The 143,363-nt window shown below is 51.0% G+C and overlaps 2 protein-coding genes across 6 annotated transcripts; both read right to left on the bottom strand.

The window, feature by feature from the left end:
- Positions 1–35,914: 35,914 nt before the first annotated feature.
- ASB1 (ankyrin repeat and SOCS box containing 1) lies at positions 35,915–55,876 on the bottom strand. Its single transcript, XM_057745779.1, has 5 exons — positions 55,474–55,876; positions 51,601–51,742; positions 49,388–49,690; positions 42,355–42,740; positions 35,915–41,191 (listed from the first exon to the last, which is right to left on the bottom strand). The coding sequence occupies exons 1-5, from the start codon at positions 55,523–55,525 to the stop codon at positions 41,064–41,066; spliced, it is 1,011 nt and encodes a 336-aa protein (XP_057601762.1). The 5' UTR covers positions 55,526–55,876; the 3' UTR covers positions 35,915–41,063.
- A 24,577-nt stretch (positions 55,877–80,453) lies between these two features.
- On the bottom strand, positions 80,454–143,058 carry TRAF3IP1 (TRAF3 interacting protein 1). 5 transcript variants are annotated; one of them, XM_057745857.1, is made up of 18 exons: positions 142,832–143,058; positions 139,598–139,666; positions 139,030–139,191; positions 137,074–137,217; positions 136,555–136,968; positions 134,142–134,213; positions 132,999–133,074; positions 130,464–130,565; positions 128,789–128,884; positions 123,957–124,058; positions 121,524–121,544; positions 120,476–120,560; positions 119,975–120,058; positions 117,104–117,227; positions 116,852–116,888; positions 114,593–114,669; positions 83,311–83,534; positions 80,454–82,699 (listed from the first exon to the last, which is right to left on the bottom strand). In XM_057745857.1, the coding sequence occupies exons 1-18, from the start codon at positions 142,952–142,954 to the stop codon at positions 82,534–82,536; spliced, it is 2,178 nt and encodes a 725-aa protein (XP_057601840.1). In that variant the 5' UTR covers positions 142,955–143,058; the 3' UTR covers positions 80,454–82,533. The 5 variants fall into 5 exon arrangements, with proteins under 5 accessions (XP_057601840.1, XP_057601838.1, XP_057601836.1 ...); XM_057745853.1 differs by lacking the exons at positions 128,789–128,884; positions 130,464–130,565 and having other exon boundaries at positions 80,456–82,699; positions 117,089–117,227; XM_057745854.1 differs by lacking the exons at positions 128,789–128,884; positions 130,464–130,565 and having other exon boundaries at positions 80,457–82,699.
- Positions 143,059–143,363: the final 305 nt, after the last annotated feature.

Here is a 143,363-nt window from a genome sequence, read left to right as displayed (position 1 = left end):
ACATGGATGGACTTGGAGACTGTCATACAGAGTGAAGTGAGTCAGAAAGAGAAAAACAAATACTGTATATTAACACATATGTGCGGACTATAGAAAAATGGTACAAATCAACCGGTTTGCAAGGCGGAAACAGAGACACAGAGGTAGAGAACAAACATACGGACACCAAGTGGGGAAAGCGGGGAGTGCTGGGGGGAAATGCATTGGGAGATTTGCATACCAAATTGTACGCTCTAAATATATGCAGTTTATTGTATGTTAACTGTATCTCAATAAAAGTTCTAAAAAAAAAAAGAAATAAGGGTTTTTTTTTTAATCTAGGAAAGGATCAAGCTAAAGCCAGAGTAGGGACTGAGAAATTTCAGCGAAAGTCCAGAAAGCGGGGTGGGTTGGTGGCGGGACAGCACCAGCCTGAATCTTCATCTCACAAGCACATGCCGGGACACTGAATCTTGAATTAACACCAATTCCAGGTAACAACAGTTCATGCGCTCGGTGTGGGCAGCCTCAAGCCCAGTCCCCTCCTCCCTCACCCCTTTTAACTAACCTGCCTCCCCTAAATTCTGGGACCACCTATATTAACGTCCTACTGCTGCTGTAACAAGTTACACAAATTTCCTGGCTTAAAGCAACATAAATTGATTACCTTACAGTCTAGAGCTCAGAAATGCAAAATCAGACTCAGGGGGCTAAAAATGGAGGTGTCGGCAGGGCTGTGTTCCTCCAGGGAGCAACCGTCTCCTTGCCTTTTCCAACCTCCACCTGCAATCAGGACAATGCAGGACCCACACCCCCCCCAGCCCCCCAGCCCAAGATCCTTAACTTAATCGCACCTGCAAAAACCCTTTTGCCTCATACGGTCACATTCACGGGCTCCAGGGATTAGGCTGTGGACATCTTTGGGGGCCATTATTCAGCGCACCGCCATCTGGTGGTTGTAGATGTGACAACCTAAGAGGCCAGAGTGACAGGAGGAAGGGGCTGTGAGCCAAGGAATGTAGGTGGCCTCTGGAGGCTGGAAAAGGTCTACACCTTCCCCGGGAGGTGGACTTCCCACTTCCAGAACTGCAAGGGAAATAAGTTTGCGTTATTTTAAGCCTCTACGTTTGTGGTGATGTGTGCATTGTGTCCACGTCTTAATTTATCACAGAGACTAAGTGATGACATGAGAGGCTTACACCATTGAAAGAAGAGTTTTAAGGTCCCAGTTCTCGGAGATGGAGGCACGGCACCTGCCACGTGCGGAGGTGGGGAAGCGGACAGACAGAGCAGCAGCTGCGATGCGCCCTTATGACCATGGTGGCCGGGTGGGGGGGGCATGTCCCCTCAGGGTCAATGGTCCAGGGCCCAAGAAGTCTGCAGTGAAGACGTAAACCACATGGGTCGTTAGTCTGGGCCTGTGATTCAGCAGACAAGCAGAGACGGTGGGAGGAACAGACGTTTGAGAGCCAGTACAGAAGTGGTCGTGATTAATACATAATTAATACAACTTGCCCAGCAGCCCAGGACATGAAAGCATCCCTCTGGAAGCAGCCTTCCTGCGGTCGACATGTACACTGAGAAGGGACTGAGAACAAAGAAGAAATAGGAGAGAGGCTTTACGGGACCAGTGCCCATGGAGGGGCCTGAGTCCTGAGTCCCTGGAGACCAGAAGCCACCCAGCCCGTGGGCGCTGCAAGCAGGGTCCCATGTCCAGTCCTGGGTCCAGTGGGACGTCCAGGTACCCTGGACATCTGACCACGTGCTGGAGACCGGGTCCCCCAGCTTGGACAGGGTGCCACCGCACAGGAGGACGGAGGGGACAGGCCGACCTGCTGGGTTGAAGGTGGTCCGTGGCTCACACCTGAGCAGACAGAGGCGACCTTGGAAAAGCCACCCCCAAACAGAACTGCTGTGGTCGGTCCCTCCCTGCAGAGAGCAAGGGAAGTGGAGGGTCCCAGGATATTCCCGGGATTTTCACACCGTCTCAGCAGCGCCTGCAGCACTCAGGTCGTGACCGCCTGCCCCAGGAGAAAGAATTACGACGTGTGAGTTTGGAAAGCGAGAGGCAGCCCAGGCTTCCCCCTCCCCCGCCCAAGACGTTTGGGGTGGGAAGTTCAGGATGCATTTCGACTGCGAGGACCAGGGTGATTTAGAAGGTAAAACATTGGCGACTGTGTCAGATTTCCACACCTTCCTCCTGCAGGTCCGGCGCCCCCGCCCCCCAAACCGCACTGCTGGCCCGTGGCCCCCTGACGACAGCAGGCTCGGGGGCTCCCGTCTGCAGGTTAGAGCCTCTGGCTCCCTCAGCCCCACCAGAGCCGTCCTCAGCCTGGATCCCGCCCGGGCCACCCGGGGTGCCCGCGGTCTGGACGCGCTGGCGCTGGCGGGGACCAAGCACACACTGCCCCATTGTACGCGAGCCCGGGCTGGCCAGAGGCCAGACTCGGCCCCGCGGCTGCACGTTTTTTAAATCCCACCATTTATGTATTTGGTTTGGTAGCTTTAGGTTGATGATGTACTTAATTTCACCTCAATATTGAGTTTGAATGCACTGAAAGGAAAACACAAATATAAAACAATGCCTGGTGGGGCTGGAGGCGGGGACAGGTGTTTCCTATCTGGATATCACTCTGCACGTGCTCCCTCGGCCACCCCCATCCCCGGGGCGCTGGGTGTGCCCCTAGGCAGTTTCTTTTAAACAACTCTGTGATGAACAAGCCGTTGGGGCCCAGCTGGGCACGCCTCGGGGCAGCCCTCTCTTGGGTCTTTTAAATACAGTGGAGTTAGCGGAGGGCTCACCTGTCACATAAATTATCTGAACCCAGGGTCAAGGATTTGTGACCATCAAGTGCTCCAGCTCCCACTGCAGGGGTGAGCAAGGGAACGACCCTCTGCAGACAAGGTGAGAGATGCCCACCAAACTTCACCTGCCTTCCTTCCAGAATCCCACTCTACACGCGTGCAAAAGTGAGTTTTTAAAAAGAGGTAATAAAAGGACAGAAGAGCAGAATAACGTGTTTAGCAGGTAAACTCACACATTTTAGAGATATGGCTTTTGCTCTGGTGCCAGGGAAGAGCAAGTCCTGGCCTCCGGGGAGGGACAGTCCTTCCCCCCAGGCCTGAGCCCAGGCCAACCTTCCCGTGCGACAGGGCGTCACTCCTATGGCCTGAGCCCTTCTGGGTTTTGTTTCTCCTCAACCACTGGGCCAGCTCCTGGGCTGTTGACCGTGAAGTCATAAGGCACCCCACGCTCGGAAGGGGGCCCTGCACATGGTGGTCAGTGCTCTGCACCACTGTCCCGAGATTCTTCCTAATTTCCTTTGAACCTGTGTGTGGGGAACGAAGTCCAGTGGGACAAAGGAGTTCACTGCTGCCCAGCCCTGCAACCCGCAGGGGAGGGCTGGGGGCAGGTGTCAAGTCGCAGGGTGGGCCCCGGGCTCCCGTGAGGGTCTGTGCTTGCAATAAAAAAAACACCGTGACAGGTCAAGAGAGAAACCACAGGAAAAGCTTTTTTCTCCTGCTTCTTGAACAAGGGGCCCTGTGTTTTCACGTGGCTCTGAGGCCTGCACATTATATAGCTGGCCAAGCTCAGTGACCCAAGGTGTACCCTGGAGGCAGAGGAAATGCACCTCCGTTGGGGGCGGGGGCACTGGGTCCAGAGAAGGCCCTGCTGCTGACCAGCACGTTGATATAAGAGGCCATGGGGCAGGCGGAGGGGCAGGGAGCCAGCCAAAGACACCAGGGCGAAGGTGACCCTGGGTCCCCCTAAAGCTGAGCTCACCTGCCCGGTTCATGGTGATTCTCTCTGTCCAAAACTTTATTCCCTTTCTTATCCCAACCCCATTCCCCTCAGGATTGAGGAGAATCAGAGGAAAGGGGGGATGGAAACCGAGCAGATACAAAAGCCCCTCCATGTCCCCTGTTTCTTGTTTATAGAAAAAGGATGTAATCCCCTAGGCCTTCCCTGAGTTCCAGAGAGCAGACTCAAGCAGTTACTAATTAGGGACATGAAGGAATGCAGAAACAAAGGAAAAGCCATTAAGCAAGAAAAGGAATGAGAGCTTAAACAATAAACAGAATCCTAGTTCCTCCTCAAGGAATGCGTGTGACAAGCTGATGTATTTTAGAGTTGTTCTGCAGAAATTAAGACCCCACTCAGGTGGAGGATGGTGGCTACATGCTGACCACAGCACACAGACCCCAGGCTGGCTGGAACCAGAAGGTTGATAAAAATTCCCAAAACACCACCCTTTTACCTCACCACCAACCAATCAGAAGCAAGTCCACAAGCTGCACCCCTCACCCCTAATGTTGCCTTTAAAAACCCTTCCCTGAAAACCACTGGGGAGTCTGGGGCTTTTGGGCATGAGCCGCCCATTCTCCTTGCTTGGCGCCTGCAAATAGACGCTGCACTTTCCTTCACCACAAGCCAGCATCAATAGATCGGCTTTGCTGCACGGTGGGCAAGTTCGGTTCCGTAACAAAGGGTGCCGGGCCCAGGGACAAAGGTGTGAAGTGGCCCCGACAGCCCGTGGGCTGTGTGAGAACAAGCTCCTGTTTGCAGATTTCCCTGGGAGAGCACCTGACCTCCCAGGGACCCCGGGCGCTCGGAGCTTGGGAACGGGTGCCAGCTCCTGGACTGCAGGGCCCCGCAGGACACAATTACATGAGTGTGCACGCCACACGAGGCTGGAAGAAAACATGTGAAATATTCACAGTGTTTCTCAGGATGGCGGGTAACGGGGTTTATACTTTCTTCTTTATATTTTCTACGTTTACCAAGTTTATACAATGAACCGTCACTGCAAGAGAAACTACATCATGGGTGTATGTATGTATATGTAGACAGATTGTACACACACTATATAGACACACACACATATTTTTTAAGAACTTTTATTGAGATATAATGGACATACAATATAGTGTATGCGGCCTATATTTAAAGTGTATAATTTGATTGTTTTTCTTATGAGTAATGTATATACGGCAATCCCAATCTCCCAGTTCATCCCACCCCAACCCACCCTGAGTCCCCTGCTTGGTGTCCATATGTCTGTTCTCTACATCCACACACATATATCTTTAAGGTTCATGCCACCCTATCGTCTACACTGACACCTGTGTGTACGCTGATACGTGTCTGTATTCTACGCCATAGTTGAGGAGTTTGGCCACCTGTTCTTTTTAAGCAGCAATTGATAAACACCGCTCAGTACAAGAAGTGGTGAAACATTTTGTGAGGATCCATGCATATTTCTGGGAAGCTGACCAGCTCCTGGTCTGCAGCCCCAGCGCAGGGCTTGGGTGTGTAAGCACACGCCCACAGAGGCGCACGTGCGCCCTCATGGTAAGCACGCCTCATCCTCACTCCTGTTTCTCACAAAGCCCAGGCTGGGGCCTTGCCTGTCATAGGCCAACAATAGCTATTTGTTAAGTAAAGGAACGTCATGATTTTATTCCTTCTGATAAACCTGCAGGAGGTTCCCGCCCTGCCCGATAATCGCACGCGGTCCTAGCCTGAATCTTCGTCACGCATCTCTGTCTGACCTCCAATGCACCCCAGCTTAGCAGACAACCTGGGGCTGGAAGCTGTGTGTGAACTCTACCCCCACAGCACTGAGCAGACAGTAAAGGGGCCACCGGAGCGGCCCTGGGAGTGAGCCAATGGATGCCCTGGTGTCCTGATGGCCGACAGGATCCGTCTCCTGACCAGCAAAGCGGCAGCCTGCGGGCCGTCTGCAGAGGGCGACCCTGAGGCCGCGTCTGTCCTCAGTGAAGGTGGTGTCACCGAGGGACAGATGGTGTCCGTCCTGGGCGGGCGTGGGAGGCACCGGTAGCCGTCGGGGGCTTCACGGTCACGTCTGCTGGCCTGAATAGCCCTTTCCTCTCATTTTAGGATAAGGAAACTGACGCCTGGGAGAGAGTGAGGTCCTCAAGGTGGCCCCGCGTCGATTTGAGTCAGGAGAGAGGGGAGAGCACGTGGCACCCCCCTGGGCCACCAGAACCGCCTGCAGGGAGTGGAGGGAGGCTCAGGGCCGGCAGCTCGGCCGGAGGTGGCAGCTGTGTGGGGCGCGCCCCATGCCACCCCTGCTGCTTCGGGCACCTCCACCCTGAGACCGCCACGCGCAGGAGAGGTGAACTGAGTTCGCTCACCCTTGGCCCTTCCACCGGCCACTTGTTACCACATCCTGTGGGGTCGAGTTTCTCAGGGAGAAAATCATCCGTAGCTCTTTCAATACCCTCAGGCTGCCAGCATAGCACTCTTCAGAGTATTTTCAATTCTCTTGGCCCCAAAACCTGCTTAATACGAAAAACCTATAAACAAAATGAATATAAAGATATTTTTAAAAGCTTATTTTGCTCTGTCTAGGACCCCAGTAGACGCACGTATCTGTTAAATAAATACAGCCCCGGAACGTTTCATTGAGCATCAGAGTCCCCTAAACTCCTGTCAGGCCCAGCCCTGTGAAGAGAACTGAATTTAAGAGCCGCGAGAACGTCCTCTTGGCAGGGCTGCCCTGTGCCTGTCACAGGGCCCTTTGTAGGGATGGATATGTCTTGGCTTGGGGCAGAGAACATGCATTTGCCAAAAGGGTTATTATTACCTTAGCAGTGATTCATTTAAGTGGTTTCCCGGGAGTGGTGTTTTATTATGATTTCTCGGCTCTCAGCTTGGTTCTTTCCCTGCTGTGGGCCGGGGCCACATTCCTGGGTTACTGGGCTGTTCTGAGCACACAAACAGCCCATTCACCGCGCCCTGGGGGCCTCCGCAGGCCCCCTCCCACCTCCCTGCGCTGGGCCTCCAGCCACAGCCCCTGCCCGCCCCAGATGCGCTGACCCTGGGGCCGCTGAGGTGGGCCTGGGCTTGCAAACGGTTCTGATCCCAGGAAGGACAGCAAGGCCACCCCCTCCCTGGTTCCCAGAACTCGCCAAGGCCCCCGGGGGCGGGGGCACCCTCCTGCGGTCGGTCCCCTCCCGGGTGTCCTGGCCGTGCGGGCCACCTCATCGGGCTGTAACATCTCGCTTGGACCCTGGCCGTGCACAGGAAGATGCAGCACCGAGAGGAGAAGCTGCTTGCAGGAGGTTTGCAGGAGAACCAGGCTGTTCAGACACGGCGCCTCTGTAAAAGCACCACTGATATTTAAAGACAAAACACGAGGTTTTCAGGGCCGCCACATTTATCAAGGGTCTGATCTTGGGTTTTGGCAGAAAAAGAGCAATTTCTGACATGATTATTGTATCTGGATGGCCAAAACGGATATCCTGACATCTGCAGCCTTGCAGGGGCTGGTGGTGGTGGGAGTCACACAGAGGGTGGAACGTCTGTCCCTGAAACTGGGCCTCCAGCCCGACTCCACCTTCATAACCAACTCCTAACCAGTCCCTCCTCAGCTCCCTGTGGGTGAAGGGAGATCCGTATTCCTCCCAGGATGCGCTGACCAAAGCCCCAGAGAAGGTACCAGAACGCCTATCCAGGAGCCGTGTAGCCACGGACTCTGGGGTTGCTGCAGCGGCTCCTCGTGTCCTGCCGACCTCCCCAGAGAATGAAGGCGTGTTTTAGGAAATGTGTCCCTATAGTGTCCAGTCCAGGGGGAGTCCCTCCCAGACAAGGCAGGTGCCCCTCCCACTCACCTCCAATCACCTCCACCCAGTCCTCCCAGAGGGCGGGGTCCACCTGCCCAAGGGAGACACCCCCTCCCTTCATGGAGCCCTGACACTCGCAGGAGCCACCCACGCAGCAGGCTCCCTGCCCAGGACCCACCTCTCCTCTTGGAGCTGCAGCGTCCAGGACCATGGCCACCGGCCACACGAGGCCACCGGGGTGTGCAGGAAGGGTCACCCACACCAGGTGTCGAAGACTCAGCCCAGAAAAGGATGTGCACTGTCTCCCTGATGATTTGTGTGTGGACTAGATTGAAATAATATTGTAAAAGATGGGGAGTTAAACTGCGTTATTAAAATGAATGCTACCTGTTTTAACAGTGGCGGAGATGTAATGTGAAATTTTCTCACAGCCCCTTTTAAAGAGGCAGAAAGAAGCAAGTGGAATTAGAGCCATGGGGCCCACGTCACAGGCCTGTGCCCGTCGCCACATTAGCCCATCCTCCCCAGCAGCAGCCTTGCCACCAACTCAATGGAAAATACCCACCTTGGCCGGTGACTTGGTCCAGAAAGCCAGGAACCACCCCAGCTGAACTCTGTGCTGTCACCAGAGGGACCCGTGTAAAGAACCTGGCACCTTGGGGATTACACCACCCTGTGAGGCCCCCATGTACCCACAGGGTAGGAGTCCAAATGTGTAGTTTGTTTTTATTTTTATTTTTTTCTTATTTTTTTATTTTTTGGCCACGAAGTGTGGCATGCAGGATCTTAGCTCCCCAACCAAGGATGGAACCCGTGCCCCCTGCAGTGGAAGCGCGGAGTCTCAACGACTGGACCACCAGGGAAGTCCCTGTCGTTTGTTTTTGAATAAGAAAGAAGTCTCTCGATATCTCAAGGTCAGAATTGATTGTATCAATGAAACTTCATCTTGTCTGAGGGTCCTCCTCGCTCAGATCAGATTGCCCCGGGAATGAGAACCCTAAGTGGAGAAGGAAAGAACTTTCCTGAAAGTAACCAGCTGGTAAGAACACATCCAGGGCACAGCCTGTCCTGTCCAGACACCTTCCGCCTCCCGAGAGAACAGACAGCGAGGCCATGCTCATCCCCCGCCTCGCTTGGAAAGTAGAGAGTGACGTTCATAAAACGTGTCTGAGGCGAATCTAAGTCATCAGAAGATGTTCTGTGCACAAGAAAAGGCGTCTAACGTCTCAGGCTGCGTCCTGGTGAAAGAACCTCATCTGAGCTGATGCCCGAGGTGAGTGCCCCTCCAGTGCGCTGCCACACGGCCCACCCTTCCACGGTGACGGTTAGGAAACTGAAGCTCAGGAGAGGGGGGTGATTGCCCGAGTGTTCCAGTCGGTTCGTGGCAGCGTAGAAATGACAAGCAGGGTTCAGAATGATTGACTTTTCCCCCTAGTTTATTATATTTTTAAGTTACAGAGGAGCAAAGAAAGATGGACGAAACTGGAATTAGTACTCGGCTGCTTGGTCCAGCTGGGAGCAGGGACACAAGAGAAGGAGGAAGAAGTGGGGGGACAGCTTTCGATGCAAAATACAACCCGATTCTTGGGTTCTTCCAGACCTGCATGGGGAGCTGTATCCAGGCACGTGCTCCGCCCCCCGTTTTTCAGAAGCAGTGCGGTGACAGATGGGGACATGGTGAGTCTGTGCAGTGCAGGAACGGAAACCGACTTTCCCTGGAACAGCCCTGGCCTTTTCCGTCCTTACATCTAGTCTCTGCCCCTCTTTGAGCACCAGGCTATGAAAAGCCTCACCGTGTGGGTGGAAGGCGGGCAGTTACAAAGATGTCACCAGGGGCTGTGGTAAGAATCTTGTGAAGCTGGGTGCACAGAGGTGGACAGTCAGTACTCTGCGTGTTTGAGGAATGACTGAACCACAGGACGTCACTGTCCCCAGAACCAAAGGGCACTGACTGTCCCTGTGACCCCGACAACGAGAAGAGAGTCAACGAGACCTGCGTCGGTGCAGCCTGTGTTGCAGGTGAGAATAGCGGGGCAGAAGCCTGAAGAGAGGCCCGGGGGACATGGGGACACTGCAGGGCCCGCTGCCACCCCATCCTGTCTGCAGCACATGCTGCCTCTCCGCCACTTGCTGCCCAGGAAAGGAAGCGCCACACAAAGGGCTGAGGCTGTTTTCAGCCTCCTTTTGAATCGGGAAACCTCGTCCCTGCTCTCCCTTCTGAGGGAGGAAGTGGTTTGGGTTGGAGGAGCGGGGATGAGGATGCCTGCAGCTGGGGAGAGGAGCCTGCAGGTCGGCTGTGGGCTGAAGCCGCCCGCGTGCTCCCCGCTCTCTGCTTTCCCGATCTGCTGGAACACTTAAACAGACCTTTGGGGAAGGACTTCTGGTACGAAAAATAATCATTGGTTCAGCTAAAAGCCAGAGCGAAATAAGAATGGGAAAGCATAAGTCCAATTTCTCAGTTATTAATTTTATGAAGTACACAGGGTTGCAGTCGTTCCTTGAGTCGACTTTCCTTTGTCACGGATGAATGTAAACAGACAAAACTTCATGGGCGACTCTGGGCAAAATATTTAAACAGAAAAGTTTATGAGCAAAAGAGCTGCTTTTATTATTCAGTTCTGTTACAACCAGCCCCTTGAGTTTTCCCTCAAGTTAATTTCAGCTGGAAGGCAGTCTTCTGTTCATTCTCTAATCTCTGCAACCCAATTAACGTGCAACATTTGATGAAACATTATTGCATCCTATTTTTTCTGATTGTAAAAGAATTCACTTTTCTTTTGCTTCTGGGATGAAGTAGACTTACTTTTCCCTAAGTACAGCTAAAAGCCCTGAACGTTATATATAAAACAAACACAAAACACATTGAAAGGTGGAGAGAAGACAGTAGAGCAGGACCCAAGAGACAACACAATAGGGAATGCCCAGCTTTTCTGTTGCCTCATATATTTCAGATTTGGATATGAACAAGGCTGCAACCCAGAACTGTCAATGGGCAAAGACCACCACCCACCCCCGCCAAAAGAAAAGTCTGCTCTCTCTAGCCAAAGGATCAGGAGAGAGGCACCCTGGAAGACAGAAAACTGTTAGAGAATGACTGCTCTGCTGTAGCCACACACCACAGAGAAAACTGTGCCCCACCTCTTCAACTACAATAGCAAAGATGTATTTTCTGGGGGGCTCAGACCTCTACTTCCACCAAGAGTAACAAGGCAGGACCCCCTCCTCCACCAGAGCAGGTCACAGGCTTCAAAGAAAAATCACTCATCACACCAAAAACCAGGAAGATCTCAAACTGAGTGAAAAAAAGACAATCAATAGATATCAAGAGTGAGCTGGGAGCTAAAGGGCAGCATCCATCTGGATCGTGTTTTCTCATGGCAGATGGTCAGAAGGCAAGAAGCAAGCCCAACCCATGATGCATATTTAAGACCTCTGCTCACATCATGTCTGTTAACATTTCATGGACCCAGCAAGTCCAATATCATGATATGGTCAAGGCCAATATCAGAAATGCAGGGAAGTCTACTCTTCACAGACTGGGAAGGGGACAGGTTACTTAATGAACAATAATTTAAGGACCATCTATCTGTAGTTGAATAAGTAGCTTAATCTCAATCAGTCCCAGTGTTTTCATGTCTTATATAGAGATGATAGTAATAAGGTTATTGGGGAAAAGATATAGTCTATAAAGAAAATGACTCAGATTCTAGAATATAACAAGCATTCAACAACTCTTAGCTCATTATTAATTTCCTTTGACTGTGTACAGGGAAGTAAGAAAGTGGCAAAAGCAAGATGATGAGGACTAGAGAAAAAATTACGGCTTGGCATCAAAGGTAGTAAGATTAATTTAAATTCTAAATTCTTAAAAAAGGTATAGGGAGAGGATAGTTTGTGCTTATCTAAATGGTCAATTCACAATTACGGTCACCCCTGTTACTGCTAGTTGTTGGACATTTGCTTCTACTGTTACGCTTTGTATGAGAACAGTATGTACATCATGCAATGTAAAACGACAGACAAAATGTGGCCAAAACTCAACATCTTGCTCACTAGGCAATTTGGCAAACATGATAAAACCATATACTTGAAAAACAATGCATAACACAGGAAAATGTCAGTAATTAAAATAAAAACATGAACTGTAAAAACAAAAAAAAAAAGAGTGAGCTGGGAGACACTAGAACTGTCTGAGAAAGATGTTAAAGCCACCACAATAAACATGTTTCAGCAAGCAATTACAAACATGATTGAAACAAATGAAAAAATTAAAAGCCTCAGTAAAGAAAGCCTCAACTAAGAAATAGAATGTTTTTTTAATTTATTTATTTATTTTATTTTTTATTTGTTGGCTGCATTGGGTCTTCATTGCTGCACGTGGGCTTTCTTTAGTTGCAGAGAGTGGGGGCTACTCTTCATTGCAGTGCACGGGCTTCTTATTGGGGTGGCTTCTCTTGTTGTGGAGCATGGGATCTAGGCACACGAGTTTTAGTAGTTGCAGCCTGTGGGCTCAGTAGTTGTGGCTCATGGGCTCAGTTGCTCTGCGGCATGTGGGATCTTCCCAGACCAGGGCTCAAACCCATGTCCCCTGCATTGGTAGGTGGATTCTTAACCACTGCACCAGCAGGGAAGCCCAAAATATGTTTTTTAGTGAAAATTTATGAGCTAAAAAATTTAATAACTGAAATATAAAGCTCAGTTGAGAAGCTCAACAGCAGAATAGAAAAGACAGAGGAAAGACTCAATGAACCAGGAGACAGAACAGCAGACATCATCCAAACTGAATACTGAGAGAAGACGTTCTGGGGGAAAAAAAAAAAAAAAGAAAGCATCTCAAGGACATGTGGGAATACAAGAGATCAAATGTTCACATCATCAGAGTCCCAGGAGGAGCGGAGAAAGAGGAAGAGGCTGAAAAACAGTAAAATATATAACGGTGGAAAACTTCATCAATTTGGCAAAAGACATTAACCTCTAGATTCAAGAAGATGAGCAGACACCAAACAGGATAAACCCAAAGAAATCTGCCAAGATACATCATCATTAATTGTCTGAAAACTCAAAACTGAAGACAAAAAAAAGATCTTGAAAACAGCCAGAGAAAAAATCTTACTGTAGAGAAAAAACAACTAGGGGGACAACAGATTTTTCATAAGAAACCAAGTAGTCCAGAAAAAAGTAGCACAATATTTTTCAAGTGTCAAAAAAAAAAAAAAAAACTGTATCCAGAATGCTATATGCAAGGGAAATACCCTCCAGAAATGAAGGCAAAATCAAGACATTCCCAGACCAATGAAAATTAAGAGAAATTGTCACCAGCAGACCTGCCCTAAGGAATGACTAAGCAAAGTCTCTAAACAGAAAGGAAACAGTAAAAGAAGGAAATTTGGAATGTCAGAAAGGAAGAAAAAACATATGAGTAAAAGATATGGAGGGAAATCCCTGGTGGTCCAGTAGTTAGGACCCTGTGCTTCCACTGCAAGGGGCACAGGTTTGATCCCTGGTCGGGGAACTAAGATACCTCAAGCTGCACTGCAAGGCCAAAAAAAAAAAAATTAAAAGATATGGAGAATTACAATAGGCTTTCCTTCTCCTGTTGAATTTTCTAAATTATATTTGGTGTTTGAAACAAAATTATAATACTAAATATATTTAGAGGAAATATTTAAAACACTGATATTATAAATTGGGGTATAGTAAAGGGATGTAAAGAGAGGGAAGGTTTCTATACTTCATTCAGTTTAGCAGGTAGGGATTTGGTCAGACCCATCTGAACTGTTGCATCCAGTACAGCAGTGCCTTCACCCACACTGTACAGGTGTCAAACTCTGCAGTATAGGCGCTCATCTGGTCCCTCTCCACCAGGGAAGCAACCCACATCGCTGGACCGAGGGCTGTCCTTTCCACCACCTCTTGCAACCAGGTGGGAAACCACATGCCTGTTGCCATGTCACTTAGGAAACATGGGACTGGGATGACTTGAAATTGCTCCCTGCTCTAAGCTGCTGAGCCTGGCAGGGGAAGGATGAAAGAATCACGCAAAGCAGACTTTGGGCTCCATATCATCTCTACCTGCCTGAGTCTTGAAGTAAACAATCACTGCCAGCAGTCCCTCTCTGGCCTTGTTGGGACTGATCTTACACTGTAGTTTTGTGAACCCCTAGGTTGAGAGATCAAGATAGAGGATTAGGGCATGATCAGACTGAGTATTCTCTGTGCAGGTACTGCTGTGGTGGGGAGGTAGAATCATAGTCCAAAGGAAGAACAAGAATGGGAGAACAACCCGGAATCAGTCAAGAGGAGGAAGGAACACATGTGAGGCACAGGTGTCCTAAAGAGACTCAAGGGTGATCATGAGGGTCTTGGGCCATGGGTAGCTGGGGGGCATGAGGTCTCCTCTGTGGGAAAGAGAAAGGGTCCAAGGTCTTGGGTGAGCCCAGTTAAGTGGTTCCCCCAGCCACCAGCTGGCTTGTGTACAAAACAAGATGACTGCCATGCCATCAGAAAGGTGATCAGTTTCCAAAACTCTAGAATTGACAGCAAAGAGCGTCCAGGGGGCACAGAACGCATCTGAACTTTCAGAGGCAAGCTGAGAGAGGATGCTAAATCTTGAAACATCCCAGGCTGCGAGGATGACACGACTGAAGACAGGGTCTCGGAAGCAAAGAGATGAAAGCAGCAGGTGAGGACGGGGCAGAACGACGCGGAGCTTGTGCCAGGTGACCAGACAGTTTATGCCATCGATGCATCCTATGGTGAATGCCTGTCTTGCCCTGGGGGCTGAGCAGCTGAGGTCAGTCACATAGGCATGCAGTGGCCACTCGCCCTCTGAGGTCTGCTGTGAGTGGCTGGAGTCCACGGGGGGACCGGGGGGCCCAGAACGGGAGCTCCGTGAGGGGAGACCCAGCTGCCCTCATTTCCTGCTGCATCCACGGCCTGGCGCGGTGCCCAGCGGTACTCAGTGTAACTTGCTGGTGTGTGGATTCCGTGAAGATGGAAGGAAGAAGGGGGTGGGGAGGAGAGAAGACAGAGATGCAAGTGACCTCAGGAGAAGCGCACAGCGGCACAAGAGAACGTCCCTCCCTGGGCTGCGTTAAAGTGTACCCAGGATTTGGGTTTTACTCGGGTGAGGAGACGCCAACAGGTCAGGAGACGACTGCCATCGAAAAGACGGTTTATGACTCACCGTCCCCAATTATTACTCACCGTCCCCAAGAGAAGGGGCGGGGGACACCACGCCCCATGGGGCCACAGGAGAAAACAAACAAGGCTAGTCACAGGCAGAGCACACGTGAGGGAACCATGGGAACATCTTTATCGGGGTTTCCCAGGGAAGCAAGCGGCAGGACAGGGGAAGGTGGCTGGCCACGCCAGGACCGGCTGGTTGGGACAATTTTAGTGGGTCTGCAGGGGCTGCCCCTAGTTGTCTGATCAGGAACGGGAAGGGGCTCGTGTCTCAGCGGTGCAGAAGCCCAGATAAGGCAGGCGGGCTAGGGGTTCGCAGATCAACCTGTGCTCAGCAGCGAGTAGCTGGCTGTCTCTAGGAACTGGCTGACCCGGGGGTGGGGGCGGGGCAGGGGGAGGGAGTAGCTGGCTGTCTCTAGGAACTGGCTGACCCGGGGGTGGGGGCGGGGCAGGGGGAGGGGTGAGGAGGGACCCCCTCCAGCATCAGCAAGGCCCCAGATGTCAAAACATCAGATACAGAAACGGGGAAACGTGGTTAACGCATACGCCGAAAGTGGCTCCCCCCAAGGGGTCTGTCCCGGGCCCTTCTGGGAGCCGGGGCAGAGGAGAGGAAGGCCAGGCCCGTCCACCCGCGATCCACGCCGGCAGCTCAGGGCTCCTCGAGAGAGGACCAATTCGAAGAGAAGAGAACCCAAGGATTGCACCCGTTGTACCTCCAGAAGTGCTGCTCCCCGAAGGAGAGCTCCGAACCCCATCCGAGCATCTCTGTGCAGGGTCAGCATGGGAGGCACGGTGGCGCCCGAAAAGAGGGCCCGTGCCCTCCCTAGCGCGGACGTGCAGTCCCAACTGGTGAGATCCTGGCGCTCTCAGCCTACCCTGTAGAAAGAAACGGAGAAGAAAAGCAGACACCGCCCCCAAGAGCCAAAGCACGCTGCTCCAGACCAGGCCTCCCAAGAGCGACGCTACTGACTTTGGGGCCACGTCACCCCACGTGGGGGGCTGTCCTGTACTCTGCAGGTCGCTGAGCGGCATCCTGGCCCCTGACCACTGGATGCGACCCCCCCCCCCCCCCACCAGGAGTGGTCACCAAAACTGCCTCCTGCCATGGCCACGGTCCCCTGCAGCTGAGAACCACCGGAGGTGCTTAAGCCATGTTCAATTTTCAATATTCAGCCACGTTCATTTTTTCAAAACCACTTTTGTTTTATCAAATAGAGTGATTCACACACCCCGACAGAAAGCCAGCTTCTAAGAGGTACAAATGAATAAAGAGCCCAGAATGAGTCAAGGATCCTCCCGTGGGCAGGTCAGCGGTGCGGTGAGGGGTGGTGGGAAGGGCCGTGGGGTCTGCGAGTTCAGGGAGGCAGGACCGCCTCCGCGCTGGCTGACTCATGGCTAGTGGCCCGAAGTGCCCTTGAGTTGCGCCCTGACTCCGCAGATTTCACGGGGAGACTTGGGGCTGGGGGGCTCCTGGGGTGAGGGCCGCCTCCCTTTCCCTGACAGACACAAGATGAGACCTCGTCCAGGCCCGGCGGTGAGCGTAGGACGGGCTGACAGACCGGAGGGACCCTCGTCTGCCCGCTGCCAGCCCTGGGGAAGAATGGACCACACGGACACCAGACAGGGGGGCACACTTCCCACCTCGGGGTCCCCACCAGCCTGAAGGTCCCGCTACATGCCCGGAGCCCAGAGCAGAGCCTGGGACCCACTGATACCTGTCCAGCCACGGATGGTCGGAGCCGGTGACTGCGGAGGGAGGAGGTGGCAGAAAATTCAGGGAAAAAAGAATAGATACGTGTACACGTAAAACTGAATCACTGTGCTGTACACCCGAAACTATCACAACATTGTTAGTCAACTATATTCCAATATAAAGTTTAAAAAAAAAAGAAAATTCGGGGAAAGTCCTGCCCCAAAGAAAGAGGGTTCAAGGGTCCTGAAGGTGAGATAAGCCAGGGGTCCGAAGCCGGGGGTCCGACACGGGGCCTGGGAGCAGAGCTGGGGATGGGCCACTGTGGAGTCAGGAGGACATGAGACACACCTTCCAGCTCCTGCCTACATGTTGTGAAGACAGGACCCAAGACGGACCCCGGGTGGGCGCTCTCCCGCCGGTCATGCCTGTTTTCTGGAGGGTTCGGGGCCGCCTGCTGCTGTCCAGAGAGCACAGCTCCAAGAGCTGCCCACACATCTCTTCCGATTTGCTCCCGCAGGACGGCACGTTTTTCAAACCTCCAGGGACTGGAGGTCTCAAGCTGGAGGGCTTGAGACATTGGAGAACTTTGTTCAGAGCACAGCATCAGGTGTGAGGACGCGGTGGAGGGGCTTGCGGTCGGCCACCGCCCAGCCAGTCGGCCCCAAAGCTGGGGTCAAAGGCTTTGAAGAGAACTTTCATTCCTTCCCATCCACCCATCATTCCTTCCTTTGTTCCTTCCTGATCCGCAGGCCTCCTGGTTCCTCGAGGAGCAGAGGCCCTGCGTTCAGCACCTACACGATTCCCACCCATCCATCCATCCCCCAAGCAGCCGGGGCGGAGGTCCCACCGCTCAGATGGGCGGCAACCCTGGAGTAGAGGAATTCCTCTTCCCAAAGTCCTTCTGTAAAATGCTGCTGGCCATGGGTGCATTTTTCCTTTGAGGGGAAGCGGAGCAGTTCTACAAGCTGCCTCTGCGGGACAGGCCCTGCCAGGGGGTAGAACGCATGAGGGGAAATTAATATTCTTTTGAAAACAATGAGTAACTTCTCACGGTCGCCAGGGCCTGGTGAGGCCTGGGACAGGAGCCACAAGGGCCCAGTCTCGGCCCTCCTGCCTTCCATCCTGGACTCTGTGAGGGTGTGGGACCCCCAGTGGGTGGGGGGAGAGGGGGGGAGGGCGAGCAGGAACCACAGGCCTGGGGGGAGGGGCAGACAGGAAGGGAGAGGAGTTGGTGAAACTGACGCGTGCCAGAACTGCCATCACACGCTCAAAGTCTGATCAAAGGGCAAGGGCGGCTTCCCCCTTCAGAATACTCTAAACACCTTACGGGAATGTGGACGCCATCTCAGGCCTGCAGCCACGTAGGCCAAAGAGGAGGCTAATTAGAAGAAACTTTCAGAAAGATGCCGGAATGTGTGGGTCGAGGCATGGTGCAGGGCGCAGCTGGGGAGGCAAGGCTGGGGCCCCTGAGCGGTGCCTGGGGAGCCCGTGCCATTTGAAGGCTGACTCAGACCGTGTCCAGGATGCAGTCGTTAAACCTGAACCTTGTACCACGCTCTTTCACTATCTGTCTACCCTCCCCACCCCTAATCGTCCATATTGTTCTGGACAAATCCTCTCCTCTTGAAGTCCACAGGCCCCAGAACACATCGCCCAGTAGCCAGAGCCCCCGTGTCATCTGGTAGAGCCCCTCCTCTGGAGCCCACGAACAACCACTTCCATGGGCCACCTTGTCGCCTCTTTTCGGGTCACCAGCGGAAAGTCCCAGGAGCCAGGACCGGGTCCATGGGGCCTCAGGAGATGTTTATGGAACTGCATGTCCTGATGCAGATGTTTATAACTGGACCGAAGACTGGTGGCTTAAAACAACAGAAATATATTTTCCCACCGGTCAGGAGGCCAGACGTCCAAAATCACGGCATCGCAGAGCTGGCTCCTTCGGGAAGCCCTGGGGGGACACCCGTTCCAGGCCTCGCCCCAGCCTCGCCGGCTTCCAGCAGCCTTGGCGACTCCTGCAGCGGCACCGAGCCAGCCTCTGCCTGCATCCTCATGGGACTTCCCCCTGGGTCTCCTCTGAGTCTATTCATCCAAACCTCCCACTCCCTCCTCGTTGAAGGACGCCAGTCCTTGGCTTCAGGGCCACCCCACTGCAGCATGCCCTCATCCTGACTGATTTCCATCCAAAGACCCTCCTTCGAGTAAGGCCACGTTCACGGTCCGGGGGGGTAAGACCTCAACACACCACTTGGGGGGTGCAATTCAACCCAGCGCAGTACTGATGAAACAGAGGAAGGACCAACGTCCCCAGCCCGGGAAGGAATGCTCTCCCGGGACTTTGCCAAGACCTGCAGCCGCAGGCACCTCCCACACTGAGGAAGGCGAGCGCCTGAGTCCAGGTGGTGCCCACGAGGGAGCCTTCTCCGCCGTCCAGTCCCCGCACCTGGGATTCCACACACGGAACCAAATTTCCAGTCCATAAGCATAGCCACATCCCAAACACACACCCCAAGCCACAGCCGTGGGGATGCATGTGTGGGGCTGGGCACACGCGTGAGTGCGGGGTGTGGTGTACGGGGAGTAAGGCACGTGGTGCACACGGTGTGTGCGTGGTGTGTGTGTGCGGGGTGCGTGTGCAGGCGTGACAGCCGAGACTCTGCCTCCCTCTGCCCTCCCTGGGAGATGTAGTGGTCGGTGGCCTTGTGCCTCATGAGACAAAGGACGTCTGTAAGAAACCACGGGCGTCCCCCCGGCCCAGGTCCAGAGAAGTTCTATTTTCGGGCTCCATCAGTGACAAACGACAGGCGCTCCCATCAGCTCCGGCTGCTGTAACCAAGCACCACAGAAGGGGCGGCTTCAACAACAGAAACTGATTTCTCCCTGTTCTGTGGCCAGAAACCCAAGGTAAGGTGCCACCGGGGGCGGTTTCCCGTGAGGCCTCTCCTCCCGGCGTAGAGAAGGCAGCCCGCCGCCCGGGTCCTGATGGCGCTGCTTCTGTGCACAGAGAGGTCTCTGGCGTGTCCACCCCTTCTGACGCGAACAGCAGCCCTAGCGGAAGCGGGCCCTGTTCTGACGACTTCCCTCGGCCTCCGCCACCTGCCTAGGGCCCCAGCTCTGTGCACAGTCACACTGGCGGTTAGAGCTCAGCGTACGCATCTGGGGGAAGCAGTCCAGTGCGTAACGAGGAGTAACTTCAGGAAATGGATGTCGCAGCCGCGTCTCTGTGTAAGAGGACGCAGCACCAGGGAGGAAGGGGTCCTGGGGGTGTTGAAAGAACCTGGAGCGCGGCACACCCTCCCCGGGAGCCTACGGTCCGAGGCGGGAGGTGTGTGTGGCTCCTGAGGGGCTTTGGGAACCTCCAGGGACGCTGGGAAGTGTGGCCCCTGGACCCACACCCACGGGAAACACTCGCAGCTTCCTGGCTCCCCGGCAGGGACAAGGGCTCACCGGCGGGGTGAAGAGTGAGTGTCCGAGAGGGACGAGGCCAGCCCAGCCGCCCTCCAGAACCCCTGGTGGCCTCAGGACCACGTGCCCAGGGGCTGAAGGAGGGTCCCGTGGGCTCACACACAGATTCAGGGAGCCCGGAGTTGGGGATCTCCAGGCGAGCTGCCTGAGGCCACCTGTCCCGAGATGACCATCCCACACTCGGCAGACGCGGGAGATGTCCGAGGAGCCTGGGTTCCACTGGGCGGTCCCACCGGACATGAGCCATCCACCACTGTCCTGTGCTTTCCCCAAACACCCCCCGGGGGCCAGTCCGTGTCGGCCTCCAGGTCCTCCGGACTGTTCTTCACACCACGCCGGAACAGCCACCTGAGGAGGGCCACTCCCCTCAGAAGCGCGGCGACCATGAAGGGGGTCACTTCGCTGCCCTTCCCGAGGAGGAACCGGCCACGGACGAAGGGTCCAGGCTCTGCGTCCCGGGGGCTGCAGCCTCCCAGGGCCTCAGCTCCCTCACCTGTGGGGACGTGTTGGTGCTGCCCTGAGGAAAGGTGCGCCACGTGGTATTCAGCCCGTGAAATCAGCGTGCCAGCCATCGCCACCAGCCAAGGAAAGCCAGCACGTCACCCACAGTGCGAGCCGTGGCATCTGAAGAGGCATTCCCAAAGCAGCCCACTCCCGGAGGGCACCCCACGGTCCCCGAACCCCTGTTCAGCGAGCGCTGGCCTCTGCAGCTCTGCTTCTCAGCCCCTCCACTCAAAGGAGGTGGTGAGCACCCTGCTCACTGCACGTGGAGCAGCTTTACTTGCTGCCGGGACTTCCCGGCCACGGAGAGGGAAACAGCTGCATCCATGTGGTGTCTGTCCACAGAGAATTTCACTCATGTTTCAGGGAGCGCCTCCCTTTTAACTCAGCGACTGAACCGCCGTCCACCGGGTCCCTCTTCTTCAGTTACTGCTGTTTCCTGATCCCTGAGCACAGTTGGGATGCTGTTAGATGGCGTCAGGTACAGTGCAAGTGGATTTCAGTGTTAGGTTAGGGTTAAAGAAGATAGTCCACCACATGTGAGCTGTGGAAACTGCATCAACCCCTCTACCCCGGGGCTGCCAGGATCAGAGCTGGCCTCGGGAAATAGCCGAATCGCTGTCCTGCCCTGGACATCAAGGCTGGCTCCCACAGCCAGTACGCTCTCTTCAAAATGCAAGTCCCCTTGTAACTTTCCCTGCTGAATCCATAAAGTGGCTTCTCGAGGCTCTTGGGATGAGGACCAACGTGCTAACCTGGCCCGGCAGGTGCTCCAAGGTCTCCGCCTGCAGCTGGAGGGGCTGCGAGGAGGCAGGAGCCAGGCTGCTGGGCGCCCTCCCACCTGGACCTCTGCACAAGCTCCTGCTTCCTCCGTGCTCAGACCTGCCCCTTGTCGATGAAAAATTAATCAGTCGGTCTAAGAAAGAACTGGAAAATTTTATTTGAGCCAAATTTGAGGATTATAACCCGGGAAGAGCATCTCAGAAAGCTCTGAGGACTGTTCCACCTGCTAGAACGTAAGACAGTTACATAAGTGTTTTGAGACAGAGGGCTGTACGTCAAGTGATGTGTCACCGACAGTTTACAGAGTCCAGATCCAAGCACCATCCCGGCGGGCCACGTGACCCTGTGAGACCAAGAAGCGTGTTATCTTTTCAGGAGTTGTCTTGTGGATGCCGGGAGCATGCTGCTCTATGGCTGAGCGGGTATTCCTACCCGTGTGGGAGGTTTGGTCCATGCATAACACAGACACACAGTGCACAGCAGGGCAGAGAGAAGGCCAGCGGGCAGAGAAGATTTAAATTGTTCTTGCCTTGCTGTAAAATATGAATTTTATTTCACACCCTTCTCCTAGGAAGCCCTCCCTAACATCAGATTTCTGCTACGTGTAGCCTCCTGCGGGGAGCCCTTTCTTTCTCTCTCTCTCACACACACACACACACACACCCCCGGGCACGCGCGCGGCTCTAAGGCATGCCTGACTGAACAGTGCTCCTTTCCTCAGCATCCCTTGATCAGGTTCACTTAACCCTTGAAATAAGCCTAAGCAGTGGAGAGCACGCCTGCACAAGAGGAGGAATGGGCGAGGCCACAGCGCTGGGGACAGGCCCCGCTCGCTGAAGGAACAGCAGGCTCCGCTTACATCTCCCTAACGGAGGGAAAAAACCAACCAGGAAAGTACATCTCACCTGGAAAACTATGCTGCTAAAAACAAGCGGGGAAGTAGAATGCTGTGGTAGGGGTGCCTCACTCTTAAATTCCTTTCCTCCTGCCTTTTCTTTCTCTCTTTTCCCCCACCATTCTCCTCCTTCCCTGCATTCAGTAGCTGACTGTCTCCCTGTAAATACTTCCCAAGGAAGCAGCCTGAACAATCTTTCCCACAGATTTGAAAATTCCCTGCAATAAAAATGTCAAGGGTGAAATAAGACCACGCATTTTCTCAGCCCTACATCAGGCCAAATCACATATTAAAGGACCAACATCTGAACAATAAAACTCAGGATAAAAGCCCCCGTTAGCTCGCTGGAACCCGGGCTGAGGTCTGGATTAAATGCGGTGGCTGGTGGAGCGAAGGCTGTCCTTCTTCAGGGTTTTTTGTACAAATCTGCTTGGCCCACCCCCAACCCAGCCCCTCCCCACACCTTGCTCCCCTGCCAGAGCTGATGCAAACCCTGGAGAGGCTCTGATGAACTGGGAGGGGCAGGGGGGTAATTCCTGAGAAACTCTTCTTCTCGCTGGAAGGAAAAGCCTGCGTAGAGCCTGCTCAGAGCTCCTCCAGCAGAAGACAGATCCCCGGGGGCCGAACGTCCCCGGGGCTCTAGACGCTGTAGCTCTGCACTGGGTACAACGTACCTGCTGAACCGACGTTGGGCGCGGCCCCACACATCTCCCGCCTGGGACGGGAGAGTGACTGGAACGTCTCACTGCCTGTTTCCTTCGTCAGCACAGCACTTGCTCCTGCTTCCCCACGGCTGGCTCTTTGGTTCTTAGCTTTCTCATTTAGGAGAAAGGACTCAAAGGCTTCTCTGCCCAAAGTACCTGAAAATCCTCCTTCCCTGCAAACACCAGTGTGTACTTTCTTCTTACGCCGATGAGGCACTTTCCTGGACTCGTGTGATGTTAGAAACAGGACAGAATCCTCGAGAGGCTCTGACTGCTCGGCACCAGCTCTGGGTCTGTGAAACCCCTCGGGAACGCGGCATCCTCTCTGGGCCTGCGCAGGACAGGGTCAGGGCCCAGTCCCGAGGACGAGGTACAAGCCCTCCTGAGGCCGCCCCCCACCCTCAGGATGCTCATGACAGGCCGGTGCCAGAGCTGGGTGACACGTAACGTCTATGTGGATTTTTAGGGCCTTTGGGGGAAAATGTTCATTGTGTCTAGAGTCGAACCAGACGTGTGCAGTGAGCCTGTGAAGGGCTGACCCCCACGACTTCATGCTGTTCCGTTACTCATGAAAACTGGATTCAGACTTCCAGACAAACTCCCCATGCTCTAACTGCCCGAGAAAATTAACTTTTCCCCTTTCTGCGAGGCTTCCATAATTTTGGATTCTGCCACCACAGACAAGAATGGGGAATGCCAAAGACACTTACAGTCACTCACAGAGACAGCCCAGCTCTTGATTTACAACTGAGGAAAGCAGGGCCCCGAGCACAGATGACCGTCCCAAGGCTGGAGCCTCAGCGGGCCCCAGACCCACGGCCCCCAGAGCCCTCCCTGCAGGTTCTCCGTCCGCAGGAAGACTCGCTTTAGGGACGTGCACGCGTCTCCTTCAACACGAAGACCATACGGGACGCAGACACTGTGAGCAGCCCCAGCAGCCTCTGCTTGACGTCCTGGCTCTGTAGAGCTATTGCTTTCGTTTTTCATTTCATTTTCTTTGAAGATTAAGATAATGCTTGAAATCTAAGGTGCTTTTAAGTATCAGTGACCAGGCGACACTGGGTTTAGGGCTTCCCCTGAGATGGCTGATGAGCTATGATATAGACTTAGTCTAAAGGAAATCAGCATGTGCATATCCTCCCAGGCGGTGTCAGAGGAGGTCTAGTGCAGAGCCAGGAGTTTCACCACTGCCAGTGCTAACAAGGTAACCACCCTGCCACCCCACACCCCTAAGGTTCCAGGGGAGGCATCCTCTCCATCCCCCACAGAGGCCAAGAGGGGAACTCAGATTTCCACCCCACCTGACAGTAACAAGGCCACACTCCCTTCTCCCAGTGACAAGGTGGCAGAGGTCGCCTGCTAAAACAGATTTAAGTAAAATCCTGAATACCTAAAATGTCTGGGATTCAACTGAAAATCACTAGTCATCCCAAGGAAATCTCAACTTGAATGAGATAAGACAGTCAACAGATGCCAACACCAAGATGACATACGTGCGGGAATTATCTGACGAGGACTTTAAAGCAGCCATCATAACCATGCTTAAACAAGGAATTATCAGTGCACTGCAAATAAATGGAAAAATGGAAGCCTCAGCAAAGAGGAAGAAGAAATGAATGGAAACTTTAGAACTGAATAATATGATAAAGTTTGTTTTTTTTATTTTGGATGGCTCCACAGAAGAACAGAGAAGGCAGAGGAAATAACTGGTGAACTGGAAGAGAGAAAAACAGAAACTGCCGATCTGAACAAGAGGGAAAAGATACTAAAAAAATAATAATAATAACAGAGCCTTGGGGGCCTGTGGCACTATAATGAAAGATGCAACATTCACGTCATCACAGATGTGGGAAGAGGGAAGGACTGACAAATCCTCAAAAGAACATGGCTGAAATTTTCCCAAATTTGGGGAAAAAAAAGCCTACAGAGTCAAGAAGCAACAAAACAAGCAACAAAAAGGATAAACCCAAAGAACTCTGCACCAAAACGCATCATAATGAAACTTCTGAAAACTAAGGACAAAGAAACAATCTTGAAGGCAGCAAGAGAGACACATGTTACCTAAATGAGAAGAACGACCTCAACGACATGATTTCTCATCAGAAACCACAGAGGCCTGAAGGAAGTGGGATGATGTGTGTCGGGTGCTGAACAAACCTGTCCGTGAAAATACCCTTTAGAAACGAAGGAGGAACCCAGACGTTCTGAGATGAAGGAGAGCTAAGAGAACATGTCGCCGGCAGACCTGCCCTAAACAATGACTAAAGGAAGCTCTTGAAATGGAAAGGAAAGGATAAAAGAAGGACCTCGAAACATCAGGAGGGAAAACCAAACAACATAAAAAGTAGAAATATAGGTAAATACAACACATCAGGCTTTAGGAACATATTTTGTTAAACAGTCACATTTTTTCAGGCCTTTTCAGTGGTTACCATTATCAGAGGCTTGGATGTTGAGCACCGAGAAACAGCTGATACTTTACTTTTTTAAGTGAATCTAGAAGAGTTTCATTCAGGTTTTGTAAATTTAAAAAAATGTCTCTGATTACCTTGTTTGCTTCTCAGAATACTCACTATTCCTACTTATAGGTCAGATTTCCCACTGATAATTACATACTCATAAAACTTTAATTTTATCCCCAAGTTTGTTCCAAACAGAATTGCCAGATTTAGCAAATAAAAATATGGGGTGTCCAATTAAATATAAACACTACACGGGACATATACGAAAAACTTTTCGTTGTTTATCTGAAACTCAGATTTCACGGGGCGTCCTGTATTGTCTGGCAACCCTATGGGGTTTAAGTCATCCGTGTCTATAGAACAGGAGCTCTTCCTGAGCAGAAAAGCAACTGTCCTGGAATCTCATCCTCTCAGCAGAAAGCTGCCGAGGGACCCGCCACCTCATATCGGCATGTATTAAACAATAAAGTCCTTCTTCAGAAATGTCCCATTTCCACCGGTTAGGAAGGTTGGGTGTTGTTTTAAATCTTAATTCATAAGGGTAAGAACTACCTGCTCCTAGGGACCCTAGAGAGAAACGAAAGGCTTTAGAACCACTGCCCCGCAGAGACCAGCTGGGGTTGGGAGTTGCGTAAGGCAGACAGACGCCCTGAGCACAGGCCCCACTCCAGCCCTGATCATTCACGGAGCAGGCGCAAACACCGCAGACCTGTACTCCCAACCCTACAACAAATGTTTGGGGGACACAGGGGGGCATCACTTAGCTGGCAGGGAAGGGAAGCCTCCCCAGCAGGAGTGGCCTCTGAAAGGGGGTGGGGTAGCCCAGAGAAGGTTTCCAGCACAGCCTGTGGGAAGGAGCATGGCATGTGGGGGGTGGAAACCAAGTGGCTCCGTGTGACTCGGGGTGGGGGCGGTGGGGCCACATCGGAGCTGGGGATGATGAAATTTACATGGGCAGGTGGGAGGTGGAGCTACCTTCAGAAAAGCTCCTCCCAGCTGTGCAGGGAGAACGGAGCAGAGCAGACAGGGGGCAGCGAGCAGGCTGTCCCAGCGGAAGGGGAGAGGGGGTACAAGCGATCGAGGAGCCACCACCCCTCCCCTCAAGCCCTGTTTAGCAGATTCTTTCCTTCCACATTCTTGGAGCCCCTGCCATGTGTGCAGGGCATGGAGCTGAGGGTTTGCCCTGCGTTGCCATAGCAACGGAGGGGGGAGGGGGGAGCTTGGTGGAGTCGGCAGGGCTGGCCCATCAGGCTTTTTTTTTTTTTAATAATTGCTCTACTCTTGGTTTTTTTGTTTGTTTGTTTTTTTAATATATTTTAATGTTTTGGCCACGCTGCGCGGCATGCGGGATCTCAGTTCCCCACCCAGGGACGGAACCTGCGCCCCCTGCAAATCTTAACCACTGGACCGCCAGGGACGTCCCCCAACAGGCTTTTCAAAGTCTGTCCTCAAGTTGCCCACCCTGGCCGTTACTTGCACGTTAAGTGTGGTTTTATCTCGCACACCTGGAATTCCGCTTGGGTTTTGTAGGCTATGAAACTCGAGCTCTCCCAGGTCCTGGGCCCCTCGGTGCTCTAGAGCCGCCCTCGAGCCCACAGCCTGCCACAGCGGGGCTCGCACTCCTTCTGAAACTGTAGGGATATCGCAGTTGGATTTCAAAACCATAAATGCACACTGTCCACCCCTCCCCAGGGCTGCCGGACCTGAAGCCAGATGTCCCAGAAAGGAGACCTGGGGGGGAGAGCGAGCCTCGGGGGACCCACTGGTGCACAGTCACCGTCGGCCAGGGGCCCAGTAAGGGGCTCTCTGGAGCCTCTTTCAATCCACAAATGGATTTTACTTTTGTTGAAACACATCATTCACCAGCATTTATGACGCACCTACTGGAAGCCAGGCCCTGTACGAAGGGACCAAGGATATATAGCAAATGAAGGGGCGGCCCCTCCAAAACAAGGGGCACTGGTTTCCCTAGAAAATGCCGGTTACGATTCCAAGTTCTTTCCCCTAAGAATGGCCTCCCCTTCGGCGGGGAAGGCACTCCGACATTCAGGCGCGATCAGAGCGGAGGCCCTGGCTCAGTCCCCTCCGCCACGTGGGGGGGTGACCACGGCCAGCTACACCCCCTCCTCGCTGAGCCTCAGCATCTGCGGTGAGAGCGGGGCCGAGCCCCAGGCCTTCTCTGATCAGGAGGGTCAAAGCCAGTGTCCTCATGCCGGGGCCACATCCCTGATGTGTGTGAAGGAGGCAGTTACATCACTTGCCCTCTGTCCTTGGCCCAAGGAAGTCCTTGCCAGGAATTTTTTATTAAATTTTTTCATCATCTGTTAATAAGATCATATACTTTTTATCCCTTCATCTGTAAATATAGTGAACTGTATAAATTATAACGTAAATATTGCTAGGGAAGGCTAAAACATACACATACATATATATACATATCCCAAAGTGTGCACTAGCTCAAAAACTGAGATGTTTGTCCCCTGTTTAGCCCAGGATGGAAGCTTGACTGGCAAGAAGCTCTTCATATGCCGACTCTCCCGCCTTGTAACCCCTCCATCCCCAAGGGGCCGGTCATCATGGGCACCCAGAAAGCAGAAGGGGAACGAGACCGGGAGGAGGCCCACATGCTCTCTTCTTAACAGCTGTAACCTGGAGGCACCATTCCTCTGATGAGGAGGTCACCTGGTCACAGCTGGGTGCTTCGAGGTGGCAGCTCCACACTATGAAAGAAGAGCACGGATTTTGGTGGATCGCCAGCAGACGCCAATACAATCCCAAGGCGGTCTTAATGCATTATAGTTTATATATTGCTAGATCCAGCTTTCTGAGTTTTGTTTAGCATTTTGCATCCATGCAAGTGTGACACAGACCAGTTTTTTTTCCCCTTCTCTCTTTGTTGGGTTTTGTCATCGAGGTTGTGCTAACTTCATGAAATGACTTTAGTTGTGCCGGTTGTAAGTGTGCTGTCTCTCAGGGACTCCCTTGGTGGTACAGTGGTTAAGAATCCGCCTGCCAATGCAGGGAACACAGGTTCGAGCCCTGGTCCGAGAAGATTCCACATGCCACGGAGCAACGAAGCCCATACACTACACCTAGAGCCCGGGCTTGGCAACAAGAGAAGCCACCACAGTGAGAAGTCCACACACTGCAACAAAGAGTAGCCCCTGCTCGCCACAACTAGAGAAAGCCTACGCAGCAACAAAGACCCAACACAGCCAATAAGTAAGTAAGTAAGTGAGTGAGTAAATAAATAAATAAATAAATAAATAAATAAATAAATAAATAAATAAATAAGGTGAGTTGCCTCTCGGCCCTAAAGCCACTTTTCACTGTCCTGCTGTCGGTCTGGACCATGTCTTCCTTGCAGCTGATGCAACGCCGGGCTCTGTCGGTAGAGGGAGCTGGAGGGACACTGGAGGAGGAAGTTTCTTCCTGTCCTGGGTGCCTTCCTTCCTCCTTGCTCCCGGGTGCTGGACTGGAGTGCTGTGCACCCAAGAGCTCGCCTCCCAGTGAGCCTCATGGCCCCTGAGATGGCTTCCTGGTGGGCAATTCGTGGCACCCTTGCAAGCAGCTTCCAGAGAGTTCAAATGCACCCCCTGGAGGGCTTCTCAGCAGCTCATCAGCAAGCCCAGCCCCCCAGCAGGCTTCTAAGCAGTTGACAGCACTTCCCTCCCGGTGGCAGCTTCCAGGTGAATCATGTAGGCGTCCCAGTGTGGGGGAGGGGTGCGGGGAATGAAGGACCCCGCCTTCCACTGGCTCCGAGTTCTTGGCCACCAGCCTTGGACCAACAAACATGGACCAACTCTGGTCCAGATCAGCCCTGCAAACTTTTCTGCCATCTGTCTGTTGAGTTAAAACCACACCATCTCCAACGAAGTGTCCATCCAGCCTCAGGGAGGGCTCCCTGCCTTCCATACTTGTTCCTTCCTTGCGTACTCTCCCTTGGGATATTCCTTAGAATGCTCTTTTCTCTCCCTGAAAATAGTTAGTAATCCTTTATCTTAAACCTTCCTTGCTCAAATTACTGTGGTTACTGTCTGCTGGACTGCACCCTGACTGACAAGAACTGGTACCAGGAATGATCACAGGAGATAGACTTGCAAAGCCGGGATCTGGGAATTGAACTGTTGTGATCTGAAGCGTACACAGCGTTGAGCCCATTGCCAGTGGGAAGCAGGATGCCAGTAACCGAGGCATGCCCGTCGGCACCCGCATCAGAATTAATCGAGCCATCGCCTGGAGTTGCCCGTGATGAAGTGCTGACTGAAGCAAGGACTTGGAGCCCCTGTGGCTACTGAACCTTTTCTCTTTTCTGGGGTTTTTTTAACGGTAGTAATGATGACTACAGGGAGGACGGTATGGAATGGAGCCTCTAGTGCACCAGTGTGCACAGAGAGAGAGGATGACAACTCGTGGTGATTAACTCTCGGGACAAGTGACAGTGAGAACCTGAACACTTCAATAAAGAACCTCTTTTTTTCTTGTAGTCACAGGGCTGATATTTCTAAAAATCATACAGAAAAGTTCATTGTATTGCTGCGGAATGACAGCTGGATTCAGTCTCACCAGTATCTCAAGGGAAAGTCAGGCACTGACTGGGAGAGGGTGGGAGCATGAAACTGGGAGGGGAGACATTTGGTTAGACCCAGGGAATGATCATCTTAAACCCCCAAGTCGTTCTAAGCCTCCCTCACCAGAAGTCACCTGTCCCTAGTGTCCTCCTTTGCTTGAAAATCCTGTGATAACCTTGCCAAGGGTAGATGCCTTGAAAGGGGATACCTATTCTCAAGATCCACCCCAACCACCCTCTATTGCCACCAGATGCATGAGTAAGGTCAAATCACAGCATGCCCCAGCAGGACAGGAATACACAATGCTGCAGGAAGAACAGCTTACACCCCTAGAAAACGAGCAAGCCTTTTCTAATATACAGATATATCAGGGCTATACATCAGAAATATGGGAAACACATGTGAAGTAGATTCTAAGGGTGGCAGACCACAGAGGGTGGAGCGTAACACTAGATCACGCCACATTTACGGGTGATGGTAAAGGGACCAGAGTCCAGAGTTAATGTTCTCACTTGAGCAGCTAGAGGTGTTTCTAAACAACACATCTGATTGTCTGACTGAAACATATACTCAAAAATAGCCTACCTTTACCAAGGCTGAGATGCCATAGCTTCCCTGGCATGGAAGGGGGAATCCAAAGGCCCAGGGAGATGGGAATACTGGACTGGATTTCTCCTGGGCAACCCGCACACCTACCTACTAACTCACTCTGAAGTCCCAGAAGTCTTTTCACCAGGGCGCTGAGAAACACATTAGTAAGAGGAGCACTCACACCCTTGCAAAGCCTCGGGGCTGCTCTCCTTGGCAGCAGGTGCGGGTGGCGGGGAGGCCGCCACTGAGAGGGGCTCTCTGATGTCAACGGAGGTGATGGGCTTCCACAGGAGCAGAGGCCAAACGGGCGGAACCGACCACCAAAGGCGGGGGGCGGAAGGCGGGTGTGCATCTGCCATGAAAGACGGCAGATGTGAACCCAATAAACAAAACACCCTGGTCCACAGGGATCTTGACCGTGGTTCGCTGAACATGGTGCCCCCAAGACTATCAGTACTGACGGACCTATAAAACAGGAAAAAACGCTTCAGGTCGAGTAGCCAAAAACCTGACTTGAGTCACAGACGTGGATAGGGACTGCCTCTCACCCAGTTCTCAGACCCAGCTCAATTCACGGGCCAGACCCCTCGACTGAAGGGGAGGCTGGGTCTCCTGGAGGAAGAGCCCGGCCACACAGGCCTCCAGTACATTGTGAGAATCCTCCCCTGAGCTCCCCGATGCAGGCTCCGCGGCTCAGCTGTGATACCGGAACCTTTCTCCTCGCCAGCTGGAATGATGTTAGGCCCGTCAGGAGAGGCTGCTGGAGGGGCGCTGGTCTGTCGCGCGTCCCTTCCTTCCCGCTCCCTTGGCACTTGGCCAGCGGAGGAGCCACAGGGGAGCGCACCTCCTGCAGCACGGGCAGCACCAGCAGGCACTTCCTGGTTGAGCTCCTCAGTGTCCTAACTGGCTTCCCAGAAACATCAGCTTCCCCACAGGCAGCTTCCCAGCTCTCCCCGGGAGGCCAGCTTGCTCCCGCCAGCTTCCCAGAGAACCCCCTGCAAGCAGCTTCCAGATTTCTTTGGCAGGCCAACAGGTGGTTTCCTGCCCGCCAGCCTCAGTCCCGCAGCCTAGGGCAGCCCAGTGAACTTCTCAGCCTATCAGCAGGCGCAGTCGCTACAGAACCTTTAGGTTATTTGCTGACAGTGAGCCTGGCTGCAGGAGAGACACGTGGCTAGAGGTCTGGAGAATTTCTGTACACTCTCATTTTTCAGAGCCATAGTGACCAGGACACTTGTGAATATGCATTTAAGAGGGGCACATCCCCCCAACTTTGCCACCGTCTCCCCTATTCCCCACTATTATGTCTAGTGTCTCTGCACTAATTATGGCTCCTATGTGGCCCCTGTAGCCTCTTACGGTCAATGACACATGCCTAATGGGTTCTGAACTTCAGGGGATGAGGCTCCTAGGCAGGTGCTAGGAGAAAGCTTCCCCTCAGCCGTGCTGGGGAGTGGGGAACATGTCCTGGTTACAAGGGACCAAACGCATACGGCTCTGACATGTGCTGGGGCTGCCACACCAACCACCCCTATTCAGGGTGATCTCTGTGTCCAAAAATAATCCCGATTTCCAGGCCACGGGATCAAGCGGACTAAGCTTCAGTCATTCCCGGGGGTCTTGGGCAGCAATACAAATGAGGCCAAAAGTGGACAGAGTTCCTTCCGGTCATTTTCTCTCCCCTCCCCCCACCCCACCCCTTAATGCTAGCAGACCCCAATTCTGTTCTCAACTCGCCCTGCACAGTAAGCAGAAAGCCCCAGGTTCAAGGTGGCTTAAATAACAAAGCCTTTATTTCCACACCCAGCAGAATAAGACAGGCAGTTCCCTTGGAAGCTGGACAAATCCATCAAGAGTCACAGGAGGCCAACAATGTCCCTGAAAAAAGGTAAACCATCCGGGAGAGGTACAGAAAGGCCCCACCTGAGGCCCTCCTAGCCACACCCTAACTAGTCAGAAAGGGGATGAGGCCCATCAACGGGCCCCTCCAGGGGCTGAGACAGGCACAGGTGACAAGTCCCTCGCCGCTGGCAGAGTGGTGAGATGGCTCTGCCCAGGCACTGAGAGCGAGAGAGCTCTGGCAAGGGCCCCAGGCGGGTGAGCAAGTGCGACATGGCTGCTGAAAGCTCCCCACACACCTAGCACTCCCTGGGAATATCCCGTGTGGGCGTTTGACCCTACGAAGCTCAACTTCCAGCCGAGGGCGTCCTCACAGAGGCTGCTCTCAGCTCGTCTCTGTCACGCGTCCTGTTCTGCTCAAAGAGGAGAGCGCGCGCTCCTGCACACTTAGGGCATTTCCCCAGCGCGAACTTCCTGATGCTGCCCGAGGTGAGGCCCTCGCGGAAGGTCTTCTCACAGCCGCCGCACTCCCAGGCCTTTCTCCGCAGTGAACATGCTGAATGTTGTTCAGAGAGATTGAATGAGGAGGCCTCTTTGGTGCAAGACCTTCCCCCATGTCTGCATCCCTGAGGTCTTCCTCGGGCGTGAGTCTGCCGGGGGTGAAGGAGGCTGGCCCTGCAGCTTAACCTTTTCTCACGCTGGTCGTACTGCACAGGCTTCTATGCAGCACGAGACGGACGTTTCGGCGGGAGGTTTTCCCACGTTTGCTGCACTCCTAACACTTTTCCGGGCTGTGACCTTTCCAGTGTAAATCAGAGCAGACCTGTGGCAAAGAGACCTTCTCCAGCACCAACTTTCTGATGCTGCCTGAGCTTTAGGGGTGTGGGTAAAGCTTCTCAGACAGCTCCTGCACTCCTCAGGGTTTTGTTTTTTTTTTTTTTTTTTGGGGGGGGGGGGGGGTGCAGCACCCTGCGGCTTGCGCGATCTTAGTTCTCCGACCAGGAAGCAACACGTGCCCGCTGAGCGGAAGCGCAGGGTCCGATCCACCGCGGCACGAGGGAAGTCCCAGGCCCCTCTGCCGTGAGCCTTCTGGCGCCAAGCAAGCGCGTGCTGAAGGCACCCTCCCTCGGTGGCGGCATCACAGGGCTCTCCTCCAGCGCGGGTCCTCCGCTGTGGAAACAGGCGGGAGTCGCCTGCACGCAGACGCGCCCCCGGCGTGGCTGCCGCGGGCTCCCGCACAGCCGCCCTGCCGCCCTGGAGAGCGCCCCGGCCCCCCGGGGCCCAGCCGGGGCCGCTCGCCGCAGGGACCCGGCCTGAGCCGCCGCGCGCGCGCGTGGGGGCCCTGCGCCGCGAGGCCCTCCCAGAAGCGCGCCGCTCGTGGGGTGCCGCCGCTCGGCTCCACACCGACCGCGCCCCCAGCCCCGCCCCGGGCCGCGGGTGCACGGCTCCCCCACGTCCAGGCCCCCCGCAGCCGACCCCGGGCCACGCCGGCCGGGGGCAGCGCAGGCCGCAGCCTCCGAGACCGCGCGGCCCTGCCGCCGGGGGATCCCCGGCCGGAACCCCACGCCGGACGGCCGACCCAGCCCTCGGAAGCCCCGGACGGGGCCCGACGCGAGCGAGGAAGAGATGCCGGGAGGACGGCTCCGGGAGCCCCGCCCCCGCGTCGTGCGCACGCACAAGACCGCCCCGTCCTGGGCCTTCATTGGCCCGACACCGTCGTGACGTACGGCACAACGGGCGCTGAGAGCGCGTCCCCACACGGGGCGGGGCTTCACGTCCTCTTAAAGGAGACGCGCGGCAGGCGCTCCGAGGCCGCTTCCTTCCGGGCGGTAGCCGCTCCGGTGGCTGTCCGGGCACCTCCTGAAAGTAGGCACGCTCTGTTTTCTAGGGCCGTGTCCATCCGCTCTCAGTGCTCACATCTGCTTGTCACGTGATCTGTACGACGGCCCTTTGCAAGGTCTGAGCGGCCCGCGGGCCCTCTTGGCCTTCACCAGCCTCTCTGGGGCGTCGGCTTTGCCCCGGGCTCTGCGGCCACCCCGGTGGCTGCCGTGAGTCCTGCTCCGTGGGACTGAGTGCGCACAGCGCCCCGCCTCCACCCCCAGGAGCGCTGTCCGGCCGCGGGGGCACGTCTTCGGGGCTGTGCGGACGCCAACCCCGGCGGCGGCGCCCCGTGTCCCCGCGACAGCTCCCTCTTTCCTGCCCAGCTTTCCCTTTTCCTTGGCGTTATGGCCCTCGGTTTCCAAGGTGCTCGTCCATAAGCCAACCCCAACCCTAGCTCAGCGTGTTGGGACAACAGGTACTGTGATAATGGAGACGGCTTCCCTGGGGCCTCGGCTCCGCACGCCTCACCTAGGCTGGGTGCCCTCCGTGCCCGGGGCACAGCTGCCCGCCTCGGAGCTCTCACTGTGCCCCCGGGAGTCACCTGGCCTCCACAGCTCCTGGGCGCCAGCTTTTCTCCTTTCTTGGTTTACTCCTTTGTTCTGGAAGAGTACATCCTCTAATAGTTTCTTAAGAAAGGGTGTGGGGAACGTACATTTTGAAAGAAACTACAAGTCTTTGGCATGATTTTTGTATGCATTTCCTCCAGAACTCTCACAGGTCCGCATTCCTCTGTTATCCAATGTGGCATTTGAGGATGCCAAAGCTATTTTGATTCCTGACACTTGGCATGTGTCCTGTCTATTCTCTCCAGAAGTTATAGCATCTTTTCTCCCCAGCCTTCTGAAAACCACAGTGACGTGCAGTGGCTGGTCAGGAGCTGTGGTTGGTACTCCGCTGGTCCTTGTAATTTGGAAACACAGCCTTCGTTCTCAGAACATTCTTGAATTGTTTACTGGAATCCACTGGTAGAAGTGTGTGATTTTCTCTGGCCACATTCAGTATTGGTATCTTCAGGTGTTTTCTTTTAGGCTGGTGAGACCCCTCAAGAAGTCTCTTTCTCCTTTATTTCCGGCCTGTCTCCTGAGCTGAGGATTCCCCCTACGGAAGGCTGACGTCCAGCCTCCCACCTGGCTGGGGCAGGAAGAGCTGCCCAGCTGTGTGGAGTGGAGAGTCCTAACTGCTCCCGAAGTGGCCTTCAGCCAGTCCTCCTGCTTTCACTCTTCCACGTCCACATCGAGGGGCACCTGGAACTGCCAATCCCAAAGCCTCTAGGAGCTGTGCGATAAAATCAGGTTCGCAGATGTTCTCATTTCTTTCTCACAGTGTTGTTTTCTCAGGTATTTCTAAGTCAGTTACCATTCATCTATTTTCTTGAGAGGTTCCAAAAGTTTGTTGCTATTTATAGTCAACCTAGTGGATTTATGCTTTTTTAAAAAACTTAAAATTCCCTGTACTGTTAATGGGATTTCAGGAAGGAGCTATGGTAAACAGCTACATCTAGCTGTACGACGTCTGGGAAATGAAAAACCTTATTCAGAGAACTCTCGTCTCCAGCTAAAACCGTGGGTTCTATGATCATAGAGACGACGGATAGTGAAGGAAAGCCAGCAATCAGTGCCACACAGATGCAGCTGGTTTTGAGGTAAAGCGAGGCCATTTTTCCGTAGAGTAGGAGAGGCGTACGAATGGGGGTAGGGGTCTGGGGATGGGTGTGAGGAACAAAGAAAATATCTGAAATAGCAAATGCAGAGACATGCGAGGGAGTCACTGAGAGATGAATAAATGCTTTATTTAGTTCATTCATTCCCAAAGCTTCACACCTCACCCTCCCACTGTCAGAATAAGTCACACAGAACAGGGGCCCACAGTCTCCACCACCTTCCCACCCGACAGAGCACTGTAGGGACACTGTCACCCTGACTGAAAGCCATGTGTTTCAGACACTTTTAGGGGCACACTCTCTTCCAATTAGAAACCCTACTAAGTAAAGCACACTCACCCATCAGCTTAAACCTGTGCAACATTCTGGGTGCCTCCTCAGAGCACCAGGGTCCCCCAGAGCTGTTTAATACTCCTGTTTTAGATAAGCCCTTCTCTGTGAATCATTAGAAACTTTCCAGAGAGCCAGCTGCTTCTACCTGAAGTGCATATACAAAGATTTCACATGATCAATTCTTCTATCCACTGAGATAAACTGCCCACAAAATTAAGGCATTTGGGAATTAAAGGAGAATAGAGCATTTATTAAAGTTACAATAACATATCAAAGATGTCCATCATATTTCCAAAAGCTCTTAACCAGGCACACAAGTGCAGAGAACAGTCGTGGTCCCAGCTGCTGCAGGCAGGCACACAGTCATTACCAAAGGAGGACGGAGAAACCAAGGGCTGCTGGTCAGCGTTCCCTCGGGCATGTGTGCAGGCACACGGACCCCAGTGAGTGTCACACCTCACGTGCCCAACACCAAACAGAAGCAGCGGGAGCTGTGCAAACACCGCAGGGCGGAGCAGGGGCACTGCTGGCTGAATCACAGCAGCAAACTGATGCTACACACACAGGAGAGCCGTGCTCACAAACACCGCACTAAACTCGACGTATGCACACGCGGACATCGCCTGGGAGAGAACTGAAATCCAAACAACCCAGAAGAGAAAGGATCCCCATGCATTCCAGACACTGAGCAATTACAAGTTAAGGCAACAGAAGTCACCTTTCCCCTGCCTCACTTCTCCATCAGACTGTCTTCCTAGAATTTACAGCGTATACTCCGCACATCGCTGCACTTCAAACTCTGCACATCCCTCCCGCGGGATTCTCCTAGGACACGATCCCACTAACCACGCGTGCGCATATCAGTTACTTTATTCCACGTCAAGGGAGTCGGGCTAGGGGCAGGGGTGGTGAGAAGGGAAGTGAGGCATGAGTGAGCAAGGGAGAGACCGGTCATGTGGCCAAATGTGGCACTTCCAGGAGGGAGCACCGAGCTGGCAGGGAATCCAGACCACCCGGCACTGGCCGCTGAGTGCCTGGAGGGCAGCCGAGGGGGCAGGGGCAGGAGCCGGCAGCCCCGACACCTGAAGGCCCACCACCAGCGCCATCGCCAACCCTCGGGGGTGCCTCAGGTGCCCAGGCCTGAGGTGAGGGCAGCCTCGCTGAGCAGGCCACACTAACCTCCCAGGAGTGTCTCTCAGGGACTCAGGGGCGGCGAGAGGCCCATCACCACAGGGACATTCTCTGCCGTGGGCAGAACACAGGCACGCACTTCCTAAGGGCGCACACAGTGACCCAGAGCTTGTCCTTGGACCACCAGGCAGAGGAGGCGCTGGGCTCTCCTTCAGCCACATGCAGGCTATTTTAAGACTCTGAGAGGAATTCTTCAGCACATAAACATACACTCTAGCTAGACTGCGGGTCCCAATGCTGGATTTCAAAGACTAGCAAACTTAAAAAGAAGTTCTGGGCTTTGACAAAGGGCAGCTAACATTTTATTCTGGAACCAAGAGCGTTTTTAAACAATAAAAATATTGCCCTCTAGTATGACCTTCATTACATAAGAGGACATTTTATCACCCAAATTAGGAAGGACATAATCTCAGAATAAAAGACAACCCTTTAAGTTGAATGAACTTGACTTCCTGTATTATTTAACGTGTGTCCCTGTACTTCCAACCTGCACAGGAGGCCTATGCCGTGGGTGCCGTGACCCCTGCTACCCTCTGGGGCACGAGGCCCTGCCAACCACCAAGGTCACAGGCTGGCCCAGCACCATCATCACCTCAAAGGCACATCCACAGAGAAGAGAGACCACACTCACAGAGACAGCAGTGTACATGTCACAGGGACGGCTTAAGTGCAAAGTGCTTTCACATACATTCTCTCGTGTCCTCACTAAAGCCCCACGGAAAAGGCGTGGCAAGATCCCAGGCGTGCGTGTGAGAGCACAGCCTCCCTGGGGACAGGACCTGCTCCAGGCCAGGCAGGAGGCAGCAAGCACAGCAGAGCCCTTCTCTCCAGGGCAGGGCTTCCTTTGCTCAGTCTGACCTTGGCTGCATGTTCCTCTCTTTCTGCTTTTGTATGAACCTTGCATTTGAAGAATCAATTCACGGAGGAAAGGGGAAAAAATTAAAATGACGGCACTTAGGCCTGATACCAGAAACATATTCAACATTAGTTTCTTTTCAAAACTACCTGTTTAACAAGTGCATGTTGACGAAAACTTATCAAAAGTCAAAAGACAACATCAAAAACTAAGCATCACTGCCCTGAACCCTTTTCTGGAACAAGACGGGGCATAAATAAATAAATATATAAATAACATAAGTCACAGGAAAACGCACAGAGATGTGACATTGATGGGTTTTGGAAATATACTCAAAAACCCCACCCAGGATGCCAAAGCTGAATTCTCAGCAGTATCAACACTGCCCCCACCACACCCCAGCCCCCACCCGTCTGTCCACAGCAGCCAAGGCCTAGAGCACAGCACTCTGTTCAACAGCCTGCAGGCAACCCACCAGGGGCAACCCTGCTGGGCCAGCCCTGGGCCCTTGCCCCCATGCAGCCTGACGGTTGCACCGGCATGGCTGGGACCCCTGCACTGGCAGCATTCCCAGATGCTGCTTTCCAGAAGGTCTGAGAACAGAGCCACCCTCCTACCCAGGGCTGGGCTGGGCTGGGGAGGCTCTGTCCCTAACAGAACCCTGCAGAAAATACCCAGCAGGGCAAACTCAGTGTCCTGTGAGCCTGCAGTGTGGCGCACCCAAAGGGAACCCAAGCCAAAGGGCAGCTGCAAGAGCTTAAAAGTGAGCTGAGCAGAAACTGGCGCAACAGTGTAAAGCAAGTACACTCCAATAAAGAGCTGGAAACAAAAAAAAGTGAGGAGAACTAACTATTCCCGAAACTCCTCTCTCAGCCCAGCTAAGAAGGTGACAAGCCACTGCTAACACACCCCCAGTGACACGAAGCCCCCTCCAGTGGCCCCGTTCACCGGTGGGTAGCTTGAGCTTCCATACAACCCTTCCTTAGATCCAGGGAGAACCCGACCTCCCACAGCTGCTGGCCTGGCCACAGCCCTACCTTGGCGGGTGCCAGCACGAGTCCCACAGGAACACACCTAGTGCCCGACCCGGGCGGGAGCCCCTGCAGCTCTTGGCTCTGGCTGCAACGGCCGCAAGCAGCCACCTACCCACAGCTCCCCGCCTCTCTCAGGAAGCCTCTAGTGACTGTGCAAGAGGGGCCCTCTCCAGACCCCGAGCTCTGATCTGAATGCAACCCGACAACCAGGCTCCCGTCCTGAAGGGCAGCACGCACGCCAGTCTCGGACCTCAGAAGCCATCCGACACGTACACCTCAGCCACGGCTCGTAACAAGGTGAAGCGTCCAGTGGCTACATCGTCCCCTCCGAGTCACTGACGGCTTTTCTCCCCTCAGACCTCAGCCACGCATCCACGGGCCAGTATGGCTGTCCAGCACACGGCCTTCCGTGACACAGGAGGTGGGGGTCAGAACCCTGTCCTCAAGCCACACAAGACGATGACCAGATACTGCCTGGCTGGCCGGTGGAGAAACGTAATGGTGCTAATAACTAAATAAACCCCTACTGTTACAGATTAGGTTTCTCTTGTTGCAGAAAATTCAAACACAGACTTGAAATCTGCCCTTTTCTCAAACTTCCAAAGGTCAGAATCACCATGGATCCACTCAGCAGTCCTGAGGCCTCCAACGGCCAGATGTGACTTCCCTGGAAAGAGCAGCACCTGGATGCTCTGGAGAGGCTGCCGCCCGCTCACCTGCACCGCCGCGTCCACAGCCCAGCTGTCAGCTGATAAGCCGACTCCCTCCTCTCACTTCCCACCACCCCAGGAGGCTGGGGGGAGACCTCTGACCTCACTGCGATCCCCTTCCTTCGGTTCTAGGAGCAACTACCAAGACATTAGGTCCACAACAGTGAAGAGCAAGCAACGAAACACCCGATGTTTCGTCCACTGAATACAGAGCAACTGGAGCCTGGGAGCACCCAGAAGGTGACTGAAGTTCCCACGCCGTGGTGCTCACAGGGCCTGGGGAGGGCGCCGCGGCATTGCCTTCTGCTAGGACTGGCAGTGAACGCTGTTGGATGGCCCTTGGCCTGAAGGGAGGCAGGCAATTACTGGCTGGTTCGGCGTGGGCCTCCTGAAGTCAATCAGCTGTCTGGAAGCTCCCCAAAGTGAAATGGCAGAGAACTCACGATTCACGAGACCTGGTGGCACGAGGCTGGGCACAGTTAGGGGTCAGACAGGCGCAGCGCTGCAGGGCTCTGAGCATTACCTAAAGAGGCTGCGAACAGATGCAGGTATCGACCTTGAGACAGGAGAGCCAACCCATGCAGCCAGGAAACCATCCTTGAACGAAGACAATTAATAGGACGCCCCCACCACAAGGGGAGAACACCGCAGTGGCAAGGAAAGGGTGTGTGTATGACAAACGTCACACGCCTGCCTCAGGAGCAGGGACAACAACTAGCAAGTTCAGGAACTGCGTCTCTGTACTCCACGTTTATACCAAGACTCCTTTTCATTCAGCATTCATCAAGCTGTCCAGCTGAGAGGTAAACACAGAAGCACAGTTCTGGAAAGTGCTAGTTCTCCCTCCTGGGGATGTTAGCAGGCCTCCGACCTCAGCCTGATCTTGCTCACATTTCAACGCCCATTTCATTAATTTCCAAAACAGAGATATTGAGGAAGAACAAAATTAGGTTTTGCATGAGCCCCTCGGCTGACACCGAGCCCAGGACTGCCCGCCACCCCGAGCACCTGAGACGGAACACACAACCCACGAGCACAGCCGGCTGGGGTTCGGTCAGCAGCACAGGGCGCGGTCACAGGGGCCAGGCGGCGTCAGCTTGCTCGGCGGGTCGCCTCCTCACTGCGAGCGGCCGCTGCTCGGCACTCCTACTCGTAAAGGAGGAACTTCTTTATGGGGTCCGGCAGAGGCAGCGAGGGAATCAGACGTAGTCGGTATTTGCCCAGCGCTCTTCTCACGGCCACACGGCACAGATTCAGCAAGGTCCTGGGGACACCTGGGTGGCGGGGGAAGAAAGGGAGAGACAGAGGAAGGGAGGTTAATCCAATTCCTCCCCTGAGTCTACAGACCAAAGGCTGGCTGCGAGGACAGGCAGAACGGCGCCAATGCACGCGGCCCCCTCCCAGCGTCAGAGGAGAGCAGGCTCTGGTGAGGAAGGTCTTGTTACCTGCTCCTCCGTCCGCGGAAGGAGCGGAACCTTCGTTACCTGGGACATCCACTCAACTCTGCTGATGCCCAGACAGAAACAGAGCTGACCAGTGCAAGCCCCGCCAGGGGTGACCACCGACCCCTGCCCATCCAGAAGCTCCAAGGGGTCCGAGGGGGACGGACAGAGCAATACAGGAGGGCGGGCTGACAGTTCTGCTCTGGGTCACCAAAGCCTCGCTGCGTCTCTGCCTGTGAAACAGCCTAACTCTACCAGTGCAGCTCCGACAGACCAGCAGCCAACTCTTGTGGGGAACGCTCAACAGAAGCAGGTTTTCATGACTGGTTCAAAGAAAGCCAACAAGAACACAACAAACACAAGTTCTGTGAGAGGTAAGGCACTGGCGAAATGGTCACTCAGATGCCCTCAAGCCCTAGGCGGGAAAGCGGCCAGGTGTGGGCAGCCCAGAGGGCACACAGGGTCAACTTGCGAGTCCCAGAGAGAGAATTACAAGACAAAGCCTCCAATCCACTGCAAACTCCCTGGCCGGCAACTTAATTCAGTGGCAAAATCCTTATTCCCACATGAGCAAACTGTAGACTTTATTCTAACAAAAATCAGACGCAGCACACAATACAGGAGCATAGCACTGGAGAGGAACTGAAGACGGGGAAGGGAGGTGCCCTGGAGAAGGAAGGGCTTGCGGTTTGTTGTAAAGCAAACACTTAAAAGCTGTAAACATACAAGCGCAAGAATCTGGGATCACAAAGCAGAGAAAAGGGGTGAAGAGAACATGGACTTTTATAGATTTCTTGGTATTAACTCTTGGTGTCTAGGAATTTAAAAAGAGAAGACCAATCTGGAAGACCATTCCAGAAAACCCCTAGTCCTCACTGAAGGTTTTCACCAAGCGCTTAGCTGGAGATGGTCTGTTTGTGTTTTTTCATTGCTACAACTTGGTTCACTCAATTAACTTAGAGACTGCCAGTCAGAGTTGAACTAAGGCCACTTACTTCTGGCCTCTTTAAAGACCTGTAGTGCCTCAGGGTCCACCTTCCTTCTGCCTCTCGACTCTGGGCCCAAGGATTCCCACTTCACCAAGTTCAGATTGGCTCCAAACTCCACGAGCAGGCTAACGAAGGCCGCCTCACAGCCGTGACGCAGGACAGCGTCCATGACGCAGGCGGGGGAGCCCCTGTAGAAGCCCTGTGTGTTGACAGGGCCGTTGCAGTTGAAGTCCGGGTTCGCCCCAGCCTGCAGGAGCAGCCTGAAGCACTGGAGGTTGTGGTAGGCTGCGCTGATGTACAGGGGGCAGACCACCAAGGAGGTGAGCCGCCGGGAGAAAGGGGGCTGGACATCAGGAGTCAGGTGGTGGTTGACATCGACATCAGCCCCATACCTGCAGGGAGACACACAGTCAGGCCACCGCAGTCAACACATCCCCCACGGCATCCTGCGGAGACGGTCTAACTCCAGGAGTGCTGGGAGCACCGGAGAGTCCCTTGGTCACAGTGGTCCTGTGACCTCCAGCAGGTACCACAGTAGTTAGGAACCTTGGAATCCACTCACACAAAAAAACTCATAAGGGAATTCTTTCAAACTTTTGAAGATCCAACAATCCCAAGACTATTTTAACTATTTCAAAGCAAAGAAAAAGAAGGAAAACTTCCAAATTCATCTTATGAAATTAACAAAACAATAACCTCCAAACCTGACAAAGGCCACACCATAAAGGAAAACTACCAACTCACTGCAGTTGAGTGTCAACTTAACAACCTTCAATAAAACGTTAGCAAAGAGAATCTAAAAACATTAAGAAAGCAACGTACAATGACCTCCTGGGGTTCTTCCAAGAGTAGTTCTTACATTAGAAACTGTCAACACAATCCATCACATTCATAGAATCAAAGGGAAAATCCATGATTATCTTTATAGATGCAAAAAAAAAAAAGGCATAAAACAAAACTCAACACGTATCATGGTTAAAAATACTTAATAAAATAGAAAGTGATGGATATTTCCTTAACGTGATAAAAAACATTTCCTCAACCCAGAAGGCAGCATCTCACCAAACGGGGAAACCCAAGCAGCAGCTCAGCAAGGTACACGGTCCCACTTCCTGGCCCACTATTTTTAAAGGCATTTTTTAAAAAAGGATTAGTGCAATTAGACAAAAGAAAGCAATTAGCTGATTATAATTGGAAAGGAAGAGGTAAAACTTTTCCTATTTACAGAGGACATGACTACACCTGGAAAGCCTTAAATAATAAAAATACAATTAACAAGCAATGAGAGAATTTATTAAAGTAGCAAGTTTTAAACCAATAGCCTTCATATATACAAAAACAAGCTGAAAGATAAAATGAAAAACTTCATTTCTGATAGCAAAATTAATTTTAAAGTGAGATATCTAAGCATAAACATAACAGTAAATGTCCAAAATTTGCATGAGGAAAATTATAAAATACTACTGAAAGTCACAAAGTAGACCTAAGGAAACAGAAAGACACACCATAGTCTTAGATAAGAAGACTCAACTTCATTAAGATGTCATCTTCCCTAAGTTTATTATACAAATGAATTATACCCTTCTTAAATAAGTTGATTATAAATATAAATACATAAAAATAACATCCCTGGAGTTACATAAGTTGACTATAAAGTTGATTTGGAAGATCAAACAGGAAAAGATCAAAGTTTTTAACATGAAAATTAAAGGAAAACTTTTGCATGGCAAAAAAAACAGCGTAAGTAAAACAATAAGTGAAAAATTGGGGGAAATATTACAAAGGGTTGACATCCTTAATATATAAAGACCTTCTAAAAGGAAAAGATCAACAACTATAGATAAATGAGCTAGATGTGGATACAGACACATGCAAATAGCTCTTAACCAGATGAAAAGATGCTCAGCTTCACTCACAACAGACATGCAAATTAAAACTACTTGGAGACATCACTTCTCACCTATGGGACTGGGAAAAATCCAAAAGCTTATTGACAGGACTTTAAAGAAAAAGGGGCCATGCAAAATGGAGCAACCCCTACAGAGGGAAGTCTGGTAATAGCGGGCAAAATTACATATGCGTATACCCTCTGACTCACCAACCACAATTCCTGGAAGCTACTCTCAAGATACATTTGCAAAACTCTGAAAAAATGTACACACAAGGCAATTCATTAAAACAGTAACCAGAATCGCTGAAGGCAGGAAACAACCCACAGATTCATCAAGAGGGGCTGATGGAATGAACTGTGGCCATCCACATAAAGGAACCTGGGAACAAGCAGCAGTGCTAAGTACAGCTCTGGAATGACCTCCAGGACACACTGATAAGTGAGAAAAGCAGGGTGATGAGAGTGAAGATGGCTACTGTTTATCCTGGGGAGGAGGCTGCAATACCAGCATGTACATGACACGCACCCAGACACACAGCACCCAGACACACACGCGTACCTGCCTATTTTTTAATAATGGAAGGATGAACCACAAAACTTTTTAAATCGTTATCTACAGGGCAGGGATGAAGCTGATGAGGACAGAAGCTAGACTTCTTTCAATATACTTTGTTTTATAGATATAACTTTGGAATCAAGTAAATATACACTGTAAAAAGTTAAACAACAATCCCTGAAAATTAAAAGCAAAAAGAAACACTTTAACCCAACTGTGTATCCAGGTGGCACCATCCTGTCCTGCCCGCCAGGGTGGCTCTTCTTTTCAGCCACACTGAACACCCGGAGCAGCCAGACTGTGTCCATCATCAGACTCACCTCCAAGACCCAGGACAGGAAGCACAGCAGGGCAGCTCCGCGCAGCCCCCAGAGGTGGGAGCACTCACGACAGCCCCTGAGCTAATCTCTACAGCTGGCCGTCCAGGAGCTCTCCTCTCCTGATTCCAGAGAGAGCCCAGATGTGAGGCTGCATCTCACACGGGCAGATACAGGAGCTGCCCAACCTGGAAGCCTCATTCTCCACCAGAGCCAATCTCTAAACAACTCTACAGGCAGAGCCTTCAGGATCCCCTCAAGGGACCTGCCCTTGCCCCTGCACCCAGGGATGCCCAAATATATGGCTTTCTATGGGACATGCAGAGTTCTCCCAAGCCAAGCACAAACTACCAATCGGGTCATTTACGCTAAGCAGAGGCTGCTGACTACAGCAGGGAAGGTGACCTGGCTCAAAGTGTGAGCGTCCTGGCCAAGGAAAGAGGGCGCCTGCGCAGGATGCTGCCTGGCGTGGGTGGTAGAGCCCCCAGGGGGTGAGGAGGCATGCGTGGGAGAGGCAGCAACCTAGGAGACTGGTTACATATGGGGGACATGCTAAAGGCAAGGGGAACCAGGTCTCTCAGTATCAGAAAAGAATAATAAATTTGGAAGGGGAGAAAAGTAGGACGAACCCGGTGGTGCTGGACTAGATTAGAGGCATCAGGGTGAACTCTTGAACGGCCAACGTATAACAGACTGAAAAATGTAGGTGGAAACATGCATATGTAACCTTGGCTCTGTCCAGTCAGAGGACCTGGAAACAGCGACACCTCATAAGCAGTAAGCACTCCTAGTGTCCAGATCTTGGCTTTTAAACATCTTTCACCACAAAAAGAAACCAGGACTCCTTAGAGAAATGACTAATTCCAGGGCTGAATCAGACAAAATACTTATGAGCCTAGAATAATTGTAACCCCACAGGAAATCATGAGTCTAACATAAATAAATGAATAAATTAAAAATTTGATGAGCAATAGGATATATACATGGTTGCAAAGTACCTAGCCACAAAAATATGTGTTAATTACAGGGGAAAAAAAGAGCAGCTTTACATTGGAGATACCTGGCAGACACCATCTTAATCAAAAGATGAAAGTACATCACCAGTACTGGAACCAACTGAGATCGTGTGCAACCTGAGAGGATGTCATGAGAAGAGCATACAGCCTCACGTCTGTGAGACTGCTGCCCAAGAGGCATTACCCGACTCTAACCTGAGTAAACCCTAGATAGTCAGCACCTGTGCACTTGAGCTTCCATTGCCCTAGACAGTCCTGCAATGCCTCACAAAGTTTGTCATCACATATGTCATCTGAATTAGGAGGTGATGATGATGTGGCCTGACGTGCAGGGGTCCAGGACAGAGGGAAGAGCGTCATTTCCATGTCAATAAAAATAGCTGGCCAACACTCCCAGCCGGCAATCATGTCTCATCATCTGTCTCTTCAGCACTATTCCAAGCATGCAAAGGAACTGCCCCCTGGAAGTGACACTGCTGCCTGTGAGCAGCCCAGGGCTGAGGAAGAGAGAGGGCGGCACACAGACCATCGCTTCCCCACTGCTGCCGTGTAGCACCATCAGCCCCTGCAGGTGCAAGTATCCCATGTTCTCCAAGATACCCTGGGAGTGACAAGAGACGCGTCTACACATACTAAGCCAAGCAGAAACCGGTATTTCATTTCAAACACTCAACCAATTAAGAGAACCAGATTTCAAGCAATGATTTTTTTCTTTTCCTCTGTATTCTTAGGGATGTGTCTTCCAGAACATTTGTAATTTTGGGCAATATGACAATCTGGTATTAGCTGAGCTGTGGGAAAGACAGCCCTTCATCCACTCATAAAAATATACTGGATGGGATCCAGTTAATTTTAACCCTGAATATTTTCCAAAATTCCCCTACTGCTTTTAATATCACTGGCAAGGAACCACTGGGACAACTCAAAAAATCAATATAACTTTCACACATAAATACTACTCCTTACCTTTTTAAAGAAACATCAGTAATATATATCAAGGGACTCAGAAGTGACAAAATGGAGATCACTTGCAGAGGGACCCCAAAATCACAACAGTGACAGAAGAGGGCCCTGCCTATGAGGAACAATGACACAGGGAAGACAGGAGTTGAGTTTAGGTTGTGTTTAGATTGTATCATCTGTTCAGTAACTTAACCCCGTTTTCCAAAGTCAAATATCTGGTAATTCAGAATACAGAAAACTTTTCAATAGGATAATATATGCTCTTGGTACCTCACTGTAAAAATAATGCCCTGTGCTCCAACGTGGGAATAAAATGTCTTAATAACGTTTTCTCCAGAATGGCATCTGTAAATGTATGTGAAAGTCAAGCCTGCAGTTAATTCAAAGCAGTTGTGCATTATGAATTGACTGAAATGCCCAATGGGATTTCTGGAACCAAGAAGAAATTTCACGGATTGATCCTACTGAAAAACATTTCCAAATTAATGACTTACATTCTCCAGGATGCAAAGATATGAGACTGAGGTGGCTTAGATTATTGGGCTAGAAATCTTTAAAAAGAAGAGGAAAAAAAAATCACATCTTTATCACTCTCTAGTATAATAACCATATCACCCTCAATTATCTTTCCAAAAGCCAATTCCACAGCCATTTAATACATGAAACCTTTTGATATAATAAATAGATTCTCAGTAACTGATTTAAAAACTATGTTTCTGCACTGGGTGAGGGGGATGCCAGGTCCCTGCTCCTCAGAACACCCCCACTGTGGCCTGGAACAACACTGTAATCCTCTCCTGTAATACTTTCCCACACCAACAACCGGCTACCTATACTGCACTCATGCCAACAACAGAACAAACTGCCTCCAGAGCAACGCAGTGGGGAAGCATCTTTGGTAGAAAGAAGTCACTGGAGACATGGGACTGAAAATGCAATCGGGTTCAAATATTTAAAAAGGTAACCATTAGTACAATTAAAATAAGACCCTAAACCGTCTAAAACAACAGAAAGGGAAAGCAAACACAGATTACGGAACAAAGATATAAAATAAAGGTACAGTTAAGACACAGAAAGATAATAGAAACAGACCCAACTTCAGCTAGGGCACTAATGTTAATTGTATTAAAAAACAAAGAATCCCAGACAGTCAAACAGTAAAAGTGAGCACACAAAGAATTACTTAAACCCACTAAGATTAAAAGTTACGAATGCTACATAAATGAGCCCTAAGGAGACCAGCGGTTTCCTTTTGTTTTGATAAAGGGCCCAACCCACAAGCAAGAACTTTCAGGAGCCCAACCAGCACCAGAACAGAGTCAGCAAAATACTAGAAACACAAGGGGAGACTGACAAGCCACAATAGTAACTAGAGATTAATACACTTCTCTGAATTGGGGGCAGATCCAGTGGTTAAAAATGTAAAGAAAAAAAAGAGAGAGGGACTCTAAATAACATCGCTGAGGCCACCACCTTGCACTACGCACATGAACCCTGTGGTTATGTACTTTGTTACAAGCATATCCACACATCGGTAGCTGGATGTTAAAAAATAATTTTAAAAAAGCCCAAAGAACCTTCAAAATGGAAATTATATGGCCTGTATTATCTGAGCACAATATAATAAAGTTAGAAGTTCACAAAAGCTTTTATTAAAACTTTCTCCTCCATAAGTATAGGAACAAAGAGGAAATCAACTTCAATCACATCAACTCAAAAAATGAGAAAAAAACTTAGTAGACATAGCCAAAGCTACAGACAAAGGTAAATTAATAATCTTGAAAGTTTACATTATTATAAGAAAAAAATGAATAAGCATGCACCTCAAAAAGTTAAGGAGGGATTTCCCTGGTGGTGCAGTGGCTAAGACTCCATGTTCCCAACACAGGGGGCCTGGGTTCAATCCCTGGTCAGGAACTAGATCCCACATGCTGCAACTAAGGTGCCCACTTGCCACAATCAAGGAGCCCGCCTGCTGCAACTAACACCCAGCACAACCAAATAAATAAATAAATAAATTTTTTTTTTTAAGGGAAAAAAATAAAGTAAAATTAAGGAAAACAGGAAAAAATAAAGATAAAATACAATAAGTAAAAAAATAAGAGAACTGATTAAGCTAAGAAGCTCTTGAAAAAGAGTACCAAAATAGGCAAAACCTCTAACAAGTCTAATCTGAGAGAGAATAAAAAGCAAATACAGAAAAATGAGAACGTGGCTGCAGGAAGCTGCAGACACAGCTGTGTTCTCCGTGGTGGCCGTCGCAGGAAGATGGTGGCCCAGCCTGCGCAGTACTGACCTGATGAGGGCCTTCAGGATGTCCGCCCTGCCCACTCGGGAGGCATGGTAGACGGGGGTGCTGCGGTGGTGCCGGCTTCCATTGGGGTCGGCGCCAGCTTCGAGGAGGATCTGGGCGCTCTCCAGGTGCCCGTTCACCACGGCCACGTACAGGGCCGTCTGTCCCTTCACGTCCACTAGGTCCACCTCAGCCCCTTTCCGGATCAGGAAGTCCACGCAGTTCCCATGGCCTGCGGTGGCCGCGATGCGCAGGGGCGTACAGGGGAGCCAGCCACAGCACCACACTGACTTCTCATTGATGCGGCTGAGAGAGAGCACAGGGAGCCAGGCTGTGAGGGCACGGGGAGACCCGCCGGCCGCTGCGCCTCCTCTCGGGCAGGCCCCTGAGATGGGAAGCAGGAGGGCAGCGCCTGCGTTAATAACGCTTCCAGGTGCTCTGCTTCATGAAATGCTTTCACACACCCACCCTGCTGGGTCCATGCCTGTGGCAAGACAGGCAATGAAGCGGCCTGTTCTACAGATGAGGAAACCGGAGGAGCACTGGAGCTACGATCTCCAACTTCCTGACTCGCAGTCCAAGCTCTTTGCCTGTCCAGGGAGGCAGCGCAGGACGGAGGACAGCACACCTGCTGGGAACCTGGGTCAGAGTCCCAAAGCCCCTTTTCACCAGCTACCACCTGTGAAGGCCTGAGCAAATGACAGCCTGCAGGAATCACTACACTCCTGGCCAACAGCAGCAGAGAGAAACGTCCAGGCCCGGCCCTCATCGCAAGTGACAATCAGGCCGAGACGCCCCATCAAGGAATGCCATGGTTCTGCAGGGCACAGACACTCCACGTCACCAGCTGAGGCTCCTCACCTCAAGCTCCCAGCGCAGCTCTGAATAAAGCGGAGGAATCCAGATCACTAAAGCAGTGACCCAGAAATATGCAGCGGGTCAGGGTTCCTCCTTCAGCTGTGAACTAGCTCCCACTGGCCAAGGAGGCCAAAGAACGCTCCAAGGACTCACCACCAAAGAAATACACAGCAATAGGAAAATATCATCAAGAAACTGGAGAGTCAGTGAACCCAAGTACAAGAAGAAAAACAATACTTGAAAAAGTAATATGAAGATACTTGACTTAAGACCTAGCTTAACTCTACTTTATTCTACTGTTGTATCTGCAAATTTAAGGTTTTCTCTGGACTCGAGTCTTTCATATGAAATACTCAGGCGCAATCCATCTAATTTCTCTTTACCACGATCCCTTCTGGATGTGTGGACCTTTTTTAACAGGAACACCCGTTCTAATGAAACAACGCTAAGATATGAGAAGGGAGAGGAGAAAGAAACCTATTCCTGTAATGACAGAAATCCTTTTCTTGGGAACTATCCACAAAAAGTGGTATAAGTTTCATTATCAATACACAGGCGTTTCTTCTATCAACTCACTGTCATCCTAGCCCTGAAGGGGAAGCAGAAACACAGAAAGAGCCTGAAGGAGTTTCTGTTTGCAGGTGAGTTTCAAGTCTACTTGAGACTCCAATCTTAGACACACGGGGAGCAGGCAGGGTGGGGAGAAGGAACGGCAAGACTCCGATGCTATGAGGCGCTTGAGCTGGTCTGGAGGAACTAGCAGGATGTGGCCAGGCGACAGGCGGGGCGTTGCAACAGAAGGAACATATCCCTGGGTGATGAAAGAGCTAGCCAGAGGCTGAGCCTCAGGCCTGGAGGCAGGCGACTGAGGATCTGAGAAGCCAGAGGAGAGCAGGTCAGGAATGCTGTACAGGTTTGGTCCGTCAAGAAGTCTGGACCCAAAGGGGGATAACGATGCAATAATGACAGGAGAATTTATGTATTTGGCTTCGGATAAAGAGCCAGATGAGGCTCACGAGGGGGCAGGGCCACTGTTGAAGACAGTAATGATGCTGTCATCAAGGGAAACGTCAAGGAAGCTGATGCCCAGAGAGCACCAGAAGTTGCTGGAAAACATAAAGGTCAATGACAGAACTGGACCTGAACTCGGGTCTCCCCGCCCTCGCCACCTGGCTGTCGCCTACGAGTCTGACCATGCTTCTCTCAGTCCCCTTTCCCCATCCTCCGAAACCAGAAAGCCTCAGGGCCTCCACCTGCAGACCAGAGACCACGGTGCCTCCCTCACGGCTCACGAGCCTAAGCTTTGTGCAGACCCACAGCCAAGCCACAGGCACCCCGGGGCGGGCACCAGTGCTCACCTCCGGTAGCTCTCCTCCTGCAACAGGCTCCGGAGGGTCTGGAGGTCCCCCACGTAGGCTGCGTCATGAAGCCTCGTGTCCTCACAGCGCTCCAGCGGGTGGTCACAAAACTGCTCCCTCAGCCACTCCTTCAGATTAGGACCTGCACTGAAGAGAGGGGCACCTGTCAGCTCAGGGAAGCCCTGACAGAGCCAGCCACGCGGGGCGCCCTCTGCCACCAGCCCTGCCTCCCCCGCAACACGGGTGCTCTCAGACTCTCAAGATTACATCATTCCTAGCTCCAGAAACTTCCAGAGCCAGAAAAGTGTCGAAAGTTTTCCTCAGTGAAGCTAGCACATTCCTGACACCAAACCTGGGAAGAATATAATTTTTAACACTTCGGTGGGGTGGGGGATAATAGCCAAGCCTACCTAAGAGAGAAGATCCTAAACAAAACATTAACAAAGTGAAATTTAAAATCTGTATCCAACAAGTCACCTTAAAATTTTCCTAATTTATTCCAAGAATGTCTTAGTATTGGGAAAAAAAACCACTTAATCAGCTGCTACGTTACAAAAACACACTTGAACTTGGGAAAACTCAATAGCCAGAAAAACACTGCTACCTGTATCTTGAATGACTGCCATGTGATCTGGGTAACGGCCTCGCCACAAGGCAGTCCCCGCGAGCCACACAGCTGACGGTAAGCTAAGATGGATGCACTTTTCTGAATACGAGCTGCACCTCAGTTACAAGGGAAACTTAAATACATGCATATGAATAGAAAGCCAGCCCTATATAGTGAAAACTAGAAAAGTGAAAAACAAGACTAGGATAAATGGTGAAAACCATACTGTGTACTTGAATGGGGGCGAATGCTAGGAAAATTTTAAGTGATACCAAGTAAATGAAGAGGTTTAACAAAAAATCTCTTTGGGGTCTTTATATGAGATGTGACAAAAACATTCTAAAAGTTTATTTGTAAATAAAAACAAGAATCACTTTTTGTTTTTTTAGTATGTGTGACAAGAGATCTACCCTACTGAATAATAGAAATTCTCTCTCCTCAGAATAAAAAGATAAATAAATCAAACAATCAACTGCCCAGAAAAGAGCTTGGTATAAATAACTTAATGTGTGAGAAAGGGGCATCAAAATCAGCACGGAATGGGAGGAGGCGTTGCTATAAATGGAACGTTTGTGTCCCTAAAATGTCCTGCCAAATAAAACACTGGGAGTCCTAACCCCCAAGGTGATTATTAACAGGTAGGACCTTTAGTAGGTGATGAGGTCATGCGGGTGGAGCCTTCATGAATGGGATCAGTGCCCTTATAAGAGACCCCGGAGAGCTCCCTGACCCCCTCCTCCATGTGAGGACACAGCAAGAAAACAGCTGCCTATGAACCAGGAAGCGGGCCCCCACCAGATACCAAATATGCCAGTGCCTTGGTCTTGGACCTATCAGCCACCAGAGTTGTGAGAAATAAATTTCTGTTGTTTATAAGCCATCCAGTCTATTCTGTTATTACATCCTGAATGGACTAGAACAAGTACCATTGATCCTTGAACAACACAGGTTTCATCTGCAGGGTCCCACTTACATGCAGATATTTTCAACAGTAAATATCACAATACTGCATGGTCTGTGGCTGGTTGAATTCACAGACGCCCAGGAACCTCAGATGCAGGTTACCGACTATAAGTTATATGCAGATCAACCCCCAAGTTGTTCAGTGGTCAATTGCAGTCAGCAAATTTGTGCAATTAGATACCTACAGCTGACCCTTGAATAACATGGTCTTAACTACATGGGTCTACCTACACGTGTATTTTTTTCACTAAATACATACTATACTACACAATCCACACTTGGCTGAATTCTTAGATGAAGGACCTCGAATATGGAAGGCCAACTGTTAAGTTATATGGGCACTTCTGACTCTGTAGGGGGTTGGCAACCCCTACCCGTGTTGTCAAAGGTCAACTGTAATTGAGTTCTTCACCTCACACTGGAGCCCAAAATATCTCTAGATAATTAAGAGTTTTATAAACATAATTACACATACCTCTGCACAAGGAAAGAACATGGACTTAGACTGTCTTCACTCAAGCACTCAAGCCCCCATCGTGCCAGCTGTCCCAGCGTGTGGCCCTGCCACAGGTGGACTCTCTCCAATGCTGAAGTGCTTTTTACATTCACATCAAATCTCTTTGGGGTACCTACTGTGTACAAGGCTGGGCCACAGTACAATAAGGGTGATGAGTACACTTCCTTACACTCCAGGATAGTTCAGTGGCAGAGCTAAGGCACAAAGGCCACAGGCAGGTGGGCAGAGCAGTGAGGGGTCACAAACACATGGGTCACTTGAGCTCATGCCACAACCAGACCGGCAGCAGACCAACAGGCAGGCATCAAGGACCCCATGGGCCCCCGTGTCAGTCCTCCTTCAATAGCAATCCTCCACTGTAGTTATCCCAGTTTCACTCCACAGAGTAAAAAAGTTCAAAGTAGGGGGCAGTAAGATTCAGGAGGTGTAAGGAGACTGACTAACTTCTGCCAAGTTCTCCTTCGGCCTCCCTTTGCTTGCCTCTTTTCAACCTGCTACCTGCTCAGCTCAACGCAGCCTCCTCTTCCCCAGCTCCAGGTCCAAGATAACTTTAAGTTTGCATTTTTCTGATCAGCTTCTTCAACGACGACACAACTATTCCACACAGCACTTAAGCTTTAACTGTGGCCCCTCTACTCCCAGACCTGCAACACACTAAATAATAAAGCAGCACCACCTGGGTATTAAAAAGAATGTATGTAGGGCAGAGCCAGTCTTCCTGCCACAAGACTCTTCTCCACACTGGGAAGCAGCTGCCTGTCCTCTTCCTCTACATGAACACCTCTCAGTCCATCCCACACTCTCACAAGAAATGATGTCCCAGGTCCTGGCTGTCCCTGGAGTCAAAGTCAGTACCAACCAAAGCCCAGGATGGAAGGGGCTTTCTTTGTATTTTTCTTCACTGGAGTATCCCCAGCCCGGTCCACCGGACAGCTGGTCCTCAATAAATCGTTTGCTGGGTGAATGAATGGATGGAGGGAGGGATGAAAAGCACTACTGGCTCCGGTCTCCAAATCAACACTGTATTTTAAATTTGGGCACATTTAAGAGTAAGATTAATAGCCTTCTAAGTTTATTACTAATTAATAAACTCTTTGGAGGCGTGTCTCTCCAGAGACACAGATGTGCGCGTCAAGTCCAGAGCACACAGAAGCATTTGGTACACGGGGCAAATTCAGACAACAGGCAAGGGGGGAACCCCACCCCCCACCCCTGGAAGGTTCAGAGGAAGCCTCTCCCACAGGCGGGCAAACGCACTTCCCCGCAAATTCGCAAGTGCGCTGCGGGAAGATTTCAAGGTGGAGGCCCTCAGCCAGATGGCTACTTTGGGTAGCGGGCGTGACCCTTTCTCGCCGCCCAAACCAGACCACGCCAGGGCTGCCTCCTGTGCCGGTGGGCAAGGGCCTCCGGACCTGCTGTGTCACTGACAGCTCGCTGGGGGCGGCGCGATCGCTGTCCCCTGCCTGTGCGGGGGGGGGAGGGGGGCGATGCCAGGACGGGGCGAGGGCACCCGCCCTGCCGGGGCCGACCTCGGGGGCGTTCCCGGCCGCTGCGCTCAGAGCTGGAAGGAGACCCAGGCCCTCTCTCCACGGGCGCGATCCCCTCCAACCCTACAGGCCAGCGGCTGGCAGGCACCGGGCGGGAATCGGCGCGACGCTGCTCTCGCAAAGCCGGGCAGCGGGGCGCCCCGCGAGCCGCGCTGACCGACCCCCGGCCGGCCGCGGGCCCACACGCAGCGCCCCCGGGCCCCCGCCGCCCCACGGCCCGGCGGCCGCCCGCACGTTACCTGCGGGCCCCGGCCCGGGTCCGGGTCCAGCCCGCCCGCCGCCCTCCGCCATGGGCTCCGGCCTTCTGACCGTCCGCCGCCGCCCCCGCCGCCCCGGCCCGAGCGCGCCCAGCCGACCGGAAGCCGCGCGGCCGCGACCACTTCCGGCGCCTCAGGCGGTGGGCCGCGGCGGGGGCACGGCTTCCGGCGAGCGCGCGCCCGCCTCAGGGGCTCCTGGGGCCTCTCGCGGGGCGCTGGGGGCGGGGGGGAGGCGTCCGCCTCCCGCTTCGCTCGCGACGTGAGGACGGACGAGCGGCGGCGCCGGGCGAGCGCTGTCGCAGACGCGCGCTCGGGGGTGCGAGCTGTCGGGGGCGCGCGCCGTCGGACGCGCCGCGGCGGTGTCTCCCCACAGAAGCTGCAGAGCAGGCTGGGAAACCAAGCGCCCCTGGGGGGCGGGGCTGACTCGCGCGTCCGGGGAACTCTGGCGGGTCGGGCCGGCCCCGCCCCCGAGGGGAGGGCGTGGCCTCCTGCCTGGAGGGTGTGGGCGGGGCCGCGGGGAGCGGCGGCCGGAGAGGCGAGGCCTGCGCCCGGCCGCGGGCCAGCCGCGGCCCCGGGAGAGCGTGGACGCGGAGGTGGGGGGCTCGCAGCTCCGCGCCTCGCCGCGGGCGGGGCGTACGTTCCCGTCGCCTCGGACGGATACGCTCCCAGATCCCTGCCCGGAGTCGGGGGTCGGGTCCATCACGTCGCGGCCCGGCGCCTGGCACACGCCGTGGACTGAATGAGCCATTGAGCGAAGGGATAACGTCCTTTGCCCGCCCGCTTATTAAGATGAAGTCAGACCGCGTGTGCTGAGCGTCGGGTTGTGAGCGTGCATTCCTGGGGCCCCTTCCACGCCCCCCAGCCGGTGGAGAGGAGGGCGAGGAGGGTTCCACCAGACGGGCAGGGCGCGGGCGCCGAGGCCCGGCGAAGAGCGGCTTCCAGGCTTTACAGGTGGAGAAATGGGAGCTCCAGCAGCGGCCTGACGCGTGTGAGGTCGAGACCCCCCCAGGAAGCGTGCGTGCGGCCCGCGGGCCTGGCCTGCGCTGTCTCACGGGACGGGCTGGCGTAGGGGGAGCCGCACGGGGGCCGGGGGGTTGGTATCCCCAGAAGGAGTGCTCGGATGTGTGGGGCGGCACCACCTGGGCTGCAGGCCCTGCGGGGCGCGTGTTGGGGCAGGGGAGCTTCCTGCACTCGGTCTGGGCTTGATAACAGCAGGGAACCCGGAGGGACGCCCACCTGCTGTCCTCCAGGGAGCCAGGGGCTTGCCCCGGCCGCCGGCCCTCCACCAAGCCTGCACCTTCGGAACACCTGGGCGCTTGAAAAACACAGAAGCCGGGAAACAACCCAAGTGTCCGTCAGCGATAAATGGGTGAACCCTGTGCTCTGTCTACACGGTGGGATATTATTCAGCCTTCAAAGGGAAGGACATTCTGATGCGTACGCAGGAGCCTTGAGGACATCATGCCGAGGGAAAGAAGCCAGTCACCAAAGGTGAATACTGTTCCATTCCACTCATGAGTTTCCTAGAGGAGTCAAATTCAGAGACAGAAAGTAGAGGATGGTGCGACCTCCCTGGTGGCACAGTGGTTAAGAACCCGCCTGCCAATGCAGTGGTTTGATCCCTGGTCCGGGAAGATCCCACGTGCAGCAGAGCTGCTAAACCCGTGCAGCAACTAAGCCCGTGTGCCACAACTACTGAGCCTGTGCTCTAGAGCCCGCGAGCCACAACTACTGAGCCCGCGTGCCACAACTACTCAATTCAGCCCGCGGCACCTAGAGCCCGTGCACCACAACAAGAGAAGCCACCACAATGAGAAGCCCACACACCACAATGAAGAGTAGCCGCCACTCGCCGCAACTAGAGAGAAAGCCTGCGCGCAGCGTCGAAGACCCAACGCAGCCAAAAATAAATAAATGAAAAGAAAAACATTATACTTATTTTTAAAAAAAGGAAAGAAAGTAGGTGGCACCGGGGCTGGGGAAGGGAAGTTGTTTAATGGGCACGAGCTTCAGTTTGGGAAGATGATTAGAGTTCTGGAGGTTGGTTGGTTGCAGAACAGAGTGAATGTGCTCACTACCAGGACGGTGCACTTAAGGTTAAAATGGTAACATGTATTATGTATAACCTACCACAATTATTTAAAAAAAAAATAAAAGCATAGGCCTGATGCCTCCCTACCCCCAACATCCTGAAGCAGGTGCTCCAGGGTGTGGCCTGGGCATCAGGGTTGTTGAGGCTTCAGGGTGATTCTGACACAGCCAGGCTGAGACCTCTGCCCTGGCCAGCTTCTGCTGCGCTGTCTCCCCGACCCCATCCCCACATCAGGACCTTTGCATAGAGGGGTTAAGTGGCCTGAGCAGGGTGTCACTCTCTGCCTGTGCCCGGCTCTGATGTTATCCTGGGGATCCTGTCTCTTCTCTAGGAAGACCTGAGGCCCCCTGGGCAGGGGCGTCCCACCCCCTCCTAACTGTCCACCGGGCATGGGGCCGTGCTCACAACACCAGCAGGTACTGGAGGTGGCACCAACCCTCGTCCTGGTTTTCAGGACCTTGAGATCAGGGAGGCTCAGGGCCGTGCCCATAATACACAGGCCCAGCCAGGACCCAAACCCAGGACCGTCCAGTCCCACAGCTGCTCTCCTCAGGCCTCACCTTCCCTCCAGTGTCCTCTAAGCCCAAAACACCCAGAAACAAAGGGCTGCGAGCGAACGGTGCAACAGAATTCATCAGATCGCGCAACCCCCTCCCAACAGGAACTCCCTGGTGCTGTCACCGTTCTGGACACACCAGCCCTGGACAGACACAGGGCCAGTACCACCTCAGGCAGAGTGGGGGGCTGTCCCTGACTCCCTCTAAGTCCCAGGGGCAGCCTGGCATTTTCCCACCCCCATCACTTCCTCCCACCCCAAAGTCCCCCGTCGTCTCCTGTTGCCATCTGACAGCTCAGGCCTGCCACGTAGCAGCCCACTCATCTGTGTCCCCAAAATAAAACACCCAGTGTCCCCAAAGGATCCCTCCTTGGAGTCTGGCCCAGTCTTTCTGGAGGGTAGCTTGGCATAAAATGTTCATAATCCTTGACCAGAAATTGCTCTTCTAAGCATTTATTTTAGGGAAATAATCAGATGCGTGAGAGATGTAGCTGCAGTGGTGCTCATTAAGCAAAATATTTAAAGCAAAAAAAGTCCAGCAATAGCTTTCTGGCTCAGGAGGTCTGGGAAGGGGCCAGGACTGCTCTCTTAACCCCCTCGTCCCCTCCCCCTGCAGGGAGCCAGGGCCTCCTCTGGAAACGCTGCAGGTGTTGGCGCGGCTAGAAGCCTGAGCCCCAAGCTGCATGTGGGGAGGGCTCCTACCCTGGGTTTGGGGTGCTGGTGCTGCTGGCAGCTCAACCGCCAGAGCCCAGCCTGGGATGGGGCAGCGGTCGGCCATCCCACAGGGTGGGAAGCGGGCAGCCCTCCTGGTTCTGGGCCCCGTGGGCCTGCGTTTGGGCATCTCCTCCCAGGGCCTCGGGCCTCGCCCCTCTTTGGGAGATCTCCTTTGCTGCCCCCTCCTCTCTTGCCCTTGGCCTCCGAAGAGGGAGCAGGGGCGTTCTTCCTGCTCCCAGGAGGCCATGAGCAAGGGCAGCCCTCACTCCAGGCTTTGCCTTGGAAACGCTCCACCAGCCCTGCTCTGCAGACCCTCCCGCCGCTCAGATCCCCTCCGGGAGTTGGTATCCGCAGCGAGCGGTGCCTGCCCTGCGAAAGGGGGCAGAGCCTGGAGGCCCCGTCGGGAGCCGGGCCACATCCTTCTGGCCCAGCAACCAGCTCGCGGGGTGGCTCCTCCAGGCCTCTGTCTCCTGTAAAATAGGGCTGATGACCGGGCCTGCAGGGTTCCTGTAAAGACACAAAATTCCTCACGAAGTGCCACTCCCTTCCCAGTGCAGAGAGAGCCTCAAAACAAAATGAGCATCCGTGCCAGGCCTGCTCTGTCCTCCACCCGACACCGGCCCACAGCACCTTCTGCACTGCTGGTCCCGGGGGTGGGGGCGGGGTTCAGAGGTGGAGAAGCGGGAACCTGAGTCCCCAGGGAGCAGAAGTGACAGCTTCTTGGAGGATGACGCCCCACCCCCACCCCAGGCCAGCCAGCCCAGTTTGCCCCAGATTGAGGGGGTCCCGGAATACAGGACCCCAGTTTTCAAACCAGAGTGAGCTGGGACCCACCCCATCCCCCGGGATTGCTCCCCACCACCGCCTCCCTCCGGCCCCGCCAGGTGAATTGCCTGCCCTGCAACTCCAGCTCTGTCACGCAGGCTGACACACTCCTAAATGACCCCCAGAACTCCCGAATGTTCCTTCACGGGGCACCTGGGGCCCTTCCCAAGGCTGACTCCAGCCTCCTCTCCTCCTGCGGCCCCCCACTCCCAGCTGGAGCCCGGTGTCTGCACACACCTGGTGCTGGGTCCGCACCCGTGGCCCGGGGACCTACCCCCTAGCGCCCCAGATACCTCCTGGCAGTCCTCCCTGCCAGCCTCCACCCACACGTGCTGGGCCCCATCTCTTCTCACCTTGACTTTGGGCAGCAGGAGGAGCTGTCTTATCTCTCCCAGCAGGCACTCAGCTTCCTGGAAAGCTGCTTCTGCTCCGCTGGATATTTTGTTTCCATCGCAGGAGTTTACCCCCGGCTTGATATGGAACAGATGGCCTGAAGCGACAGCCACCTCCGCCCAGCACGGCGCCTCGTGCAGGGGGAGCCAACGTGGACACGGACCATGGAGCCCATGGTCCAGTAAGCGGGGTGAATGGTGGTTCCTCAAAAAGACAAGCCCACCTTCTAACCCCTAGAACCTGTGAATGGGATCTTATTTGAGAAAAGGGGTTTTGCGGAAGTAATTAAGTAAATGATCTCCATCATCCTGGATTTAGGGTGGCCCTAAATCCACTGACACGTCTTTGGGTTTGAAACGAGGAGAGAGATTTGAGCCTCAGACACAGATCAAGACGTTCACGTGAGCAGACAGACCCTGGAGGGACGCGGCCACAAGCTAAGGAAGCTGGGGCCACCAGAAGCTGGAAGAGACAGGAAGGGTGGTGCCCGAGAGCCTCCAGAGGGAGCACAGCGATGCCTGGATTTCAGACCTCCACCCTCCAAACTGAGCAAGAATACATTTCCATTGGTTTAAGCCTCTGACTGTGTAGTAATTCGTCATGGCAGCCACCAGGAAGCTCACACCCATTTCATGGACCAGAATCACAGATCCCCCGCGGAGTGAGGGCTGTGGAGAACGGTGTGGAGCTGGGAAGCCCAAGGCGTCTGCAGGATTCACGGAGGGTAAGAGCTTAACCACAGAGACAGCAGAGGCATCGCAGCCAAGGGACCAGACAGTCGGGCAAGGCCCTTCCCGGGCCCAGGAGGGGAGGCCCAGTGGGCCTGGTGATGCCAGGTCCTGTCCTGTGTCACAGGGAGGTCGACAGGTTTTTACCAAGCAATGTGGTGATCAGACCCAGGTTTAGACAGGGCCACGCTGGCTGCTGCGCACAGGACGCCAAGAGGAAAAGGGTGTGGGACTCCAGAGAGACCTGGGCCACCTCATCCCCCACACCAGCCGAGGGGACAGAAGACACTGGCCTTCGTGGGGCCACTGCCCCCGCGTCCTGAACTGGAAGGTCCTGTGCGTCCCTGTGAGCTAAGAGTTTGTCCTGCGAGAGACAGTCAGGTAGCAAAACAAACATAGACCAGAGGTCCCCTGAAACTGGCTCAAGCCCAAGGAGCCTTTGGTTTGGTCTGGGGACACGGGGTGGCCTGGGCATCAGGCCGAGCCGACCTTGGAAGGCTGGCTGCAGGGACCTGGCAGCCTCTCTGCTGCTTCTCTCCTTGACCTGTGTCTCTGTGTCTCTTTGTGTCCCCAGGTAAAAAGCAGTGGCTTCAGTAGTCACCAGGTGTCACCGGGTGTCATCCTACATGGTTGCTGCAGGGCTGGACTCAGGACCGGGCCCGGCAGGAACGGCTGGTCCCTGCTTCGTGACTGAGGCCTTGGCCAGGAGACCCCCAAGCCTGGGGTGGGGTCGTCTGAAGGGACAGAGGCGCACAGACGGATGTCGGCTGGGGGCCTAGATGAGGCTGCAGTGAGAACACCCGCACGTGGTCTCCCCACGTAATTTGGGTTCCTCACAACGTGCTGGCTGGATTCCAAGGGGAGCGTCCAGAGAAAGGGGGAGAGAAAGAAAAGTGGGGGGAGAGGGAGAGAGTGAGGGGGACGCAAGTTATGACACCTTGGAAGCTTTGAGCATCCTTTCCACTGAGTTCTATTGGTCCGAGAAGTTACAAAGGTCTGCCTGGGGCTCAGGGGCCAGCCGTCTCTCTGGAGGAATGTCAGCGTCATGCCCAAAGAAGGGATGTGAGATGGGATGTATTTTGCTGCAGGTAATACAATCTCTCTCTGCGTCTCTCTCTGTCTCTGTCTTTGTCTCTCGCTGTTTCCCTGAACGTTGGTGTTTCGCTCTCCCGATCTCTCTGTCTCTCTAGCACCCTCCCTGTCTCTCTCCCCTGCGTGTGCCCATCTCATCTCTGCAGGTGGACTTCCATGGGCCGGCCGTCTCTCAGCTTCTGCCCCTGGCGGCCCTCAGTCTCACTGAGCCAGAAGCTCCAGCCTGACCCTAGGTGACTGTCCATTCAGGCATCCACATCCCCCCTGGGTCTCTGGATTCATGTTCTGGGGACAGAGCCCTGGCCAGCCAGTTGGCCATGGTCCGCTTCCTCCGGCCCAGGAGCCCCTGCTTCGAGCCTGGACTCCAAAGGCTGTGTCGACCAGTAGAGCCTGGCCACCCGGATAATTAAAGGCTTTGCGGAGGTCTGTAGGTGAGGGGGTTTCCCTCGTTCACACAGTGACTGGGTGATTTGTCAGGAGAAGCGCTACACAAACCAGTAAATGAACAACATCTACTGGCCTGTTGTATTTTTGTAGCAGATGCTCTTGGTGCCCGAGGGCTGCAGAACCACTGCCAGGAGGTGAGAGGAAGAAGGACCTGGGAGCTGCAGCCCCTCCCTGAGGCCGGGCAGACTCTGCTTGTGATTCCCAGCTCAGGGCCCCCCACCGGGTCTGGCCAGTGCCCGCAATTACATTCCACCTGTTTCCACCCTCTATCAATCACTTGCCCAAAAATCCTCTCCTTAGGGCCTGCCTGGGGAACAAGGAGTTCGTGCATGTGGCCCTGAAGCTGGCAAGTCCGCAATCCAGGCTGGCAGCCCGGAAACCCAGACAAGCACTGGTGTTGTCACCATGAGCCCAAAATTTGTAGGGCAGGCTTGTAAGCTGGAAACTCAGACGGGGTTTCTGTGCTGCAGGCCTAAGTCAGAATTCCTTTTTCTCCAGGAAACCTGTTTTTGCTCTTAAGGCCTTTGACTGATTGGCTGAGGCCCACCCAGATTTTCCAGGGTAATCTCCTTAATTTAAAGTCAACTGAATGGTAGATGCTAATTCCATTGGTAAAATACCTTCACAGAAGTACCCAGACAGGTGTTCGACCACGAACTTAGCCAAGATGACACATAAAACTGAACCATTACACCCACCAAGCCATCTATAGAATGGGATGTCAAGGGGGGGTGGTCTTCAGGCATAGCTGGATCCAGGAGCTCAAAGTCTGGCCCTAGGTCTCACCCATCTCCAGACTTGCTTTCCTCCCTGTGCAGCCTCTACTGTGCAGTTTCTTCTGTGTTGCATCACCACAGGCCTCCAAGTTTCTCACTCAGTAACTGCAGGAGAAACCTCAGCCCACATCACATATCCATGCCAAAGGGCACTCTGACTGTCCTGCTGGGCAACGTGCCAACACAGGACCCGTGCAAGCCCTTGGCTGGGTCATCCACCAGGGCACCAGGATGAAGGAGGCGTTCCCCGGAGAACTGGAAAAAGGAGAGTGGAAAAGGTGACCAAGGAGACAACACAGCACATAGCTCCTCAAAGCCGCGTCGCTCAAAAGCACCTTGCTTTGGTCACTTTCCTTTTCCGAATTTATGATGTTTGAAGACAAATGAAGTTATTTTATTTCCTCAAAAATTAGAAGCCAGAAAACACATGCCATTCAACTGTCAGTGGACACTGAGATGGTCACCTTCATTCAGGTGACATGGTGCCGCCCCCCCCCCCCCCACCGCTTTTCCTTGCAGCAGCCAGTCACACGGGGCTCAGGCCCAAGGGCGCGTGCCCTGCACAGGGGCCCGATGACAGGCTACTTCTGAATCCATAAAGTAACAGAAGAACGCCCTGGGTTACAATTAATAAAGGTCATTGTTACTAGACGTGAACAAAGCCGGCCTTCATTTCTTTATTTGGTGGCCCATTTGGTGAAGCACTTAAGAAGCGCCCAGGCCAACATACACATATAATGGTTTTAATTACATCCTGTGAATTTATTTTTCCAGAGAGAAATATTTCTCAGGGAAATGTCCATAAAAGCAACTTTTGCAGCAGCGTGATTGTGTGTGTTTCCTAGAGGAAGTCTGTTTAGTTTAAGTCCCACTTTGAGCACAACTTTTTACAAAGACGGGGTCCCGAGAAGGCTGCCAACAGCCCCGGAGACGGAGATGTCGTGGCCTGGGACGCCGGGGTACACGGGGCACGCGGCCTGCCGCCCGCGAGAAGGCGGCACAGTGGGTGAGGGGGCTGGGGACTTATTCTCCACGCGACCTTTCGTGAGTTTGCAGGGTTGTTTCCACACAGCTCTGCCCGCCGTATCATGAGTTTCCTTAGAGGAAATTCTGAAGGACCAACTTTATTTATTTATTTATTTTTTTATTTTATTTTATTTTATTTTGGGGGGGGGGTACATCAGGTTCAATCATCTGTTTTTATACACATATCCCCGTATTCCCTCCCTTCCTTGACTCCCCCCCCTCGAGTCCCCCCCACCCTCCCTGCCCCAGTCCTCTAAGGCATCTTCCATCCTGAAGGACCAACTTTAGAAAGAAGGAGATGCTCCTAGGTGAAAGGTCTGAGATACAAGAAGGAACGGTGAGCAGATGTTGGGAAATATGTGAATAAACTTTGACAAACCTTGGCTGCCTAAACAACTAAACAATTTGTGACCTAGAAAACAGGATAAAACTAAACTACTGGGTGATATAGTATTCTCCTTGTATTATTGGAAGAAAATAAAGATGTTGCGCAATCTTAGACTTCGTAAACTACCGCTGTTAAAGCAGTTAAGATATTAAATTAGCAACCATTTAACGCATAACTTCCAAATTAGAGATCTCTAGGGAAACTGAATAAGACAAAGAGGATAAAAATTTTCCTTTTTCCAAAAGAAGGCCTAAAAAAAATAAAAAAAACAAAAAAAAATGGGGAGAATAGAGACCACTTAATAAGATAGAATAATAAATCCAAACGGAATAAATTCTCCAGGTAAAAACACAAAGGGCACCCAACTGAATGCTTACAGGAGACACAGTTAAAACATAAGAATTCAGAAAGATTTAAAAGCAAAGGATGAAAAAATATATCCAGGAGAAATCAAATAACCATCAACGTGGGTAGGTGACTTCAAAACACCTCTCCCATTAAGTGATGAACCAACTATAAAAAAGACCTAAAAGGATATGGTTTTGAACAAGACACTCAAGAAGCTTGACAGAATGGGCATATGTGTATATATACATATACATACACACACACATATATATGTATTTGTAGATATAACACAGTATCTAAAAATTTGGAAGTACAGATTCTTTTCAAAATAACATGAGAAGAGCAAGTGTAGGCCAGGATGTGGGGAAACCGTGGGCTGTGGGTGGGAATGTAGAATGGGTACAGCAGCTGTGGAAAACAGCATGGCAGTTCCTTGAAAAATTAAACAGAGAACTAGCATATGACTCAGCGATTCCAATCCTCGGTATATATCCAAAAGAATAGAAAGCAAGTTCGCAAACAGACATTTGCACACCCACGTTCCTAGCAGCCTTCTTCAGAGCAGCCAGAAGGTGAAAGCAGCCCGGGATCCATTGACGAGATGAGTGGGTAGACAAAATGTGGTCCATCCGTAGAATGGAACGTTATTCAGCCCCATAGAGACACAGATGTAGAGAACAAACATACGAACACCAAGTGGGGAAAGCCGTGGGGAGGTTGGGGGGAAATGAATTGGGAGATTAGGGTTGCCATATATACATTACTAATAAGAAAAAAAATATTAAATTGTACACTTTAAATATACACAATTTTATGTCAATTGTATCTCAATAAAAGTTCTTAAAAAAAAAAGAATGTTATTCAGCCTTGAAAAGAACTGAAATTCTGACACAGGCTACAACGTAGATGAACCTCGAAGACATTGTGCTGTGACACTAAGTGTTACTGTGACACTAAGTGTTACTAAGGCACTAAGTGAAATAACCCAGTCACAAAAAGACAAATACTGCATGACTCCACTTCTGGGAGGTCCCTGGAGGGGTCAGATTCATAGAGACAGAAGGTAGAGTGAGGGTTGCCAGGGGTTTGGGGAGGGGGAGTGGAGAGTTTGTGTTTAATGGGGACAACGTTTCCATTCGGGAAAATGAAAAAGTTCTGACAATGGATGGTGGTGATGGTTGCACAACGTGAATGTAACTTAATGCCACAGAAGCATACACTAAAAAATGGTTAAGATGGTAAATTTTATGTTGTGTGTATTTTACCACAATAAGAATAAAAGGGGGGATGATGACACGCCAGAATGTTGCTTGTTAAGCCCAGAAACTGATAAACTGTGAAAAAAGTTATATGGCATTTTAAGAAATTGATTGTGTGCTAGGCCACATGCAGCCTCCACACACAGAGGCTGGGATGAGGCAGGTCTCATTCTTTCACGTGATGCAATCAAACCAGAAATCAAGAACAGGACGATAAGAGGGAGGAGGGGAAGCGTGTATTTGACAACAGGCCAAACAAGAAATGATTATGGGATGAGAAAATATTTGCAACTGAACCAAAACAAGCCATCCATTCGATGAAACAGTATTCAGCCATTAAAATGATGGTTTAGAGAACATAATGACAAGGGGTAAATATAGTACATTGTTTACGGAAGATAAGAAGTCAACACTGCGTAACAACATAAGCCACTTTGTCCCAACAGTGCAAATGTGTGTGCTGACGTATACGTGCTGCATGTGCGTAAAAAATAAAAGGAAAGATGGGAAAACCGATACCAGCAACCGGCATATAAATCGCGGTTAACTTTGGAAGATGGGAATACGAGTCATGTTTATTTCCTTCTTGATGCTGTTTTGTAACCGTACAAGTATTAATTAAGCGAGCAGGAAACCAAAACACTGAAGGTCACCGGGACAAAATTAGCAGTAGTCGTGTGGGCGGAGCACAGGGACCCCCGGCACCCACCTTTCGGTCCCCTAGGTGTTGACCCAGCCACTCAAGCATGATCAAGCATTGGGTGGTCTGGGAAGGACACAGGCTGCACCCCACCCCACTGCCAGCCTCCACACCCTGCCTTCCCAGCTGAGGGATGCCACCAGTGGGACCCGGGCGGGGGCAGCCTGGATCTGCCCCTGGAGCTGATGAAGCCAGTGCTGCTCTGTCTGCAATGCCCCCCTAAGTCCTCTGCCCCTTCTCTGCTCCTGGAGCCCCAGCCAGCTGGGCCAGACCCTGGGGAGCACCTCAGTACCCCAGAGCCTGATAAACCAAGGTGGGGGAGGCCACGTCCAAGGCCCCTGAGTGTGTCTATTTGAGGAAACAGAGCCTGAAGGCGCTGTAACCTCAAGAGGCTGTTTTGCCAGGAAGCGGGACAGGTGTCGTCATTTAGAAAGCAATCAACACACCTCCCCTGTGCTCCCGCCGCAGCCTCCCAGATCCAGCCACCCGGCCCTTTACAAGGACCTGGGGATTTGGCAGAAATGCAGCCCGAAGACCCTGCTGTGGGAGGAGATGGGAAAGGAGGACAAACAGACCCCCACCCGCACCGTGTTACCATTACCGAGAAGGGATTTCCAGATTTGCCCCGGAGTGGAAGCCTCTTACTTTTCCAGGAGCCCAGATCCCTCTGCCTCCTGCAGGGATGAGGCCCAGAACTTTCAGGAGGCCCTCCGGCCCCCCGCCAGAACCAGAGGTCCAAACAGAAGACGTCTCCTCCCCTGATCCCAGGGAGGGCAATTATAGATATCAACAGTGAGACAATACATAGTCGTATATTCTCCAAATATTGGTGAGATAAATATGTGCAGCACACAATCTGCAGATAATAAAATGTACAATACTCTCTTATAAATGCCACAGAGGTGGGTAATCGATTCTCACAGAATGCTCTCGCGGATTTTTTGGGGAACTCTTACGTTCATAGTCGACCTAGGGTTGCAATTGACAAGCAAATGTAGCTCTGACCCGGATGTCGGTTGACATCTTCCTTTATGTTGACACGTAAGAGGAAAGAGAAACAACGAATTCCTGCAGAGGAACTTTGCCTGTTTGGCGATGACACGGGTGACGACTGTGCTGAGCTGAGGCATCACTTCTGGTCGCATCCACTTCTTGCGCTGTGCACCAGGCAAGGGCGGCCGCTGCACATCCTTCATCCTCACTTTCCCTCCATCACATTTGCCAGTTTCCAGGGTGTACCTACTTCAGCCTTGGCCAAAAGTGACTTAACTGAATTTGGACTCCGGAAGAAATGTAGCACGCAGTCGTATTTCCACCATACAGACAGCCCCAAAGGCAGACATGAGAGTAGAAAGCGATAAAATAATTAAGAAGTGACGGTTTTCGGTATCCACTACCTTTGTTTTCAACACAGAAGCTCGCAGGCTTCCAGAAAGTTTAACAATCGCTCGTACGCGCAGCTCCAGCCCACCCTGCACCCCTCGAGCTGTGCTCAGGCCCTCGGGGTGCCAGGGTCTGGGGCAGGGGGCCTTGGCGGTCAGGAGGTGCCTCCCTCAGGGCACAGTGAGGGGAATGCACACCCCAGAGACCACTCTGCTCTGTATACACCGTGACCTTTTCATTCCGTTGCTAAGGAGTCTAAGAATTTTATTTTAAAACCACAAATGGTTGTTTTGGCAGGTGTAAAAATAGGGGAAATACCGAGATGGGTGTGCAGTTTTATAGGCAACAGGAGAGAGGCTCGTGGAGGACTGCAGTCTGGTCCGGCAGGGGCTGTGCTGGCAGCAGGACAGAGAAGCCACCGCTAAGGGGACAGCCTCCTTCCACGGCACCGTGGGCTGCAAGAGCCACCTCCACATGCTGATGAGAGGTTTTGATTTTACATCCGTCCGAACAAGTTTAATGCCTGCCTAAAAGCCAAGGTTTAAGAGCTCTTATTTGCAAGTTCTATTTTTAAATGCATCCTGGTGTTTGTATTGAAACTGCCCCAAAGACACTTTCCTTCAGAGCCTTAATCCCTGGAAATGGAAACCCACCAGAAGAAGGCAGCTCTGCTCCCCTCGTCTGGGTGAAGCGCGGAGGGAGTTCACCTTCGCGGGGGGTCCAGCCACACCGGGGATGGGGTGGGCGCGGGTCCCAGCGGCCCGGCGGCACTCAGGCTGCACCATGGCCCTCGGCACTTGTGCCTCTGTGGGCCCTTCTTCCACAAAAAATGTTAAAAATTCTATTTTACAACCACATTACTAAATATAAAGGCAGACGTATTAATATTATATATTCAGACATTTACTTTGACCTAAAAAGTTAATTTTTCTTTTATAAAAGACATTAAACCACTTTCCCAGTCCCCTCGAAGTGCCGTGGGCCCTGAGCCTGCGCCTGCTGGGCCCGGTGGGTGGGTGGGTCCTGCCGACGTGCCCAGTGGCTGTGGCCCTTAGGCAGTGGGCCAGGTACCAAGGTCCTGGCTCAGGTGTACAGTTTGAGGCAGGGCAGGAGGTGACTGCGGCCACTGCAATCGGTCAGAGGACCTTCACCCTATAGACTCGGGCTGGGGGCGTCCTTGCTGTGGCACCAGGCAAAACAAACAGTGTTTGTAGAAATCACCAACTCGCCCTTTCTTAGCCATGTGCTCACCCAGGTGACAGAACAAGGAACCCACCCCAGGGACCAGTGAGCGATGTGTCCTCAGTCCAAAGGACAGCAGCCCTGGACCTGGCCTCACCCTCTGCAACTCAGCCAAGGTCTGCTTACCCCAGAGGCAGCCGGACAACGTGCCTGGGACTTAGACCTGGCAGAGGCCTGAGATTTGCTATCACAGCCTCAGTTTTCTCATCTGTAGAATGGGTAGCTAAGGCCTGATTCCCTGCTCCGGAGAGGCTCACATGAGAAAGTGGGAGTGAAAGATCTTTGTAAACAATTCCATGCCAGGAGGGCTCTTTCTTTTTCCCTGGAGCTCTAACAAAAGAGCGGAAAGGGCTTCCCCAACAGAGGGTATTCCAAGCCCTGACCAAGGTGCCAAGCCCTGGAAACGCTCAGGGCAGTTGCAGCCAACCTACAGGGCCAGTGTCCAGGGCACGCGATCGCAGAGGACAACTTCACCCGGGCTTTACATGAAAACCTTGGAACACTCTGGAGGGGTCTCAGGCTGTTTGAAAGTGAAGTAGAAAAATTGGTAAACGCTCTTGTCCCAGTCAGTCTCCGTCCTGAAGGACACATCCCCCTGAAGCTGCCTGCACGTCACCCCCAGTTTCCTGGGGCTGCAATGAAACCTCCTAAAAGTCAGTTTCTATTCGGGAGAGAACGATGACATTCACCCCCTGGCTGGAGGAGGGCAAGGTGAGACCTTTCCGGGCAAACTTTGAGCAGCAGGAGGGGACTAGAGTCTGCAGATCCGTCAGGGGAGCAGGAACCACAGCCCAGCTCAGCCCAGAGAGGGCCCCTGAAGACCGCCTCTGCCAAGGCGAAGGGCAGGTAGAGCAGAGAGGAGGGTGGGTGGATATCTGGGACAGTGGGATGGGCCATTCCTTGCCGGGGGTGAGCAAGGCCTGAGGAAGCGGAGGGAGGCTCCAGTGAATCCCCCACAGCATCCCTGGGAAGTGATCAATCAGCCTCTGCTTGCACACCCCCTGAGATGGGGAGCTCACTACCCACGCTACTGTGGACCACCCTGTCTGAATGCAGATTCCTTCCTTACGTGAGGCCACGGTTGTGTCTCCCTATATTTCATAGCCATGGGTCAGTGCTAGGGCCACAAAGAACCTTTTACTTGAAGGTTCCTCTACCTACCGAACCTTTCACTTGAAGACAGTGGTCATCTCCCTGCTCCAGCTTTCTCTTCTGTCAGCAAAATAGTCCTGTTTTTAATTTTGAGAAGGACTTCCAAAACACCCTCTAAAAATAATGAACAACTTACAGCACCACATCCTCAACCTCACCATGTATTATTAATCTTTCTAACTTTTGCCAGCTGAAAACTTCTGCCAGTGTGGTATTGACATTACATGAACACTAGTCAATACTTATATACAGAATGTCACATGCCAATTATTGATCTTTGTGCTTTATAAACAGTAACGTATTTACTGTCTGACAAACTATGAGGCAGGTACCATTTGGATGAACCCAATCAAACACATGGGAAACTGAGACAAAAGTTTAGGCCATTTGCCCAAAGTCACCAGCACAAATGAGCCCTCCTCAGGCTGATGGCTGGGTACCCTGACCTGGGGTCTGAACCCAGTTCACCTACTCCAGCCTGGATTTCCAAGCTCTCTACCCAGTTATCCCTTGATAATAAGGCCAAATGTTGGTTTCTGGCTTCTTCCATGAGTTGACTACCTATTTGTAACTTCCTTCCGTCATTCAACTGGGCTGTGAGTATTTTTCTTATTAATGAGAGAGCCTTTGCCTCTTATGAATATTAACTCTTTATTGGAGACATTGCAAATATTTCTCCCAGTGAGTCATTTTTCACGTTTGCTTGGCTATATAGAAATTTTTATTTCTTTTTTTTTTTTTTTTTTTTGGCGCACAGGCTTAGTTGCTCTGTGGCATGTGGAATGTTCCCAGGGCAGGGCTCGAACCTGTGTCCCCTGCATTGGCAGGCAGATTCTTTACCACTGCGCCACCTAGGAAGTCCGAAATTTTTATTTCTTATAGAGCCAGTATATATAATTTTTTCATTTGTGTTTTCTGAAAATGTCTTTTTTAGGAAGTTCTTCTTCAACCTAAAATATGTTTAGCACTTCGTATGCTCTCTTCTAACTGCTTTATCCCTATACCCATTGCCTCTCACAAAATCAAATTATCATAAGTAACATTTATAAATAGTATGATAAATATATCAAAAAATTATACAAACGTATTTATACATATTGTAAATATAAAATATTCTCCAATTGTTTTCTCCTGGTATTCTCATATTTTTTGAACACTTTAATTTTTTTGAAATTTTTAAAAATTAATTAATTTATTTATTGGCTGTATTGGGTCTTCATTGCTGCAGACGGGCTTTAGTTGCGGCGAGCGAGGGCTATTCTTCATTGTGGTGTGCAGGCTTCTCACTGTAGTAGCTTCTCTTGTTGCAGAGCATGGGCTCTAGGCACGGGGAATTCAGTCATTGCGGCACACGGGCTCAGTAGTTGTGGGACGCGGGCTCTAGAGCACAGGCTCAGTAGTGGTGGCACATGGGCTTCGTTGCTCCGCGGCATGTGGGATCTTCCCGGACCAGGGATCGAACCTGTGTCCCCTGCATTGGCAGGCGGATTCTTAACCACTGCACCACCTAGGAAGTCCTGAGATTTATTTTTGTATGTAATATTTTTGCCATATGGAAAACCATATGTTCCAATGCCATCTATTTGGACAACAATCTGAAATATTTCTGCTTTGAAGTATCACACTTATCAGAAATTAAAATTCCTAGATTTAGGTATCTGCTTGGGGGTTCCTATGCTGTTTCGTTGATTTGTATTTTCCTATACCAGTACCCCTTTGTTACAATTACGATAGCGTTATCGTAGGTTAGCTTAAATTTCTTCAATAATGTCATTGGGGTTTTTATTTTTACGGTTCAATGTGCAGATTTGGGGGCGAAAGGTCCACTTGTGTCCCTGAGGTCTGTGCCCTCCCCCTGCTCTGCACCCACCGTGCTCTCGGACCCACCCTTTCCCTGGCCCTTCCCTCGCCCACTCTCCTGGGCACCCCTCCCGCACCCCCCAGGCAGAGGTAGCCAAGGGGCCCCACAGCAGAGCTGGACCCAGGCACCTCGCCATCCCGGCTGGAGTCCAGTCCCGTGTCGGGGGTCCTTCCCTTGCTCACCCTCGGCCTCCTGCTCTGGGGGGCCGGCACCCGTCCTCGCGTGGGCCCTCTCCTCCACGCGCCCTGTGGCTCGGGACCAGGACAGCCGGGGCCCCAGGGAGGCCCGTGCCCTCCTGGCCCCGTCTGTCTGTCCACCGGGCTGGGTGCGCACGGCTCTGCTCAGGGAAGCTGAGAGTTTGCGAGGGTGGTGGTGGCTTCTCACTGCCCTGGTCACAGGGCTTTATGAAGACAGACAGAGCTTCCCAGGACCATCAGGCACTTCAGCCCCAGGGGGCCCCACGCCCGGCTCTGGGACCACACCCCTCCTCCGTGCCACCACCAGGAGGCCCGAGACCCCTCCGTGGCCACAGGCGGAGGCAAAGCCGCGCGGTTCGTGTCCAGCCCGGTGTGTCCTCAGGCCGAGGCCTGGGCAGGCCTTTCCTAAGACCCCAGCTCAGACCATGGTTCTGGTCTCTCACAGGAAAATGCTGGTAGTGAGTGACCCGAACACGGAGGAGGGCACCGTCCTGGACGTCACTGTGTCTGCAGCACGTTCTCTCCACTAGTCGGGACGGAGATGTGAGACTCTCTGCCGAGACGGGGCCATGGCCCACCTGCCCCGGAGGATGAGGGGGTGAGCAGGACCCCAGGAGCCCCTGCGGGAGCTGGATCCTTCATAGAAGCCCCCCAAATGCTGAGGGGTCGCGGCGACCCCGTCCACGAGCATCTGCAGCTCAAGATGGGGTGCAGGGGTGTCCAGGCCACACAGACCCCAGGTCCCGAGCTCTCCTCAGGCCACTGGCCTCCTTCCCACCAGGTCTGCCTTTGCCCCGGGGTTTAAGAGAAAGAAAAGTATCTGTCACCAGGGACCACCTCGGCAAGGCAGGATGCCCCCGGGGGGGGCGGGGTCTGGCAGGGAGAGGGCAGGATTCCCCCGGGGGGGCGGGGTCTGGCGGGGAGGGGGCAGGATGCCCCCGGAGGGGCGGAGTCTGGCGGGGAGGGGGCCCTGCACTCTGCCGTGGGGCACCATGGGGCACCGTGGTCCTTCTCTGCCAGTGGAGGCAAGAAATGGCTCAGGTGCTGGTCCAGGAGTCAAGGCGGGGCGCATTCCGTCCGTAACCCCGGCAGCCAACGAGACGAGCCCTGGCCGGGACGCACCGCTGCGCTTCAGCTACTGACCCATCTGCCCTTTACTGTTGGTAATGAACCTTGTTTGGACTTTGAAACACTGTGGCGTGATCCACGGACACGACAGAGGCGCGAGATGGGAGCGAGCCAGCGTCTGACCCGACCTTTGATCTTCAGGTCCCTCGGGGGCCTTGCAGTCTGCAGGTCAGAGCAAGGCCCGGGAACCAGCCCCCTGCAGCGGCAGAGGGGGACTGCACAAGCCTGAGCCTTCTTTGAGCTGGAAGCTGAGGCCACGGGACAAGCACTCAGCCCAGAGCCCAAAAGGGGGCAGAGCCGGACCCGGGAAGGAGGGAACCTGGAGCCCAGGGGGCTGCCCTCCTGCGGGTGTTCTCCACAACCTCCCAGAAGACGCTGGGCAGGTTTCCACCGAGCGTCCTTCGCCGTGCAGACCGGGGAAAGGGCGCAGCAGCCACTTGGGGTGGGGGGAGGGGAGCAGCACCTCCTGCTGGAACCTTCTCCCCCACCCCCCGCCCCCCCCGCCCAAGGGGCAGCGACCCGCTGTCCACCTCGGGGAACTGCAGGCAGAGACGTGCCCTGGGCCCAGAACTGCAGCCCAGGCGGCAGGAGCACGGAGGGGCTGCACCCCAGGGGCAGAATCGCAGACCACTGGGGTGAACCCAACCACAGAGGTGCCCTACCCCAACCCCAAAGCCAGGCCACAAGCATCTGGCCGCAAAGACCCCCAGAATAATGCATATGTAACAGAACTACTCGATACATCAAAAGAATAATCCATCCTGGTCAGGCAGGATTTGATCCATGCATGTAAGAGTATTCTGACCCCAGGTGATCCAGAGCATCACATCACCAGGCGAAAAGATGCACTCTCCCTAACGGAAAAGAACAACCCAATGTCCATTCCTTTCGAAGCCTCTTTGTGAGCCAGGAATAGAAGAACGTGTTTTTAACATGATAAAAGTACCTTAAAGCAGCCGTCAGCCCTGCGATGAGCAGCAGCACTAGGGGGACCCGCCATCGAGTCGGTTACAAAATGAGGATGACGAACACTGTCCTTCGTGTAGCATCACTGTGGGTGAAAGGCAAGTGGAAAATAATATGCACAACTCAAGACACTAAGGGCTTCTAGAAATGGATCCAGAAGAAAAAGACTGAGTCCATCAGAATAAAGGGCAGAAGATCAGAAGAGTGAACGGCCCTTAAACACACCACGAGAGGCTCAAACTCACTCGAAATAAGAGAAGTGCTTAAGCCTCACTGAGACCCCCTCTCACCTGTCAGAGTAAAAAACATCCAAACGTGTGACAATACGCTGCTCGAAAGGCTGTGGCAAAGCAGATATACCCGCACTTTTGCTGGCAGGAGCCCAAACCGCACAGCCCACGACCAGCGCCTCAAAGCTGAGATGCCAACATTACAGTGCGTTTACCCAGCAGCCTGGCAACCTCGCTCCTGGGTGTCCATTCACGGACACACCTGCCACGTAAGAGATGACGCAAAACAAGGTCGGTCACTGCGCAAGACTGGGAAGCCCGAGGCCAGCAACAGGGAGCTGGGCCGCTCGCGCCAGGCGTGTCCTCAGGACACTCCACAGGGCTTTGCAGGGAAACATGACGACGGTCTCTAGGGACTGGCAGGGTGCGGGCTCCAGGATTCGGGTAAATTTTTAAAAGTAAGGTGCATGACAGCATATATATAGCATTCTACCTCTTGCAACACTGTGTGTTGTGGGGGTATAAAAATACGTATTCATATTTCCGTGTATTTCCCTGAAGAAACAGAGAGGTAAAGGAGAACCTAATAAATAGGCTGCCTTCAGGGGCAGGAAGCAGCAGGGCAGACACGGACGGGGGATGGGGTGGGAGACCGCCTAGTGTGGGCCTTTTGTGTCACTTGGATTATTGATCCAAGTTTATATATTTCTAAAATATAACCTATTTCTTAAAAAAAATTTAAAACCTATTTTTTAAATAAAAATAAAGATACAAGCCATATTTTTAAAACTATAGTTGTGCCACTTCCAAAATGGGGACTGATTAAGGATACGGATACGTGAGAGCAGTAACGATCATTTCCTTTTTTAAAGACATTGACATGTAACACTGTCACTGGGTGTCACGCCGGGCTCTGTGGGAACGTGGCCCGGCCCTGCCATCCACGCAGACCAGCTGGGCCTCGTCTCCACGGGCACTTCCTGAGGTCGCACTGCGCCGGCTTCACCAGGGAACGCCAGTGGGGGGCCTCTCCACGTGCCCATCGTGTCCTGACTGCGGTGCCAGCCCACACGCACGTGCACCCCCGGGCTCCCCCGCGGCTCCTCCCCAGGCAGAGCCAGCCTCATTCCATCATCGGGGCCTCTGTCCTGCCTGGTCATGGACACAGACCCACTTCCTGCAGCTCCATCCAAACTGCTAGGAAGACGTCCAACAGGCCCCCCCGGGATTCCCTTCAGGACAACGCCAGCTCAGACAGCAGCCTTTGGGGGAAGGCCCTGCAACAGTCACACATCCAAGACACATGTCCACATCTCGTCCCGGGGAAGCAGAGGCGCTGTCACATGTCTGCGGTGTGGACGCGCCACGCATGCCCCCTGACCAGCAGCGGAGCTGGGGCCCGCACGGCTCCCCTGTTGCTCAGAGGGGCCCCGTTACCCCTTCCCAGCCACATGCCACCACGCGTAGGTTTCAAATAGTGAGAGGGAGCAGGTCATTTGTCATCCAAACCAGGGCCCTCCTGCAGGCGGGGGAGGGATGTAGTAATAAATATGCCTCGAGAAAGGGCACGGCTGCAACTGTCCTGAGCAGAAAGGGACTATGGCTCCCCTTGGGGGGGAGGGTTGCATCCCCAAGTGCAGGAGGGGACAGCTAGCACTGCATACCCGGCATGCAGGCCGGGGTCCGGTAAGTGGGGTCTGCCATCGCTGGCCGCCGTCACCCAGCAAAGTACTGGCCTTGATGAGGACTGTAAACGGCAAACATAAGTGTTTTTTGGTTGTCATGGTGACAGCGACGCTAAAGCCTTTTCTGAGAACAGAAGGGGAAATCTGAGAGTGCAGCGAGGAGCAGGACAGATGCTGTGAAGTAGCTGACAACCTGGCTGAAAACTGGTGCCGGCAGAGCCTCCTCAGAGCTGCCCTGACTCACTGGCGGCGATGACAAGGGGACCGCATGCCGCGGGGTGTGCTGTGCTGGCAGCCTGGGAGCAGGGGTGGAGCTGCCAGGGAACCTTGCATGAGGAGCACACACCTTGATCGCCCTCGTTTACAAAGCCTTGGTTCCTCTTCCACTGGCCAGCACAGCTTCTGGTGATTTATGGCCTTAACTTTCTTCTGAACCCCATTTTCTCTTCTTTTTTGGGGGGGCAGGCCATGCAGCTTGTGGGATCTTCATTCCCCGATCAGGGATGGAACCCGAGTCCTCGGCAGTGAGAGCACGGGGTCCCAACCACTAGATCGCCAGGGAATTCCCTGAACCCCATTTTCTTACCAGAAAGTCCAAGTTGCTTGGTTTAAGATTATAATCAATCGGGACCTCAGCAACAAACATGGACTTAAACAGTCTTTTCTCTCCCTGAATTAGGAAAAAAAAAAAAGTCCTTCCCAACCTCTCTTAATGAAAGAACACATAACAAGCAGAGGGGGACTCTTCCAGGAGCCTCCTTCTGCCCTCCTTTAAAGCTTATGTAAACTGTACTTACCAAAACACTTTTTAGAAAAACATGAAATCTTTTACTATGGTTTATGTCATAGAGTGTTCTGCCTATGTTTTCCTCTAAGAATTTTATAGTGTCTGGACTTACATTCAGGTCTTTAATTCATTTTGAGTTTATTTTTGTGTATGGTGTTAGGAAGTGGTCTAATTTCATTCTTTTACATGTAGTTTTCCAGTTTTGCCAGCACCACTTATTGAAGAGACCATCTTTTTCTCCATTGTACATCCTTGCCTCTTTTGTCAAAGACAAGGTGCCCATATGTACGTGGGTTTATCTCTGGGCTTTCTATCCTGTTCCATTGATCCATATTTCTGTTTTTGTGCCAGTACCATACTTTTCTTTTTTTAATATTTATTTGGTTGTACCAGGTCTTAGTTGTGGCAGGTGGGCTCAATAGATGCGACTCACCGGCTCCTTAGTTGCAGCATGGGAACTCTTAGTTGCAGCATGCCTGTGGGATCTGACCAGGGATCAACCCTGGCCCCCTGAATTGGGAGCACAGGGTCATAATCACTGCACCACCAGGGAAGTCCCCACACTGTCTTGATGACTGTAGCTTTGTAGTATAGTCTGAAGTCAGGGAGCCTGATTCCTTCACCTCCATTTTTCTTTCTCATGATTGCTTTGGCTATTCAGGGTCTTTTGTATTTCCATACAAATTGCAAAATTTTTTATTCTATTTCTGTGAAAAATGCCATTGGTAATTTGATAGGGATTACACTGAATCTGTAGATTGCTTTGGGTAGTATAGTCATTTTCACAATGTTGATTCTTCCAATCCAAGAACATGGTATATCTCTCCATCTGTTTGTATCATTGACTTCTTTTGTCAGTGTCTTATAGCTCTCTGCATACAGGTCTTTTGCCTCCTTAGGTAGCTTTATTCCTAGGTATTTTATTCTTTTTGTTGCAATGGTGAATGGGAGTGTTTCCTTAATTTCTCTTTTTGACCCACCTCCTAGAGTAATGAAAATAAAAACAAAAATAAATAAATGGGACCTAATTAAACTTAAAAGCTTTTGCACAGCAAAGGAAACCATAAACAAGTTGAAAAGACAACCCTCAGAATGGGAGAAGATATTTGCAAATGAAGCAACTGACAAAGGATTAATCTCCAAAATATACAACCAGCTCACGCAGCTCAATATCAAAACAAAAAACCCAATCCAAAAATGGGCAGAAGACCTGAATAGACATTTCTCCAAAGACATACAGATGGCCAACAAACACATGGAAAGATGCTCAACATCACTAATCATTAGAGAAATGCAAATCAAAACTACAATGAGGTATCACCTCACACCAGTCGGAATGGCCATCATCAAAAAAATATGCAAACAATAAATACTGGAGAGGGTGTGGAGAAAAGGGAACCCTCCTGCACTGTTGGTGGGAATGTAAATTGGTGCAGCCACTATGGAAAACTACATGGAGGTTCCTTAAAAATCTAAAAATAGAACTATCATATGACCCAGCAATCCCACTACTGGGCATGTACCCAGAGAACACCATAATTCAAAAAGACACTTGCACTCCAATATTCACTGCAGCACTATTTACAATAGCCAGGACATGGAAGCAACCTAAATGTCCATCAACAGATGAATGGATAAAGAAGATGTAGCACATATATACAGTGGAATATTACTCAGCCATAAAAAAGGAACGAAATCGAGCTATTTGTAGTGAGGTAGATGGACCTTGAGTCTGTCATACAGAGTGAAGTAAGCCAGAAAGAGAAAAATAAATACCGTATGCTAACACATATATATGGAGTCTAGAAAAATGGTACCGATGAACCTAGTGACAGGGCAGGAATACAGACACAGATGTAGAGAACAGACTTGTGGACACAGTGGAGGAAGGGGAAGCTGGGATGAAGTGAGAGAGCAGCACTGACATATACACACTACCAAATGCAAAATAGCTAGCTAGTGAGAAGCTGCTGCATAGCACAGGGAGATGAGCTCGATGACTGGTGATGACCTAGAGGGGTGGGAGGGAGGCTCAAGAGGGAGGGGATACGGGGACATATGTATACATATAGCTGATTCACTTTGTTGTACAGCAGAAACTAACAGTATTGTAAAGCAATTATAATCCCAATAAAGATGTAAAAATAAATAAGGTATAAAACAAAAAAGAAAAACATGAAACCTCTTATGAGTAAAGTGCATCACATAATAGAGGTGAACACAGCCCCACGGAGGCCAGAGCTCATCCTGGGAGTGGACGGGCTGGTGCTTCCTCCTAACTCAGTGGTCCCGAGACTCACATGCCTGCTTTTCTGGCCAGTGGGCTCCTGCTGGGGCATGAGGAGTGAGGTGCTCTGTCTCTGCATCCCTACGAGTGGGTAGAAGCCCCCAGAGCTGGGAGGGGAGTCCAGGTCTGTGCGGAAACCCTTCACGGCGGCTGCCTGAGCACAGGGTCTATGTGTGGCCTCATCCTGAACCTGATTCTTACAGGAGCTCAAGCAGACGGGTCATCCTAAGCCTGCGACTGGGGACCTCATGCTGTTTACTGAAAAGCTGGTAGAGGTCCAGCCACCTCTCCTCTCACTCACGTGCCCCGACTCCGCGCACGTCAGCAGAGGACACAGCCTGGTCAGTTCAAGGCGGCTTGGAAAAAAAAGTCTAGGAATATTTCAGGGGCATTTGTCAATAGACTGAGAGTTCCACACCCCCCAAATCTTAAATTGCACTTATACTGCCACCAAATATCATGTCTCTTCACAGATTCCAGGTATTATTTTTCAAGTTGCTTATTAAAAGAAAAATAAGAATGAATATCAAAGAAGAAACCTCAAGTTTTAAAGTTATTTTTTTCAAGCGTTTATGCATTTCCTTTAAATATAAATGTGTCAGCTCAACTTTTATTTTATTCACTTATTTTTTTGGCCACGCAGCATGCAGGATCTTAGTTCCCCCACCAGGGATTGAACCCGCGCCCCCTGCAGTGGGAAGGCAGAGTCCTAACCACTGGACCGCCAGGGAATCACTTAAAATTTCTGAAGTATGACTCTAGTACTTCCTGAAAACTTATAAGCCAAAGCAGAAGAAAACACTTAATAATCCCATTTGTGTATTTTATCAAAACAATAAATAACAGGATTTAATTCATTTGTGATAAGACACAGTACTAACCACATGCAGAGACTTTCTAAAACTTCATGAATGATTTTAAAATTTCTGATAAATGCTTACGTGCCTGATAAGACTTCAATTTATACAGAAAAGAAGTGTCACAATATGAGTGAAAATACAAATTTCCCTGAAGTTATTTCAAAGGAAAACAAACCACACACATTTGAAAAAAAAGAAAAAAATCCAAATGCTCATAAATGGTTTTTTCCAGGCATGAACTGAACTGCATGACCCAAACGCTGATAGAAAAAATATGTGATTATTTTTAATGATTTATGTATAAAAGAAAAATAAATTTTATGATACAATTTGAAAGACTACTTCATACAAAATTTTACTCACATATAATGTATGCAATATTTTGCAACACAAAAACTCTAGTATTATGTACAAATTCATAAAATGCAGACACCTTAACTTGAAGCGAAACAGGGTCCCTTTGGGGTGGTGGCTGTCGTTCAAGCCAGCGGAAAGCAGACCATGAGTAGAGGAAGGACTGGGTAACTGACACACACCCCTCCTCCAAGGATGTATGTAGTTACAGTAAACTACAGAAAGGAGGAAAAACCAGTGTTTCACAATGGCAGATCTTGGTAATCTAACCTTGAACTTAGCTTAGAAAATCATAGAACTACCTTTGCAACAGATTTATTTTGGAAATTACACTAAGAAAAGCTTAACTGTGCCATTTGTGCTAATCTTTTAAAGAAACAAAAGCTTTCTCAGGCAATTCTAACACTTAAAATGGCACTCCTTGGGTTACATAATAAATACAGTGTCTAGAAACAAAAGGATCAGGACCCAGACCTTAAGACCCGTAAGTATGCCTCCAAACAGTGAAATCCTTTATACACAAATTTAAGACGTACGTATTTACAATATTATATGTAGTGGAAAACTAAATATAAACCATGTTTTAAAAAAAAAAAAAAACTTTTGCTTTAAAAAACATTTCCAAAAAAATGCTAACATTAAAAAATTTTGCAAATCTATGCATCCTTTTAAGTCTTCCTTTTGCAGTTTTCCCTAAGCTACCTGTCTCTCTGGTGCACAGGTCCTTACACCTGTGTGAAGGAAAAGGCCTGATGCTCATGCCTTGGAGAGCAAGCCCCTCTCCTAGCGAGAACGAGGGCTCCCGCGAGTGACACGAGTGTGCACGTGGGGAAAACCCAGGGGCAAAATGTTGGGAAAGTGAGGATACAGCCTGCGACAGTCTCGTGTCCCGACAACGTCCACGAAGGCCACACTCAACCTCCTTCTTAAGTGTACGAACTTTAAGGGCTGGAAATATAAGCAAAAGATAACAGGGACCACTAAGGAAGTTACACAAAGCATACGCAATTACAAAGAGGTTAAAAACTGAAGTTCACATGTACCTTATAAAGATATGGGTGAAATTAACCCTTTTCAAGTGGAAATGAGCTAAAAATAGAATTCATTCATTTTCAGGCCTCAGTGTATTTACAAAGCTCCTATCAAAAAGTACAGCCGTCCTTCACTCCGTGCCTGACTCACGGAAGTCCTGTCACTAGACTCGGAGCCTGACGTCACAGCTCCCGTGTCCCGGGCTGTGCCGGCACCACGTACCTGCAGGAGAACCTGGCACAGCACCGAAGAGCCTACCCCAGACACGGCGAGAACAGGCTTGCAAAGAAACTTCTCACACAGGTGATTGGAAGAGCTATTTATAACTAGCGAGTATTCTAGCTGGAAGAAGGTAGGAAAACATGGTCTTTCATACACTGAGTATGTCTAAGGTTGTAGAGCTCTGAAAATTAGTGAGATAACATTGTAAACTGTTCAGCGTCTTCAAACTGAAACTTCAGGAGTAACGATGTTCCAGCCTCCTTTCTACGTGCAAACTGAGGATGACCTTTAGTCTCTGAAAACTCTGAGCTTTCACCTTCTGGAGCTCAAGTTGATACTGTACACCATTTTCTGAATTTTCTCTTCATTCTTTAGAATATTGGCCTTCACAGCACAGATCTTGTCCTGCTGGTCTCTCACCAGCTGGTCCAGCTCGGCCAGCTCCGCCTTCAAGGGCTCCACGGCACAGTCTGTGATGCTGACAGAAAACAAAGCCCACGGCTCATAAACATCTTTCTCAGTCTACATTTGGTTCTTAATTAAAACAATGGAAGACAACAAAAGCGAATTTTTCATTGCATCCAAAGAAAAAGGGTAAAAACATAAACATGCTCTTTTAGAGTGACAAATTAAAATACTTTCAAATTACAGTCGCAAAACGTTGGGGTAAGATACATGGCAAATATGGTATCCAAATTGCAAAGTTTTCTGCCTTTTTTAAGATCTAAATCTCGTTTTTGAACACTGACTGCAGAGCTTTTCTAATTGCTACAAAAAAATGCACCTTATGATACGAATGAAAAAGAAACATGTTTCCTCCAGGGGAGGAGGTAAGAAAGAGAGGGCAGAGAGGCGGTGGGTCCTCGGGAGGGAGATCTCCCCCCGGCTGCGGGCAGACATGGGCTCCCTCCCCAGCTCTCTGCACCCCCCCCCCCCCCCCCGCCCGCCCCTGCTCTCCCCCCACCCCCGCTCTCCCCCAACCTCTGCTCCTTCTGCAGGGCCTCGGGACCCCCCCCGCCCCCACTCTCCCCCCACCTCTGCTCCTCCTGCAGGGCCTCGGGACCCCCCCCGCCCCCACTCTCCCCCCACCTCTGCTCCTTCTGCAGGGCCTCGGCGTGCTGCCGGTTCTCGCGGTGCCACAGCTGCAGCTCGTTCTGCATGGCATCCACGTCCTCCTGGATGTAGTCCATGATCTTGCCCAGAGGAAGCGCGCTCCTGCACAGGGTCTGGATGGACACACGGAGCTTCTCTATCTCCTTGGAGACTATGTCCTTCTCCTTCCTCCACGCCGACTCAAAGACCAGCAGTGTCTCCTACAGTCAGTGGGGAGGAGGAAGAGGGAGACGCATGCTCACTCCTAAGGCAGGACGGGGCACGGGCGTGGGGACCGTGCTGGCTCGGGACGCACCGGGCTGAGGGACCCTGCTTCACGCCTGTGACCCCGAGGCTGGGCCAGCTGCGGCCCTGGGGTGCCGAGCCCTGGGTGAGCACGTCAGCAGCGCCCCGAGAGGGCCTGCCCCTGGAAGGCTGTCCGAGGGGCACATTTCTGTAGGGTAAGATTGTCACTTCCCGACGGACCAGAAACTTACTGCCGTTGTTGTTACGAAAGCTCAGGCGGGGACACTGATGATCTCCCCAAACGGTCTGGGAGAGGGGACTGGCCCTGCACTCACTCCCTGAGGCACCACCTTTCCACTCACAGGACTGCAACCCAGCCTGCCCGCCAGAGGAAGGCGGCAGCCGCCAGCCCAGGAGAGGACCGCAAGGTGGAGAGGAGGAGGCAGGCTGCGCGGGCGGAGGGCGTGGCCAGTGGCAACGAGGGCTGCAGGTGAGTCAAGGAGGGTGGCCTGGGGCCCTGGTGGGCGTCTGGGCATCGAGGGTGCAGGGTTGGCAGGGGAGGGGCTGAGGATGGAGGTGACCAGGGAACTTCAATTCTGGCCAGGAGTTCTTGGGCTCTTTGACAAACATTTAGAATTCTCTTCATATGAGCTTTCATCACAGACATCTCTGAATTTCAAAAACTGACGTAGGAATCAATAAGCAGCCTGGCTTGGGAGGCCTGTCCCGGGGAGATGAACGCTGTTTGTTCAGCGTGCTCCCACTCTGCACAGGCTGACTAAACGTCCCTGCTTCACCCACTGACAACATGAGTCAGATGCATTAGCTTATAATTAATCAACCTCTTGTTTTATTTTTAAACCTGTTTTATGAAGTTACATAACCGCTTGTGTCACTTCTAATTCTGGTGTCAGACCACAGGCCCCAAGAGGGCAGAAACCCTGTGTCTGGTCCATATAGATGCTCCTTAAATATCTGCCAAATGAACACGCGCAGTGAACAAGTAATTCACCGTCAAGATCCCGGCTCCACCACATCCTGGCCTTTGGCACACACACGGAGAGCCTTAACAGAATGCCCGGCACGTAGAGAGTGTTGAATAAACAGGACTATGAATAAAAGGCAAAACTCGTAGAACTAGTAAGTGAGTTCTGCAAGGTTGTGGGATACAAGATAAACACACAGACATCAACTGTGTTTCTCTTTACTGGCAATGAACACATGGGTACCAAAATTAAAAATACAATGCCATTTATAATTGCTCAAAAAAAAGAAATACTAGGTATAAATCTAACAAAATATATAAAGAACTTGTATACTGAAAACTACACAACGTGGATGAAACAGAGCAAAGGAGATCTAAAAAGAGAGCCAGACCCTGTTCATCAATTGCAAAATTCAACAGAGTAAAGATGTCAGTTCTCCCCAAAGGGATTCCTACCAAAATCCCAAATTGTTTGTAAATACGGACAAGATTATCCTAGAATTTATATACAAAGGCAAAGGAATTAGCATAGCTAAAACATTCTGAAAAAGAAGAAACAAGAGGGAAGAATCAGGCTACCCAAATTCAGGACCTATCCATTCAGCTTCAGTAATCGAGACGTGTGGTACTGGCAGGATGGACACGCAGATCAACACAACTGAGCAGAGAATCCAGAAACACATCCTCACAAATACGCCCAACTGATTTTTGACAAAGGTGCAAAAGCAATCCAGTGGAGGAAATACAGCCAGTCAGCACGCAGCATCCACACAGGGAAAGAGGAACCTTGCTCTAAGCCTCACATTTTATACAAAAATTAACTCAAAATGGATCACAGACCTAAATGTAAAACATGAAACTACAAAACTTTTAGAAAAAAAGCTAGAAGAAAATCCTTGGGAACTTCCCTGGTGGTGTAGTGGTTAAGAATCTACCTGCCAATGCAAGGGACACTGTTCGATCCCTGGTCCAGGAAGATCCCACATGCCGCAGAGCAACTAAGCCCTGTGCCCCACAACTACTGAGCTGCGCTCTAGAGCCCCTCTAGGGCTCGCGTGCCTCAACTACTGAGCCCGAGTGCTGCAACTACTGAGCCTGTGTGCTGCAACCACTAAAGCCCACACATGCCTACAGCCTGTGCTTGGCAACAAGAGAAGCCACCACAATGAGAAGCCCACGCACCACAACGAAGAGTAGCGCCCACTCACCACAACTAGAGAAAGCCCGCACGCAGCAACGAAGACCCAATGCAGCCAAAAAATAAAAAATTAAATTAAAAAATTTTTAACAAAAGAAGAAAATCCTTGGGGTTTAGGGCCAGGCAGAGTTCTGACTTGACACTGAAAGCATGATAAATTAAAGGAAAAACTGATAAAGTGGACTTCATCACAATTAAAAACTGTCGCTGTGCAAGAAACCCTGTTGACAACATGGAAGACAAACTAGAGAGTGAGAGGACATATGTTCAAACCACAGACCTGGCAAAGAACTAGTACCTAGAATGTGAAAACTCAAAAGTCAACAGCAGAAAAAGCAAACAATCAAATTAGAAAATGGACAAAAGAACAGACATTTCACCAAAGAGGATATACAGAAGGCCAATGAGCACATGAAAAGATATTCAAAATCATTACCTATTAAGGAAACGCAAATTAGAACCACAATGAGATATCACTTCACACCTATCAGAATGGCTAAAACAGAAAACAGTGATCACATCAAATGCTGGGAAGGATGCGGAGAAACTGGATCCCTCAGTCACGGCTGGTGGGGATGTAAAATGGTGCAGCTGCTCTGGAAAACGGTTTGGCAGTTTCTTTAAAAACTGAACAAGATGGACTTCCCTGGTGGTGCAGTGGTTAAGAATCCACCTGCCAACGCAGGGGATGTGGGTTGGATCCCTGCTCCAGGAAGATGCCACATGCTGCAGAGCAGCTAAGCCCGTGCACCACACCTATTGAGCCAGCACTCTAGAGCCCGTGAGCCACAACTGTTGAGCCCATGCTCTGCAACGACGGAAGCCCACGCGCCTGGGGCCCGTGCTCCACCAGAAGAGAAGCCACCGCAATGAGGAGTCCACGCACCACAACAAAGAGTAGCCCCTGCTCACCGCAACTGGACAAAGCCCAGGTGCAGCAACGAAGACCCAACACAGCCAATAAATAAACAAACAAATAAATAAATTTATTTCAAAACAAAACAAAACACTAAACAAGCACCTGCCACACAACCCAGCAACTGTACTCCTGGGCACTGATCCCAGAGAAGTGAAGACACGTTCACACAAAAACCTGTAACAAGGTATGTTTATAGAAGCTTCATTCAAAGTAACCAAAAACGGGACACAACCCAGATGCCCTCCGAGGAGTGAACAGCTACATAAACTAAGCTACACCCGTGTCGTGGAATCCTACTCGGCAACAAAAAGGAATGAACTACTGATTCACATAGCAACCTGGATGGACCTCAAGAGGGTCAGGCCGAGTGAAAAAAGCCAATCTCAAAATTTACAAGCTGCACGATTCCATTTACATAACATTCTTGAAATGATAAAACCATAAAAATGGAGAACAGATTGGTGGTTGCCGGGGGTTCAGGACCGGGTGGGGCGGCTGTAACAGGGCAGCAAGCAGACCCTCGTGACGATGGGGATGCTCTGTGTCTTGACTGCGTCAAGGTCAGCATCCTGGGTGTGACCCTGCACTTGGTTTCCTAAGATGTGATCAGTGGGGAAGAATGAGTACGGCATCCCTGGGATCTCTCTGTTATTTCTTACAACTGCATTTGAATCTACAGTTACCTCAAAATAAGTTTAATTAAAGAAAAAAGGTAGTGGCTTTTAAGTTAAAATGCTGAATGACTAAAATGAATCTATACAATGATAAACTACTTCCCAGGAAAAAGTGTGTCTTTATTATATTGCCTACTGACTTAGTCGAGACATTTAAAATTCTATTTAAACCCACTCATGGTGATTATTAAGTAGCTCCTATGTACCTGGCATCGTGTTGACGCTAACACAAAACTGTTTGAGGCATAGAACTTGGGATGGAGACCAACACGCACAACGCCTTGTAAAATCGGCGAGTCCCAACGTGGATGAAAACCATAAGGGGTCATCTGTGAAAACGCTTCACGTTTCTGTGTCACAGAACCGAGCAGGGTCTGGAACACTCCCCTTAAAATTTGTAATTCTACTTTTAAGAGGCTAGGAGTTTAAAACAAGATATGTTTGGGCTGGGATTATGACAGTCGGGAGAGGCTTTTACTATTGCTGCAAAACATCAAAATTCTGGCATTTTTCAAACGTTCACTTAAATTGCAGTGGCGGGTGGGGGGATACGTCAAGCACCGCACACCCCGCCAACGACAGACTCTGATTTACACACAGCTCGTGCTGCTGCATCAGCAACTTTCCAGACACACAGAACCATTGTGAGGAATCCTTCTTTTATAGACTTTTAATACGTACAGTAAAATTTGAGAATCCACCGCCACACTCACCACACTGGAATCAGTCACATGAAATATGCTTAATTTTTGAAAACGGAAGAGTGAAAATTAACAGGACTATATCAGGACCCACCATAGTCCCTAAAACCGCCCAGAACACGGCGGGGCCTGTGCGCACCGGGCGAGCGGGCAGCCGCGTGCGCTCCGCGGGGACCACGCCCGGCCCAGCCGCCTCGCCGCTGACTTCAGGGCCTCGGGAGCCGGGCGTGACCTCCCAGTACCTCGGCTTCCTCACAGGAAAATGGACATGACAATATTTACCCTGCAGGCAAGACTGAATGCGAGAACGTAAAATAAGCAGCTCAGTGCCTCGCACACAGTAAACCCTCAATAAGCGGTCTCCGTTATCATCAGTGCATCCCGCGCAGGTACCGCGGCTCCGTCGGCAGCGACCACCGCGCTGTCCAGCTTCAGGCACACAAGCTCGTTCCCCAGAACATCGTCTGCCTGCCTCCCCGACACACCCCCTTCCCCATCGCCGCTTTATAAGGAACCCAAGCCATGAAACGAGACCTTAAAACGCTTCACCGAAAGACGGCGGTGCTGAGCCCGGGGACCAGCGCAGAGCCTCGCGGGGCGCCTGCAGCTCCTGTGGGCGGCACCCTGGCCACGGGGTCAGCGGCTACAGGTGGCGCGGAGGGGTGGCAGCTGTGTGTGTCGTGGGGACACGAACCCGCCCTGCTGCGCCCGCCTGCCTCCTGCCTGGCTGGCCCCCCTCCTGCAGGCGGCAGACGATTTACTCAGCTGGCTTCTGGCAGGGAGGCCTCTGGCAAAGGGGCGCAGGGCTTGGCTGGCCACCTCACACGTGCGCGTCAGAAAAAGCGACTTCCCAAGATCTGTCAGGTGAACAGTCACGTCTGGGACTTCACATGATTTGCATTTACCACACATACTTGTCCCCAGAAATGTGGGCATCTGTGTTTACAGTGATTTTTTAAACTTATAATTATTTATTTTTATAGTCATACACATAAAAACTATTGACCTGAGAGGCTTGTTCTTTAAATTTTGACCGCAATGCTTCAGGACAAAAAAGTACTGTTGTTAAAATAACGCGTGAAAGCCAGACCCTTAGATTCTGCCAGAAGCCTCTCTGAAGCGGGATCCGGGGTACGGCGCTGCCCCCCACCCGGCCACGGCCACTCCTGAGCACAGCTCTACCCTACATTAAGCCAATTCAATAAACAAAGGCCTGATTAATTGAGGAGGGGTTAATAAATCAAAGAGTGTGAGTATCTGCTTTAAATAACATACTCTCCCACGACCTCAGGAAGTGATTCATATACAACCTGTCAAAAGTTCACTTTCTTCACAAACCGAGGAACGCCTGCATCCAAGTTACACGAGAAAAGCAGAGACTCAGAGGATAACTATTCCGAGTGTCCTGTTCATCCAGAAATATTCCATCACCAACCTTCTCTGTAAACCACACTTTCAGCTCTCATGTGGGTCAAACTGAACGCACAGTAAAAAAAAGCCTGGAATCAAACACTTCAACCTTTCACACACATACAGAAAAGCACCTGAGACATAAATGAATCGTTTAACAAAATGATAAAGTGACACCTGCAGCCATCACCTGGGCCAGGAAAGCAAACTCTTCCAGGGTCCCCAAAGCCCGAGGTCAGTGTCAGGCCGCCGTCCGTGGTGACCGAGTCCCTGGTCTGCGTGAGTGGCTCTGCCGTCTGCTGACCGCGTGCCTGTTCTACGCGCGCAGGAGGAATGGAATCGCAGCACGTGTCCAGGAGCGTGTTGGCCTCTGTCACTCAGCGCTGTATTGAAGACTCAGCCGCACAGCTACCAGCACATGCATCCTGTCATCTGCACTGCTGAGTGGTGATGTCACCGTACAAAAACACCACGATTTATCCATCCATTCCACTGCGGGACACTCGGTGACCCTTGGTCTGGGGCTATGACAAACAGTGCAACTCGGAACAGTGTCATACATTTGTCCCAATACACAGAGGCACAGGATTCCCCGGGGCAGGCAACAAGAAGTGGCGTTGCTGGGTCACAGGGTACATACGTACGTCTTTGACTGTGTGACATAACGTCACAGTTTTCCAAAGCAGTTGTACCAATTTACATCAAATATTTTTTACAGGCCACTATTTTATTTCTGTGCATATACAAGAACATCCATTCCGACAGCATTTCCATAATCTGACAGCTGCAGGTAACAACTACTGAACACCAGCAGCAGAGAGAAAACCGCTGCTCCAAGTCAGTGACATGCTGTCAAAAAAACCCTTCCCGCTGCTAAGTGTGCTCACTGCAGCCACTGCAGGCAAGAAACAAACGAGCAGGAAGCTTTTAGAGCGTACAGATGAGGAGCTAGGTAGTGTGTAGTGTGAGGCTAACTCCCCAGGCTGGGGCCAACAGGTGACCTCCGACTTTGCGACTGTCTACATAATCTTGGACACGATAACTCTTGTGCCTCAGTCTCTTAACCTAGAAAATGGGAACGACACCTATCTCATAAATTACTGTGAGGACGGAATGAAGTGATGTATGCAATTCCTTAGGGGCAGTAACATTCCTTAGGGATGTTACCTGTTGTTATAATTATTATATTGTCTACGACTGAGACTAACCGATGGGAAGAAATCCACATAAGGAACCACCTAGAACCTGGTGCAGAGAGAAACCAAAAGATCATTCAATGTTAGCTATTTCTACACACATTAATGTCCTTGCAAAGGAACAAGGAAGTCTCTTGGAAGAGAGTGGAGTCACTGCAGCTGAAGCCAAAGGTTACTACACAGAACAGAGAAGATGTACCTTCAGACTTGCCTTTCTGACTGACCTGAAACATGGAAATAATTTAAAAATCACCCTATCACATGGAGAATTGATCACACTGGCACTAACCAAGCAGGTGACAGGGAAATGCAGAACTCAGATTCCCAGGTAGGATGACCCCTTCTCTACTTAAGGTCATGAAAGTAAGTTAAGAATATGAAGTTACTGGCCTAAAATTGGCCCTTTCAAACATTTTTATGAAAGACTATTATTCTCATATATTTATTCTTTCAGATAAACTTTAGAATATTCTTTGCCAAATTCCAAAACACCCATTGAATATGGATTGCAATTGCATTAAACTTATACATTTATTTGAGAGAAGTGACATCTCTATAATACTGAGTTTCCATCCAGAAACACAATGTCTCTCTCAAATTTTTCCAGACCTTTTATGTTCCTTGGTAAAATTCTGTGGCTTCTCAATACAGTTACTATAAATTCTTATTAAATGCACACATTCCTTGGAAACTTATATTTTTGTTTCCAGTTCTGGAGGGGGAACTTGATACACATTGTTTCCAACTGGTTATTGCTGACATATAGGAAAAGGACTGACTTTTGTATATTTATTGTGTCACTGGCCACCTTATAAATTTTTTTAATAGTTTTAACTTTTAGGGGGTTGACTGACTTGGTAGACTGTTGTCATCTTCAAATGATGATGACTCTGTCTCCTGTCCAGAATTCAACCTCATTTCTTTTTGCACCAGTTAGACCCTCCAGAATATCTCAGCCAGGTTTCTTTCCACATCCTTGTTCCTGAATTCCGTGGAAACACCTGCAGCGCCCCCTGCTGTGTAGGATGCTGACTGCTCGGTGCAGGCACTCTCCCTCCCGTGGCCAGAAGCACCTTCCTACCTCTTGTTCACTGCAAGCTTCTAGTCATAATAGATGTTGAATTTTATATGTGCCATTTATTCTTGAGCTACAACACACTCACTGGTGATTTTATTTGGTTCCAGAATAATTTCTTGGTTAAACATAAGGTATCTAAGCTAAGTTTAAAGAAACAACTGACTTGACTTTTTTTTTTTAACTGAAACAACTGACTCTTCCCTGGATATGGAAGCACAAAAGAAGAAGACACACTGACTACTAAAGAAAACAGACAAAAATATACTTATCTACTAGGGAAGAGAGTTTCCAACCCTAGAGTGTATTCTATTTCACTATTAATCGTACAATAAAATACATGCTTCAGAAAAAAAAAATAAGATCAGGAATTCCTAACCATAAACTTTTGTTCTTGTATTTCTTTATCTTTGTTTAAATCTCTAAAATTCATTCTAGCTAGAGCTCTTTAGGATTCTGCAATTCTTTGACGCTACACCACATAGATTCTGGGCAGAGGAACAAAACTGAAACCAAACGAGGGAACAACCATAAAACAGAACAAAATGTGGGAGGCAACCACGCTCAGGCGATGGACAAAGGCAGTGGGCGGCTCAGAGCTGGACAGGAGGACACGTGGGCAGCCAGTGCACCCTGCCCTGTGCTCCATGTGGGGACAAGCTCCCAACTACAGCACAGAGCACGGGGGCCACCAAGCTGAGGTGACTCCACCACAAGGCAGTGGACATGGCTCTGCAGGCAGGGGGCCCTTGGAGAGCACCGTCTTAAGCGATCACCCACGACGGGCGCTCTGTGGAAAACCAGGTTTCCGCAGAGAGGTCCAGCGCACTACCGCAGCAAAACAATCCGAGTGTGGACACACTGGAGAGGGAAAGAGAAGCAGCCTGACTTCACCCACGGTGTCACTCCTCCCTGGGGTGGAACAGCTTAGGGTCACGAGAGACCACCATGGCCCGTAATTTCTCCCGAGGGGGACAGTGAGAGCGCGGGAGTGAGCATCCCACGTCCTGGGCTGTGCGGGAAGCTGCCAAAGAGGCTCCTTTCTCTAGCCCCCCAGCCAGAGCCTGAGCTGCATGCCTGGGGGGCATGGTGTGGCTCGGAGAGTGGCGGGTGGCTCAGCAGTTGCAGATCCCACCACCCCCACTGCAGACTCCACCAAGAAGTCCGCCTGTGAGCCACTGGGGACGCCTCACCCACGGACCCCCAAGCTGGCCCACAGGTGCCCCCAACTCTCAGTGTGCCTCACCCACACGCACTCCCACCCTGCGGCCATACCCACATGACGAGAGCGCGCTTTGATGGACGGCTAGTGAGCACGTGCACAAAGCCAGCCTGAGTCTGCAGAGGGAGAGGCCACGACCTTCAGCTTTAGCTCCACTCCCGGGACAACAGAGGGAGGCTGTCAGCACCAGCCTGGACTGTAGGACAGAGAGAAGGCAGAGAAGCCAAGGAATTCTGCCCAGGGAGGGAGCAGGAAATGTCCAGCGAGCACACCCGCAGGAGTGAGAAAGCCTCAGCACCCCCAGCAGGCCTGGTGGAAATACTTGCCCCCAAAGTCAGTTAGTAAACCCTGCAGGAGATGGCTGCAACCTCAAACATCAAGACAGCAACGTAAGACTCAAGGAGCATGAAAAATCAAGAAAACGTGACAGGACCAACAGTCTCCCAGGAACCAGCTCCAAAGACATGGAGATCTCCAATTTACCTGATAAAGAACCCAAAATAGCTATTTTAAGGAAGTTCAGTGAGCTGCAAGAAAACACAGACAATTCAACAAATCAGGAAAATAATACAGGAAAAAAAAGAGACGTTTAACAAAGAATTAGAAACAGAAATTCTGGAGCTGAATAACAACAAATGAAATGAAAAATACGACAAGAGCATCAACAACAGAACGGTCCAAGCGGAAGAAGAATCTGTGAAGTAGGAGACGAGGGCTCCAAAATTACCCAGCCTCAGAGGGAAGAGCGAATAAAAAAGAGTGAAGAAAGCCTACGTGATTAATGGGTACCATCAAAAGAAGCAACCTATGAACTACTGGAGTCCCAGAAGAAAAGAGGGAGAAAGGGGCAGAAAGCATATTTAAAGAAACAATGGTTGAGAACTTTCCAAATCTGGAAGAGATTTGGACATCCAAGCTCATGAAGCTCATAGTTCATCAAACAAATTTCACCTAAGGAGATCTTCTCCAAGACACATTATAATAAAATTGTCAAAAATCAAAGACAAGGAGAGACTCTTAAAGCAGCAAGAGAAAAGCAGCTTATAACATATAGCTGTCCCCATAAAGCAATCCACAGCTTTGCTAGCAGAAACCTACAGGCCAGCAAAGAGTGGCACAAAATACTCAAAGAGGTGAAAGAAAAAACTGCCAACCAGGAATACTCTATCCAGCAAAGCTGTCCCTCAGAAATGAAGGAGAGAGAAGACATTCCCAGACAAACAAAAGCTGAGGGAGTTCATCACCACTAGACCTGCCTTACAAGAAATGCTGAAGGGGGCTCTTTAGGCTGAAACAAAAGGATACTAATTAGTAACATGAAAACATATGAAAATATACAACACACTGGTGAAGACAGGTATACAGTCAATTTCAGAATATTCTAATACTATAATATGCTGGCGGTATTAACCACTTGACTTCAGTATAAAGATTCAGGGGAAAAATTAGTAAAAATAACTAAAGCTAGAATAATCTGTTAATAAATACACAATATAAAAGAGGTAGACCACAGCATCAGAAACATAAGAAGAGGGAGTAAAAGGGCTGAGTTTCTGTATGCAATTGCAGTTAAGCCGTTATCAACGTAAAACAGACTGCTGTATCTGTAAGACGCTTTATGTAAGCCTCGGAATAACCACTAAGCAAACACCTACAGTAGAAACACAAAAGATGAAGAGAGGAGAGTCAGGGCATACCACTATGGAAAACCAGGAACTCACAAAGGCAGGCAGGAAGAGAAGAAGAAAGGAACACAGGAACTATAAAACAACCAGAACACAGCAAGATGGCATGAGTACGTCCTACTCATCATAATTACTCTACATGTAAATGGGTTAAATTCTCCAATCAAAAGGCATAGAGCGGACCCAGCAATTCCACTTCTGGGAACAGATCTGAAGGAAATGAAAGCACTGTGTTGAGGCACCATCTGCAGCCCCATGTTCACTGCAGCACTATTCACAGTGGCCAAGACGTGGAAAGAACCTAAGTGTCCATTGTGAGAGAAATGATAAAGAAGCTGTGGGATGGATGGATAGGCAGATATACACAGTGGACTATTATTCAGCCATATAAAAGGAAGAAGTCCTGCCATCTGCAACAACACAGACGGACCCTGAGGGCATTATGCTCAGGGAAATACACCAGACAGAGAAAGACAAATGCTGTATGGTGCGGGGTGAGGGGAGAAGGAACTGGAGGAACATGGTCAAAAGGTACAAACTTCCAGTTATGAGGCAAATAAGGGCTGGGAACATGATGCACAACACGATGACTACAGCAAACGCTGCTGTACAGTATACATGAAAGTTGTCAGGAGACTAGGTCCTCAGAGTTCTCATCACAAGGAAAAAATTTCTTATTTTTTTTGTATCTATACGAGATGATGGATGTTAGCTAACTGGTTATGGCAATCATTTCATGATATATTTAAGTCAAATCAATATGCTGTACACCTTAAAAGTACACAGTGCTATATGTCAATTATATCTCAATAAAACTGGGGGGAAAGGCAGAGAGTGGCTGGATGGGTAAAAAAACAAGACTCAAGTATCTACTGCCTACAAGAGTCTCCCTTCATCTTTAAAGATACACAAAGGCTCAAAGTGAAGGGATGGAGAAAGATACTCCACAAAAATAGAAACCGAAAGAGAAGAGGGATATCTATACTTGTATCAGACAAAATAGAGTTTAAGCCAAAAACTGTAACAAGAGACAAAAAAGGTCATTATATATAATGATAAAGGGGTCACTTCATCAAGAGATTATAACAACCCTAACCATATATGCACCCGGCACTGGCGCACCTAGATATATTAAGCAAATACTAATAGGAGAGAGGAAGATAAGCTCTTGGGCTCAAGCTGCCCCACCTGGCCTAGAAGTTCCACGGAAATTTTTCAGAATTCTGAAAAAGTATGAAGCCTCCTATTGAGTCCTGTCATCAAGGCAAGAACACTAGTGGCCGTTCTGTAAAGAGGACAGATGACTCTGGCAGTGCCCTTAGAAGACCAGACCAGAGATGCCAGGTTCAACAGATGGAGAAAACCGGTATCGAGCATGCAGAGGAATTTAAATCTGAGACGATGTTCCCAGGAAGGGCCCCTGCTTTCCACCCGTGGCATCCCCACGGCTGCAGCACTCACATTTAAGCATCAACTAACAAATCTTCACAGATATCAAAGTTATTAACATCTTTTATGTCATTTTTATTCCATGTCACATTAATCTCAACAATTCTCTGTCTGCTATTTAGATTTCTCAGGAGCTCAAAGATAAAAAGGTGGGTACAGGCATTTCTCGCAAAATCTTGTCAGGATGATCTCACCTTGGGGAAGAGGGGAGAGCCAGAGGGTAAGTGAGTAAGCTCACAGAGGTGGGACTCATGCAAGCCAGGGCCAACAAGAAACGGTCCCTGCTTCTGACACAGCAACCTGGGCAGACGCACCCTCGAGGAACAGACCCCACTCCCCGCATGTCAGCAAGAGGAAGAAGCGATAATTGGCGCACACAGGCCACCGGGCAGGAGGTAGGCATGTTTCCTATTGGTTAGGGCGACCCTTTCAGATCTGCCTCAAGTCTACAGCTCCACAGCTCCCCACCCAAACGAGCCAGGTCCAAATGGACACTGCTACCACCCAGGGATGGAGGGAGGGAACAGGCTCTTTCCTCCCAGAGCCTCAAGACTCAGGTCTTCTGAGGGTTTAATGTGATCTGCCCTTGTGTGCAGGCACTGGAAGCACAGGTTAAGCAGCTCCCACCTCACCCCTCCAGGAATAGCTGACCACCTGGAGCAGAAGCCTGAAGACACCGTCTCACTCCTGGCTGTGCATTAGAAGCACCTGGGGAATTTTTCAAATATACGCACACAGGGATCCTGCCCAAACACTGACCCACGGGTGTGGCGCGGACCCAGCACCGATATTTAACAGAAACGCTCTGGACGGGTCTCAAGCACAGACTGTTCTGAGCAGATGTACCGGAAGTAAGTTTCAAAGGATACAAGGTTGCAAGTTCACTTGCTTTATACTTTATAATCACCTCCTATGATACAGGCAGTGGCAGCAAGTGAACCTAAGTTGCAAAATACACTTAAAAGTGTTTTCCTCTTCTCACTACCATCTCTGGAGATGCCCATGAGGGCTATTAAGTTATTTCACTTTTCCTTCCATTAACTGATTGAATTTGCCACTTTAAATTTTGCCACTTGCTAAAATAGTCATCATTTTTCTGTTGAGCCTTTTTTCCAATCTTTCCTTATAATTCTGGCTCCAGTTTTATTTTTATATATTTAGACTTCTAAATTCTTCTCATATTTAACAGCTCTAAAAAAATACCAGATAAAATAATCACACCCAAATTAACCATTAATCCCAAAAGGCAGTATGAGCCCCCATGAACTTCGTGGCTGGCATGTGGACTGGAGAAGAAACAGTCGACTGTACATGGAAGCAGCTGGAATACCACAGGTCTTCAGCAGAAGAGAAGTGCCACAGAATCAATGAAGAACATAAGGAGTATCCTCATGGACAGGAAGAGCAGAGGAAATTCAAATAAAGGACAGTCGGGTCCCAGACTCCCTTGAGGGTGGTGAGGACCGTGGCAAGAGGGCTGCAGGTGCCCGCACCCGCGGACGCAGGCATCACGATTAGGTCCTGCTGAAGGCGGACTCGTTATCCTTCACTCCTCCAGCAGCCAGAAGTCAGCCCCAGGACACATGCTACAAGTCCAGTAGGGGACTGATGCTGTGAAGATAATACAGTCGGGCCAGACGCTGTGGGCGATGGGCTGGAGGGAGGCCTAGAGTAGCTGGCAGGCAAGGAAGCCCCCTCTGAAGAGGAGACATGTGAGCAGGGACTTGAGTGGGGGGTTTTCTGTGATGGTCCTGAGACCGTCCACCAGGCCCCAGAGGCCAGAAGCTGCCTCCAGACAACCGTGGCCCGTGGCACAAACCAGGGGAGGAGGAGGCTTCCCCGCAGGAAAGCAAGCCCCTAGTTACACAGCGACAACCGCTCCGCCCTACCTCCCACAGACAAACACAGGGAGTGCAGAGGGGACAAACCTCAGTTCTGGGATCCTGCCGAGCCCCCACAGGGCGGCTGCACCCAGGGTTCCTCCCAGGGCTTCCGGGGTGGGGGCGGCACGCTGAGGCGTGTGTGTGGGAGAAGGACCCTCCCCCCCCAAGGCCTCACTACTCCCAACCTCTGTGTGCTGCAGGCAAGAGCGCGGGGACCTGGGACTGTCAGCAGCAGGTAACCAGGGAAGCCTATGAGCTCCTGCTCTGACCAGCAGTCCTGGGGAGAGAAAGGGCACCCAGCCTCAGGGTTCCATCCAGGCTCTGTGAACCAGATCACACCTCTGACTTCAACTGTCTGTGGTGCAGGAAAAACACATTTTATAGAACCAACATAATCTTGATTGTAACACCTAACGGCAACACACAGACACAAACAAATACTCCAGGTTAATTTCACTTGAATATAAACTTCTATTTTAAAACATTAGTAAATTGAATATAGTTTTGCAGTGGACAAATAACAGTCTATGACCAAGCAAAGGCTATTTTAGGAATGTAAGAACTGCTCAACACAAGGAATTCTATTAACACATGAATCTCCACAGGTGCCAAAAGATATGCGATAACCTTTAACATCCGCTGCTGCGGAGATGCCTAGAACAGCGCCCAGGATACGGCAGGTGATTGGCGAGTGAATGAACACTGGCTTTTAAAATAAGATAACTTATAACCCTAAAACAAGTTTACATGAAGGTTAAAAAAAAAAAGGCTAAATAAAAACTAGTAAATAGTAACAAGTGCTCAATTTAAGAAACAAAACAAAACAAAACCAACAGAAGAAACCCAGAGTAGTAGGAAGGAAATAAAGAAAACTGGAGCTATCAGCGAAAAGAAGAACAAAGATACACAGTGAAGATCAACAAAGCCACAACGGGTGGCTTTAACAGACTGACAAATGTCCAGAAAAACCGATTAAAAAATAAAAGCACAAATAAGTAATATTGTTAATTTAAAAAAAGAACAAAACTAAACTACAAATAGAGCAGATGTTGGAGTTCTATCAAAAACTTTCTTCCAATAAGCTTGATAATTAAAAGAAATTAATAACCAGAACTGATTCAAGAAGAAATAGAAGCCTGAATACTCCCACAATTAATACAAAAATAAAAGCAGTAGTCTAAATTTTTCCCACAAAAGAAACACCACACTCAGATGGTCTCACGGTGAGTCCCACGTAATTGTCAAGAAATACATCGTTCCATCACCTACAATCTCTTCCAGAGAGAAGAGAAGGACACTCCCCAATTCATTCTTAACCTGGGGACGAAAACAAGATGAGGACCACATGAAGAAGAAAATCAGGGGCCATTTCACCCACGAATGTCAATGGAAAAATATTAATCAGCAACTAGAATCTAGCAGTGGATAAAACAGATAACATATCATAGCAATGCTGGTTTTACACCAGAAACAGTTTAGTATGAGAAAAGCTATAAATGACATTTAGCAAATTACAAAAGACAACAGAATCATCTCAATCAATGCAGAAAGAACATTTAATAAAATTCAACACAACTTCTAGAAGCATTTCCATTAAAAATCAGGAAGGAAGCAAGATTGCCCATCCTCACCAGTACTACTCCATTACTACCCCAGCCAGAGCCATTAGACACCAGAAAGAAAAGCCCGAGGACAGGAAAGGAGGAGGGGAAGGCTTCCGGCTTCCTAACTCCAAGGTGGCACATGGGCTGGGGTCAGACGGCCTTGGGGGGAGTCCCCGCTCCACGCTCTCCAGCCCCTTAGCCTCCTGGAGCCCCCACCAGCATCTCACGGTCATCTATGCACGCGTCCAGCGGCTACCACAGCAGAGAACACAGAAGAACCAACGGGCACATGAAAAGATAATCAGCTCACTGAGGAAGCTGGTTATGAACCTACAGCACTCCTGCCTACCAGCAACAAGCAATCAGAAAACAGATTTTAGGGACTTCCCTGGTGGCTCAGTGGTGAAGACTCTGCGCTCCCAGTGCAGGGGGCCCAGGCTCGGTTCCTGGTCAGGGAACTAGTTCCCACATGCATGCCCCAACTAAGAGTTCACATGCAGCAACTAAGGCCTGGCACAACCAAATAAATAAATACACATTTTTAAATTAAAAAAAAAAGAAAACAGATTTTAAACATACAGAAGTTACAATAACAGAACAAATTCTAGAGTACCCAGACAAAATCTAACGAGAGATGTAAGAAGGCCAAACACACAGAGACTCTTGTTCATGAACACACCCACTGAACCCACAGGGGGCTTTCGCGCACTGAATAAGCTGGTTATAACATTTATGTGGCAGCAGAAAGGACCAATAACAGACAAACGACCAGACGTGAGGCCTTATTATAAAGCCACGGGGACTGAAGCAGGGTGGACGGGGCAGGCCAGTAAGACAGGGCAGCCCACGAGCTGAGAATGGTTTTTAATGTTTTAAAAAGTTGAGGGACTTCTCTGGCGGTCCAGAGGTTAAGATTCTGCGCTTCCAAAGCAGGTTCAATCCCTGGTCGGGGAACTAAGATCCCACAGGCCTCACAGCATGGCAAAAAAAAAAATAATAATAATAATAATAAAAAGTTGAAAAAAACATTTAAAGAATAGTATTTTGTGACACACATGAAAGCCCTATAAAACCCACATGTCCATGTCCAGAAATAAAGGTCTGTTGGAGCCCAGCCACATTCATGTGCGTGTCTATAGCCACTTTCACTGCAACGGCCACACTGAGTGCTGGGCACGGACCGCACGGCTGTCACAGCCGAAAATATTTACAACTTGGCCCTTTACAGAGAGAGTTTGTTAACCTCTGGTGCAGAGGATCCAGGAGGAGCCCCCTGCACACGGAACTTTCATGTACAGCAAAGGCAGCATTGCAGACCAGCGTGGAGAGGAAGAAAAACTGGGGGGGGGCGCGGATATTGCAGATCTACCTTACAGAATACAGGAAAATCAGCTCCAGGTGGATTAAGGGCTTAAGTGTCATAACAAAGTAATTTTTTAAAAAGAATCAGCATCTTTCTGACCTTAGAACAGAGGATTTCTTAACTAAGACACAAAGGAATTAATGATGAGAGAAATTTGACTAGATTAAAATTAAGAACTGAGTGATCAAGAGACACCCTAAAGAAAGACAAGGAAAGGAGTTTTGAACAAATGATGATTTTAATGTGATTTTACCTCCCTTGACTCTCTACCTCCACTACCTATTACTGTGTTATTTTTCTGCAGAACTGGTTTTTTGAACCCCGGCTTAAGGATTTCAGGTTTAATTCTGTAGCCCATTCACATTCTCTTTGTTTAACTGGTTTTAATGCCTGATCTTAATTCATTCTGTTCATACCAATGCTGCCCACTACAACATGAGTCACGTACGTAATAACATTTTCTTCAAGTTTCATTAAAAAAGTGAAAAGAAATAGGTGAAATTAATTTCAATAAATTTTACTTAACATATCCAAAATATTCTCCCAACATGCAGTCACTATAAAAATTACTAATGCGATATTTTATGTCTTTTCTTCTATGTCTATAAACCTGCTGTGTATTTTGTGCTCACAGCACACTCTTCAGTTCAGACCAGCCATTTCCCGCTGCTCAAACGCACCTGACCAGTGGTCCCTTCCCCCTTCCAGAGGGGTGGGCCTGGGCTGCTTTTTGATCTCTTAGTTATTACCTAAACAGACTATATTTTAGTCCAAGAAGAGTCCAAGAGCAATATTTTTTGAGCCCTTGCATTACCTGGGTATGTCTTTCATTATTTCTGCATATGAGATGCCAACCTGGCTAAATAATAAGACTCTGGGGCCAATCTGTTTCTCTCCAAGTGCTGTAGCCACTATTACTCTCCCATTTCCTTCAGGCATTTAGGGCTGTGGAGAAGTGTAAAAGCAAATCTGACTTTGGTTCCTTTGAAAAGAACCTACTGTTTCTTGCCCTACAGTATACCTGTAGAATAGTACCAAAAAAACCTCAATCCCAACAATATTGCCAATATTGTAAGTTCTTGTTTCACCCAGAAGATAAAAGCCCTTTTAAGTGCAGACTCACCACAGGTTAAGCTTCTTGCTCTCGTGAAAGTACCAAAGCACCTTTTGAAAAGCAGACTTTAATGTTTAACATCACATTGATCTAGGTCAGAAAGCCATTTAAACGTCACGCTTATCACACTTTACTTGGAAATCTGAATTACTGTCCAAACTACACATTTCCAAGTTGCGGCAGAAAACCACGGAGCAGGAGGGCTGTGCCCGCTCCCAGCCCCGGCAGCCTGTGGTCAGGCCACGCATGGTCTTGCACCGGGAGAGCCCCACTGCAGGGGCTGGAGCCCCACCCAGCAGTGAGAGGGGCCGCGAGGCTGCTGCCCTCCTGCTTATTTCATCTCTGCCACGCGCTTCCTCGGGCGCTGGCCTTCCTTCTCTTCCATTTGCCTTTCTCTTCTAACTGCCACTGAGCTCTGAAATTCACCTCATCCACAGTTAATGATCACTTACTTACGTCCGGCACGAAGCGGGCCACAGGAGGGGGAAATGAGAGACCCTGGTCCTCACCTTAGGAGGTTCCCTTCCGAGGGAAAGTCAGTACATGGTCCTTCCCAGCCCCTCTCCCTCCTGAACCATTCCGCCCCGAAGCCATGGGGTCTGCTGAGCAAGGACAGCGCCTGCACAGGGTGGGAAGCCTTGGGGGCCCGGGGTGGGGAGGGCAGGGCGTAGGGAGCAGAAGCCAGCACAGGTGCAGAGAGGGCACCCATGCGGGGAGACCGGCTGGTCCAGGAGTGACCGGGAGCTCGTCCACAGGGGAGCGGCCACGCTGGTGCTCCGGCCGAGGGCCGAGGAGCCCTGGCGGGTGAAGAGGGCAGCCACACAGGCCAAGGGCAACAGCAGCAACGGGACACCAGTTCCACACGAGGGGGACGCGTGTAGTAAGTGTATCTATAAAGGCTAATGAGAGCCAGGTTCAAGGAAGGACACGTACAGAAAGGGAGAAAACTGGAATGAAGCCAGCGGTGTGCACACGTGCGTACATGCACAACTGGAATTAACCCTGTGGTACACGCACACACACTTTTTTTCTTTAGCTCTGACCACTGAGAGGCACTGAGAGCAGAAACACTTCGAAAGCAGTGAGCACACCTAATGAGCTGATCTTGATTTCTCAACATCATTCTCCACTGGAAGGGACCAGGAGGAGCGGCTCCTGGCAGGGCGGAGGTAGGGAGGGTACAGGAAAGGCCTAGAACATCTTGGTGAACCAGAAAGTACGGAGGAACACAAAGAATGACGGGGACGAGATGAAAGGACACCGGAGCCCACGTGAAGGAGCCCCTCACTGGCCAAATCAGAGGCGATCTGAGCGTTAAGATAACAACAGAACAAAACCGGCAACCATGCGCCCACAGTGATATAAATAATGAAACTGACAGTTAGTGGAGAACAGGACACTCACGTGGTTTCAACGTACTTCCCCACAAAACACTCTTTATTACAAAGAGTAACTTGACAGTGGAGACGCCTGGCAGACACCGAGAGTCCAAGGGGCACCAGCGGTAACAGGACAGATTAGAACACGTGCCACCTGATAGGACACAGTGAGAAGAGCAGGGCCTCACTTCCAGGCGATTCCCACCCAAGGTGGTAACGATGCACCAGTGCTCACTTCCTGGCTAGGGTGGCCCTGTTGTGGTGATGCAGAATGTCCTTGTTCAGAGAAATTATCCAGTAAAGTAGTCGGGGGTGACGTCAGCAATTTGCTCTAAGAGTTCGGGGTGGGGGGATTTCTTTGTATTGTACCTGCAACTTTTCTCTAAGTGTAAGATTCCTGTGAGAATTACCTGTGGCAATACATCCAGGCACACGCTTGGGGCCTGGCATGTTAACAGAAGCTCATACAACTCCGGACAGGATGACTGCTGCTGCCACCCCAGGACCGGCTTAGGAGAAGGCCTTCCTTCCCCAGAACCTGGGCCGGCTGCACCCACGTGAGGGCTGAGTGCGGAGCCAAGGCTAAGCAGAGGAGCGGAGCGGGAGGCCTGGAAGGAGGACCATGACACATGCTCCTTTTTCACATGAAACATCCTGCTCAGTCATCTCTGAAGTACCTGAAAGTGCTCAAAAGTGCCCCTCACAACTTTAAATGTCTAACCTGCTTCTAAATCTGCTTTTCTTCAAAAGTAGCTTTTAAAATTGTTTAAAGGTATTTGCTTTGCTTTGTTTAGCTGTTACTACGACAACATAATTGTCTATCATTTTTCACTGCAAATGACTCTACTTGTAGTACAATAAAGCTTTTTAAAGCTACCTGGAAACCTAATCAGTCCCCCAAATATTAACATGCAGAAATTACTCCTGAGTTTCAAATAAAACTTTTATAACATATCTTGTTTACAAAATGGAATAGACATAGAAGAGATACAATGTATTTTATTTGTAAATAACTTATAAATAACAATGTCTAAAATAAACACACTTCTACTTTATTTAACACCTTTTCTTTCTTTAAGGGATCTAAGAACATTCTCTAAAACTCAAAGGTCAAGTAAAGCAGAACCCGGACACAAAACAAGCCCTTTACTATGTGGCCCTCACTCATCAGTCCTGGCCTCTGTGACATCAAGGACTAGGGAGAGGCTTTATCAGTCATTAAAGGCGTCCTCCACCTGGTGGGAAGAGGTCTTCAGCTAGAAGGAATGTTCTGGAGACTTCGATCAGAAAACCTTGATAAGGCTCCAATATGAAAAATTATACACACATCGCTGCTATAAGTAAAAAAATCAAAGTATTTTAATACCAAGCATTCTAGTTCTCCTTGACTCTAAAACATCCATGTAACCTGGACCCCGGAGAGAGTGACAGAGCTGTGCCCTCGGTTCCTCAGCTCAGTCCTTCCAAGACGGCTGTTCTGCCCAGATTACACTAAAATCTCAAGAAACCCTAACTTATTCATCCAGGTCTGGCTCCTCCAGCAACAGTGCTTCACTGGAAGCTGCTTTTCAAGTCAGAAGTAAACACACAGGAACAATAAAGGGACGGGAAAGAGAAAAATAAAATGTGTTTCTCACTAAAACAGTAAGCACAAATGGGCATGTTTTAGGAAGGACAAAAATAACTAAGAATAAGAACAGATACCAGGAAATACGTTTCTTTGTTTAACGGGAAGACAAAGGAACACGGGGTTCAGGATTAAAACGCTGCTAGGAACGAGCTGCTCCACCCAGTTCACGCAGCACAGGAACCGCCCCAGCAGAGTGGGCGGTTTCTGGCCAATCTGAGACGTGTCCCCAGGCAAACCACAGGCCCTGCTGCATGGAGACCCTCCGCCCAGGAAGAGCTGGGGCCCAAGCCTGGGGCGTGAGACCTCGGCAAAGTACGCAGACGCCTAGACCCCAACTCCCTCAGCAGTCCAGTCCTCCCACAGTATCCAGGGATCGGTTCAGGACCACCCCCAACGCCCCCCCGCAGACACCAAAATCTTTGGATGCTCAAGTCCCTCATGTAAAATGGCAAAGAATTTGCATATAACCTAGGCACACCCTCCAGTATACTTTAAATCACCTCTAGATTATTTATAATACCTAATACAGTATAAATGCTATGTAAACAGCTGTAAATTTAATGTAAATGGGATGTAAACAGTTGGCAGGTGTGCAAATTTAAGTTTTGCTTTTTGGAACTTTCTGGAAGTTTTTTTTTCTCCAAATATATTCTGTCTGAGGTTGGCTGAATCCTTGGATTCGGAATCCACAGAAGCAGAAGGCCCACTGGCGTTGTCACCGGTACCGGGCAGGGCTCTGAGCGCGGCGGTGAGGTTACAGGAAATGCTGCGTAGGGAACATGGCTCTACCACCTGTGTCTCCCAAGCACATGCTGTCCACCTGGACCAGCAGAGACACCTGAGGACCCACCCTGCACGGCTGCTCTGTGCTGAGCTGCGGGGCGCCGGGCCAGACCCGCACCAGCAGGCCGGCCAAGGCAGGCTGAGCCGGAGGCGGGCTCAGCCAGATCATCTCTATGCCTCTCCTTGTAAGCCTTGATTTCTAATGTCCTTATTTTCTTAAAAAACAGTTTCATGATGTCACGGATATTTTCTAGTCTCCATCCCTCCTCAAGCGAGCAAAAATTACCCTTCAATCAGGGCAGCGCACGTGTCTCTTCCTGTCGGAGCCACAGTCTGTGACTTGTGATGAAATCTCTCTTATTTGTCTACTTTCTGCTCCCCAGAGCACCCCTTGCAACTTTTTTACAGTCAATTTGTCTACGCTCACTCTGAATCCTCACCCTAACCGGCCGATGTCCACCCTGTGGCTCCTACAGCACGGCTCCCTCCCGCGCTCACTCACGTGTCACCCCAGGCTCCCACGACTTAGTGACTGAGTGTCCAGCTACAGACTCAGGCTGCAAAATCAATCAAACTAAAGATGCTCTTTATGCAAAGCACAGAACTTTGGAATTCAGGCCAAAATTACTTATCAGGTCAGAATTAACTACAATCTAGGCAAGTACAGATACAATGTGATATGAACTTTACGTTGACATTTTGAGTAAAAATGAAATATTTACTGGTCACATCCTCATTCACTGAGTGAACACATCAGAGAAGATGGTAACCATTCCGTGTGGAGACGTTTAAAGGATTACAACGAATCACATTCTTAGAACCCAGACTGCTAAGTCACATACATACTTTCTGAGGCGAAGTTTCCTGATCCACGTGACAAACCACATCACGGGGTGTGCAGAGAAGGCCTGCGTCCTCGTGAGTACCTTCACCAAGTGCAGACACAGAGAACGCTCTGATGGCTCCGAAACCATTTTTGTGCCGTAACACAGCCATGGCACAGATCTGTAAGTATCTGGAAGTGATGCTGTTGATGATTTTGTTTTACTTTTATATCCAAAACCCCAGTTCCCCAGCCTGCATGCTGGAAAACATTGCACTGCTTGGGAACATAAAACTATCGCCTTATTTCCAAATAAATAAATAAATGCGAAACCCTATTCACTCTTCATGATTAAAATCAATTTCAATGGTTCCCCAGTTTAGCTATTAAAGTCTCACCAGTGAAGAAATATCATAGCACACGTCCCCTTTTATTTCTTTCCTAGCAATTTAAACGGGAACAATATTCCTGCCAAAAGAACATCCAATAATACTAGGACCACAAACATCCAAACTAAAAATACATTTATCAGGTGCAGAATTTCAGTTACGTGGGGATTTGGAATAGCATTTTTCTAATAGGGTTAAGAAATTTGTAATGAAATTGCACCACCTAGCTACCAAAATAAGAAATAACTTGAAGATCTATTCAGATCACCAAAGTAAAGGAGAATACAACCAAAATCCCTCACTTTCACATAAGAATTTAGGTAATTACTATTAGCTATATTCTATTTATCACAATGAAAATACAACATGTTTGTGATAAGGTCATTTTATCCATCAAGAGGCATTTCAAGATACAAGAGGTTCTCATATTTCCAAATAAGTGCTTCCTTAAGACAGCCATCCACAACCTCTATCAACATGCGGGTGCTACACTGGGTCCCTGTCACAGCTTTCCTTCAGAAGGGCCGTGAAATAAATACATGCAGGTCCAATTGAACACATGCCCGGGTCTCATCTGAGAGATGTATGACCTCTAGAGAAGATGAAGAGGGTCAAAATCACCAGAACTTTACATAAAGGAAGAGAAAGAAATCTACAAAGAGAAATAGACTCTCTGAGTCTATTTCAAAGTAAAGAATTTAAATGAAAAGAAAAAGCATCTGAATTTTACATTCACAGAACAGATATAAAATGAAAAAACACCCGAGAGAAGACCGTATAAAAGGAGATTGAAAAATCAGGAGTGAGAAATCTTTAAACAGTGCTTTAAAGTGCATGGACCATCTTTGACACTGCTGGCTATTACTCCAAAGCATCTTCATTTATAAAGCTTAAAAAGCAAGCATATTTAAAGCATAAGAAACACTGTAATAAAACTGCTTTTCAGGTTGTTTTTCAAAAACTTCGTAACTCTGAAGAAAAAAATGCTTGGCATGAGCTACTATCTGACTGTTAACAAAGTTTACATTTCCTCCTGAAAAGAGAGCGCTAAGCCAGGGTGAGGAAGGAAGCACTCAGAGCAGTCTTACACACGTGTTTACTCCGTAATGTGCTCCTCGCGCCCATCAGCACGATAAGAAATGGCTTTTCTTCCAGCACAACTTCAAAGACAGGCTGGAGAGAGGCCCAGATTACAAACGCGTATTTCCTTAGCATTGAAAAAAACGTTCCCTCCAAAAAAATAAAAAGTACTGAAACTAAGGGCACACTACAAGCTATGTGAGAGCAGAGAAAACACATACTATTTGAATTTTTAAATGATTATAGAGAAAATAACCAATTAATATGACGATTAACACATATAAATCAATAATGACCACAGATAGACATGGTCTACAAATACCGTCTTCCAATCGCCACTCTGTGAAATCAACAGTGTGCACCGAAGTCAGGACCCCAAAGAGAGAAAGCAGGCACACTTTGCAAGCACACTGCAACATGTATAAAAACCGACCATAAACCAGGCCACAAAGGAAGTCTCAATTCCAAATAATCAATATCACGCAAAGCATATTCTTGAACATGGAATTACATTAGCTATTATTTTAAAAAAAGCCTTTTAAAAAAACCTTTATGTTTAAAAGCTAAAAACAGACTCCTAAATAGCCCACGTGTTAAAGAAGAAATAACAACCAACAACTCCATATTAAAATTCAAGGAGTTTTTAGCATTCAAAAATGTTTTAATTTAAGGATGAAGCGTGCTTAAAGGGGGAGGTGCAGTCCTAAACACATTTGTTTAAAACGATAAAGACTAAAACTAAGCGAGTTAAGTGTTTTTTCTCAAGAGGCTAGAAAACCTAAGTACCCGAAGAAGCCAGGAGGAAGAATAAACGCACAGGTATCGATGAAATGAAAACAAAAGTGAGCATCTGCAAAACCAAAGCCTGATTCTCTGCTAGAGGGTGGCTATTTCAATAGTTTCTTCAAAGTCTTTTCAAAGGAAAAAAGACACAACATTTTTGGAAGTAAAGGAAAACTGTAACTACAGATATATTTTTTCAATCATAAAAGTATCTTGAAACATCTTTTTCCACGACCTTGTAAACTGTGAACGAAGTAACCAATTCCCTAGAGAAACGCTGCGGGAAGGACTGCTGGTTGACCCCCGGGTCTGATCTCCCTTCTTACAGCCAAGCCTCCTGCCCCGTATGCAGCCCTCATGTGACAGCCATGCTGGGTCCAGAACCCGGGGCCCCTAGTCAGGCAGGCAGCCTCCACCAAGTACCCAAGTGCCTTTCGAAATCATCATTTTCTGACTAAGCCAGGCAGTGAGGAAATCTGGCAAGTTCTAGTCTATAACAATGGAACCTCTGATTGCTAGCTAAGCAAACGGAGGCCTGGAAAAAAGATGTCACTTCATACACCCCTTAGTGACAAAGATCTGGCCAATATACTGTAAGCAGAAGTGGTGTGCCTCACTTCCATTAAATAGCCTAAAAGAGAAGAGATGGGCCCTTCTCCTACTTCCCTTTTCCTTCTTGCCGGCTGGAACGCAGTCATGATGGCTGGAGCTGACAGCCATCCTGGCCCATGAAGTGCCCTGAGGAATGGAAGTCGCGCGTATGGAGGAAGGAGGCAGAAGGGTCTGGACCGTTACCAGCCTGACGAATGAGCTCACACACCTTCCCCCTCACTTAAGCCACTACTGCTTCAGAGCTTTCCTCCACCCACAGGTAAACTTATTCCTGATTCAAATACTAATGTGGAGCCTCTCGCACTGAGAGGCTCCAATGCTAAGAGACGTGCGAGAGGAGGACGAACCAGCAACGGAGACAGAGAAGGGGTGAGCGGCACGGAGCAGCGGCACCAGGGGAGCAGGCGGTCCTGGGAGCCAGAGGCAGAGGCGCATCCAGGAGGAGCGGCCAGCTGCATCAGGCGCGGCTGCTGACCGCGGCACGCTGAGGGCTGAGAGTTCCAGCACGAGGAGGACTGGACAGCCAGGACGGCAGGCGACCTCGACCAGAGAGCGGGGACGGGTGAGCTGCCGGGGGCGAGTGCACCCAAGCCTCTGAGGAGCGCTGCCACCAAGGGCGGCAGCGCGGCGCAGCCGAGAGGGATGAACACAGCTCCAACCAAGATCACAGCAGCATTTCTAACGGAGCCCCACAACTGCTTCTAAAACTCACATGAAGCCACAAAGATTTAAGAATAACAGACAACCTGGGGTGGGAGGAGTGGAGGGGACCGATTAGAATGCCCTTCCCAAACCTAACAACACAGCAGAGCCCAGAAAACACACCCACACACGAGGGGCCTGGGCTCACTAGAGGGCGGCACTGCTTACAGGGAGGAAACAAGCAGATCCCTACCCACGACACAAACAGAAACTCCAGATTAGAGACCTGCGTGTAAAAAAAGAAAACGAACTATCAGAAGAAAACTCCTGAGACCACGTTTATTATGAGGATAGGACAGTTTTTTTTTTTAAGACAAGAGCAAAACAACTTCAAAAGAAGAAGGCTGACTAAATTTTATATCAAAATAGAGGGACCTCCCTGGCGTCCAGTGGCTAAGACTCCACACTTCCACTGCACAGGGCACGGGCTCAACCCCTGGTTGGGGAACTAAGATCCCACATGCTATGTGGTGCTGCCAAGAAACAAACAAACAAACAAAAGAAAAAAGAAAAATTCTGTATATAAAAAGACATTAAGTTAGAGAAGTAGCAGATTGGGAAGATGTTTACAGGATGAGACACAAGGGATTATTCCGTTACATGTGTAATATACACACCTACAACATATGTAACGTAATGCTTATTGCAGAATGTGTATGACACATGCAATCATTTTATGCACACACACACCCCCCCCAATTACAAAAGGACAAACACCACCAAAGAAAACGGGCAAAGATATGAACAGGCAACACACGAGAGGCAACCACAGTGGCAATTCCAAAACCCACACGCGCTGAAAATGGAAAGATTTTTCATAAACTTGGCACCAGAACTCACCAGCGGTTACTTTCAGCATTCCGCCCACCCTCCCCCCTCCCCCGCAGTGCGAGTCTTCACCCACGCTGCTGCGGAACTTACGTGCGTAGATCACCTCTGACCTCAGTAGGGGTTAGAGGATATACGGTGTGTGTGCGGCACCACGTTTCTAAACTCAAATATCAAGACCTCTGGATCAGGCGTTGTGATACAGGACTGTGACTGAGCCAACACCAGAGAGCTGACGTGAGGCCCAGCAAACAACACAAAGCCCAGCACAGAGTGAGGCAGCAAACGTGAGGTGCTATTAATACTAAATTAAAGAAAACAAAGCTACAACTGCACATCGCTCAGATTGGCCAAAAAACTTAAGTGTGACAATTTAACAAATGATGCTGGAACATCTGGATACCATATGCAAAAATAAACACACTTCAATCCATACCTCGCATTCTATACAAAAATTAAAATATAAAACCTAAGACTAGGAAATCTCAGAAAATAGAAGAAGAAACCTCTATGACAGAGGGTTAGGCAAGACTTCCTAGATATAACATCAAAAGCACAACCAACAAAAAGAACAAATTAATATACCTGACTGTTTTAAAATTTTAAACCACTGCTCTTTGAAAGACGCTGTTAAGAGAAGGAAAAGACAAGCCACAGTCTGGAAGAAAATATTTGCACATCGTATCTGAGAAGGGTCTTGTATCCAGAATATGAAGAATTCTCAGAACTCAACAGTAACAAATCAACCAGCCTAACATTTAAAGGGGCAAAAAACTTGGACACTTTATCAAAGAAGATATAAGAATGGAAAATAAGCACGGAAAAGATGTTCAACATCATCAGCTACTAAGAAAATGCAAATCAAAACCACAGGAAATTAAAAAGACTGACCACACCGAGTGCTGACGAGGATGGGGAGGAACTGGAACTCAACTGCCGGCTGGAATGCAAAGTGGTGCAAGCCCTCTGGAAAACAGTCTGGTGGTTTTTTGAAAAGGTGAACCTACGTTTACCGCATGACCCAGCAGTCCCACTCCTAAGTATTTACCCAATGGGATGAAAGTACTTGCCACACAAAGACGTGTTCACGGCAGCTTTACCTGTAAAAGTCCCAAACTAGAAAGAACCCAAATGTTCCTCAGGTGATAAGTGGGTAAACACACTGTGGTACACCCACACAGTGGGCTACTCGCTACTCCGCGGTAAAAGGAAAAGTGAGCTGTTGGCACACGCTGCAACGTGGAGATGTCTCAAAATAATCACGATGGATAAAAGGAGCCAGACCCCAAAAAAAGTATGTGCCAAACAGGTCCATTCATACACAGCTCTAGGAAAGCACACTAAAGTTCAGTGACACACGGCAGATGAGCTGCAGCTGGGGGTTGGGGGGGAGGGGCATGGAGAAAGGTGGGCAGGAGGGAGGCCGAAGGGCACGGGCCACTTCAGAGGGCAGTGGGCATGTTTGTTACCTGGGCTGTGGCTGCACAGGTGTGTGGAGACAGAGACTTTCCTTCCACTGGGAGGACAAATCCGTACCGCCTCTGAGGGTACCTGGTGAAACTGCAGCTGCACCCGCGCTCGGGCAGAGCCATTCCAGGTCTGGCACTGCCTCTAATGCAGGGGGGCTGCAAACCACAGGCCAGGCCCCGCTGCTGTGAATACAGCTTTACTGGAACGCAGCCACACATTTGCTTACTGGGGTCTACGCTACAGCTGCTCACAGGCTCGTCAGCAGAGCTGAGAAGTCGCAACAGACGTTGTACGGCTCTGAAGCCGGACACGTTTACCATCTGGCCTTTTACGGAAGACGTGTGCTGACCACTGCTGGGGAGAGATGCTGGCTCTCGTGTGCCGGGACACACGCAGAGGAGCCCACGGAAGCACCGATCGCGGCAGCGAGAGGCTGGAGCATCCCACATGTCCGTCAGGGAAGGGATTAATTACTAACAACTACTGGGACGGCATCCGTCAATTAAAGTGAGTACACTAGGTCCACAGGCAGGGTCTCAGACACATCACGCTGTCTGAAGAAAGCAACCTGCACAACAAAGCAACGACAGGATAAGGTTACAGAGTCAGAAAGCAACGCCAACACACGTAGAAGTAAGCGTCACACGGAATGCATCCCAGCGGCTGCCCTGGTGGGAACAGGACTGCAGAAAGGGCAGAAAGGACTTCAGCTCTGCCTATACACTTTAATTTATTTTCAAACATCTAATCAAAATGTTTTTAGAAGATCCACAAGTTAAATTTAAATCTGATGTCTATACCATACCAAAGAAGAAAAAGCGGAGCAACGCGCTGATTTTTCCTACCCAACTGTAACACACATCACCCCTGACTTTAAAACACTAACTTTTTTTAAAAAGCAGCAAATGTTCACCAAACAAGAGAATTTTTTCCCTTTCATCTTCTGAAGTCAAAAGATCTACTAATCTGAAATTTACTCTTCAGAGGAAACTGAAACACAGACCTCGTGTGCTTTCCATAAAAAACATAGCTATAAAATTTAAACCAACTGACGCTTCAAAGGTTACCTACAGCAACAGCCCGAGGCCCACGCTGGAGGTTTCCGACGGGGTTGCAGAAACACTGCCAGGGACACCGGGACAACTCCTCAGGCACGTGAAGAGGCCTACCACATATTAAAATTCCTCAGCCACGGACAACAGCCGGCAGAAAGGGTTTCCTCCTGTGAGCAGAGCCTCAGGCAACGCTCCTCGGCCGTCACTGCTGCGGGGGCTCCTTCTAACGGTGGTTCCCAGGGACAAGTCTCAGCAGCTCCTGGACTCCAGGCCGCGTCTTCACGCCAAGCCAGGACATTCTAAGCAGAGTTATCTACAACAAATAACCCTTAACTCAACTGGAAGGGGAGAAGGTGTCTGTGTGCGTGTGCGTGAGACGTACTAGAACTGGCAGCGGCTGACAAAGCTAGCTGACCAAGGCTTTTCTGTGAAAGCAAGAAAAAATGCAGATTTCTTATTATTTTAAGGCGCGATGACAGAAACCTTGCTGGCATTTGAGGCACGTGACCTGGCCTGCAGGCATGCACCCCAGGTCACGTGCCCAGGACAGTGGGCAGGAGGCCGTGGGTCCCAGCAAAGCCGCCTCACACACCTGCCAGGGAGCCGGCTGGAGGCCACGTACAAATAGCACTACGTAAAGCCAGACCTGAAAGCCTCCCCGCCTCTTCCTCCGCCGTCAGCCAGGGCCACGCAGACAGCCTGCCAGCTCTGCGCAGGCCGCAGGGAGGGCCGGCAGGTCAGCACGCGTCAGAGCAGAACAGGCCTCGGGCCCTGACTCCTGAGCTCCCAAGCGAGGCCACCCTGCCCCCCAGGACAGGACTGCAGGTGGGTTCAGGGAAGCAACATCCCACTGCAAACACCCCAGATCTTCTATCCTCCGAGCTGGGCGGGGGGAGACTTGTAAATGTGTAAACAGATATCACAGATGATCACAACATGTAAAAGATGCTTCTGATCTTCAAATGTAAATGTGTGAAACAGACTCTGTTAAAATGCCAGGGTTTACAGAAATCACTGTTACCTTCTCTCCAGGTGTGGGTGACTGCTGCAACTTCTCATAATCTTTCTTAGTCTCCAAAATTTTTTTGACAAGTCCCCCTGTTGAAAATCAGTGGTTTTACGTTAAAGTGATTCTCTGCCCTAGGAAGCTGCCCTAGTCTAAAGGGGGATGGGGTGGGAGGAATACTAAGTTCTTATTCTTTCTCTTTCTATACTGAGACAGTTTCACATGATCTTTATACGATAAAAGAGCAAATCAATTCTTCCAGCCTACTGTGGACTAAGTACGAACACTTCTTTTACATTGGGGCAACAGTCATCAAATTTTTTTTTTATTTTAAAAAGGATCACTCGTGGGGTAAATAGCGTACAAAAAACCATTTGAATACACCTTGTTTGGTACATTTGACCTTGGAACCATGTGAATATTTTACATAAACAAAAGAAAATTAAATCAAAAATTTCACAGCCTAAAAACCGAAAGCAAAATGAAACTATAAACATAACAGTATCACACTGGCAAGTGTAACCTAACAGAGGAGAATTATTTCATAATTTTAAAAACAGAGTAATTGGTTGTACACTCCTAACAGGATACACACCCAGAACAAAAAGGCAAGCCGGTCCACCAAAAACAACCCTACAGTGTTTCCAGGAGTCATGCTGCCGTGAACCACAGCTGGCGCTGCTCTCAATTGCTGTGTGCACGCAATGCAGGTAAAGAGACAGCCACTGCTCTCGGGAACCAGGACTCGGGGCACGAGACAGAGGTGTACATACACAACTCAGAGAACCGGGGAAAAACCCCGCAGTCGTAAATCTAAACTGAAAATACCCGTATGAACTCAGGATACACTTTCTTAAGAAAAAATTAGAAAATCCCTAGAAGCAATGACCAACCCAGAAGCAAGGTGCAACCAGGCTCCTTGGAGACGTGGGGCAGGAAATACACAAAAGGAGCCTGAAACATCTGTCCTGCCAGAAACAAGGAAGCTACAAAGTCTACAAAGTGGGGGACATGTCCAAAGGCCCCCACGGGTCAAACACTGGGTGACAGAACATCAATGAGAGAACTGAGACGGACTAAAGTGAAACACGTCAAGTGTGTCAGAAACCACAGCTTCATACAGACATGGAAACAACCACTGCGGCCACCACAGCCCTCAGTGGTCACCCTGAAGAGCAAGGAGACAAATGCACTGTTATGAAAACTGATCCACAAAGGGGAAGTACGGGGCTGGGCCTCAGAGCAGCAAACGCCCGGGGAGGGGCAGCCTCACAGCATGGAGATCGCCAACCAAAACATGCTGGGTGGGGAGCGGGGATGAAAATGTCACGGGCCCCACAACCCTCGTGAAATAACAGACCAGGACCGACGTCCAGGCAGAGAGATGGGCGGGCAGGCGTGATGAAGAGCCAACACCACCTGCCAAGCGTTCTTGCCCCAAAACCTGAATCTGACCAGTTTACAGGAAGGGAAGAAAATGAAAAAACCCCACAACACTAGGGTGTAACGAGCAACGCCCCCCTGCGAGGAACTCTAACGGACAGCCGACCAGCCTCTTCAACAAATACAAGGGGGGCTGGGGGGAGCCCACAGGCTAAGAGAGGATTCAGGGTCCGATCCATCAGCTGCAAACATGGGGACCTTACGTGAATTCTGATTCAAACTAGAAAAAAACAAAACAACTGGAAAAAAAAGAACTTGATATTAAGGAATGACTGCTTTTTATACACAATGATGGAATGATGGTTACATTTTCTAAAGAAGAACACGTTCACAGCAGAAACGATGCTCTCCAGGACTTGAAAGCAGTCGAGGGAGTGGGGGTCACGGCAGGCGGAGACTGAAATTAGGCAAGGTGACCGCTCACTGCAAAAGCTGCCCAATAGCCAGGGCTTCACAGGCTATTCTCTCTGCTTTCGTAAATGTCTGAAAACAAAGAAGACTTGCACTTGGGAAGAAAACAATATCACAGAACTGTCGATCTGGGAAGGACTTCAGGGGTCATCCAATCCCACAGTCTAACTGTGCAGATAAGAAGTGACATCATCCCCACAACGGCCTACAGCTGACATCGGGGACCTGGCGCCACCCACCCAGCAGCTTCCATCGCCTCCCAGAACAAACCACACACGGAGGAGGTATCCGTGCCCACGGCATCCTATTTACCAATACTCAGAGCCCAGACCAAACCCTGGCAGACAAAGCTCATTTCACCAGATCCTTTTAAAACACACAGAGCAGACACACGTGCTCGCACAGAACCCCACGACTCACCGTGCTTCTCATCTTCTTCTAATTCCACTGCTTGTACCTGAGCAGGAAAAGAAGGAGAAGAAAAAGGAGATTCAGGTTTGTTGAAATCTCAAAACCATGCCTACACAGACCTCATCAGAGGAACGATAAAATGAAAGGGGGCAGAGAACGGAAACATTGGCGGAAAACTCTGTCTACACAAATCTCAAAGCTGGAGGACTCATTCCAGTGCAGTTCGCGCGTGACTGTAAGACGTACGCCACGTCTACCCACCAGCCCCGGCTCGGGCGTCTCGGGGAGCTGGGGGGCAGCCCCCACCACAAACGGGTCGTCGTCCTCGCTGCCAGGGCTTTGCGAGTCCACGATCACAGTCGACACCATCCTGCCACTTCCTGTCCTAAGTGAAAAGAAATTAGATTAAATTAGAGGTGCTCTCCAGGTCACACGTCCTCATCAATCCCAGTACTGGAGCTGCCTCCGAGGTTACGTGAGGGGGGCCGGAGCTGAGGTGCAGTCTGGAAGCGTGAGGTCTGGGGAAGGCCCCCAGGCCCGGGTCCCTGTGAGCCGTGCCCTCTGCCCAACACGCCAGCCCCTGGCACCCGGCCGTGCCCTCTTCCTGGCCGGGCTCCCCGGGGGACCAAGCCTTGGCCTGCAGCCCCTCTCCAGGAGGGGCCCAGGTTCCCCAGTTGCAAACCTCAGGGCAGGGGTGGTACTGAGGGCCCTGCTGGCTGGGGCCGCCCCAGACCCCTGCTCCTTGGTCTCTCGAGGGAACACGGCAGCTCCTCGAGGCCCCTCACTGGGCTGCTGGGCGCCGTCCCTGACCTACGTCCCCAGCCAGCACCCTCACTTACACACCTCCTCTCCCCCAGGTCCTGCCATCATTGTGGGACAGTCTGACACCCACCGGCCCCTGACCTGGTCCCCCGGGGTGACTGCCTTCATCCAAGGGCTCTCTCCTGCCTCCAGTGGCCACCCGCTGGAACTGCCCCACCTACTGGCACCCAGCTGCAGACCACTGCCAGCTGCCTGCTGCTCAGGCGCTAACTCCTACTGCACCTGAGCCTGGACCACAGCACCCCCACCCCCGACCCAAACACTCCATGGCTCCCCACCAGCCCCCTCCTGCCCTTGTTTCTTCACTACCAACCTAACACAGTCACGCTTTAACAAACACCCTTCACTCCCTGCCACTCTCTCCAGTACATGTGCACACGCGTGCACACACGTACACACATGCACACACCCTTCAGTGGGATGGGAGGTCCAGAGAGAGCCTGTGCACTTGGCTGTGAGCTCTCAACACAACACCCACTTCCTCCAAACACCCTCGGCTCCATCCCCAGGGCCCTCAGACACTCCCGGCTGCCAGCGCTGCCCCACCAAGACCGACCTCCTCTCGTCCTTGGACTTCCACGCTCTCTGCACACCCCATCGGCCCACATCCCACCGCTTCCAACTCCCGAAACCCTCCCCCGAGTTCTCCCCCTTCAGCAAACCCTCTCCATCCTCACCCTCGTCCCCGAACGCTGCCACCACCTGCCTGCCCTGCGAGGCCGTGCCTCCCGGAGCCCTCAAGCAGCAGCTGACTTCTTCCTTCTGGCCTGCGACCACCAGGTCCATGGGAGGGTCGGGGTTTTCCCTGTGCTTATGACGGCTTCCAGATCATTCTCCCTAAATCGCCAACTCTGAACCTCATGTTGTCGGAGCTTCCCCGAGAATCAGTGTCTCGCCCTGAACGCCATCATGACTGCCGCCATCTGCCAACCCTGGGCCTCACCCCTGTTCTCCTGGCTACACTCGTGAGGATTTCAAGGGCTGAGAAATGATCCTTCCCAGTCCTTGGGCTCCAGGGTCCCGGGACTCTCCCACATCCGTCTCTCAGCCGCACTCCCAGGGCGACACCCTGTCACTGCCACTGACAGCAAATGCTGAACCGTAAATCCAAGCACTCACTCTGTGACCACCCTCACCCATCCTCCCAACTCCTGCTGGAGAACAAAGTCCACGCGATACTGACCAGACATGTCACGCCACGTGCCCCTGGAGGTGCCCTGGACCTCTGGGGTGCGGCTGCCCGTCCTCCGTAGGATGTCCAGCAGCATCCTTGGCCCCAACCCCCAACTAGATGCCACGAGCCTCCCCTCCACCTCCTCCCGGGTCCTGAGGCTACACAACATCCCCAACGTAGCCCCGGGCTGGGATGGCTGCTGGATGAGGACCTCTGCCCTAGCCCGTTCACCAGCCCCTCTCGCGCAGGACGCCACCTCCTCTCTCCTCTGAGCCCTGCTCCTCCTCCCCCAGACTTGCTTTCAGCTCAAGAGAAAGACGAAGAGCTGGGATCTCGCCCGCCCGCCAGCGCCCTGGCCTTCTCTGAGGCCAGTCCCTCCACACACCCTGGCCCACCCAGGGCCTCTGTTCCCCCAGCCCCCTCCCCCGACCCCGCACCGCCTGCATCTTCAGTCTCCCCCTCTCCCCTGGACCATCCCCACCTCCAGGAAAGTACGCTAGCCGTCTCATCCTAAAAACAGACCCTCCTAACTCCCCTTGGCGCTGCCCTTCCCGCCACCTCCTGCCCCACCCCTCTGCTTCCCTCGGCAACAACACAGGAAAATCTGTCTGCACCCCCTTCAAGCTCCGCCTCCCGCTCTAGCTGAAGCCCACGGCGACCAGCCTGTTTCCACCTTCCTGTTCTTCTGTTTCGACTTTCTGTTCTGGACCCACAGGCAGATCTGTATGATGTGTAGGAGCCCTGCCTGTGGCCCGTCTTTACACCGTGCGTGACCTGACCAGCTTCTGTTTTTCATTTATGTGCAGCTGAGTCTTTAAATTTTTTCATCCTATTTTTCCCTGAATTGTTTTTATGCCTAGAATACCCTCTATCTAGAGACGGGAGCAATACGCTTTCCCCGTAACTGTAAAGACGTAACCGTACGAGCAGGACCTCCTGAAGTGTGCGGCAGGCGCGAGGCTCGGGCTCAGGGCCTCCCTGGGTTCCCTGCTCCTCCACGGCCAGTCCAGTCCTCCCCACCCATCAATGCCCGCTCCACCCCCGCCTCTCAGCACGCGCACGACCCCCACCTGCCCATCCCACCCGCGCCGGGGGAGCCCTGCCCCCCAGTGCTCACGCGGATGCCAGGGCCTCACCTGTCCGGCGTCAGCGCCTCCACGCTCTCCTGCCGCCTGACCCGGGGAGGTGCGGGCCGTGCGCTCCCGGGCCGAGGTATTCTCCTAAAAAGGGACATAAAACACTTGCACACTTCAAAGTGGACAGAAGGAAACACATTAATGTTAACACTTATTTCCAGGCCACCATCAACATGCCAGTTAGGACACAGTCTGTAGAATATTAAGAATGTTCCACTCACCTGACAAGTCTAACCTTACCTTCTCACTAACGTTAAGGTGCAAAAAGTAATAACTTATCAGGAATCAAACCATGACATAATTTAGCCATAAGTATGAATTTCCCTAAATCTCTAAAATGTTCTTCGTGTGTTAGTTATACCTCAGGTACAAGAACATTAAACAGTTTTTGCTTTCTTTGAACAAATATTTCCTCACATTCAAGCTCAAGCATTAAGTGAGCTGCGGAAGGTATGGAGAGGAGCGAGGCAGCCGCGCGGGCGGGGACCAGGGCACACGGACCTGACAGCGGCTGGGAGCTCGCACGGCGGCTCGGAATTCTCCAGCACCTCACCCTTCTCCTGGCCAGAAGGTCCAACGTCTCCTTCTGGATGGACGACAAGCCAGCCAGCAGTTCGCAAAGAGAGAAACGAACAACTAGTAAGCACGTGAGAGACAGCAACCAAACAGGCGCAAATATAAACGAGCTTTTTCTCATCTATTGTTTCGATGAAGTTAAAACAGACACCTGATGTCTAAACTTGGAGGAGACCTGGGGAAATGGGCACTCTCAAATCCTGGAAGTACAAACTGGTTCAACGTCTCAAGAAATAGCACTCAAAAGGCAGGTCGATCAAGTCAGCAATTTAACTTAAAGGAAATACCATCTAAGGAAAGAAGCGGACACGTGTACACATTGGTGTCAAGACGCTCACCCGCCAGCATTTACGGCAGTAACAGACGCTAGGAAACTTTAGGAAACTGCATTTTGGTCACGTGTGAGACCCTCATATAAGACAGTTATCATATTAATAATACGTATCACCGATAGAGTAGGGTAATATCCCCAACAATTATGTAAACACAGGTGGAGTTCTATAAGGACATTCATTCCGTTAAGAGCAGGGGGACTGCCAGCGCTTTCCATTTTCTTCACATTTTTCTACATTTTTTAAAGTTTTTTACTTCGGCTCTGTACTGTATCATTTTTATAATCTGAATAAAGTTTTCTTCATTTTGATAAAAATTTAATCAGTAAATAATAAGCCCAAGCTATTAAGACAAATTTATTCTACTATTTAAAGTAAAAGGGCTTTTTATACCTTAGAAACTGCCAAAAATAAATCAGAATTTCATTTTTGGAAATATAGTTTATACTCAGGAAAAAATCCTGAAATGTATTCTTTTGAAACATAAAATATGAAAATTAAACCTTAAATTGGTGTAGTTATGTCTCCTTAAGTTACTTCACTAATACAATGTGTAAAACATAAATCTGAGAGTACACGTCAATATCTACACAGACATCCACAATTTAAACCAAACTGATTTATTTAAGGCCATGTCCTACCTGCATCACTAGGAGAGTCACCTAAAAAGGAAAAAAAAGGTACATCAGATAACTTCTGTGTTAGGAAACCTCAGTACATTAAATGAGAACAGGATTAGAGAAAAATACATAATTAATAATTTTGGATGCCTATTGGGGGAAAAAATGGTTATTTCCTCGTAGCCTTTCTTCTAGTTTCCTACTGCTATTGCTTTATTTTCAAAGAGAGAAAGACAAAGAACAAACAAGACTATGACTTATAAGGTGTTATTACATGAAAACAGGAAGCAGGAATGAGAAGAAAGCGCATCAGGGAGATGAACGAAAGAAACGGAGCAGGGGGATGTGGCAGAGCCCGGAAGCCACGGAAGACGGAGTCTGCGTGTGCGGGGCGAGCGCAGGTGAACCCAGGGAACAAACTGTGGGCATCTTCAACTCTGGGTGAAAGCAAACAGACGCCCGTCTTACGTAACTCAGCAGTAAGTGTTCTTCCATCGGCTCCTAAATAAGAAGAAAGCTTCGCTTGCCCCACGCGGGCCTGTCTTGGCACTCTTCACCCAGGACCCTTGTTCTTCAAGAGCTGCTTTACGGGGACAAACAGGACCGACGTGGCCACAACCAATGAGCGAAGCGCGCGCGGCAGGGGTGGGTGGGCCCAGGGTCGTCCCTGTGTTACACCCTAACATGCACGAACGCGTGTGCAGAAGAGCCAAAACCCCCTGGATGCAGGGGAGATGCCCCCCAGGGGTGGGCCCAGGTTACCCTGAGGACACACAGACAGGAGGGACAGTGCCCTCAGGGCCCAGAGCTGTGCGCCAGCGGGAGGGCCCGCAGAGCTTTGGGTGCCTGTGGGCACCGCGACCACAGCCACCAAGACGCTGCCCCACAGAGGGCGGCTCTGGGGCGTGGGGTCCGGGAGCCCTCCAGGACCCCGTGTGTGTGGGATGCAGAGCCTTCCAGGGTCCCAGCCCACAGAGGGACACAGCGGAGGATGGGCCTGGGGAGCTGGCTCCACACGGAGCCTCTGGAAGACGGGGTGATGTGACGGGGCTGCCGGGAGGCCACGCAGGAGCTGCAGCCGCTCTCCTCTCCTCGCGGCAGTGTCACCTTGGTGCATGGGGAGAGACAGCATGAGAGCCGCGGTGCCACTGGCCCCGCCGCCACAGCCCCGGCTTTCCTCCAAGCCCACGCTCTCGGTGCTGGGGACAGGACACGTGGGGCTCAGAAAGGTGCCTGAGTCGCGAGCTGACGCCCAGGTGGCGAGTGCACGTGGCAGCCCCGCCCCCGATCGCCAAGCCCCCAGTGCCCCTTCCTCCCTGATGCCCGGGCCCTCGGCGCCCCTCTGCCTCAGACCCTGAACCACTCAGCCTCCCCCCAGACTCCAGGGCCTGGACCCAGGCCCAGACGTGCAGGCCCTCTTTCCCCCTCATCCCTCGTCCCAGGTGAGCGCACCCCCCGCGGCCAGGCTCCCACCTCCGGTAAACGCTGCTCCCCTGAGCCGGGTGTGGGCCGCCCCCCTCCCCAGCGCACACGGCCCAGGCTGGCCTCGCCTCTGGACCACGCACTGGGCCTCCCACATCCACACGATCTGAATGGGACCGAACCACTCATCCTAAAAATGTCATCCGCTTCCAGCTGCTACGCTCCCTAATGTGGCCACTGGCCCCAACGCTCACCCCTGCCCCTGCCCAAAGGCTCCCCCTGACCTGGGTGCAAACTCCCCCCCACACCTCCCACAGCGCACTGGCCCCTGCTCACTCACGCACTCCCTGCCCCAGGCCTCGCACCCAGGAGGCCTTCAACCAACGTTTTCTACGGGAACAGACGGACAAACGCCGGCCTCAGCTGGCCGCGCCCCTGCTGCCCCAGCCCCCACAGCCCGCCCCAGGCCGCGCTGGGACACCCCCGACACGTGTGCCCGGAGCCACACGCCCTCCACGCCTGCAGGAGCTCCAGGGCCTTAAAGAGCAAACGCTGAGCGTGGACTTTACCACGACTTTTCTCAGCGCTGAGAAAGAGTATGTCAAGAGCAGAACCCCACAGAGGCAGGACGCCAGCCACTCAGAGCACGTCGCAGACAGGAGCGGCGCGCTGCGCGGCTCTGCCGCCGGGACCCCCGCGGCCACGGAGGCTGGTTCCCAGCGTCCTCACTCCTCTGGGCCTGCCCCTCACCTCACAAGGGACACGGCGGGGTGGGGGGGCTCAGGGGAGTCTGCGGCCATTGGGCAGCGACCAGAACCTTCTCTGCAGTTTACGTAAGAGGCAAAGTGAGTCACTTGCCAGCTTGGGTCCCGATGTGTGGAGAAGGAGGGACGGGACTCTCTGGAGGTGAAACACGAGGGAACCTGGGGCCGCGGCCGTGGGACGCGCGGCGTCCACACCAGCAGCGCCACGTCTGGGGTCTGGGGTCGGGGTCTCCCTCACGGGACAGCAGGGGTTGGCGAGGCCCCTTACCTTGCTGCTTCACTGTGGGTTCCGGCGCAGCGGTGCCTCGCCGCAAGCTGGGTGAGGGATCGTCGGAAACACCAGCCAAGTTAGTATTCGCGTCTCTGGTTCCTGACGTGAGACCGTGGAAACGGGTTACTGAGACGGAGCAGTGCCCGCTGGTCACCGGCGCACCTTACCCACCTACGCGTCCCACCGCAAGCTCCCCAGGATGCCCGGGGCAGCCTTCTAGAACATGCACCTACAACACCCCTCCCGGGCCTGGCTGTGCGGTCAGAGCAGGGAAAGGGGCACCTGGCGTGAGCAGGCCCCGCCCCCTCAGCCCAGGCAGAGGCCTGGGGCCCCCACAGCCGGAGCACCTGGCCCCCCATTTCCAGGACCGCCCGACACTACCAGTCTCCCCTGGTCTCCCCACGACAGCCAGGCCTGGGAGTCACAAGCTGTAAACAGGCTGCACCTTCAGGGAAGCAGGAGAAAAAGAAAAAACATTTCTGGCCTACCGAGCAGCCCTAGACATGTGGAAAGCTCCCAAACGCTCGCCTACTCATTACTGACTGACGTGCAAATGTTTGTAAAAATAGAAAAAATATCAAATACCTGAGGAATAAAACATTTTTCCTATTAAAAAAAAGGAAGAGATTTTGAACTGTGGCAGGACCCAGGGAGAAAACCTGACCCGTTACAAAAGGGGCCCCCCCCACTCTCTAAAATGGATCAGGAAACAAAAATAAAATTAGGAAAATGTTCCCTTTCCCGGAACAAAATCTTATAACTTCTCAAAAGTACTCAAAGAAACAGTTTATGTCAGAATTAAACTGTCATTAACTATCAAAGAACTGCTTTATTTTATGTAACAGAACTACGTAAAATAGACAACATAAAATTTTCTGAGGAAATTTTTTCTCGATCTGTAAAAATGATGCTGATTTAGTCTGATTCAAGTACACAGTTAATTATTTATGATATCTCATAGAACCAACATGAAATACTATTATTTAAAAAAAATCTAAAAATGAGCATAAACTGGGCAGTCGTAGGTTATCAATTTTAGAAGAAAACACCCCAATAACTTTAAGTTATCATATATTATTTGAAAGTATCAAATATTTTCGATACTGTGCAAAACCCACCAGCACAGTAAGTAAATTAAAAATGCATTATTTCTGTCCATAGCTCGAGGAGACCAACAACACTCTGCACAATTTTATCTCCTGAAAGTTCTTTCTTTCTTTACTTTTTTGAGAGGCGTATGATGGTTGTTTTAACATTGCTACTGGTATTAAGGCTTACTAAACCCCAAATTCGCACAAATAGAAAGAACATAAAAACAGACTATCATTTACTAATAAGACTACAATCAATTCTTAATCAGAGAGGGCAGGCTAACCAGCTTGCCAAGCAACAGCTTTAAAAAGAAAACAATGCACCCATGGGACTCCCTGGTGGTCCAGTGGGTAAGATTCTGTGCTGCCAATGCAGGGGGCCCGGGTTCAATCCGTGGTCGGGGAACTAGATCCCAGATATATGCCACAACTAAGAGTGTGCATGCCACAACTAAGAGTCCACATGCCGCAACTAAAAAAAAAAAGAGATCCCATGTGCCACATCTAAGACCTGTCACAGCCTAAATAAATAAAATAAATAAATATTTTTTAAAAAATAACGCACCCATAAGAAATTGAAATTACTATGAACTGGCAAAAAAAAAAAAAAAAATCAGTGCATTAGCACCATCTGTTGCCTGAATTATGGGTGATTACTGAGCCCTGAAGGCAAGGATGTGGGCAGAGCACCTCGCCTTGAGGGGGGTTCTCACCCCAATGAGATCACAAGCACAAAGCTGGGGACACGGGCGGGTCACAGCGTCTACACAAGTCACTCTCTCTGAACCTCAGCAACCTGCCGCAGGGCCCACAGCACCACAGGAGGGGCCTGCCATCCTGCCAGGGCTCTGTGCAAACTTTCGCTGCACAATGTTGCTGACTTCATCTAAGTGTAAATGCAAATAACCAGGGTTTAAAATGCGGGATCTGCCTGGCCCAGTGACCAGCCTTAGCATCATACCATGGGAGGCAGAGACACTAAGTGCCTCCTGACAGGACATAAGGTAAAGGGCACAGCATCACCTACACAGGGGTGAGGCAAAGCGCTCCTCAACCCAGATCTGATCAGGCCTTTAGATCTAATAGAAATACGGGGGGGGGGGGGGGCTGAGGGGGGGCCACACGTGAAATGACACCCCCAGGAAGCAATCAGACAAATACCGAGGAGGGAACTCCGTACAGGACAAGCCACCTCACCTCTCCAGAAAGTCAATGTTCTGGAACAAAAGCGTGGGGGGAGAGGGGTTATTCCAGATTCAAAGAGGTTAAAGAGACAAGAAGAAGAATAAAAGACATACAGTGTGTTAATCTTAACTGGATCCTGGTTTTTAAAAAAATAACACTGTTTAGACAATAAGAAGGCAGCCTGGGTTTTAGATGCTCTTGGAGGACAAGTCTGTTGGGTACAACAATATTGCGGCTATGTAAGTATGTTTTTGTTTTGTGTTGCTTTTGTTGTTGCTTTTGAGGTGCACGCTGAAGTATTTAGATAGAACTATTTAGAGATAAAGTTTTAAAATATTTTTTAAACACTTTGAAATATTTCATAAAACCACGTCACTACAGAGGAGGCAAATACTGTTAGGACACTGAATCTAGGTGAGAGGTACATGGGTGTGAAACATTCTCTTCTTTCTACTTTCTGTATTTTTCATACTGAAAACATCTAAACAATAAAACAAATGAAATGAGGGAACCCAAGCAAAGTAAAGACATGGATGGTGAAGGCTGCAGGGAACCTCAGACGGTCCAGCAGCTGAGGCAGGCGCAGTCTCCTCAGACAGCCTGCGCGACGACGTGAGCAGGGCAGAAGACGTTCCTGTTTCGAGAAAGAAATGAATACATTCCTTGCTGAATTCTTCAACCCCCCTGAAAAGGCAAACAAGAACCACCAAGCCCACGCATCCTCCCAGGGCGCCCGGAGCGGTCAGCACGACACGGCACAGCGCAGCGCTGGTTTGGCGCGCCGGCCAGGAGGGGAGGGGACTGTGAGGACAGGCCCAGCGGCCCTGCATCTGGAAACCACAATCAACCTGGGACCTTAAGGAAGCCTAACAACTCCAGCAAACCCTGAACTTGGACGTGAAATGACGGCCAGTGCAGGCAACACCTGTGATGACAGGGACCCGGGTGTGTGCAGGGACCCGGCTCAAGGCAGGAAGGGTCCGCGGGGAGCGAGGCTCACCAGGACCACCCGGGGCAGGGGGCGCACAGGACTCTGCTCGCGGCCACCAGGTGGCACCAGGCTTCCTTCTGAGCGCCGCCTGCCGCAGTGCTCTGCGCTTCTTAAACACGGAGCTTTTCTTATTTTCGCACATGCAGGTAAAGATCTGTAAAGATCCACACAGCCCAATGTATGTCTTAAGAGCTATCTCAATTTATTTTAAATCCATCACACCATCTCAGGACAGCGCTAACTCACCCTGACTTGGGCCCGTAGTAAGCTTCAGGAAGTGACTGGTACTAACGCAAGCGGGAACGGCACGCCTGTGACACGCCGGCCACTTCAGGAGCATCACCTCATCAACCCTCAAGGCAGGTCTCCTCACAGCCGCGTACCCACGAGGAGACACCGGCTCGGAAGGCACCTCCTCGCAGCTCACTCCAGCCCAGCAGGCACGCGGGTCTGGGTTAGGATGCGAGGCTGCCTGCGCAGGGCAGCCCCTCACTCAAGCTTCGCCCCTGCCCACCCCCTCTCCTGCCGGGGCCGCCCTCCCACAGCACCCGCCTGTGGCTTAGAAAAGCTCCCATGGAAATGAAATACAAGATGTGGCTGAACTGCACTGTGCGTGGCCATTGAGAAAAGAGTTTTCATTCGTAAGAAATCATTCTGCCCCAATGTAGGTCACTCAGTCCTCCCACACTGCTCCAGACCCAGATACACCACACAGAGCTGACCTACTTGGAACAGCATAACCACGGATCATCACGGCTGAACCAGTGATGGGACAGGAGGCTTGCAAACACACCCCCCTTAGCAAAGCGAAAATCAGTAAAGGGAGAACGCAAGTACAGAAAGATGGGCTTATTGTTGTTCTAGCTACAGAATTTTTCACTACCAGATATATCCGGGGTAAGTTCAGCCTAAAAAAACTTTTTCCTTTCCCTGGAGTCAAGATTTACACTATTTTTCTCCTTCAATGTCACTCAAGAATTGCCATATTTCTGAAGAATTTAGTTAAACATCACAGACGACTACATACAGTTACAACCTCCGATTATCCCACTGCCATTCCAAATCTAATTGCACGGTATCAGCAGGGAGAGGATGTGCACACTCGTCACACTGCCAGCCTCCAATGTGAGAGGTGTGCCACGGGGACACCTGCTCCGGGTGCTCCAAGCAAGCACTTCAAAGTATTTATTGTGGGGCATTTTCTTAATAGGACACAGCAGAGCAGGCTGGAGAATTGAAAGATAATTTCTCTCACTATCCACATCATTCTGTAAAATTGCAGTAGCAAGATAAAGAAAGCATTTTCACTTAGATGTAAAATGTTATACATAACAAGGCATGTAAAGGTTAACTTGTTGAGTTAATCTTCTTTATCATAAAACTTAGCAAATTAAAGCAAACAGACTGTGAAGTCATTTCTGTTCTTTGGTACATTGTGGGGAAAAAAATCTGATGAACATTAAAGTGGTTAGAAAAATAAAAAATAATGATAACCACGCTGAGATGTAAGTATTCATACCAAAGTGGTGAGGAATTTAATCTAAAGAATATATTTTTCTTACCTATTTCTGAAGTTGCAGATTCCTGATCTAGTTCATTATTTAATCCAGACACCATGGGGTCTAAAATTCTAGCTGAAATATTATCCTCCTTTCTTCCTGACATAAAACAGTTAACAACAGATTAAAATATTGCAAAAGTTTTCACGTTTGGCTGCTCTGGTTGGGATTTACAGGGGTTTATGCCAAGGTCACCAACTCACTGTCCCGTCAACTCGATGGTCAAGTCTCGGCCTCCGCGGGACCCCCGCTCAGAAGCACTGGATAAGACCCCTCCCTCTTCCGGAACGTCCCTCCCTGGGCTTTCAGGACGCCCGCTCTCCAAACTCCCCTCCAACTTGCTGGCCTCTATCTCCTCTGCCAGAGCCGCCGCCGCCTCTCCGACTCTCGAATCCTGGGCTCCACGCTCCCCGAGACTAATTACTGCACGAAGGCCCACAGGCTAAGCTCCCGGTGTTCCCACCTTACTGTCAGCTTCTCCAGCTCTCTCCTGGGGCCCCAGCCGCACACCTGCCTGCTAGCCCAACACCTCTGCCTGGCTCTTTCACAGGCATCTTGACGTTAATGCCTCCAGAACAGAACTCCTGGTGCTGCCACCCGATCCGCCAACCAGCTCCTCTCAGAGCCTCCTCACGTCAATAAATGACACCAAGGAGGTGTCAGACCCCTCCCCCAACCAGTCCTATCTGTGATTCCTCGCCTCTCCTCTCCAACAGGTGCCGTCCAATCCGTCAGCACACGCGTCACCCCCTCCACGAACGTAGCCTGCCCTTCGCCTGCCACCAACCCCCCGTCTTCTCGGCAGGGACTCTTGGGTCCCAGCTGTCACCGCCTCTCACCTGGATGCCACAGCAGTCACCTAACTGCCCTCCGGCCTCCATTCCTGCCCCTGCAATTTTAATGGGGCGCTTCTCAAAGCTAAGTCAAAGCCTGCCTCAGTCCTGCTGGCCATCCCCCAGGGCTTCCGTTCACACGTACTCTAACACGCCCCGCAGACGCGGCCCCACGACCCCGGGCTGCCCGCTCACAAGCCCCTCCTCCTGGCACGTCCCCTCTCTCGGCTCCAGTCTCACTGCCAGGCTTCCAGCTACTCCCACAGCCAAGCCTGTCCCCAGTCAGGGCCTCTGGCCATTCCTGGACACCCACAGGTCATGTGCTCCATGACCCTAGCCAACTCTGTCCAGACACCCCCTCCTCAGCAGCCCTCCCTGCCTACACCCCCCCCTCCCCCGCCACCACACTTCTCTTGGCTTCATGTCCCTTCAAAAGGTTCATGGCTAACTAACACAAATGTATACACCCTGAGTTCTCTTTATTATCTGTCTTCTCCCTATAAATCATCCTCTCCACGAGGGCAGGAACTCCTGAGCTATTTGCAGAATTAAGAAAGGAAGCCTCCCATGGGCGATTTCAGCCAGTGACTGCGTCACGGAAGGGAACCCGTGCACGGCGGGGGCAGCCCTGTGGCTCTGACGATGGGGTCCGCAGGCCCCTGCCCCTGCCCCACTCGGCTGAGGGCAGCGCTCCAGCGCCCGGGCCACGTCAAGCAGGGCGCATCTCTGCTGCTCCCACAGGGCTCCGTCTGTTCAGTGATCAAACAGGAGCAAGGGGTCAGGCAGCTAAAGGTTTCGACTGGCAAACACTCACTCACAGCCTCCCTGGGCTCACTCAGTCTTACCGAGCTGTTTCACGGTATGTTCCTTCTTAGCTTTACTGTAGGAAGAGTTACGTTCTTTTTCAGGGGAGAGACTATTTTCACTGGTTCTAGAGTCCCTTCTTCCTGACATGAAAGTGCACAATGAAAATATGTGTTAGACGTAATTTGTAATGCTGCATATTATTGAACAAATGAATGACATTACAATGTGCTCACTGATCAAAATGATTTGCTCTGCTACACTCTTACTAGTTAAGAATAAGCAGAAACTATCATATTCTTATGCAGGATGTTTTTTGGATCTTCTAAGGATTCTAGAATGGCTTTAAGATTCTAAGTATGTCTAACAAATGTGAAACCCTCCCTCTGTAGTAAATGAGAGGCTTCTCTCCTCGCTCCTCAGTGGGAACACAGAGGACCTTGTGCCTCGCACACCTCCTGGGTGCTGGACCCTTGCCCAAATGCTACCCACTGAAGCGAGGCAGTATGACAGGCTACAGTGCCAGCTTTGCTGCGTGAGGACCCAGGGTGAGGTCAGTGCCCAGCTAGCAGGCAGGGAAGAAAAGAGTTCACCGATGTGCTGACAGCTCAGTAAAGCTTAATGTAGTAAAGCTAGCAAATCTCTGATAACCAAATCTCTGAAAGACCGTATAAAAGGAACCCTACAGTACAAGCTCACTGGTTAACTCAGATGCAAACACCCTGAGTTATTAGAAAAGAAAAGCAGATGATATGACAGCTTAGAAAATAAAAAAAAAAAACAACAGAACAGCTACGGGTTAAGACTCAATACAGGCTAGATTTAAGATACAGCTACAAAAATCAATAAAGCTCCTATATTCCAACAATGATCGCTAAAAATTAATGACGGCAAGAAAGATGCCATTTCCAAAGAAAACTGAAAGCAAAACAGCAAGCAAGCAATCCCTGACTGATGGACACACCCAAGCACCTGCACACATGTCGGGAGAGGAGACCCCATCTAACTTGAAAGTAGCAGTATCCAATCTTCTCAGAATAACAAAAGCCTAAATTTCACTCAGTTACATCCTGGTAAGGTTTGTTTGTTTTGTGGGAGGTGGGATTCTTTGACTCCTGAAGTGATTGTAAAATGTACCTGGAAGAATAAGCAAATAAAATGGCTTAAAAAATTTTTTTGAAAAGAAAAATGATAGGGAACTAGTAGTGAAACAGAAAACAGCAGAGTAAAAACAAAAACACCAGACACCAGACTCCAGAAGGCCTGTGGGGAGATCACAGAGCAGGAGGGGAGGGTACAATTAGTCAGTAAGTGACCCTGAACACCTGGTGAGTAATTATGAAAAAATAAATTCAGAGCCTCATTTTATACCATGAATTACAATAAGAGAGAACCAAAAAGATTAAATACAAAAACGTATGACAAAACACAAATCTTCATCTCTCAAATCTCCGGACAAACTACAAAAAAAAAAAAAGACTGGCAGCTTCCAGTGCATAAAAATTAAACACCTAGGCAAGTCAGAAAGCAAACATAATTAGAAAAAAAAGCCGAAAAAAATATAAGAAACAAACACTTATTTCCTTAATGTACCTGGAGCTCACGCAAATTCAGAACACGCAGACTCCAAGTGCTTTCCATCTATCAAAATCAGCAAGCCTTTCAAACAAATGCCTGCAGAAGGTGTGGGGCAGAGGGTACAGACAGCGTCCACTGCAGCTAAAACTTTAAAATGCCCGTAATGACCCCCGTGCCAGTAATTACACCCTGGGAACCTGTCCCACAGAGATCGCCCAAAAGGGAGAGAGCTTCCGACCCAAAAAAGTTCATTAAAGCATTTATCAATGTCAAAGAGTGGAACTTACCATCTAAGTTTAACTTCTCAGTGAAAAATTCCCACTGCTACATTCTTGCCACATTTCTTTAACTTTTACAATCAGGAAAAGGAAGACTTTTCAGGAACTACTAGGGCTCATTCAAAGTAACTTCAGGCTTCCATTCAAAGCCTCCACCACTGCCGGCCTCCAGCCGTGCTTCCCGGCACTGGGCTGACATTCCTTCCCTACTCAGTGGGCTGTCACGAAGAGGCGCGTCCTGGGGCAAACCCAGGCCAGGCCCGCTGGCTTCAGCCTCAGCGTTCAGCAGGACTCCCCACGATGGTCTCGGCTGTGTTTAAACGCACCCACACCCGCTGTCTAAGGGCGGGATGCTCTCGATGCCCATCCTGCGGCAGGACTAAACCAGCCTACCCACTCGGAAGAGCCAGTGAGACACAGATGACTGACAAGTATCTCTGGAAAATTAACATTCGATCACATCTTTCAGATCGGAACACAGATCTCCAGCAAAGAGGTGTACTCTGCCCTGGTGTCCTGAGCTCACACACGTGAGCAAGCGCACACACACGCGCATGGCTGTGAAAGCCACACACCCTCATCATTTTCACGTAGTCTTTGCTCATTCCTCCCACAGGCAAATCTGCTCTCTAGCCACAGAAGCTTCTACCTACTAGATGTTGTGATTAAAGCAAAGCATCTAATGTTTTCAGCTACATTATATGATACATCCTGCAGTACCTTCCACAGAATTTTTGGACCGCCGTTTTGACGTCTTTGTTGTCACTGACCTGGATGCTCTAGTGGAAATCTCAGTCTTAAAGAAAAGAGAATGAAAAAAAAAACAAAATTAGCTGATGCACCACACAGCAATACCATGAGCAGATTTATTATTCAAGCTCGATGAAAACAAACAGGAAACACAACATCTGGATGCTCTCAAAGGGGAGCTGACCCCAGATCAGTGCAGCTAAGCACTCACGACCTGAGAGTGTGAATCAGAAGGAAGTTGACACCTCTTTCACTCTAAACGCAGAATTCCACTTTTGTGTGCAGCCCTGAAAAGGTCAGCCATCCACTGACAACAGCTTGAGAATCGCTGTCTCAGCAGATGAGATTATGAGGACTCAACTTCCATCGCCCACCATACACTTAATTACGTCAATCCTCTTGTGAACGACTCAGAGTGAAAACGTACACGATGTGTGTAAACAGAGCACGAATCAGAGATAACAGCACATCCCGTCCCTCCCACCACGGGTGCAGCTCCCCGGCCCGACCCCCTCTCAACCTGCCATGGCGGCCTCCTAATTAGCCTCCCAGCCTCCACTCTACACCTGTCCATCTTCCCTACAGCCGCCAGGATATGCTTTCTGAAATGCAGATTGGATGATGAAGTTGGGGTGAGTCTAACCTCCCCAGGATGGCCCGGCCTTGGACCATCACCCACCCACAGGAAATGCACTGCAGGGTCCCACCAGGCGAGGTGGAGCTTGGACCGGTCCCTCCAGCCAGCCCTCCTGTCCCTGTCTGCCTGGTGACTTAATCCTCTTCCAGACTCATCCGAAGTGCCACCTCCACCCCCTCCCGAACGACTCCCCTGCCGCTCTGTACACCATACGGCATACTTGTCAAATAAAGGTATAAGGAGACCTAGGAGTCCACAGCAGAAAACCAGAGGATAAACACACCCCGTCTACTGACAGGCAGGAAACCATTTAAATCATTACTTCTACAGCAAAGTAAATACGGAGCTATTGTGGGCGAGCCTCTGCCGCGAGCTCCCCCGTGCCTCTGTGGATGAGGGGAGGACCACAGTCCAGCACTTACGATTCCAGCACAGCTACAGGTTTATGTCCCTTAAAATTATTTTTTAAACTTTACCTCTGTTTCAGCTTTGGAGCCTTTAAAAGATCCATCTGACAGCTTTTTAGACATCTCTGCTGAGCTTGATGACTAGGAAAAAAAAATTTTTTTTCAAGCTCTAGAATTATTCAACTCTGTAACATCTAAAAAGGCACGGAGATGTTTTCTAACACTGACCATGGGAGCACCATGTCACACCCCACCCCAACCCCCTGCCGTCGCTGTGCGGCCTGGCTTCCCAAAGGGCCGTCCAAGATCTCTGCCCACGCGGGCCAACCAGGAGGCCAAGGGCGTCAGAGGCAGGGCCTCGCAGGAAACTGCAGGGAGCAGTGTCTCCTGGGCCCACACGGTCCCCACGCCAGGCCCAACGTCTCGGAAATGTTCCAGGGACACGGGGGATCTGGAAATGGGGGAAGGAGTGAACAGAAACTCCCGCCACCCGGGGAATCACCGCCCTACTCCTATCTTCTGAGAGGGAGCCACCCTCACCTCCCGATGGAGAAGGTCTTTGTGAGCAAAGGCTTCAGACTCCGTATCAAGAAAAAACTCTCAAAACAAAAATGATGTGAAAACTGTAAGCACATTAAATCAACACCTTAAAAAAATCTCACACGTAAATCAACTCTCAGAAAGACATACCTAGATCTAAGGAGTAGAAGAGACACAATCACTGAGACTTTTCTCCGTGAAAAGCAATGGATGCCTATTCAATACGTCAGCCCTTAAATGTCCTCATAACTTCGTTATGAAGGTAGCAGACGACATCCAAAGTGGTCTCTTGTGCACAGGCCGGGCTCTGTGCCCACGGTCCCCCAGCCTGCAGTGCGCAGCTCCCGGAGGACACAGGAGGAGGGCAGCACCCACATGTGGCCACTCTGACCTCAGACTCATCCTCCACTGCCACGCAGGGAAACACCCGTGACTTCTCAAGTGCCTTCACACCTGCTGTTTCAGAGGCTGAGAACGTCTCACCATCACCTCTTCTGAGTCATGGGATTAGACCAGAGGCTGCAGATGAATCGGCAGGGCCTGGTTGGAGCTGAGTCTCCTCCTCCCGGAGCTGCCCTCACGGAAGCCTCAGGGCTGGGCTCTGTGGGGGGCCCCCGCTCCCAGGGGAGAGAACAGCCAGGCCCCCAGAGCCCTACTCCACAAAGGCGTCCCAGACAGACACAGAAGAGCCAAGCCAGCAAAATCACCATGACAGGTCTGTGCACACCTGCCTTTGGCCAACAGGACCAGCTGGGAGCAGGAACACAGTCCCTTCACTCTGGTCTCAACACTTCTAAACAAAACCGTCAGTCGCTCATGGCTCTAATACGTCTATACATCCACCTATAAAAGTTCTCTCTGGAATTGTCTACTTAAAAAACCCATCACCACCAGCAACCGCAGTGAACGTCACGGGTGGGACATGGGGTCTGAAGGCCGGGAGGGCTGAGAAGGTGCCCAGGCAGAGGCTGCCCCGTGCACAGTAAAACGCCCTAGAAAATGCAAGTGCCACAGGAAAGCCAGCTCACTGAAGAAGGCTTTCCTGAGGCCTCTGAAGAGAGGCAGAAGATGCGGAAAGTCTTTGTTATTTCTATTCTGCGATTTCTATAACCTCTATGAGAACCCAGGTTTTTATGACACATAAACCATGGTGGGTTACGTGACTCCAGCACTGAAAAGACCAGTTTCCAGGCCTGGCGCAGGGTCTGTCCCACAGGGCCCACGTACCTCCCAGTGCCACACCAGGGATGCAAGGCCACAGTGGCCGTCTCGGCAGCAAGGAGAAAGGCTCAGGCCTGGCCGCCTCACTCGGGCAGACCCTGAACGTTTCCAGACCTGAGCTTCCTCCTTTCCAGCAGCTGGAGACCACAGGATCTCCGGGACCTTCCCAGGACACTTTACAGTTATGTGATGTCCTCACGAGAACCAGCGTCTGCAATGCCATCCCTGCCAGGAGACTGACCCTATCTACAGCGAGTCCAAAATAAGCTGCACATCTAGAAAACACTGCCTGAAGCCAAAAGAATTTTCTGGAAAATCCTCAATTTACCTGAAAATTTAATTAAGCAAGAATTCAGTAACTGAAGTCTCATTGCATTTACCTGCTAATGCCTTGGAGACTTAGAAAGTAGCCCTAATCCTTAATAAACGCAGCCAGGCCCACAGCCCGGGGACCCCCCCACACCGAGGCTGCCTGGAAACACTGCTCTCAAAGCCAAGGAACTCGCGGCTCCCCAGCCTCCAGAAAAACGCCCACAGCGGGCAGGACAAGCAAAAACCAGGTTACTCTAAGGTTCTGCCAGAAACTCAAGACTGTCATCATTTTAAATCGGTGATAAGAAATCCAGGTTCCTGATCACACTACAACGAAGACCAAGGCCATTTTGGAGAACACCACGAGCCCTTCCCAAGTCAAAGGCGGAGGTTCTCAAATGGGACTCACCTTCTTCTCTGGCTTCTCACGCTCGTGGCTCTTTTCCCTGTCGGGGTCCCGGGAGTGCTCCCCATCCCGCACCCTCCGCCGCTCCCGCTCCCGGCCCTTGTCCCGCTCGCGATCTCTCTCCCGGTCTTTCCACCGCTCCTTCTCCTTTCCGCCCTCAGTCTTCCGCTCCCGCTCAGCGTCCCTGTCCCTGTCCCTGTCCCTGTCTCTCTCGGGCCGGGCCCTGCTCTTGGCCCGCTCTCTCTCCCCTTCGCGGAACTTGTCTCTCTCGGGGTCTCGGTGTCTGTCTCGGTCGTTCTCCTTGGCCTTTTCCTTGTCCCTTTCCTTCTCTCTTGGTTTGCTTTCTTCCTTTAATTCCTCTTTCTGTTTTCGATCTCTGCTTGTACTTCTCTCGTTTATCTCAGAGTTTCTTTTATCCTAGAAAAAAAATAAATAAAAGGCGGATAACAGTATCACTTATAAACGTCTACCCCAACCACAGACAGCCTCGTTATTTTTCAGATGCACATCACTTGCATTCACCTCTTTATCTTTATGAACCCTGGACTCTTCCTCCCTTGCGTTCTTATCATCCAATTCCTGAGGTTTCGACGTCAGCGAGGGCCTTCCTTTTGCTTCCACCTTCTGTCTGGCTAACACTCTCTTCACCGCATCGTCGCTGGAGAGCTTGTCCCAACAGGAGGAAATAAAATGCAAGGTTGCAATGAAATTAGTACATTTAATAAATATGAATGTCAACATTCAAAGATTACTCATTAAAAGGATTCTCTGTCTCCTAAAGAAATTCAAAGGAAAAAACATTAAAAGGAAACGAATGTTATCACAGACAACGTCCAGCATCTCCTATACCCGTCCCCTCCAGCACTCCAGCGTTAACAGCAGAGTCCACTCAAGCTAAATGAACCCTGGGTCCCTTCTACCCAAGCTGCCCAGCACGGACGTGTGTGCTGTTCAAGGACACCAAAGCTGATCCGACCCACGCGACTCTACAAATCCCTACTCTTCTCCGGGGCCAGAGGCCCAGCACTGAAAGGGCCTGAGGAATGATCTAACTGGAGCCCATCAAATGCCAACGTCCCTTCTGCAGCGTCCCTGACCGCCCCCCAGTCTCTGAACACCTCCGGTCAGGAATCCCACTCACCCCCCACACTCCGCTTTCCGCAAGCCTGCACCGAGCCCTGCACTGAGTGACTGTTACACGCCAGGGTAGACCAGGGGCTGAGGACGCACTGTACTAGCAAGACGGCCAAATACAACCACCAAAGTTGGTGTGCTGTGGGAACACGGGGGGGCTCCAGGAAAAGCAGCCAGTCCCACGCGGCAGCCGGGGAAGCAGCCCCGCCCAGAGAAACCAGCAGCACAGGTGAGGGAGTGAGGGGGCGCAGGAGCCCTCAGGGCGCGGGCAGCAGGCAGGCGAGGAAAGGACCGGAGAAGAGGGGCTTGCTGAGCAGTGCACGCTGCTGGGGACAGAGGATTCAGCAGGAAGACTAGTCAGATTTACCTTCCGGAAGGACGAGCGACGCGAAGCATCTGGGGCTGGGGACAGAGGCCAGCGCCCTGGAAAATCAGCTTCTGCGTCTCCACGCCTTGGACCCACCAGGACAAGGCTCTCCTGAGGCCCCAGGAGCCAGTCTGACCCCACTCCCCACCTCCCACTGCTGCTGTGTGAGCTGAAACCCGCCCTTCCCATCCTGGTGACATGGAAGGTCAGCCCCCAGCCCACAGCTCATCAGGTCCATGAAGGGCTGTATTAGCCACGCCCTTGATAAAGGTCCGACGCCGCTCCCCTGGGGGCTACCCAGATCCCACAAAGAAGGCAGGCCCTGGGGATGACCTGCCCCCGTCGCTAAGCAGCGACCTCCTCCGACGGCCCCGGCTGGGCTGTGAGGCCAGAGAAGCCAAGATTCTAGCCCGTGGTAAGGATCTCAGGAAATGCGGTCCCTGCACAAGTGAAACGGGATTTCTTTGAAGGCAGCACGGCTCTGCAAACACCCAGCAGGGGAGAGGGAGGGATGGAGAAGAGGAGGGAAAGAGGGAGGGAAGCAGACCCCAGAGGCTGGAAAGGCAGGCAGAGAACAGGTCCAGCCCACAAGCCCCCAAATGAAGAAAAGCCGCTCCTCCGGCCACCCGGGCGCTGACTGGAAACAGTCACCTCCCCTGAAAGCAGGCCCAGATGGAGCAGGAATGCAGGGCTCGGAGGCCGGGCCGCGGCCTCCAGCCACGTGCCCCCGAGCGCAGAGCCCGTGGAGTCCCTATTTGATACTGACAGCTCGCAGACTGTGCACAGCGCTCCCTCATCTGTTTCACCGGACAGCTTTGGACCCCTTCTGCAGGTCCGCGGCCCCAGGAGAGGTGGGACGGGACCGCAAGCACAGGGTTAAAACCCCCTCCTTAGACACCTCCCGCTCCGCTGGGTGGCCTGCCCTCCCGTCTGGTCACCCCTCCGAGCTGGCAGCTTCCGGCTCCGGGCGGCGCTACCTTGTTGAGACAGCACTTTCCGATTCTCTGCAGCAGCTCGTTGGTCCTTTCGGGCTCGTGCCCGGCCACAATCCGAGCCGGCTTTGCCAACAGCGGCTCTCCGGAGACCATGACCACCACGTCTATGGCCTTCTGAAGGAAGCTAATTTTTGCGTCTTTATCCTAAAAGATTTCATTTAAAACACAAATATTAAAATACTTCAAAAAGGGTTTGCATTATCTTCAGTACGTTCAACAGGCACAGTTCCCGTTTAGATAAAAAGCTATTCTTAGATGTGTCGAATTTAGAAATCCTGACTCTTTATAACAACCACCACCAAAAAAAAAAAAAGTTTTCAGTACAGCTTCTAGTTTCAGCTGGCGGGCTAGCATGAACCTTGGGAACACGAACGCCACCTCTCAAGGGTACAGGAGTGTGCTACGCAGCTGCTGCAAAGACCGTGAAGCAAGGAAGGGCTCACGGCGACTCCGGGGCGGCCAGCCTCGTGTTCCCACCACAGGAGCCGCCACCACGCCGCTCATCACACCCCGCTCAGGAAGGCCGGCAGGGACAGGGCCTCAAACCCACCTTAACATTATCGGACTTCATCTCGGCGTCCGTGTAGAGGCCCTTCATGAAACCAGTCATCCTGATCACCTTCAAAAGATAAAGCAAGGCCACGGTCAGCACCACCCCCAACAGCCTGTGCCTCAGTCTCGCCCACCGCCCCTCGCTAAGGGCCCCCAGGATCTGTCCACACCCAGGTGTCATTCACCCACTGATGCACGCGCACCAAGCATCTGCCACGTGTGAGGCCTGGTCCCAGGCAGGAGCCAGCCTGGGCCTCACAGAACTCAGCCTGGCTGCGAGGACAGGTAGCCATGACGGACCCACAGGGCACGGAGCAGGGCAGGCTCACCCCTAATCCAACTGCAGGAGGGCCTGGGGTGTTGGGGAACACTTCCCAGAGCAAATCCTAACTACACGGAGACCAGAAGCTGACAGGCATTGAGGAAGCACGCACCAGGCAAAAGGAACAGCCCCGCAAGGTCCAAGGCCAACCAGGTCCTGTTCAAGGTGCCAGAAGAAGTCTGAGAGGAGGAGCCTGAGGCCAGGGAATCAGCAGGGGCCTGACCCAGACGGCCTTCGAAGCCATCAGGATATGGACTCAGCCTCAGGACCACGAGGAGGCCCCGAGAGGTCCAAAAGCAGCAAACGGCCCCTTGCGAGGGTCGCTCAGGGCAGCAGAGAGCATGGATTTTGGAACAAAAAGGGATTTCCAGCCTGGGTTTCTCCTCACCACTGTGTCACTCACTTCCTGGGACAGAGGGGTGCTCTGTGCCGTGCCACCTTTGTTCTCCCCTCCTCCCTGGCCCCAGTCAACATGGGCCTCCCAGCTACCCCTCAGTCAGGCTTTGGGGGCGGTGATGTTTTCTGTTCCTCCCCACCCCCAGACACACCAGGGCCCTGGGTTCTCCCAGATCAGAGGTCTTCAAGACGTAGCAGGTCGCTCTAAAGTCAATGTAATGGGTAGCAATAAGCATTTTAAAAAAAAAAAAAAAACAGATAAGAAAATATCAGACTGCACTGTATGTAGTAAGGATGAACATGCCTATATGCGTGTGTCCTGGGTCAGACATAAAGAGTATCTATTACCATAAAACAAGCTAAAAAAAAAAGAGAAGGAAAGTCCCACACTAATACCGGGCTTCTTCTCTGAGACCAAGCTACAGCTGGCTATTAATTAAGCTACCTTTCATTCCTCAATCTACCTAGCAGCTGTGCTATTTTTTCTTTTCCTGACAAGCCAGATGGAATATTAAGAGAATCCTGCATCTAATATTCCTGGAACTTTTGCATTTTGCTCCTTTTGAGATTTTTCCAGTGTGCTGACAGTTAAAATTGTGAGCAATCATTTTAAGCAACAAGAGACATGAATTTCACAAGATCAATGATTCAGTTTACAAAAGAGGTCGAGTTGGTGTAGCAGTAGCTAAAATACTAACATGGTGATTTGAATACAATACTCAGGGGCAGTAAAGAATTTTCGTATGAGGATCTGCACGTATTACGTGGAAATGCTTTCCATACGTCAATCGTTCTAACAACTTCAGCACGTAAGTGACAATTAGTGTATTTATCTTTACACAGGTAGAGAAGTTTTGACCTTAGGTTAGGAAAAACCTGAGGAGGAAAAGCAGAACAGCGCATCCCGATCGGAGACACGGAACTCCTTCCCCACGGCCTGGCTCCCTGGCCAACCAAGTCCATTCCTGCCTGGACCCCGCTCCTCCTTCCGACCCTCCAGGAGGTGGGGGCAGCAGCCGCCACGAGCCCAGGGCCACACCAAGACCCCCAGGACGAGGTGTGCCCCCCAGCCTCCTTCCGGGCTCTCCATTTCAGTGAGGGGACGGGAGCGACACGGAAAGTGAAAGTGTGAGGCTGGGGTGGGAACCGCTGTAGTCGGCCACGCACCTCCCGGCTAAGTGACTTGACCCCTCCAGGGTTCGAGGATGCTACCTGCCTACCTCACAGGGCGGGGGTGACGCAGCTCCAGGCCTGGCTCCCACCAGGCCCTCCACACAGCCACGTCCCTTCCCCAGACCCTGTCCCGGGCAGGTCTAAGTGCTGCACCAGCGTAGGAGGAGGGGGAGAGCCCAGTCAAGACTGCCCTGGGGGTGTGGGTGGGATTCGAGAGAGCTGTAAGCACAATTAGGGTTTTTAACGTAAAGAGGCACACATTATAAGCCAAGATGGCAAAAACGAGTAAAGCGAAGTTTGTGGCAGAGTAAGACACCCAATCTATTGGAAGAGTGAGAAGTGAAGTTTAAGGACCAACACGGGGCAAGAGCAGGAGCCCCTGGAGACCTGCAAGATCAACCTGACTCCTAATGCCCAACGAGCGTGCCTGAGTTCCCACGTCAACACCGCACTCGATGCACTTGCAAATGGGCGCCGCCACCCCGAGCTACAGCAGCCTAGACGGATGCCACTCGACCACGAAGGTTTGTTGTGCACCTTCTGTGCAGCGCACCTGGGTTATGCCAACAAACAAGCCACGGTCACCGCCACTCAGGAATCCACCAGCCAGCGGGGAAGAGCTACAGGCAACCAAGCTCAACACCGGCTCTGCCGTTTATCAGCAAACGCTAACCTGCTCTTTTGTAGTTTCTTCCTTTCGGGTACCCCTCCGACCCCCTTCAATAAATTCACCTATAGGTACTGCACGGAGCAGGTGGAGGGAAACCTGGGGACCCGGGGTTACAAAACAGAATAGCTTCGTCCCCCTGGCATTTGCAAGCATGCTAGACCCTGCGGCCAAAGAAAAATCACTGAAACAGCTCTGCCAGGCTGAGGGGAAGGTGCACTCTAGGAGATGCACGGGCAGGATGGGAAGAAACAAGGCTGCTACCGCAGGGGCCGGGAGTCTCCCCGGAAGAGGCGGCCCCCGGGGATGGGGAGAAGGGTAGCACGGGGGTGAGAGCAGAGGCCCCGCGGAGTCCCGCCCAAGGGTCATTCGGCCGGCCAAGGCCGGGCTCCTTGGGAAGGGGCCGCGCTCAGCGACTCGAGGTCCGACCCTGACGCCAGCCCTGGTCCAGACCACCAACCCTCACCCGACAGTGACCCCCGGCCCCCACATGGGCCCTGACCCCCGGCCCGCACCCCGGCCCCCACATGGGCCCTGACCCCCGGCCCGCACCCCGACCCCCACATGGGCCCTGACCCCCGGCCTCCACATGGGCCCCGACCCCCGGCCCGCACCCGGCCCGCTCACCGGGACCCCGGCCCGCACCCCGACCCCCGACCCGGCCCGGCGCTCACCTCCGTGATGATGTCGTGCAGGTACCGGAACGGGGGCTTGTTCAGCAGCTTCTCCGTCAGCGGCGGCCTCCGAATCACCTTCCCCAGAGCCTCCTGCGTCCGCTTCACCACCGCCGCGTTCATGGCGGCGCCGCCCGCGCCCCGCCTGCCGCCGAGCCTACGCCCCGCTCCCCGGCCGCCGCCGGCCCCGCCGCCGCCGCCCGCTCGGGCCTGGACGCGCCGCTCGGGTTCCCATCCCACAGTGCACCGGAGCGCGCCAGGGCGCGTGCGCGGGGCCCGGCCCCCGGTCGCCAGGGCGGCGCGGCCTTAGCAACGGACGCGCCGCGGGCCCCGCCCCTGCCCGGCTCCGCGGCCCTCGGGGGCGGAGGTGCTCGGCCCGCGTGGGGGAGACCAGACCGCGTGACAGCCGCGCGGCTTCCAGGGCTCGCGTGGCCTGTGTCACAGGTTGCAGGGGGACTGGACTGAGTTGTCTCGAAAGACACACACCCTCTCCTGTATGTTACCTCCTAGGGCGTCTTGGGCGAGAAACCCC

Source organism: Hippopotamus amphibius, chromosome 8, assembly GCF_030028045.1.
Source record: "Hippopotamus amphibius kiboko isolate mHipAmp2 chromosome 8, mHipAmp2.hap2, whole genome shotgun sequence".
Taxonomy (NCBI): domain Eukaryota; kingdom Metazoa; phylum Chordata; class Mammalia; order Artiodactyla; family Hippopotamidae; genus Hippopotamus; species Hippopotamus amphibius.
This window is presented reverse-complemented; position numbering and strand designations above follow the sequence as displayed.

What these genes read in the sequence shown, in the direction of transcription:
- ASB1 (XM_057745779.1), bottom strand. Translation starts at nt 55,525, where the DNA reads ATGGCGGAGGGCGGCGGGCGGGCTGGACCCGGACCCGGGCCGGGGCCC. An exon ending in ACCCGGGCCGGGGCCCGCAG is followed by an intron (nt 51,743 to 55,473) that starts GTAACGTGCGGG and finishes TCTTCAGTGCAG; the next exon opens with GTCCTAATCTGAAGGAGTGG. An exon ending in ATCCTGAAGGCCCTCATCAG is followed by an intron (nt 42,741 to 49,387) that starts GTCAGTACTGCG and finishes GTCTCCCTGCAG; the next exon opens with GTATGGGGCTGATGTCGATG.
- TRAF3IP1 (XM_057745857.1), bottom strand. Translation starts at nt 142,954, where the DNA reads ATGAACGCGGCGGTGGTGAAGCGGACGCAGGAGGCTCTGGGGAAGGTG. An exon ending in GAAAGTGCTGTCTCAACAAG is followed by an intron (nt 137,218 to 139,029) that starts GTAGCGCCGCCC and finishes TGTTGGGACAAG; the next exon opens with CTCTCCAGCGACGATGCGGT. An exon ending in AGAAGAAGATGAGAAGCACG is followed by an intron (nt 114,670 to 116,851) that starts GTGAGTCGTGGG and finishes GATTTTCAACAG; the next exon opens with GGGGACTTGTCAAAAAAATT.